The sequence below is a fragment of the Bos grunniens genome, chromosome 6 (genome assembly GCF_055505025.1).
Source record: "Bos grunniens cultivar Pamir isolate PY7600 chromosome 6, Bosgru_T2T1.0, whole genome shotgun sequence".
NCBI classification, from domain to species: Eukaryota; Metazoa; Chordata; class Mammalia; order Artiodactyla; family Bovidae; genus Bos; species Bos grunniens.
In genome coordinates this window covers 98,198,281-98,341,168 of record NC_141170.1, presented here as the reverse complement: position 1 = coordinate 98,341,168, position 142,888 = coordinate 98,198,281, and the positions used below count along the sequence as shown (strand labels likewise).

General features: G+C 39.8%; 3 long non-coding RNA genes across 5 annotated transcripts; 2 read left to right on the top strand and 1 right to left on the bottom strand.

Moving 5' to 3' along the window:
* Positions 1 to 19,219: 19,219 nt before the first annotated feature.
* Positions 19,220 to 23,928, top strand: LOC147371068 (uncharacterized). Its single transcript, XR_015165764.1, has 3 exons — positions 19,220 to 19,348; positions 20,160 to 20,253; positions 22,572 to 23,928. It is a non-coding gene; the product is annotated as an uncharacterized LOC147371068 (long non-coding RNA).
* Positions 23,929 to 72,735: 48,807 nt separating this feature from the next.
* Positions 72,736 to 130,767, top strand: LOC147371067 (uncharacterized). 3 transcript variants are annotated; one of them, XR_015166256.1, is made up of 8 exons: positions 72,736 to 73,104; positions 73,543 to 73,612; positions 73,824 to 73,983; positions 74,208 to 74,268; positions 74,620 to 75,235; positions 76,210 to 76,249; positions 80,695 to 80,756; positions 82,988 to 86,126. It is a non-coding gene; the product is annotated as an uncharacterized LOC147371067 (long non-coding RNA). The 3 variants fall into 3 exon arrangements; XR_015166255.1 differs by lacking the exon at positions 82,988 to 86,126 and adding an exon at positions 129,682 to 130,767 and having other exon boundaries at positions 72,744 to 73,104; positions 74,208 to 75,235; XR_015166254.1 differs by having other exon boundaries at positions 72,744 to 73,104; positions 74,208 to 75,235.
* LOC147371066 (uncharacterized) lies at positions 82,145 to 139,680 on the bottom strand. The gene is made up of 3 exons (XR_015166257.1): positions 139,349 to 139,680; positions 90,552 to 90,688; positions 82,145 to 82,644 (listed from the first exon to the last, which is right to left on the bottom strand). It is a non-coding gene; the product is annotated as an uncharacterized LOC147371066 (long non-coding RNA).
* Positions 139,681 to 142,888: the final 3,208 nt, after the last annotated feature.

The following is a 142,888-nucleotide window of genomic DNA, read 5'->3' as shown; positions in this document are numbered from 1 at the left end:
CACAAGTCTTAAGTTATACATTAGATGAGATGGATCTCATTTATATCTTCAGGACAATCCATCCAAATGCAGAAGAATACACCTTCTTCTCAAGTGCACATGGAACATTCTCTAGGGTAGACCGCGTCTTGGGTCACAAACCAAACCTCAGTAAATTTAACAAAATTGAAATTGTATCAAGCATCTTCCCTGACCACAATGCTATAAGACTAGATAGCAATTACAAGAAAAACTGTAAAAAACACAAGCACACAGAGATTAAACAACACATTTTTAAATAAACAGGTTACTGAAGAAATCAAAAGGGAAATCAAAAAATTTCTAGAAACAAATAACAAGGAAAACATGACAACTCAAAACCTGTGGGGTGCAGCAAAAGCAGTTCTAAGAGGGAAGTTTATAGCAATACAATCCTACTTCAAGAAACAAGAAAAACATTGAATAGACTAACTTTACATGTAAAACAAGAAGAAAAAGAAGAACAAAAACATCCCAAAATTAGTAGAAGGAAAGAAATCATAAAGATCTGAGCAGAAATAAATGAAAAAGAAAAGAAAGAAGCAACAGTAAAGGTTAATAAAACTAAAAGCTGATTCTTTGAGAAGATAAACAAAATTGACAAACGTTTAGTCAGACTCATCAAGAAAAAAAGAGAAGAATCAAATCAACAAAATTAGAAATGAAAAAGAAGAGGTTACAACAGACAATGCAGAAATACAAAGGATTATAAGAGACTATTATGAACAACTATATGAGAATAAAGTAGATAACCTGGAAGAAATGGATAGATTCTTAGAAAAGTTCAGTCTTCCAAGACTGAACCAGGAAGAAATAGAAATTATAAACTGCTTAATTACAAACACTGAAATTGAAGCTGTGATTTAAAAATCTGCAAAAAAAAAAAAAAAAAAGCCCACGACCATATGGTGTCACAGGAGAATTCTATCAAACATTTAGAGAAGAGCTAATGCCTATCCTTCTAAAACCCTTTCAAAAGATTGTAGAGAAAGGAACACTCCCAAACTCATTCTATGGGGCCGCTATTATCCTGATACCAAAACCAGGCAAAGACAGCACAAAAAAAGAGAACTACAGGGCAATATCACTGATGAACATAGATGCAAAAATCCTCAACAAAATTTTAGCAAACAGAATTCAGCAACACATCAAAAAGCTCATATATCATGATCAAGTTGGGTTTATTTCAGGAAGCAAGGATTCTTAAGCATATGCAGATCTATCAGTGTGATACACCATATTAACAAAATGAAAGATAAAAACCATATGATAATCTCAATAGATGCAGAACATATTCTGAGATTTTTTTTGGACAAAATTCAGCACCCATTTACGATTACAACTCTTTAAGAAATGGGCATAGAAGGAACCTACGTCAACATAGTAAAGGCCATTATGATAAGACTACGGCAAAGATCATTCTCAATGGTGAAAAACTGAAAGCATCCCCCTTAAGATCAGGAACAAGACAAGGGTGTCCACTTTGCTACTATTATTCAACCTAGTTTTGGAAGTCTTAGCTACAGCAACCAGAGTAGAAAAAGAAATAAAAAGAATCAAGATTGGAAAAGAAGAAGTAAATCTCTCACTCTTTACAGAAGACGTGATACTGTACATCAGATCAGATCAGTTGCTCAGTCATGTCCGACTTTTTGCGACCCCATGAATTGCAGCACGCCAGGCCTCCCTGTCCATCACCAACTCCCGGAGTTCACTCAGACTCACGTCCATCGAGTCAGTGATGCCATCCAGCCATCTCATCCTCTGTCATCCTCTTCTCCTCCTGCCCCCAATCCCTCCCAGCATCAGAGTCTTTACAAATGAGTCAACTCTTCGCATGAGGTGGCCAAAGTATCAGAGTTTCAGCTTTAGCATCATTCCTTCCAAAGAAATCCCAGGGCTGATCTCCTTCAGAATGGACTGGTTGGATCTCCTTGCAGTCCAAGGGTCTCTCAAGAGTCTTCTCCAACACCACAGTTCAAAAGCATCAATTCTTTGGCACTCAGCCTTCTTCACAGTCCAACTCTCACATCCATACATGACCATGGGAAAAACCATAGCCTTGACTAGACGAACCTTTGTTGGCAAAGTAATGTCTCTGCTTTTCAATATGCTATCTAGGTTGGTCAAAGCTTTCCTTCCAAGGAGTAAGCATCTTTTAATTTCATGGCCGCAATCACCATCTGTAGTGATTTTGGAGCCCAGGAAAATAAAGTCTGACACTGTTTCCCCATCTATTTCCCATGAAGTGATGGGACCGGATGCCATGATCTTCATTTTCTGAATGTTGAGCTTTAAGCCAACTTTTTCTCTCTCCACTTTCACTTTCATCAAGAGGCTTTTGAGTTCCTCTTCACTTTCTGCCATAAGGGTGGTGTCATCTGCATATCTGAGGTTATTGATATTTCTCCTGGCAATCTTGATTCCAGCCTGTGTTTCTTCCAGTCCAGTGTTTCTCATGATGTACTCTGCATAGAAGTTAAATAAGCAGGGTGACAATATACAGCCTTGATGTACTCCTTTTCCTATTTGGAACCAGTCTGTTGTTCCATGTCCAGTTCTAACTGTTGCTTCCTGACCTGCATACAAATTTCTCAAGAGGCAGGTCAGGTGGTCTGGTATTCCCATCTCTTTCAGAATTTTCCACAGTTTATTGTGATCCACACAGTCAAAGGCTTTGGCATAGTCAAGAAAGCAGAAATAGATGTTTTTCTGGAACTCTCTTGCTTTTTCGATGATCCAGCAGATGTTGGCAATTTGATCTCTGGTTCCTCTGCCTTTTCTAAAACCAGCTTGAACATCAGGAAGTTCATGGTTCACGTATTGCTGAAGCCTGGCTTGGAGAATTTTGAGTATTACTTTACTAGTGAAAACCCTAAAGATAGTATCAGAAAATTATTAGAGCTAATCAGTGAATTTAGGAAAGTTGCATGAGACAAAATCAATACACAGAAATCACTTGCATTTCTACATACTAACAATGAAAAATCAGAAAAAGAAATGAAGGAATCTATCTCATTCACCATTGTATAAAAAGAATTAGATATCTAGGAATAAACTTACCTAAGAAGACAAAGGAACTGTACACAGAAAATTATAAGACACTAATGAAAGAAATCAAAGATGACATAAATAGATGGAGAGATATTCCATGTTCCTGGGTAGGAAGAATCAATATTTTGAAAATGACTATACTACCAAATGCAATCAATAGATTTGATGCAATCCCTGTCAAGTTACCAATGGCATTTTCCACAGAGCTAGAACAAAAGATTTCACAGTTCATATGGAAACACAAAAGACCCCTAATAGCCAGAACAGTCTTGAGAAAGAAGAATGGAGATGGAGGAATCAACCTTCCTGACCTCAGATTATACTACAAAGATACAGTCATCAAGACGGTATGGCACTGGCACAAAAACAGAAATATAGACCAATGGAATAAGCTAGAAAACCCAGAAATAAACCCATGCACCTATGGATCCCTTATTTTTGACAAAGGAGGCAAGAATATACAATGGGGCAAAGACAGCCTCTTCAATAAATGGTGCTGGGAAAACTGGACAGGTACATGTAAAAGAATGAAATTAAAACACAAACTCAGCAGTGGCCACAGGACTGAAAAATGTAAGTTTTCATTCCAATCCCAAAGAAAGGCAATGCCAAAGAATGCTCAAACTACCGCACAATTGCACTCATCTCACACGCTAGGAAAGTGATGCTTAAAATTCTCCAAGCCAGGCTTCAGCAATACGTGAACCGTGAAGTACCAGATATTCAAGCTGGTTTTAGAAAAGGCAGAGGAACCAGAGATCAAATTGCTAACATCCGCTGGATCATGGAAACAGGAAGAGAGTTCCAGAAAAACATCTATTTCTGCTTTCTTGACTATGCCAAAGCCTTTGACTGTGTGGATCACAATAAACTGTGGAAAATTCTGAAAGAGATGGGAATACCAGACCACCTGACCTGCCCCTTGAGAAATTTGTATGCAGGTCAGGAAGCAACAGTTAGAACTGGACATGGAACAACAGACTGGTTCCAAATAGGAAAAGGAGCACGTCTAGGCTGTATATTGTCACCCTTATTTAACTTATTTAACTTCTATGCAGAGTACATCATGAGAAACGCTGGGCTGGAAGAAGCACAAGCTGGAATCAAGATTGCCAGGAGAAATATCAATAACCTCAGATATGCAGATGACACCACCCTTACAGCAGAAAGTGAAGAAGAACTAAAGAGCCTCTTGTTGAAAGTAAAAGAGGAGAGTTAAAAAGTTGGCTTAAAGCTCAACATTCAGAAAACTAAGATCATGGCATCTGGTCCCATCACTTCATGGGAAATAGATGGGGAAACAGTGTCAGACTTTATTTTCGGGGGCTCCAAAATCACTGCAGATGGTGATTGCAGCCATGAAATTAAAAGATATTTGCTCCTTGGAAGGAAAGTTAGGACCAAACTAGACAGCATATTAAAAAGCAGAGACATTACTTTGTCAACAAAGGTCCGTCTAGTCAAGGCTATGGTTTTTCCAGTAGTCCTGTATGGACGTGAGAGTTGGACTATAAAGAAAGCTGAGCACTGAAGAATTGATGCTTTTGAACTGTGGTGTTGGAGAAGACTCTTGAGAGTCCCTTGGACTGCAAGGAGATCCAACCAGTCCATCCTAAAGGAGATCAGTCCTGGGTATTCATTGGAAGGACTGATGTTGAAGCTGAAACTCCAATACCTTGGCGGCCTGAGTCAGAAGAACTGACTCATCTGAATAGACCCTGATGCTGGGAAAGATTGAGGGCAGGAGGAGAAGGGGATGACAGAGGATGAGATGGTGGGCATCACCGACTCAATGGACATGGGTTTGGGTGGACTTCAGGAGTTGGTGATGAATAGGGAGGCCTGATGTGCTGCAGTTCATGTAGTTGCAAAGAGTTGGACATGACTGAGTGACTGAACTGAACTGAAATGAACACCATACACAAAGATAAACTCAGAATGGATTAAAGACCTAAATTTAAGACCCAAAACCATAAAACTCTTAGAGGAAAACAGGCAGAACACTCAAAGACATAAATCAAAGCAAGATGCTCTATGACCCACCTCCTTAGAGTAATGGAAATAAAAACAAAAGCAAACAAGTGGGACCTGACTAAACTTAAAAGCTTTTGTACAGCAAAGAAAACTAAAAACAAGGTGAAAAGACAACCCTCAGAATGGGAGAAAATAATAGCAAATGAAACAACTGACAAAGGATTAATTTCCAAAATATACAAGCAGTTCATACAACTCAATACCAGAAAAACAAACAACCCAATCAAAACATGGAATAAAGTCCTAAACAGACATTTCTCCAAAGAATACATACAGATGGCTAACAAACACATGAAAAGATGCTCAACATTGCTCATTATTAGAGAAATGCAAATCAAAACTATGAGATATCACCTCACACCAGTCAGAATGGCCATCATCAAAAAGTCTACAAACAATAAATGCTGGAGGGGTTTTGGAGAAAAGGGAATGCTCTTGCACTGTTGGTGGGAATGTAAATTGATACAGACACTATGGAAGATGATATGGAGATTCCTTAAAAACCTAGGAATAAAACCGCCATATAATCCAGCAATCTGACTCCTAGGCATATACCCCGAGGAAACCAAAATTGGAAAAGACACATTATTCCATTGTTTATTGCAGTACTATTTACAATAGCTAGAACATGGAAGCAACCTAGATGTCCATCAACAGATGAATAAATAAAGAAGTTGTGGTACATATACACAATGGAACATTACTCAGCCATAAAAAGGAATGCATTTGAGTCAGTTCTAATGAGGTGGATGAACCTAAGACCTATTATACAGAGTGAAGTAAGTCAGAAAGAGAAAGATAAATATCATATTCTAATGCATATATACAGAATCTAGAAAAATGGTACTGAAGAATTAATTTACAGGGCAACACTGGAGAAACAGACACAGAGAATAGACTTATGGACATGGGGAGAGGGGAGGACAGGGTGAGATGTATGGGAAGAGTAGCATGGAAACTTACACTACCGTATATAAAATAGCCAATGGGAATTTGCTGTATGCCTCAGGAGACTCAAACAGGGGCTCTGTATCAGCCTAGTGGTTGGGGAGGGAGATAGGAGGGAGGTTCAAAAGGGAGGGGATATATGTATACCCATGGCTGATTCATGTTGAGATTTAAGAGAAAACAGCAGAATTCTGTAAAGGAATTATCCTTCAATAAAAAATAAATAAATAAATTTAAAAATAGCAAGAAAAAATTCACAGAAAAAAAAATTATGAAATAAAAGAAATTTTACCAAGGAACTCAAGATATTGGTAATAGAAATGCCACCTGAATTAGGGAAGAGAATTGATCTCAACACAAATCATTTTAACAAGTAACTAGAAAATATAAAGATGATCCAATTAAAAAAACAGATAATTCAATATCTGAGATAAAAATATGCTAGAAGCAATGAATAACCAAATTACACAGAAAAAAGCACATAAGTGATTGGGAAGATAGAATGATGGAAATCATCCAATAAGAACAACAGACAGAAAGGCAATTAAAAAAAAAGTGCAACATATGAGGTCTCTGGGATAACATTACAAATGTTAAATAAGCTGATAAGGGATCAAATAAGCTGTTATAATGTCTCAAGCCAGTACAAAGATAAAAAAAATTTTTTTTAATACTAATAAGTACAATAAACAGTAACAGAATAAGATGGAAGATGCAAAATATGACATCAAAGACACAATGTGGTAGAGGGGAGAAAAAAATGTAGATTGTTTAGCATGTATTTGAATTTAAATGACTATCAGTTTAAGTCAAGTAGATATAATTATGAATCAACATATGTAAAGCCAACAGTAGCCACAAATCAAAAAACTACAGCAGATACACAAAAACCAAAAAGAAAGGAAATCTAAGAATACTACTAAAGAAAATCACCAAAGTGCAATGTGAGAAACCAAAAAAAAAAGAAATGGACAGTAAATAACTACAAAAACAATGGAAAACCAGTAATGGCAATATCTACATATCTATTAATAGTTACTGAAATGTCAATGAACTAAATGATCAAAAGGCACTATCTGACAGGATAAAAAACCAGGACCTTCAATAAGCTGGCTATAAGAAAATCACTTCGGGGCTAAAGACATACACAGATAGAGCAGATAGAAAAAGATATTTCAAACAGAAATGATAAAATAGTGGGGTTAACTATACTCATAACAACAAAATATATTTTAAAACAAAGACTATAACAAAAGATGAAGGGCATTATATAATGATAAAGTGACAAATGCAAGAAGAAAATATTACACTCATTAACCTATGTGCCTCCAATATAGGAGCACCAATGATGGGCTCGATAAAGGACAGAAATGGTATGGACCTAACAAACAGAAGATAATAAGAAGAGGTGGTAAGAATACACAGGAGAACTGTACAAAAAAGAGCTCCACAACCCAGATAATCACGATGGTGTGATCACTGACCTAGAGCCAGACATCCTGGAATGTGAAGTCAAGTGGGCCTTAGAAAGCATCAACACGAACAAAGCTAGTGGAGGTGATGGAATTCCAGTTGAGCTATTTTAAAACCTGGAAGATGATGCTGTGAAAGTGCTGCGCTCAATATGCCAGCACATTTGGAAAACTCAGCAGTGGCCACAGGACTAGAAAAGGTCAGTTTTCATTCCAATCCCAAAGAAAGGCAATGCCAAAGAATGCCAAACTACCGCACATTTGCACTCATCTCACATGCTAGTAAAGTAATGCTCAAAATTCTCCAAGCCAGGTTTCAACAGTATGTGAACCGTGAACTTCCAGATGTTCAAGCTGGTCTTAGAAAAGGCAGAGGAACCAGAGATCAAATTGCCAACATCCGCTGGATCATGGAAAAAGCAAGAGAGTTCCAGAAAAACATCTATTTCTGCTTTATTGACTATGCCAAAGCCTTTGACTGTGTGGATCACAACAAACCGTGGAACATTTTGAAAGAGATGGGAATACCAGACCACCTGACCTGCCTCTTGAGAAATTTGTATGCAGGTCAGGAAGCAACAGTTAGAACTGGACATGGAACAACAGACTGGTTCCAAATAGGAAAAGGAGCACGTCAAGGCTGTATATTGTCACCCTGCTTATTTAACTTCTATGCAGAGTACATCATGAGAAACGCTGGGCTGGAAGAAGCACAAGCTGGAATCAAGATTGCCAAGAGAAATATCAATAACCTCAGATATGCAGATGACACCACCCTTATGGCAGAAAGTGAAGAGGAACTAAAAAGCCTCTTGATGAAAGTGGAAGAGGAGAGTGAAGAAGTTGGCTTAAAGCTCAACATTCAGAAAATGAAGATCATGGCATCTGGTCCCATCACTTCATGGAAAATAGATGGGGAAAGAGTGGAAACAGTATCAGACTTTAATTTTTTGGTCTTCAAAATCACTGCAGATGGTGATTGCAGCCATGAAATTAAAAGACGCTTACTCCTTGGAAGAAAAGCTTTGACCAACCTAGATAGCATATTGAAAAGCAGAGACATTACTTTGCCAACAAAGGTCCGTCTAGCCAAAAAGGCTATGGTTTTTCCAGTGGTCATGTATGGATGTGAGAGTTGGACTGTGAAGAAAGCTGAGCATTGAAGAATTGATGCTTTTGAACTGTGGTGTTGGAGAAGACTCTTGAGAGACCCTTGGACTGCAAGGAGATCCAACCATTCTGTCCTAAAGGAGATCAGTCCTAGGTGTTCATTGGAAGGAATGATGCTAAAGCTGAAACTCCATTACTTTGGCCACCTCATGCAAAGAGTTGACTCATTGCAAAAGTCTCTGATGCTAGGAGGGATTGGGGGCAGGAGGAGAAGGGGACGACAGAGGATGAGATGGCTGGATGGCATCACTGACTCGACGGACATGAGTCTGAGTGAACTCCGGGAGTTGGTGATGGACAGGGAGGCCTGGTGTGCTGTGATTCATGGGGTTGCAAAGAGTCAGACAAGACTCAGAGAGTGAACTGAACTGAAATATAAGGCAAATACCAACAGACATAAAGAGAGAAACTGACAGTAATATTATAAAATAATAGTAGGGAACTTTAACACCCCACTGACATAGTAAAATCTAAACTAATGTGTCTTTTTTTTTTATCAATTATTAATTACTACTGCTATTATTATTCTCTCTCTTCCTCTTCTTTTACAATCCAGTGATATGCTGGAAAACTATTTTTAAAAAGCTTAAAAAAATGAAAAAATTCCTGATTTTCATCATTGCCAATTTCCATATAAGTTCTTACACAGTGGGTGATTTCAAAGTACCAAAGACTTAATGCTTAGATTGTGAAATTCCTGATTATTTAATAATCTGTCCTCTCAAACTGGTAAAAAAGTGTTTCAGCTCTTAAATGTCTTAAGAGTTTATTTCCAGGGATGTCTGTATTGATCTCAAGATTTTGTTTACAAACATTGAAAGGACGAGTTGTAATTGTTAGATTCTGTGTAAGTGATCTTTTTCTCTTTTGAGTAAAAACCTACGGGTAAGTGTTTTCCACATCTTTTCCCCAACTCTTCTATTTGAATAATTTTACTTCTCAGTTTGCAAAAACAAACAAAAAAAGGAACAAAATTTTATATTACCTGACTCATCTGACATTTCTTAGAAAGTCTTATTAACATAGAGTTTTGGACTTAGAACTTATATTTTTAGAAACTGGACTATTGGTCTGTCTTTTAATATTTAGCTTTGTAATTTTGTTCAAATGACTAATCAACAATAATGAAATATATCTCAAAGGACAGCTGTGAGGTATGTGAAAGGAGGTTATAAATTTGAATGGTTAAACATATGTTCTTACTGTCCCAAGAACCAATATAGTAGCCAATTTCATATCCACTTGTGCATGGGGCTAAGTGGTGGATGGATGATATGGATTTTTAGGGTCATAGTATTTGAGTGAAGGAAGAGATCATTAAGTTTAAGACAGTTTGGAAAGAAGTTGAGACTATGAAAATAGTTTGGATGGGTAGAAAATGGAGAGGGCACCCTAGGTAGAAGAAATACATAAATAAGGTATCAGAAGAGGGAAAAAGTTAGTAGTATTCAGGTGGAATAGTCACTCAGTGACTCACTCCCAGGTCACTATATGCCTGACACTGTAGTTGGTGCCAGAGCTTTAAGCAATGAAACAAAATTCCTGTATTCATAGACTCTGACATGAAGTAAAAGAAGGAACACTAGATTGGAAAGGATGGGTTGGGAAAAGAGCAAATTAACTTTTGTTGGGTGAATATGGAAGAATGTGAGTTTGTAATTATTAGATACATAAAATAAGTCACTGTAGACCTGTGAGTAACAATTAAAATGGTATTTTGCAGCAATCAATTTAGTGGAGACATGTAAAATAGATCAAGAGGTTGGAGACAGGGAGAGATAAGAGAATACTGAGATAACTTAGAGTCTGAACTGATATTGATAACACTTGCTCACTGATTGTACACGAGAAAGAAGGAACCAGAGGTCTAGAAAATGAGTTGGCAAATTTTCCAAAAAAGCCAGATAGTAAATATTTTAAACTTTGCAGGTCAGATGGTCTCTGTTGCAGCTACTCAGTTCTGCCCTTGTGGTGTGAGTTCAGTTCAGTTCAGTCGCTCAGTCGTGTCCGACTCTTTGTGACCCCACGAATCGCAGCACACCAGGCCTCCCTGTCCATCACCAACTCCCGGAGTTCACTCAGACTCATGTCCATCGAGTCAGTGATGCCATCCAGCCATCTCATCCTCTGTTGTCCGCTTCTCCTCCTGCCCCCAATCCCTCCCAGCATCAGAGTCTTTTCCAATGAGTCAACTCTTCACAACAGGTGGCCAAAGTATCAGAGTTTCAGCTTTAGCATCATTCCTTCCAAAGAAATTCCAGGGCTGATCTCCTTCAGAATGGACTGGTTGGATCTCCTTGCAGTCCAAGGGACTCTCAGGAGTCTTCTCCAACACCACAGTTCAAAAGCATCAATTCTTCGGCGCTCAGCTTTCTTCACAGTCCAACTCTCACATCCATACATGACCACTGGAAAAACCATAGCCTTTTTGGCTAGATGGACCTTTGTTGGCAAAGTAATGTCTCTGCTTTTCAATATGCTATCTAGGTTGGTCATAACTTTTCTTCCAAGGAGTAAGTGTCTTTTAATTTCATGGCTGCAATCACCATCTGCAGTGATTTTGGAGCCAAAAAAAATAAAGTCTGACACTGTTTCCACTCTTTCCCCATCTATTTCCCATGAAGTGGTGGGACCAGATGCCATGATCTTCGTTTTCTGAATGCTGAGTTTTAAGCCAACTTTTTCACTCTTCTCTTTTACCTTCATCAAGAGGCTTTTTAGTTCCTCTTCACTTTCTGCCATAAGGGTGGTGTCATCTGAGGTTATTGATATTTCTCCTGGCAATCTTAATTCCAGCTTGTGCTTCTTCCAGCCCAGCGTTTCTCATGATGTACTCTGCATAGAAGTTAAATAAGCAGGGTGACAATATACAGCCTTGACGTGCTCCTTTTCCTATTTGGAACCAGTCTGTTGTTCCATGTCCAGTTCTAACTGTTGCTTCCTGACCTGCATACAAATTTCTCAAGAGGCAGGTCAGGTGGTCTGGTATTCCCATCTCTCAGAATTTTCCACAGTTTGTCGTGATCCACACAGTCAAAGGCTTTGGCATAGTCAATAAAGCAGAAATAGATGTTTTTCTGGAACTCTCTTGCTTTTTCCATGATCCAGTGGATGTTGGCAATTTGGTCTCTGGTTCCTCTGCTTTTTCTAAAACCAGCTTGAACATCTGGAAGTTCATGGTTCATGTATTGCTGAAGCCTGGCTTGGAGAGTTTTGAGCATTACTTTACTAGCATGTGAGATGAGTGCAATTGTGTGGTAGTTTGAACATTCTTTGGCATTGCCTTTCTTTGGGATTGGAATGAAAACTGACCTTTTCCAGTCCTGTGGCCACTGCTGAGTTTTCCAAATGTGCTGGCATATTGAGTGCAGCACTTTCACAGCATCATCTTCCAGGTTTTAAAATAGCTCAACTGGAATGCCATCACCTCCACTAGCTTTGTTTGTAGTGATGCTTTCTAAGGCCCACTTGACTTCACATTCCAGGATGTCTGGCTCTAGGTCAGTGATCACACCATCGTGATTATCTGGGTCATGAAGATCTTTTTTGTGTATTCTTGCCACCTCTTTTGTGTATTCTTGCCTCTTCTTCTTAATATCTTCTGCTTCTCTTATGTCCATACCATTTCTGTCCTTTATTGAGCCCATCTTTGCATGAAATATTCCCTTGGTATCTCTAATTTTCTTGAAGAGATCTCTAGTCTTTCCCATTCTGTTGTTTTCCTCTATTTCTTTGCATTGATCGCTGAGGAAGGCTTTCTTATCTCTTCTTGTTATTCTTTGGAACTCTGCATTCAGATGCTTATATCTTTCCTTTTCTCCTTTGCTTTCACTTCTCTTCTTTTCACAGGTATTTGTAAGGCTTCCCCAGACAGCCATTTTGCTTTTTTGCATTTCTTTTCCATGGGGATAGTCTTGATCCCTGTCTCCTATACAGTGTCACAAACCTCATTCCATAGTTCATCAGGCACTTTATCAGATCTAGGCCCTTAAATCTATTTCTCACTTCCACTGTACAATCATAAGGGATTTGATTTAGGTCATACATGAATGGTCTAGTGATTTTCCCTGCTTTCTTCAATTTAAATCTGAATTTGGCGATAAGGAGTTCATGATCTGGGCCACAGTCAGCTCCCGGTCTTGTTTTTGCTGACTGCCTAGAGCTTCTCCATCTTTGGCTGCAAAGAATATAATCAATCTGATTTTGGTGTTGACCATCTGGTGATGTCCCTGTGTAGAGTGTTCTCTTGTGTTGTTGGAAGAGGGTGTTTGCTACGACCAGTGTGTTGTGTTGGCAAAACTCTATTAGTCTTTGCCCTACTTCATTCTGTATTCCAAGGCCAAATTTTCCTGTTACTCCAGGTGTTTCTTGACTTCCTACTTTTGCATACCAGTCCCCTATAATGAAAAGGACATCTTTTTTGGGTGTTAGTCCTAAAAGGTCTTGTAGGTCTTCATAGAACTGTTAAACTTCAGCTTCTTCAGTTTACTGGTTGGGGCATAGACTTGGATTGCTGTAATATTGAATGGTTTGCCTTGGAAATGAACAGAGATCATTCTGTCGTTTTTGAGACTGCATCCAAGTACTGCATTTCGGACTCTTTTGTTGACCATGATGGCTACTCCATTTCTTCTGAGGGATTCCTGCCCGCAGTAGTAGATATAATGGTCATGTGAGTTAAATTCACTGATTCCAGTCCATTTTAGTTCGCTGATTCCTAGAATGTCAACATTCACTCTAGCCATCTCTTGTTTGACCACTTCCAATTTGCCTTGATTCATGGACCTGACACTCCAGGTTTCTATGCAATATCGCTCTTTACAGCATCGGACCTTGCTTTTATCTCCAGTCACATCCACAACTGGGTATTGTTGTGGTATCCATCCCTTCATTCTTTCTGGAGTTATTTCTCCACTGATCTCCAGTAGCATGTTGGGCACCTACTCAGTATCCTATCATTTTGCCTTTCATACTGTTCATGGGGTTCTCAAGGCAAGAATACTGAAGTGGTTTGCCATTCCCTGTGGTGTTAAAGCAGCCATAAATGGTACAAAAATAAACAAGCATGACTGTGTTCTAGTATAACCACCAGTGGTGCATTTGTTCACTGGCTATCGTTAATCACCCCCTGGTTTAGAGTATAGAGAAAATGACAATGGTCATTGCCTGGAAGAGAGGACTGTAACTTAGATTTTGGATATGCCAGCTTTAGATGATGAAGAGGAAATCTAGGTGGCAATATGGGCATTTAGGATTGGATTTTGGATGAGAGACCAAGCTGGACTCAGATTTGAGTTATTCACTGTTAAAGTAAGAAAGGTAACACACATTTAGCTTCAAATCAGTAACACAGAAACCAGAAGCAATCTGATGCAAATAATAGGTTTAACAGGTGATGAAGGAGCTAAGGAGACAAGCCAGAGATTAGGAACAGCATGCAGCTAGGACTCTAAGCCATGGTTAGGATGGAGGTAGTATTTCTGGAGGGATGGTGTAAAGCATATTGTTACAATAATGGCCCCCAAGGAATAACATTCCCTTGTGTCCAGGCCCTTTGTAATATATTATTTCTGCTCTTTTCATCAAGAAGTAAAGTCTATTTTTTCTAGCCATCGAATAAGGGCTGGCCTTGTAACTTGTGTTGACTGATAGAACACGGGGGATGTGACACTGTGTGAATTCTGGAACCCATATGCCATAAGAGGTCTCGCAGTTCCAGTCTTGCTCTCTCCAAACCTTCAGACCCCGCTCTGTGAAAAAGCCCAGTCTTGTCTGCTGAGAGGTGAGTTATCACATGAAGGAGAACCTTGCTAGCAGCCAAAATAAATTGCCAGACATGTGAGTGAAGCCTGCACCACCCAGCTCCAGTGAAGACATCCGAGATGACACCCAAGACACAGAGAGGGAGGGAAATACCCTGACTTACCCCACGCTTTACCCTCCTGTCTTCCTCAGTGCCTCTGTGGCTGCTTCCAGTCTCCCTCCAGTGCCCCCATTTGGTCTAACCAAATGAAGCCAGCGGACAGGGGATACCCAGGAAACACAGTCTGCAAAATGAAATAGAACTGGGGAACCAAGACCAGGATCAGTATGTAGATGAATCAGAGGAAAAGCAGAGGGTGTAGCCTTGTTGCAGCCGTGGAGAAGGAAGAGGAACTGGCAAAGAAGCAGAGATGAACCAGCTAGGTAGGTTGGAGAGACAGTAATACAATGTTGGCCTTAATTAAAAAGTGACAGGATTACAAGGGAGAAGGAGAGGTCTGATAAATGGTGTAAAATAATGCAGAGACTTCAAAGAGTGTGTGACTGGCTAAAGAGAATTTTTCTTGATGACGTGCAGTAATTAGTGAGCCATAAGTGGCCTATAAACAGTTAAATTTTATTTCCTGAATTGTGGTTTGAAAATTCTCAGAAGCTTGCAAAACAGTCACAGGGGATTCATCATTAAAAAATGGTATTGACATCTATTTTGGCTTCTAGGGGGCTTCCCTGGTGGCTCAGATGGTAACTCATCTGCCTGCAACGCGGGAGACCCGGGTTTGATCCCTGGGTCGGGAAGATCCCATGGAGAAGGAAATGGCAACCCACTCCAGAACTCTTGCCTGGAAAATTCCATGGATGGAGGAGCTTGGTAGGCTACAGTCCATGAGGTCGCAAAGAGTTGGACATGACTGAACGACTTCACTTTGGCTTCTGGTATGTTTAAAAAGTTACCTGTTTGGTAAGTTTATAAAAGATTTTTCTTTTTGGTCACACTGTACAGCACATGAAGGATCTTAGTTCTCCAACCAGGGATCAGACTTGTACCCTTGAACTGGGAGCACAGAGTCTTAACCACTGGAACCACCAGAGAAGTCCCTATAGAAGATTTTTGAATGTAACAATAGTGGTGGCTTAGTCGCTAAGTCATGTCCGACTCTTGCAACCCCATGGACTGTAGCCCAGCAGGCTCCTCTGTCCATGCAATTTCCAGGACAAGAATACTGGAGTGAGTTGCCATTTCCTTCTCCAGGCAATTTTCCCCACCTAGGAATCGAACCCATGTCTCCTGCTTTGCAGGTGGATTCTTTACTATTGAGCCACCAGGGAAGATTTAATGTGTTATATCTCCCTTAGAAAAACAATACAGAGATGCATAAAAATTGTTAGTGACCTCTAATTTCTGTTTTAAACATACTTAAATGATGATGTGATTATTTTTTCTTTCAGAACTGAACCTTTGAGAGTTTGATGGAGTATATGGAGTGGCCAGGCATACCAATCATTGGATATAAGATAATTACACTTGTGATTTGGCCAAGTTTAGCCATTATGTTGATTTTGATTGTTATAAGGCTAAAATTTAAAAAAAAATTCTTTGTACCTTTTAAATTTAATTTATATCCATGATCAAACTTTCTGTAGACAAAAAAACAAAATGAATATGAAGTTAAATATGATTTAACTAAGAGTATAGAAATAATAGTAATTCTCTAATTTGCCTCAAGACATACTGTACAAAATTCTGATTTCACTAATTTCAACATTTTTTACATAGTACATCAAAATCTCTTTAGTACTTCTGAAGCCTTGGTAAAAAGAAAAAAGCAGAGTGACAAACATGTCTAACTTAGCTTTTTTATTTATTACAAAAATGATAATTCATATCTGTAATGTGACATTTGGAAAAAAGTGTTGCCTTAGATAATTTTATCTTGTTATTTAAAAACAAAATGTAAATTCTACAGGGCTTCCCTGATGGTTCTGCGATGAAGTATCCACCTGTAACGCCAAAGCCGCAGGAGATGCAAGTTGGATCCTTAGGTCAGGAAGATCCCCTGGAGAAAGTTGGGGCAGCCAGCTCCGATATTCCTGCCTGCAGAATCCCACAGACAGAGGAGCCTGGAGGGCTACAGTCCATGAGGCTGCAGAGTCACACACAACTGAAGTGACTTAGCATGCACGCACAAATGCTACATGATACCATTCATATAAAATTGTTAAAAAGTCAAATCTAAACTACAATGACAGAAATCACATCAATGGTTTCCTAGGAGCAGCGGTGGGGACAGATAACAGCAAAAGAGCATGAGTGAATTTCGGGGGATGATGGAAATATCTGTATCTTGATTGTGGAGTTAGTTACATTGTTAAATTCAATAAACTATACATTTACAAAGGGTGTATTATATTGAATATATATTAGATTACAAGATAGTAAATTTAAAAATATATAAACTTCATAAAAATAGCTCAGTTTATTTTTTTAAATGTTCAATTAGATAATTTCAAGTATCAGATCACAAAAGCAGATTTTTGTCTATGAGGGCTAGGACAGAGGTGAGGCAAATGAGACACCCAGGGCACAAAGTTGAAGGCGGTGTTCACCATCAGATTTCCAAAAGGGTCAGCCCTGCCCTTGTATGTCTCTAGATTATGCTTCCTTAAATCTCATGCCTTGAGTGCATCACCCTTTTTGAAGACATGATAGAAGATACATTTTTATTCCATCTTTTAATATGCATTTGGTACCAAAACCTAATGTTATAAAATATGTTACAATTAAATTTTATTTATTGTCAAATAAATTAAACAACAACACAGCAGTGTGACTTGCTGTGTTTCTTGAATGTGAGGATTGCTATCTTTCACTTCTGGAAAACTCTCAGCCACAATCTCTTGAATATTGCACTCCCTGTCCCCCCACCTGCCACTTCTCCTTCTGAAACACTGAAAGGGTATGTGTTAGAAATTAACCTAATTTTCATGTCCTGTTGTCTTGAGTTCATATTATTCATCCCTCTGTCTCTTTGTCCTACATTCTGGATAAAACCTTGAGTTCTCTCTTTAGTTGTTTCTAACGTGTGTCTTATCCTGTCCTTTTGAGTTTCTAATTTCCAAGATCATTATTTTTATTTTTTTCTTCAAGTTCTATTTATTTATCAAATTTGCCTGTAATTTTGACACCCTCTTTGTGCGTGCATGCTAAGTTACTTGAGTCATGTCTGACACTTTGCAACCCTATGAATTTTAGCCTGCCAGGCTTCTCTGTCCATGGGATTCTCCAGACAAGAATACTGGAGTGGACTGCCCTCCTCCAGAGGATCCTCCCAACCCAGGAATCAAACCCATGTCTCTTACGTCTCCTGCCTTGGCAGGCGAGTTCTTTACCCTTACTGCCACCTGGGAAGCCCTTGACAGCCTCTAGTATCTCTTCAAAAATTTAAAGGGACATACCTTACATTTTAAACATTGATAATAAATATCACCAAGATGGATAGAATTCAGTTTTGCTCATTGATACGTCAACGAGCCCAGGCACCAAGGACAGTCTGACACAAAGTATGAGATTGATAAATATGTTTGTAAATTAATTATTTGCAATCTTTGCAAGTCAGATTCTGTTTTTTTGCTGTTTTTGTTGATGACAACAACCTTGGGTGTTTGCAATTTTTTCCCCCTTAACTGAGCTCATGTTTCTTGGAAATATTTTGGGAAAAACTTTGTGCCCTGGATCTAAGGTGCTTTCCTTTGGAAAGTTTCTATATTTGATCTTCCCAAATGCTTCCAAGGCACTAACAATCATGGGTCGCTTTAAAGTCTCCGCTTAGGCTTTTCATGTAGGTAGAGTGCATGAGCCCCAAACCTACTTGAAGACTAGCTATGATAAAGAATTCTCATGGAAGAACTTCTACGTTCTTCACATAAGACCAAGGCAAGACTTTTACTATTTTGCCTGAAGGTAGAAATGGAGGCTTAAGAAAATTAAGGTAATATAGCTGAAAAGAGGAAAGAGTTATGAGGAGTACGTAGATTTAAATGGCTTTGAAGCCCACGCTTTTTTTTCTAATACCGAACATCTTTATATGGCTTTAACTGTGTTGATATATGAACCTGACTTGACCCAACTCTCCAGTGGGTAAACAGAGTAGAGCTTGCAGGGAGCCAGTTAAGTCCAGCCACTAGAGTGGAGTCAGAAACAGCACCGAGTGGGAAGTCTTCTTAAAGTTTCTCGTTCTTGGTGGCTAACGCCTCTGTGAATTCACCACAAAGGGTCTGGAGGTAGCCTGGGGCCGTTATTGGTTAGCAGAGCAGGCAGTCAGATAGGAAGGTGGACATAGATCAAGGAGAACAGGACAACACAAACCTCTCTGTTCCTCTCTGACTGAAGCAACCACTATCTTCTGAGTATAATGCCTGCTGATTTACTCGATCTCCCAAATCTCATGCAAACATCTCCATGGTGGCACTAACGCAGGACTACACAGGGAAGAAGACTCTGGGAAATGTGGTTATCTAAACAGACACAGTTTACAACCACCAAAGGCAGGGAAAAGCTTGGCAACCTACATACTGATCACATCTTTCTCCATCTCTGAGCAGAGAATTGTGGTGCTTAGATTCTTCATGTGTGACCACCATTGCCTTACCTTCTTATCACAAAACTTTTCACCCTGAAAGTGAGTGTGGGAAGTTGTATATACAATGCATCTAGTGTTAAACATATATTTATTTTTGGGGGGTGTTGGTTTACACAGTAGTTTTTGATCCATAATTCCTGTGATGTTTTTAGGATGCTGTTTAAAAATCTTTAGTCCCTGAAGCAATGGATTGCTATGAATTTTGGAGCAGAGATACAGTAATGAATGCTTGCCACTGACAGGCACCTTTGGGTAAGACTATATAAACATGTGGCCAACTGATTTATTGAGAGAGAAATATGACCTTAAAAGTTAATGTGATCCCCTACTCCTGTTAGGTGGGCCAAGGTCATTTGAAACCCTGCAAACTCTCTGAAGAATAGGATCCTTAACCAGCCCACCCTTTGCTTTTGAAAAAGGCTCTCAGAAAGATGTGATTTTAATTCAAGGTCTGCAGAATTTCTTTCAAAGAATACATGTTAATGTGACTAGAGTCCACTTCAGTCAGAACAGACTCATTTTTTCATATGGGATTAAGAGGCCTCTGTGTCTCCTTTTCCTCCAGAGCATAAGAACAACATAGTCTGAGGTGTACCATCTACTAATTTTCGGCACTTCTGGGCAAGATTTACTATTTTCAATAGTAATGATAATAATTGCCATTATATTACTTAATAATAAAATTGCTTTTACAATTGTTTTATTGTTACTATTATCATTCCCCTAGCTCCTTTTCTTCCTGATGCTCTTAAGTGTTTTACTGTTTGCAAAGCTCTTCACATTTTCCCATTTCCTATTCACAATTAGGGGAACCTTTGACTATTTCTGCTTTACAGACAAGGAAATGGAAGCTCAGAGGCATTAAGAGATCTGCCTGGGTTTCACCATCAAAGTCAGAGCTGTGTTCAAGGGATTGTTCTGTTCTTTCATTTTTATCATTTTTTCCCAATTTTTAATAAAGCTGATTATTATTTCTGATGTTTGGTCACTTACAATGTGAGCTTCTTTCCAGTAGGAATTATGGAAATGCTACCAATTTACTTAACATTACCTGTTTAAACAGGGAACATGTGACAGTGACTTCCTGGACAAATTGATGAATTTGTGCCATTTGTTCATCCTCCCTCAGAAGCCTGGTTTCAGGATCAATCTTTGAGGTAAATTGCATATTCTCAGGAAACTGATTAAACACGGGAACATTTTGACTTCTTAAAATGTCCAGCCCACAGAGATGGGTAGGGGATATTTCCCTTTGCCTACATGAAGCAGAATAAAAAATGATTCGTCATGCACTGATAATTGCAGTACAAAAGAAATGTGACTATTTTTAAAGCGCTATTTTCTCACTAAGACCCAAAGCTTCCCAACCTCTTATAAAAATCCATTCACCTGATATTAAAAGCTCCATTCCCTGCATCAAGCCTCAGTCTCTGACCTGAAACATAATGGCAAGTTCCCAGCAAATGATGCAGCCGCTGCCACAGTCGAAGCCTTTGTTGTTTGCATTTATCCTCACACGCAGACATCTCTGAAAAGAGAGGCAGGTGCTGTTTGATAAAAAACTGGTCCCCACAGTCAATGTGAACAGCAGTCAGAGCGCATTTACATTTTCTTATTTTCAGAAGGAAATGTTAGATGAGTTTGGAATCTTGCAATATCCTTCTGTAGTTTAATGCCCACCTCCCTCCATCATTGACCAATTTCAGTATTTTAAAGATGTGTTACTTATAAATTCACATAAGTAGTTCAGAGGCAGGCATCCCAGTAGATGACAAAACAATGACAGAGAAAAAGAATCATTGTATATTTTGACGAAAGCCTTGGATTTAGAATTAAAGACTCTGCTTACATATTCCCGTTTCTTATTATTGAGAAAGATTCTTTGGAGTTGCTCTTTGCAGACACAGCAAATTCACTGACAGGATTAAAAAAATTTTGGAGCTGGATTTTAGATGAAAGTGTCGCTGTCTGCATATCAATGCCAGCTACAAATCAGCACAAACAATTGTTCCGTCATTAGCAAAAGCCTGTGAACAGGAGCAGTCCTAATATTAAGCCTTCTGGCACTCTCATTGGATTTGTTTGACTTGATTGCATCCCGTTACATTTACAATCTGTTTTGTGTTATCGGCACATAGACTGACAGACTTTTAAATTCACATTTAGAAAATTTGAGAGCAGTTTTCCAAAAACAAACACTCCCCGAAAGAGTAATATATCAGCAGCATTGACTTACGCTGCCAATAAATAATATTTAGCCACCGGAAACAGATAGTCTGATCCAACTAAAGAGGAATCCTGCAAGATGAGAGACCTAGATTCTGCTAAGGGTTTACTTGGTTTTTCTTTGTGCCTGTGGAGTTAGTTTTCTATACTACAGTTCTTTTGAATAACTGGCCATTGTGTGTGCTCCTGCCTTTACTAGTATAAATAAAGTAGATAAGAATTTATATTTTCCAGGGTTTTGGTTCTCTGAGATGGAGGATGCTGTGGAAACTCAAAGACCTACTAAAATCATGAGTTCCAAGTGTTGTTATCATTTGGCCCAGACAGACGAGGAGATAGTTGCATGCAAAGGAAAAATAAGAATGAGTAGCAATGAGTATTTAATGAGTATTTCTCCTGCTCTGGCCAGGTGCTAAATGCTTTACACTTGCTCTTTCTTTTCATTCTCACAATAACACTATTAGTATAGTATTAGTGTGAAACACTCAAGGAAACTGTGGTTAGAAGTTTTCAGCAGATGGTTCAAGGTCACACAGCTTAATGCCACATGTAGGATTCAAACTAAGGCTCGTCTGTCTCTAAGCCTGTGCTCCACGATGCAAACGCAGAAAGCCACTGTCAAAGCCTTATTTTCTGAAGTGACTCTTTCATGATCTGTTCCCCAGCCCCCAGGTGCTCTCTCCTTTCACGTTCCCCACCCTCTTTCCATGCAGTGGGGAAACCCTCGGGGTGAGTTTCTGGGATGAGGGCTTGCTGTTGATTCCCATGGCACACATCTATCTTTTAGCCAAGGGAAAAACCTAGTTAAACAACTTTGGATTCTTAACAAATAGAAGAGTTTTAACACTCTTGAGAGAGTCCTTCCATGTTGATGTGGGTTCCACAGAATAAAGAGGAGAATGTGTTTTCCTCTCTAATATTCTAATCTGTTATATCAAAATAACTGGAGAATTAGAAGAAAAATTAACTGTGTTGTTTGAGATTTCCTATTTGGCTCAGCATACAGAAATGAAGTAGCTGTAATATTTAGGCCTTGTTCTGGGTGGCAGGGATGAGATGAATTAGACATGACAACTGTCCTCAAGGAGGTTAAATTTAAGTGAGAGCAATAGATCTATGAACAACTGTTAGGTTGATACAAAACTAATTTCAGTTTTGCACTGTTGAAATTTGCTGTTTGTTATTGGAATACATTCTTAAATGTGACTATGCTATAATGCATATTTCTCACTTTATGATTTTTGCTAAGGACTGCAAGGAGATTCAACCAGTCCATTCTGAAGGAGATCAGCCCTGGGATTTCTTTGGAAGGAATGATGCTAAAGCTGAAACTCCAGTACTTTGGCCACCTCATGCGAAGAGTTGACTCATTGGAAAAGACTCTGATGCTGGGAGGGATTGGGGGCAGGAGGAGAAGGGGACGACAGAGGATGAGATGGCTGGATGGCATCACTGACTCGATGGACGTGAGTCTGAGTGAACTCCGGGAGTTGGTGATGGACAGGGAGGCCTGGCGTGCTGCGATTCATGGGGTCGCAAAGAGTCGGACACGACTGAGCGACTGAACTGAACTGAACTGAATGACTTATTACTTGCTGTGTATTTTATACTTACTGTAGATTATGGAAATGATGTTAGACAAAAAGCAAATTCGAGTGATTCAATTCGTATTCAAGTTCAAAATAGGTTGTATAGGAGTGGAGAAAACTTGAACATCAACAATGCATTTGGCCCAGGAACTGCTAATGAAAGTACAGTGTAGTGGTGGTTCAAGAAATTCTGCAAGGGAGTCTTGGAGATGAGGAGTGTAGTGGCCAGCAATCAGAAGGTGACAACGACTGATTGAGAGCAATTATCAAAGCTGATCCTCTTATAACTCTATGAGAAGTTGCCAGAGAACTCAGAGTTGACCATTCAATGGTTTGTTTGGCATTTGAAGCACTTTGGAAAGTGGAAAAAGCTCGATAAGTGGGTGCCTCGTGAGCTGATGCAAATCAAAATAATTGTCATTTTGAAGTGTTGTCGTCTCTTATTCTCCACAACAATGAATCATTTCTCAATTGGATTGTGACACGTGATGAACAGTGGATTTTATACAACAGCTGGTGATGACCATCTCAGTGGTTGGACCAAGAAGAAGCTCCAAAGCACTTTCCAAAGCCAAACTTGCACCACAAAAAGGTCATGGTCACTGTTTGGTCATCCGCTGCCTGTCCGATCCACTGCAGACAGTGAAACCATTATATCTGAGAAGTACACTCAGCAAATCAATGAGACGCACTGAAAACGACAATGCCCGAAACTGGTATTGGTCAGCAGAATGGGTCCAGTTCTTCTCCATGACAGTGCCTGTCTGTACATCATACAACCAGTGCTTCAAAAGTGGAACAATTCGGGCTACAAAAATTTTGCCTCATCTGCCATATTCATCTGACTTCTCACCAACTGACTACCACTTCTTCAAGGAACTGGACAGCTTTCTGCAGGCAAAATACTTCCACAGCCAGCAGGAGGTAGAAGAGTTTCCAAGAGTTCACGGAATGCTGAAGCACAGATTTTTTTTTTTTTTGCTACAGGAATAAACAAACTTATTTCTCATTTGCAAAAATGTATTGATGGTAATGGTTCCCATTCTGAGAAGGAAATGGCAACCCACTCCAGTGTTCTTGCCTGGAGAATCCCAGGGATGGGGGAGCCTGGTGGGCTGCCGTCTATGGGGTCGCACAGAGTCGGACACGACTGAAGTGACTTAGCAGCAGCAGCAGCATGATGATTTAAAATTCATGGTCCAAAACTGCAAATACATTTGCACCAAACTACTAACTACTTTAATGTGGTATTAACTGAGGTAGGGATAAAAATTATTACAGAGTTCATTATATTAAAATATAGCCAAAAGTCTTTGTATATTGAAAAGAAAATCATTTAAGCTAAAATATTTTTATAACTCTTACATAAGTCTCCCTTTATAGATGAAAATTTTAAAAAGTGAAATATACAAGGATCTAGAGTCAATGATTAATCATTTTGATAATTAACTGAGTTACTATGAACTAGTGACTTAACCTCTATAAACCTCAATTTTCATATAAGATATGGATAATAATTCCTACCCCAGAGTGCTGTTGTAAGGATGAAGTCAGAAGACATTCATCAAGGGTGTAAAGTAATGCCTGGCATCAACCAGCACACAGTAATTGTTTGCCTTGTTCTACCTCTTGCCACAAGCCCTATTTTTCCTCTTTCTGCTTAAACAATAGGGGAGATGCATTTTAGTTAGTAATAATGGTTGTAAAACAGAATACATTTTGAGGTCGTGTCTGTAAGAGATAAGTGCATCCTGTTTTTTTCCTTGTGCTAAATATAAAGTGCTTAACATTGACTTTGATGACAAATAAGGGTTGTTGTAAATGCAGAGAGAGGCAGCCTCCATGGCTACCTATTTACGCATGGAATTAAGGGCACTGTATTTCTCTGAAGGACACGCAAGGGCTCTGCCTATTATTCCCCTGTTTTTTTCTGCACTGAACATATAACTTAACATTATTAAAGAACTATTGTCGTTAAAGTACCTTCTCAGCATGGACTCTGAACTAGGCCTTTCCATCTACACCTACCTTTAGTTCTTCTGACAACTTTGTGAGCAGAAGATGCAGAAGTGGGGGAGCTATAAAGTTAGAAATCCTCTGATCCAGGATGACAAACTTTCTCTTTTTACAGAGATAAACCTCATGGTGCCCTGAAAGCTCTCCCCCCTTCTGCCCCCTCTCCCTTTATCATTCACAGGAGTGTTTCCTAATAAACATCCTACAAGTTTAAATCCTATCTTGATGTCTGCTTCTGGGTTGGCCTGCACTGATATAGTTGATACTAAAAATGTTCTGATAAATCAGGTGGTAAGATGGGTTTGGGGACTGGCTCACTTAATGCCCAGCAAGCAAGGAAGGCCCCATCCTGAAAGGAATGTAGGATGCGGACATTCCCTGGCACAGAAGGCAGCCCTATAGCTGGAGATTTCACCAGTGGGGATGTGCAGACACATCACAATGGAGAACACCCCTCTGGGTGTGATGAAATAGGGATTTGAGGATGTGGGAATGGGGCATGCAAGGACAGCAGAGTTAACTGGTTATAACTATCCTATGCTGATGCCCTGCAGTGGGATATGAGAAACTGAGGGCTGTTCACAAACAAATACTAAGAGTGAGTGTCGGAGAGGCTCTTTGGTACCTTATGATGATGAAGAGCCTCTTATCTCCTCCAGTAGAACAGTGAACAGCCAAGAGCAGACTCAGAACTTGATAGAGTCTGAAAGCTGAAGAGATATTTTGATGCTCGGCCAGAGCAGGTCTCTGTAGGCCCTGATTTGGAAAACCTGGGATCTTGAAACATGGGATGGAAACATCTGGAAAAATGACCCCCAGAGGATTTGGGCTCTGTAGACTGGCCTGAGTGTTCAGAGTTTACAGAGATAGTCTACTCTTCTATAATAAGAGTTGGCGATCCCTGAGTGTGGGTGATGAAATTTCAGGGACCTGCCACTTCAGTGAAGTTTATAGATACCCAGTGATGAGTGATATGGTGGAATATGCTCTCCTATATAAAAGTCAAATTGCTGCATTTTGCATCCCCATCACAAGCAGGGAGACACTGCTCCCAGTGGGGTTCTTCTCAGTTCTAGAGGCAGTGCTTTCTAAACTGGAAATGCTACTGTAGCCCATACACTGGTTACACAGAAGGCTGTCAGTTTTGAAGGGCACCAGAGAAGGAAAGGACTCTGCAACAGGACTAGTCTGCAGTGGGGGTCCAAGACCTCAGGCTGTGTGATCCATCGGAGTCGACAGAGGTGTCAGTGGTGGGAAAAGATGTTGTTTGGAGCTTCTAGCGATATCTAGTGGCAGATACTCAAGGCAGGTCTTTGGGAGTCTGGAGAAAGGCCATGCCATTTGCAGTGGAGAATCACATACTTCTTGAAAAACAGCTTCTGAAGTGGTATTGGGTTCAGGTAAAGATGGAACTTCTGCCCAGAGGACCCCAGTTGAGCTGCCCATTGTGAGCTAATTTCTGTTGGACTGGCCAAGTCATGAATGTGGATGGGCCCAGCAACAGTCTATTTTTAGATAGAAAGGTATGTCCAGAAATGGCACAGGCAATGACAGAGAACACAGGTAGCTGCATGGGTAGGTGGCCCAGAACCTCATGTCACTCAACACAGTCAAACCAGTGATTTCCCCTTAGTTTGTACCTGTGCCCGTGGGTGGGGGGAATACCATGCATTCATCTAAAGGAGACTGAAAATACATGTGCTTGGTTTATAGACAAATTGGCCAAGTATGTGAAAATGGAAAGTGACTGTATTATATTTAGTATAGCTACAATATATGGATAAAAATTTGACTGTAAAAGTAGATTTTTTTAAAACTGAAATATTTGTCAAAATTAAATACATACATTTTTTTCTCTTTAGCAGCTTTTTTTTCCTGAAAAGATTTTTTAAAAATCAGAAAACTTATAAATTATTTGGGATACAGTTTATGTTCTCATACTTTCTCTGACCACCTAATTTAGGATAATAAGGTTTTTAGTCTTTTACTTATACATTTCCATCTGCCCAGCAACTGGAGTCCATCTGGAATAATGTATTTTCATCAAATTGTATGGCTAACTCAGACCAGAATTATTCATCTGAGGAGAAAATTGTTGTTATTTCATAGGTTTCACACATGAGCAAATTGATCTATAGCTGTGAAATGAATAATAGCATTATTTGACTACACAGTTAAATGAAAGTCTTGGAAATTATATAGTTGAATATTTTGCATTATTATTGCTATTTTCTCTGGATTTCTCTTTGGGTGTACCTTTACACTTAGAAATTTTCTTCACTTTTCATCTTTCTATTAAACAACAAAAAGAACTGTTTTGTTAGTCCAAGGTGGGTGAGCAGCTCTGGAATGCACTGTGGATGGGGCTAGAACTATGACAAGGATATCACCTCTTCAGGCAGATTCATGAGTCAAAAATCAATGCAGGACCTTCACAATTAAGATTGATTACATCCTTAAATGGAATCATTTCACAATGTGGGATTGAGGATAACTGGATAATTCTGGGTTGCAGATTTATTTCCTCATGCACAGAAGCAGAAAACAAGCTCAGTATCGAAGTGACTTGGGCTGGCCTTGGCGTCTTTCAAGCATTGTATCAATGCTGTGATCTCTGGAGTCATTTTGTTTGTGCTTCAGTTTCCTTATCTGTGAGATAAGTGGGTTAGAGTAATTTATTTTCTTTTCTTTAACTTTTTAAAAATTTTTTATTGTTGATTTACAATGTTAGTTTCAAGTGTACAGCATAGTGATTCGAGTGATTCAGTTATACACATACCTGTGTTCATTCTTTTTCAGATTATTTTCCCATTTAGGTTATTATAGAATTTGAGTAGAGCTCCCTGTGCTTTACAGTAGGTCCTTGCCAGCTATCCATTTTATATATAGCTCAGTAGTGAGTATATGTCAATCCCAAGCTCTTAGTTTATTCCTCCTTTCCCCCACATTTCCCCCTTAGATTTATTTTCTTCCAGCTTTAATTTTAAATTTCTAGAAACCAGGTTTTTGAATACAATTAAGGCTGGCTGAAATGAACATCCAACTGCCCCAAAAGTGCTTCAATCTAAAACAGTCTTTTAAATAGTATTTGAAGGTTAAATGGATTAATACATGTATTGGGTTTTAATCTTGTAATGAACAAGCACTTTTGTACCAAGTCCTCATTATGAATTCTTTATTCTCCCTCCAACAAGATGACATTAAAATGCCCCATTGTGTTCTTCTAAATTCTTTTCAGGCAGAGGTAGACCTTGAGATATATTGATCATGCCTTAAATAAGAGTTAATTATCTGAATAGATGGCACATGATATCATTTATATAGCATATTTATATAGAAATTCTCAGAAAATAGATAAACAAGATTTAGCACAGGAGTGGTTCATTCTCTGTCCTTCCCTTACTCTATCGCCAACAGTTGTCCTGCCTGAAAATTTATCCGTATCCTTCTAAAGTCCATTTACAGTTTTGAAAGTTATAAAGTAATAACTCCATAAGCATTCTACGTATCAGTGAAGTAGTAATTCTGACATTTGTCTGAAGATTGCCTCATTCATTCATTTTAATATTTGCCTGTGTTCCTCATATCTACTGATTTGAAGATACCTTTTATTCTTTATATTTTATTCTTTATACTTCCCTGGTGGCTCAGACGGCAAAGTGTCTGTTTACAATGCCGGAGACCCAGGTTCGATCCCTGGGGAGGGAAGATCCTCTGGAGAAGGAAATGGCAATCTACTCCAATACTACTGCCTGGAAAATCCCATGGACAGAGGAGCCTGGTAGGCTACAGTCCATGGGGTCGCAAAGAGTCGGACACGACTGAGCGACCTCACTTTATTCTTTATCCTGGTGGTAAAATCCTTCATTTTGAGAATTCACCAGAGGAGAATAATATCAAAGGAGGACCGATGCATTGCAACTTTGAAGAATTACAAGAGAAATCTTGTTGCAAAGGCTCGTAAGCAAAAAAGGAATATGCTATGACCTCCACAATCCTGTTTCAGAGTGAGAACTAATAGATATTTGCAAATAAATGAAGGGATTAAATTAGAACAGCAACTTTTTTTTTTTCCCTTTCAGTTCAATGCAGATAGTGATTGTCGGACAAAAAATATTATCTCAAATATTTCCTAGTCAGCAAATGTTACCACACCCCTCACCTAATTTTGGAGATTTTATCATACCTAGCAGCAATATTGTGGATTGAGATCTGCAAATGTTTCATGGTTATAAGGTCCTGAAAATAAGATAATTAGAGCATTATGAATGCTCACTTTTCCTATCGGAATTATATCAATATTATTGTCTCATTTTTTGTCTGTTCCTTATAACAGCATTCCCATCTTAGCACTTAAGCAGAAAGCTTTACTTGTTATGGTTGTTTCACAGTTGATTCCATCCTTTGACTTCCTGTTTTCACAATTTGCCAACCAATCAAAGAGATGTGTGGTTTGAAAGCATGTGTCAACTGAACAGATAGCAAGAATAAAATGCACATATACATCCCAAAAGACTTGTGTCAAAATCGGTAAGATTGCACAAGGCAGGAACCTCGGGGATAGCGTGCTAACAGAAGAAAATTGTCAGAAATTAGTTCATTCAGTCTAGTATCTGGGCTGTAATAAGCCACGTCTTATCTCCTTTGGCCAGTGGACAGCTTCTAATTGGTAAGGGTCCAAGGTAAGGCAAACAAATGCAGGGAAACCTGTCTGCCTGGCTTTATACATCAGCAAGATAGCCTATCGTACATCAACGGACAGGCTTCAAGTTGACAACAGGAAAAATGTGACTCAGCTTATACAAAAGGGGAAGTCCCGGTTTTGGGCTCAAACAATGGGCCTGTCATTTTACTGCCCTGATGGTCTGTCTTACTGTTTTGGAAGATATGCAGGGCAGAGGACTCAGTATTCTTCCCTGGGTCCTAGACAGGGCACTGAATGTAGATTGAGGGAGAGGTATTATTCAAGGGGGAGAGCAGAGCAGAGGAAACAATGCAGAACTTGTGGTTAGGCTGGTAAAATGACACCTCAGATTCCAGGAATACTTCATTGGGGTATGGGAACAGGATAGGCCCCGGCAGCAAAACAGAAGCAGTGCAAAATCCTCCTGAGAGTGGTGGGACCTCAGAACGAATAAAACGAAGACAGCAGTCTGTGAGGCAATGCTTGTTTTCTGCTCCCATCCCCATACGTCTGCAATTCCCCCTGCAGAAGCGCAGTCTTATTTCACGTCAGCAACTACCTGCTCATCGAAGCAAAAACATTTCTGTGATGTGACGCCAAACACCACGTCCATGTGGTTTTCATGTTTTGTTATTTGAGTTTGGGGGGAAATTCTTAAGACCTATACGGCTGAAGAGACCTTTATTTCTCAGACAACTGAGCTCCATATTACGTAAATGACATCACCAGGCAGACCTCACTGTAGAGTCATGGTTTCTGACCACCGGGCCACCATCACTCTCTATGCTCATAGGTTGTCCATAATCCCTGGCTTAAAGTGTCGCCTAACTTCACTGTGTCCAGTTCTTCTATACTGAATTTTGTGAAGCTTGCATCCTCGTCCTTTCTTGTGGTGTAGTGATGAAATGGTAAATGTGGGCGATACAGGCCTTTTGTTGAAACACGAACTTACTAACAGGAACTGGGAGGAGTGGCTAAATATTGCTGGGGCCTCAGACTTTTATGGGAAAGACAATGGCAGTCATAAAATGTCATTGGAAAGAACATGAGTTTTCTTAAGTTTCAACTCTTTAGATGCCATTGGGAAAAATGTTATTTTTGGCTGAATTATTTTTAGAGTGTGACAAATATATTTTATCGTTTTCTTGTGATTTATGGTCAGATGTCCTGGTCTATGGTACATAACACCCCAACAGGCTATTAAAGTTGGCTTCTCACTACTGATAGGATCACGTTTTCTTCATCTTTGTGTCCTTGGAATATAGTCAGGATCTGCCAATCATTTAATAAACATATTTAGTTGAATGCATACATTTTCAACTATGTTTTGATTAGCTTGAAAAGTCCCAAGGAAAAGAGAGATATAATGTGATAAGACTGATAGAGAGCAAGGATTAAAACCATAAAACTGGAATTCCCTCTCTTGGGTCAGAAATTATAGTTCTGATTGCTCTCCTTTGGATGCCACAGAAATACAGAATGAAGGAAAAAAATCCAGTTAAAGAAGTCTTTAGCAGCAGCAAAAAGATCCTGTGAGTTTTCAATGGTAAATTTAGATAATTTAAACTTCCTACAGGGGACAACATTTAGGAAATAGGAAAAGTTTTGACTTCCTACCACTCACAAGGTTTCCAGAACCTTCCTTGATCTCAGATTAGCATTGAGCTACCTCTCCTCCTTGCCCCATTCTTGAGTACTGTGCTTCTCCTTTCTCTGTTCCTGTTCTCAGTCTCCCACGTCACACAGCAGTAACAAAATGACTAAAACCTTACTCACTGAATTTACTGCATGAGCCAAAAGCAAGTGCCCTGGCAGCTCAGCCAACTAACCACATCTTCTGAATCTCAGACAGCACGGACTGAAAGTTCTCCATGGAGTTGGGGGAGGAAAGCGTCATACATCATTTCTCAAATATCCATTCGGCTCACCCCAACACCTCCTTAAGTCTAGTCAAACCTCACCTTCTAAATGAGACACACTCTGACTCCGCTACTTAGTGCTGCAAATGGCCACACCTCCAACTCCGATCCCAGCACTCCTGATCTTTCTTACTCTACATTCTTTCTTTTCTGTGGCATTTATACTCTTCTATATTAGCATGTCTACTTATTATTATTACTGTTTTTTGGCTGTGCTTGGTCTTCGTTGCTGCATGTGGGCTTTACCTAGCTGTGGAGAGCGGGGGCCACTCTCCAGCTGTGATATGTGGGCTTCTCATTGCAGTGGCTTCTCCTGTGGCAGAGAACAGGCCCTAGGGTAAGCGGGCTTCAGTAGTTGTGGTATATGGGCTTATTGCCTTGTGGCATGTGGGACTTCCTGGACCAGGGATCTAACCCGTGTCCCTTGCATTGGCAGGTGGATTCTTAACCACTGTACCGACAGGGAAGCCCCAGCATGTCTACTTATTATATTAATTTTCTGTTTCTGCTTCCTACTCAAATGTTAAGTTCCACAAGGGCAGGGTTCTTAATTTGTTTACTAGTGTATCCCAAGCCCTAAGAACTATATGTAGCACATAGCAGATGCTCAATAAAGATTTGTAGGATGAATGATTGAATATAAGTCTACAGCCCCTCTTTTAGGTAAGTTTTTGAGTAGGGCTGCTATAATCTCAGAGGAATTTCATTAGGGTTCTGGAGAAGAGTTATAACCAAAGTCCTATTGTGTATGCTAATAGGAAGGCAAGCCACAAATGAAACATCAAGAGGACTTTCGGTTAAATTCAATACATTAAGGTTTTTTTAAAAAAAAAAAAAAAAAACCTGAAATATAGTTGAATTTCAATGTTTTATAAATTTCTGCTGTACAGCAAAGTGATTCAGTTATAAAAATACATACATTCTTCTTTTATATTCTTTTCCACTGTGTTTTATTACAGGGTATTGAATATAGTTCTCTGTGCTATAAAATAGGACATTGTTGTACCAAAATTTAAAAAATGCCTATCTGGTCCAGGAACTTAGCTGGGTACTAGAGAGACAGAGATGAATCAGCTGTTGCTTCTGCTCTCAGTTTATCATCTATTAGAGAAACAAGTGTATGAACAAAGCCTCACAGTACAGTGTGACTGGTGCTAACATGGCAATATAAAGCAAGAGCCATGACATGAGAAGCTCCACTGAGCATCACGCAATTCCACTGAATATTTGTCTCTCCTAGTGAAGTAGTCAAAATAGATCATGGAGAGGGCTGAAGGGAATCAGGGCACCAAGAAGAGACCTTATGTGAGCTGTCAGCTTCTCTCCTTTCATTAAAATGGAATCTTGTCATTAGGACATTTTCTTGCCTCTGGTATCACAAGTTGAGCCAGCAAGTAGAGTTGGAAGAATGAATTGGTTAAACTGAAACTCATCTATTGAGTCTGTTGGCTTCCAGGTCTCTGGTTAGAGTATAAGCCTCTTTTCTTTTCCCATGGCAGTTCCTGCAGGTTTTAGGTCTCATATCTGTATCTGCCCAGCCTGTTTAATGAGGTTCTGAATAAGTCAGTCTCCTTGTGATAGCTTCTCATACACTTCATCTTTCCTTCTATCATTCTAGTAGAACAGTTTTTGCATTTTCTTGGTATTGCTTTATTCTTGGTTATTTGTATCTTGACTTATCTTTTCTGAATGAGAAGCAGATGGCAGATGACTCATCAGTACAATCATTATGACTTTCTTTGCTGCTCATAACTTCAGATTCCTGGCCTAAATGTTTCTTACCACTTCTGCTTCAGATGAGTCATATGACTTCAGGTGGTGGCTTAGAATCACTGCTTTCTCTGCTCTAACTAGTTCCAAGAATCTGTTTATAGGTGGTCTGATGAAGGTTTAGAAGTTATGCTGCTAAATAGACCTCCCGCAGTGAGAAGACTGGGAATAAGTTCTCCTTTTGTGGTATCTTATTTCTATTGATTAGCAAAAGATTGTCATATTGATCATGTGTGTGTGTGTGTGTGTGTGTGTGTGCACGTGTCTCTGTGAGTCTGTGTGTGGCTCAGTCTTGTCTGACTGTTTGAGACCCCATGGACTATAGCCCACTGTCCATGAAATTTCCCAGGCAAGAATACTGGAGTTGGTTGCCCTTTCCTCCTCCAGGGGATCTTCCCAACCTGGGGATGGAATCCACATCTCCTGCATCTCCTGCATTGGCAGGCCAATTCTTTATCACTGCATCACCTGGGAAGTCATATATTAATCATTATCATTATCCTAAATATTTAAAAACCATCCAAAGATTTCATGAGTGAAGACTTAAAATCTACCTTAGGCATCTATTTCTATTTATTATGCTCTCTGTGGCTTTGGAAAGTGAGAAACCAACGAGTTACACCTCATTTTTGTGAAACTTTTACTGATTTCTTAAGATAGAGGCTGGGAAACACAAGGGAAAGTACCCAGCCATCTGCCTACAATGTGCTAGTATAGGCTTCTTTGGGTCAGTTCATTTTTGCATACCCAGTTTCTAATTTAGAGTTGCACATACAATAGATACTTTGTAGATGTTCTAAGTTAGTGAATAAAAGAAGGCATGGGCTGGCCTGCTTAGTGATGTGAGGAACGACATTGAACCTGGAATCCAATTAATATGTCTGTGGGAAGGTAGAATTATACTAGTCAGTTTTCTACTTGAGAGATATTATAGGGCAAATTGAACAGCTGAGACTTTTAATAAAATGTGTTAGCATTACATCTTTTTTCTTAGTTTATAAGGAGGGAAAATTGCCTTAGGCATATACTGAGTAAGTACCACCTACAAAGTACAATTTGAGGAGCTGTAAATAAGAATCCCTTCGATGCCTCCCATGAAACCAGTTTTCCTTTTATACCTGGTCAGTAATTCCCATCAATGGGGCTGGTCTGCAAAATCAAGGAATGTGATCTTCATAGAGAGCACACATCCATTCAAGTGAAAAGGGAGTGTTAAGAATTTTCTCAAGCCTTCTCCTTTTGTGGGTCTTTTTCACCTTGATTAGCACATAGGTATAAATCATAGGTAGAATTTCTCAAAGTATATTCTGTGCATTCCTGTACCATCTATTCTCCAAGCTCAGCTGTCATTGTTTATCTCCAAACTCTGTCTAATTTTTCTTCATGGTGCTTATTACTACCTGAAATCATGGATTATTTTAGTTTTTACTATCTGCTTCCATCACTAATAGTATAAACTCTTAGAGGACAGGGACTTGTTCATGACTTTTTAGACATGAAAATAGTGTTTGGTGTATCCTAGATACTCTTGGAGAAGGCAATGGCACCCCACTCCAGTACTCTTGCTTGGAAACTCCCATGGATGGAGGAGCCTGGTAGGCTGCAGTCCATGGGGTCGCTAAGAGTCGGACATGACTGAGCGACTTCACTTTCACTTTTTACTTTCATGCATTGGAGAAGGAAATGGCAACCCACTCCAGTGTTCTTGCCTGGAGAATCCCAGGGACGGGGGAGCCTGGTGGGCTGCCGTCTATGGGGTCGCACAGAGTCGGACACGACTGAAGCGACTTAGCAGCAGCTAAATCAGTCACTCTATAAATATTTGAATAAATGAAGGAGTATCATGATGTGAAAAAAAGACTTCTGTGAACAAATTCATTTTGAAAATGTTGGACAAACAAAGATAAACAGGTTTATCTACAGTAGGGCTCATTGGGTATTTTAGCAAACTAATTGTATTATGAATCCCAAGAAGGGCAAAAATATGTTGTGTTTCCTTAACTCCTTTTATCACAGAGCTTTTTTTTTTTTTAGCAATAATGTCCTAATGTAATGAGTTAAGTGCATTTCAGTGGAGAGATTAAATAGGGAAGATCTCAGAGGATCACTCCTGTAGGAGATGATACAAATGAAATTTTATTTATCATTGAGTTATTGAAAACTTCAGTACCAAGAAGTGTAAAAATTGCTTTACATATCCATTCATTCATTAAACAACTATTTATCAAGCACCTACTAAGTGCACAATACTTTTTAAGCATGTGGGCTACGTCAGTGAGATTAAAGATAAATAATAACGATTATCTACCCTCATGTACATTTGATGAAACCAGGATAGAGATCTTTTAACTTGCCCAGGGTCAAGTTTTTTTTTTTTACTCCTTATTTGTTTGACTACTTCAGGTCTTAATTGTGGCACATGGGGATCTTTGATCTTCACTGCAGCATCTGGGATCTTGAGTTGTGTCATGCAAATGCGTCATTACAATATGGGATCTAGATTCCTGACCAGGGATCTAACCTGGGCCGCCTGTACTGGGAGCGTGGAGTCTTGGCCCCTGGGCCACCAAGGAAGTTCCCAGTACTTAATGAGTGATAAAGCCGGAGTTTGCACTCATGTAGTTCTCTCTGAAGCCCTATAATGTTCTATGCAAAGAATATCTACATTTATTTGACCTTTCCCAAGAGTGAGAACTTGACTATTTATATATTTTGAAAGATCTTGAAAGAATTGTCTATAAAGACTCAAGTTGTTATTCATAAAATAGAAACTCTCTTTTATAAGGAGTTTATATAGAGAAGTATTCTGTGATGATCACATTAAATACACCTATTTTGCTTTTAAAAACCAAAAGGTGAGATGGGCACAAGTTTCTATGGAGAAGCTGGTTTTGGTTTGCAGCACTCATCCATTGCCTTTTAGGTACCTGAGCCAACTGCTTATTTCTGGCTCTTGTTTCCCATGATTCTCAAGAGACAACATGGTCCCTTGTAACCACTGATGGGTGGCATGGTTGCACTTACCTGCTTGACTCTTGATATACTCCCATGGCATAATTTTGGTTTTCGCCTTTCAGCAGCACAAACCATGAGTGAAGGTAGGAAGCTCAGGTCTACAGAGCCTTTCCTACTTTATGACTGAATAGCATTAGGCTAATATTTAAATATTTCAGTTGCTCACTTAGTCAATAATTCAAATTCTTTGCACTTGAGTTCCCTTTGGCTTTCTAGATACACAGAGTAAATTGTTTTATAATCTGGCATTTATTTTCACTTGACTCATTTTTAAAGTCTTCTTCATTTTGTTCCTGTTCATTTATAACTCTATTAGCTTAGAGACACCATTCATTTTGTAAGCAGTGCTTTAAACACATTTCATCTATCAGGATTAATTTTGCTGAATGCACCACCAAATAAATACATTAAAAACAACTGTAACACTTCATTAATCAAAACGTCAACTTCTGAAGATGTGAAATGTCCCCCACCTTTAAAATTCTCTTCCTTTGCTTGTGAGTGCTTGTCTGTTTGACTAAAACATAAAAAGTGAAAAATGATAAAAAAAAAAAAACACTGTTATTCTATTAGAATATGCATGCAGGATTTGAAGGTGCAATCCATTATAATTAAGGCTAATTAATTATTATATGGTCAAACGAGCAACAAATGCACATGCAAAATCTAAAAAGTTAATTATTTGAAAATTGGTTAATCAATTGTGCATTCAAATGCACATTTGTTTTAGCATGCAGACACTTTGCACTTTTATAAAGGATTAGTCTAGATAAAAAACCATTAAAGTAAAATAGTTTTGAAATATCTCTGCTCTATGGGGAAAGAAAATACATTAAGATCAAATGGATTGGAGTCTTGAAAACCATAACTATTTTTCTAATAAACAATCTTCAAAAGAAAGAAAAAAATGTTAGCATGAACAGTCATTTAGAATGACAAAAAGAAATCAGTCCAGATTACCTACTTTGTGGGAGGCATTCAACATGAACATAATTAAAAGGAAATCTCCACCATGTTAAGTGGCCTGCCACCTGCATAAAGTCCCCCCAAAGCCAATATCCAGATGGGATTGCTTATTCAAAGACAAACTAGAGCCATGTAAGGATGTATGAATCCCCAGTCAACTAAGCAGCTTCAAGCAAGTTTTTTTCATCTTTGAATTTCACAAACCATGAAACTTACAAAAGGGTGGGGAGGGGAGCTCAAGAGACAGTCACAGTGGCGGCAACAACAAAACACTCACAAACTGCAGGCAAGGCTGGGGAAGAACAGTTGCTAACAAATAATCCATAATGCAAGTTACCTGTATTTTCGTCTTTTTTTTTTTTTTTTTCTTTTTCAGATTCATCAGGGAGTCCAATCTACTGGAAGCAGAACAAATGTTTTATTGGCTATTGAATATCAGAAATAAGTCTCTCGTTCATTCAAGGTGATTTCCAGAAGTCCTCTATGGGAGAAACAGGAGCCAAATTGGTTAACTGAGAGAGGGAGGGCAGTGCATGGCGCACTAAAAGCCCAGAGGGGAAAATGAAGTTGTCCCACTGTAACGCATGCTCATTTTAGGGAAACAGACAATTAGCTCGGATACATCAGTGGTATCAGATTAGAGCTGGCTCTGAAAGGTGGTCTCATGGATCTGGACTTTATGTGATGGTTATGGGAGAGTCATTGAAGTTTTCTGGCTCAGAATCATAACTTCATTTAAGCTAAATTTACAAGAGATTAATCTGTTTTAAAGAGATTGGAGAAAAGAAGCATTTGAAACAGGGCAAATTGTTAGAGGTTGTTTAGTTAACTGAGGTAAATACATCTGAACTTTGAAAGAGGAGGAAAATTGAAGCAATAGATATTAGAGACATTTCAAGGATCAAATCAACATGACAGGAACAGTCAGAGATGTCTTGAATGTTTAATGCTCTAACACTGCAAAAGGATGGCACCACTGGGAGAAAGAGGAAAATTGGAATAAATAGTATATTTGGACTTAAGACAATGAGTTTAGTTTTAGAAACTTTGAGCTTGAAATGGCAACAAAGCAATAAGTACAGGTACAGGAATTAGCAGAACTGTTCTCATTACTTTGAGGAGTCATCTAAATCAGGATGATCTGCTCAGAAGAAAAAGGTTTGATGAGGGGAACAAAAGGTCTAAATATGAACTCTCAGGAGACGGAGAATAAAAGTGTAAGAATAGTAAGAAAAAAAGAGGAATCAGCAAAAGAAGCAGGAAATGTATTGCTTACTTCCAGACTCCTTTTTTTTTTTTTAAGGCAATTATTTTAGCAACTATTTAATCTGTTTTGTTGTTGTTACTTGTAGCCAAATAATTGATAACAAATTGAGCTTTTGAGCACTTATGACATTGCCACCATCTTGATGAATTGAGTGGAAAAATGTTTCTGGAGAAAAGACAGATTAGTTCTCTAGACTATTTTGAGCCTAAAACACTGGGTAAAATATAGAAAAACACCCTTTAATTGAATTCATTAGAAAATAAAGAAGGATTATGCAGGCAAGAGATTGGGGAATACCTGGGTACCTAGATATGGAAATGAACCATACTGAGTAGTTAAGTATTGGTTTTTATGAGTCTGTAAAATTCAAGGAAGGGAAAAACATTCTGGAAGCCACTTAAAGTGAAAGTCTAATTAAAAAATCCCTTATACATAAAGCTGGAGTCACAAAAGACTCTATACCCAAAGTACGCACTGCCTATAAATAAGAGGAACTATAAGAAAAATTGCCAGTCTCAAAACTTCATATTTAGTAGAAAAATTTTTAAAATTATCCTTTGATATTTGAAACCACAATTCAGTTTTGTAACCTAATTCATGCTACCCACTAAGCCAAAAATCTGAGTTGTGAATTCAGTCTAAAGTGTTCCAGACGCTTGAATGGAACAGACATATTCTTTCTGGAATAACCTACTTTGATACCAGGCATTAACACATTTCCACAGGTAAAATTTCAGGGCATATGAGCAGTATATAATAAAAAATATTGCTAAATACAAGGAAATAAGCTATCCTATGTGAGAAAGGAAGAAGAAACAGATGCTTAAACTTCATATTTTGGAGTTATAAGACACATATATATATAAAATGTATAAAAATATGAAAATATATTTCAATATGGAGAAGTCCATGGGGTCACAAAGAGTCGGACAAAACTGAACGACTTCACTTTCAATTTTCACTTTCATGCATTGGAGAAGGAAATGGCAACCCACTCCAGTGTTCTTGCCTGGAAAATTCCACGGACGGGGGAGCCTGGTGGGCTGCCGTCTATGGGGTCGCACAGAGTCGGACATGAGTGAAGCGACTTAGCAGCAGCAGCAGCAGCAGCATATTTCAATAAATAAAAATTAAAAAAGCATAAATCAGAACTTATATCAACAAAAAGTATAATTACTAAAACCTCAGTGAATTGGTTGAATAACAGATTATACACATCTAAGAAAAGAACTATTAAGTCAGAAAAAAAATTACTGAAGAAAATCTTAGTAGCTCAGAGAGACAGAGAGATGAGAAATATCAAATACAGGTCAAAATATAGCAAGAATAGACAGAAATGGTCAGATACATATATGTGTGCATGTATGTGTGTGTATATATATATATTATATATAAATATAATATATATATTTAGTAAGAATTTCAGTTTAAGAGAGAGAATGAAACAGAGGAAATACCTGGCAACATTATGGCTTAAGAACTTTCCAGAAACAATGAAAGATACTAATATCATTCAGCAAATCCAATGAATTCCAAGCAAGGAAATTAAAAAGAATCACTTAGGCGCATCGTAGTAAAGCTGAAGAACATCAAAATCATCCGGAGAATTATACGCCTTTTGAAAAGAACTCTTGGCATGCTGTTGGGCAGTGCGATAAGTGGAATGCATAACTGCATGTCTGACACTGCCAGCATGAGCTAGGGTCTGTCTGACTCATTGAGGTGGACAGTTGGGTGGGCCCAACAACAATCCATTGTAAAATGAAAGTAGTACATCTGGAATGGAGGATGAGCAGAGAGCAAAAGCAAGCTGGTGACTCCATTTCATCTGCCATTGCTACACCAGCAATCACTTACGTCGCAATTCTAGCTATCACTTAGTTACAATAAGATAATTGAGGAAAACAAAGTCCAAGCTTGGTTTATGAATGGGCCAGTTTGGGATGTTGGTGCCCGCCAAAAATGGACAACAACTTCACTACAGCCACATTCAGTGGCTGTGAATGACAGCGGTGAGAGAAAATCCCCATTTAGGCAGAACTCGGAGTGATGCATCTGGTCATATATGTCGGATAAAAGAGTATATGGACCTAAGGCCTGTAAGAAGAATGGATGGCCGGAGACCAAAAGATATGGGGTAGAAGCATATGGATGGATATATACAAATAGGCGCAAAGGTTAAAGATCTTCATATTACTTATTAACTCATGCCAGAGAGCTGCTATCACAGAAAAGACACTAAAAACCAAAGCAGATCAAATAACTTGGCTGATTGATGTCAATAGTGTCACCAGCTACCCTAGTGCTACTCTTTATTAACTTATTATTTAATTTATTTACTTAATTTTTTTTTATTGGGGGAAAATTGCTTTACGATGTTGAGTTGGTTTCTGCTGTACAACAGCTTGAAGCAGCCATAATTATATGTATATCCTTGCCCTCCTGAGCTTCCTTCCCCTACTCCATCCCACGCCATAGACCATCACAGAGCACCAGATCGGGCTCCTTGTGCTGTATAGCAACTTCTCTTCTCACCAGCTATCTCACATATGACAGTATATATATGTCAATGCTACTTTCCCCATTCGTCACACTCTCTTTTTCCTACAGAGTGAAGTATATCAGAGAGACAAAAACAAATATCATATATGAATGCATATATATGGACTCTAGAAAAACGGTACTGACAAACCTATTTACAGGGATGGAATGGAGATGCAGATGTAGAGAATGGACTTGTTAACGTAATTTTTTTTCAAAGATCTGCTATATCTTTGTTGATTTTCTTAATTCTTTATATCTTCTCCTTTTCATTTCTACTTAAAAAAATTATGTTCTTTCTACTTTGTTTGGATTTGATATTTTTCTAGTTTTTTGAGGTGAAAACCCTCTTTTAAACCCTCTTCTGATTTAAATTTTTGAAATTTCCTGTTTAGGTACTATAGTAGTTGCATTCCCTAAGTTTTATTACATTTTATTTTTATCCAATTCAATTATTTCCTAGCTTTCCTATGATTTCTTCTTCAAATTATAAGTTCTTTAAAATGTGATGCTTAATTTCCAAATAGTTACAAATTTTCTAGTTCCCTTTTTGTTATTATTTATTAGTTAAGTTTCACAGTGATAAGAAAGCATATTCTGCATAATTTCAGGGCATTGAAAATTTTCACTTGCTTTATTTACCAGAATAGAATCTATTTCAGTAAATGTCTCTTGTGTAGTTAAATATTATATATATATTTTCAGGTATTAAATGTAGTGTTTTATAAATGCAAATGTTCATTAATTGTATTATATAAGTCTTCTATATCATTGCTGCTACTGCTGCTAAGACGCTTCAGTTGTATCCAACTCTGTGCGACCCCATAGACGGCAGCCCACCAGGCTCCTCCGTCCCTGGGATTCTCCAAGCAAGAACACTGGAGTGGGTTGCCATTTCCTCCTCCAATGCATGAAAGGGAAAAGTGAAAGTAAAGTCGCTCAGTCGTGTTCGACTCTTAGCGACCCACGGACTGAAGCCTACCAGGCTCCTCCGTCCATGGATTTTTCCAGTCAAGAGTACTGGAGTGGGGTGCCATTACTATTTGTTAATTTTATTTAAGCTATCAATTGCTGAAAGGGTTATATTACGATCTCCAGGTATCATTGTAGGATTGTCTATTTTTTAAATTCTAACTAATTTTTGCTTCATAAGTATGTGATTTCTTTGATATAGTCAATAGTAGTTGGGCTAATAATCTACCTATCACACTGATTAGATTTCTACTTGCTGTCTCACTTCTTAGAAAGTATTTTGATAGTTCAGGCTTTTTTAAAAAGCTCAAAAAAGTGTGAAAATTTATTTTTCTCTTACTGCTACTGCTAAGTCACTTCAGTCGTGTCCGACTCTGTGTGACCCCATAGACGGCAGCCCACCAGGCTCCCCCGTCCCTGGGATTCTCCAGGCAAGAACACTGGAGTGGGTTGCCATTTCCTTCTCCAATGCGTGAAAGTGAAAAGTGAAAGTGAAGCCACTCAGTCGTATCCGACTCTTCGGGACCCCATGGACTGCAGCCTTCCAGGCTCCTCCGTCCATAGGATTTTCCAGGCAAGAGTACTAGAGTTGGGTGCCATTGCCTTCTCCGTTTTTCTCTTACATGGGTCTTAATAAGCAAAAGGAATAAACCTCATCCCATTATCCTTGAAGATGGATTCAAAAATCATTAAATACACCTAAAATGTATTCTGCTCACTGCTGTAGTTCATAGTTACAGTGTGATAACATGTAACCCTTGGGAGCATTTGTAATTTTTTTTGGCTACTCTGTATAATTTTTCTTCTTGTTTGAGGGAATTGCCCATTGGGTAGATTGGGAGAATATATAGTTTACTTCTCTTTACCCTGCCTATAAAGCCTAGCATGCTGTAGTCCACCGGGTCGCAGAGTCTGACGTGGCTGAGTGACTGAACTGAACTGATTACTCCCAGCAACAAGCTGAGATGCAAGTTGCTGAACTAGGCTCAGCCATCTAGATGCTTGCACTCAGAATCTGAATGCAGAGGCAGTGAAAATAAGTAAATAAATTTATTTATTTTAAATAAATCATTTAAAAGTATTGAGTGTCCAGTGTTGGCAGCACCACACATTCACAGCAGTGATGCCCAGTGAGGATGGAGGCACCTACCAGTGGCAACAAGGTAATTATTCCTGTGGCATGACTTTAGCCTTGGTTCTGCTGCCCTCAATCCTTTGGTTCCTGTCCATTTTCTGAGCCTATTTCTCTGCCTAGCCCTCTTCGATTCTCTAATTCACCCAATATTTTTATTAATATATTTATTTTCTAACTTAGCCGTAGTTGGTTTTAATGACCTACAGGCAAGGAATGTCACTGATATAGACACCTTCTAAATGCCAGGTGTGTGCTGTAGATGCTGAGGTCATAGAGAAAAAGGATATGGTTTTTCAGTGGCAGAAAAGTACAATATAATGAGGAGCTGGACATACTAAACCAAAATTTCAAAATAGTATGTATAAATATACAATGATATACACAGAAACTCTAATGGAGGTATGTGTGAAGACCAAAGGAATAGAGAAAGGAATGCCTGTGTTTGGCCAGGGGTCAGGGACTTTCACAGAGTGGAGACTCTACAGTGGAGGAGAGAATGCTGGCAGAGGAAAGCAGTCATGCTGAAGAGTGGGGAAGGGATTCTGGACCAAGTGGGTAGCATGGGCTATAATAGAGAATTGTATCAGGGAGTACTGAGAAGTCACCATGGTAATGGAATAGATACCTGGTGGGAAAATGGCAGGAGGTAGGGAAGAGTACGTGTGTAGACTAATGCCACACTAAAGGATTTAGACTTCAGAGAAGAGACTGTGTGCGCTTAGTCGTTCAGTCGTGTCTGACTCTTTGTGGCCCCATGGACTGTAGCCCAGCTGGCTCCTCTGTCCATGGGATTTCTCAGGCAAGAATACTGGAGTGGGTTGCCATTTCTTGCTCCAGGGCATCTTCCCCACCCAGGGATGGAACCTGAGTCTCTTGCTCTGGCAGGCAGATTCTTTAGCAGTAGTGCCACCTGGGAAGCCCTAGAAAAGAGATTACAATAATATTAGATATATTTTTCTAAAATGAAGAGGGTGAATGAGAATGATTCAAGAAGTGAAAATAATCAGTTAATACGGGGGCGTTTCTTTTGTATGCATGCTAAGTCACTTCAGTCATGTCCCGACTCGGTGGACTGTAGCCCACCAGGTTCCTCTGTCCCTAGGATTCTCCAGGCAAGAATACTGGAGTGGGTTGCCATGCCCTTCTCCAGGGGATCTTCCCAACCCAGGGACCGAACCCACATCTCTTACACTTCCTGACTTGGCAGGAGGGTTCTTTGCCACTGACACTACTTGGGAAGCCCAGTGGTTCTCTTAGTAAATTTCATATTTTAAAGAAAGTGAAAGTGAAGTCACTTAGTTGTGTCTGACTCTTTGTGACCCCATAGACTGTAATCTACCAGGCTTCTCCGACCATGGGATTTTCCAGGCAAGAATGCTGGAGTGGGTTGCCATTTCCTTCTCCAGGGGAATCTTCCCAACCCAGGGATCGAACTCAGGTCTCCTGCATTGCAGGCAGATGCTTTACCATCTGAGCCCAGGGAAGCTGAAATAATATCTCTCTTCACAACATCTACGTTCCTTTTACAAAGCTGCAAGTATAGTGTCTCAATAGCAGACTTGACTTTTTTAGACTTTTGATTATTAAGAACCAGAATGTAAATCTCTTTAATGTTTCACAGTCCTAGATAAGTCTGTCACAATCTTCCCATCCTGTCTCACCTCTTCACATGTTATTGTAAAGCAATTAAAAAAAAAATTACCTCATTAGGAGGAATGTTAGAACCTTGCAGTGTCTTTCAACAAATCGAAGGGTCAGCATCTTGATTGTGTATGTTGCTATTGCATTCCCAAAGACATGGGTTAAAGCAGAAGTGAGTTGAGGGTAACAACTGGATGCAAATAACTAGAGAGGTACAATGTGCATAGGGACAAGGAGTTGTAGATAATGAGATAGTGATGGTATAACTGAAAGCAACAGGATGTCTCAAAAAATTTAATAGAAGATAATGATCAAAGTGAAGAGGTTCCTGTATGCAGAAGGCAAGACACACAAGCTTAAGTTCTGCAAATGAAAGATTATTTTTCCCCTCTAGTTACTATGTTCCCTTGTTCTGGGCTAGGCTGTCGCTGGATGATGAGGAACAATTGTGCTCATGATCTTCTCTTGCTAAAGCCTATAGGGGAAACCACAGTTTACATCATGTTTTAGTTTCAGGAGCAATCCTTAAGTTCTGCTTCAACACATATTGTAGCTGAAACATTAAGGAAAGAGAATGTAGAGTGGGTGTGATAGGAGGGGCAGGAATGGTAGAAAGGGAGAAAAACAGGAGAGGAAGGGAGTGACAGGGGAAGAGGAAGCGGTGAACGAAAAGGAGGAGGAAGGTGGAAGAAGAGCCTCCCAAGGCAGGGAACGAAGACAAATCAACCCAGAAAACGGTAATCAACTGAACTAATTCCAGCTACTGTCTGGCTCAAATGGAAATTGTGGGTCAGCCAGGCATCTAAACACTTTTGAGCGATTGTTCTAACATCGCTTAAATGTGTGCTGAATTAAAACAACTTAAACATTTGGATTTTAAAGAGAAAGGGGAAGGCTGTGGAGAAAGAAAAAGAGCTGCTGGAAGAAAAGATGATGGAAATTATGAAACATTGGTCTAAAATAGGAAACAAATCATTTATACTACGGGAGGTGAAAACCAAGAAGTTTGGAAGAAAATGGTTAAGGCTCAGAGAAGCTTCATTGCCTCTGGGAAGAGGAAGAAATGTTGTTGTCTGTGACATTTAATATGTTGCAAGGGACGTGTAGAAATTAAACTCCTCTGTAGAAGGCAGAGCTGCACAATGGCTCTGGGGATTTGAGTTTTTTGGGAAACTGTAGACTTGGGAAGTAACATTTTGGTGCTGTTTACTTTACTTTGTATATTATTATGAGATTTAAAAACTAATATTTAACTGCATCTTGTTGCCAACAAAGTTTCGTCTCGTCAAGGCTATGATTTTTCCTGTGCTCATGTATGAATGTGAGAGTTGGACTGTGAAGAAGGCTGAGTGCCGAAGAATTGATGTTTTTGAACTGTGATGCTGGAGAAGACTCTTGAGAGTCCCTTGGACTGCAAGGAGATCCAACCAGTCCATTCTGAAGGAGATCAGCCCTGGGTGTTCTTTGGAAGGAATGATGCTAAAGCTGAAACTCCAGTACTTTGGCCACCTCATGCGAAGTGTTGACTCATTGGAAAAGACTCTGATGCTGGGAGGGATTGGGGGCAAGAGGAGAAGGGGATGACAGAGGATGAGATGGCTGGATGGCATCACCGACTCAATGGACATGAGTCTGAGTGAACTCCGGGAGATGGTGATGGACAGGGAGGCCTGGCGTGCTGCGATTCATGGGGTTGCAAAGAGTTGGACACGACTGAGCGACTGATCTGATCTGATCTGGTTAAGTAAAAGAAGAGCTGGTCATGGCTTTAAAACATACACAGAAACATTCCTCAAAGGATACATACTGAATTGTTAATAGTGCCAACTTTGGGGAATGGGAGTGGGGTTGGGGCTGAGTGATGCTTTCACCTTTTACTTGATATATTTTTATGATTTATGATTTAAAAAGTTAATTTTTAAAGTGAACATTTTAAGCAATTTTGTTTTTACCACCCAACCATACTTTAAAATTTTTTCTTGAGATTACAAAATGGATACATGCTTTATTTAATCAGCTCCTATGGACAAATTTTTAGGTTGTTTCTTCTTCTTTTTTTTTTTTTTTGCTATGACAACCACTGTTAAAGTGATCATGCTCATATGTTTCTTATGTTCCTGTATTTCTGTAGGATAAATTCATAGAATTCCTGAGTCAAAGCGATAGTGCATGTTAATTTTGAGGAATATGCTGAATAGCTTGTTGAAATGTTGTAGCAATTTATACTTCCACAAAAGTGTATGATTATGCTAATTTCACCAAGACTGGATATTAGTTTTCTTTTAAATCTTGGCCTGTCTTATAAGTAAAATTTATTTCTTGTTTAAATTGAATTGATTATCAGTGAGGTTGGGAATAGTTTCACATGCTTAATGGTAGGTAGTTATTTTAAAAGAAATTCATTTGTCAAAACTTTCTATATAAAGTGGTATTTATCCTTTACCATATATATTGAAAATATTTTCTTGTTTGTACTGTCTTTTACCTTTGTAGTGTCTCTTTATATTAAAGTGTTATGTGTCAATTTTTTTCTTTAGGGCTTCTGGGTTTCAGATCATCATTGGAAAGAATGACAGAAGTATTCTCATCTACATCACTGCCATCTTACTGGTGAATAGTGGGAACTCAAAGTGAGAGAAACTGTCAGGCTCTTTGTGACCCCATGGACTATAGCCCACCAGGCTCCTCTGTCCATGGGATTTCCCAGTAAGAATACTGGAGCGGGTTGCCATTCCCTTCTCCAGGGGATCTTCTTGCCCAGGGATTGAACCTGAGTCTCTCCAATTGCAAGCAGATTCTTTACTGTCTGAGCCACCAGGGGAGCCCAAGCTATAGGTGATCAAGTTGCTAGACACTATTAAGCACCTTAAAATTTTTTTAAAAATACCTCTCCTACCTTTTGTGGCCATTATTTCTTCCTTATTTTCCTAACAGTCTTTAGCAACTATTACATGCTACTCAGAGGGCAAAGTTTAAAAATTAAAAGATAATTCTATGATTTAAAAAAGGAAAGAAAAGACTAAATTCTCATTTTTCAATCCCTATCATGAATGAAATACAAGATGTCTCTTTTTAAAAAAGAGGTCATGCTGTGCAAACCATTTATTTACTGGCACATCAGTGTGTTCCCATCTGAGTCAAGGTGAAGATGTATATTTTGTGTCACTCATGTGGTGAGAAGCAGTTCCTAGTTGTCCATTCCTGCTTGTACCATTGCCATTAAGGGATTGCTGGATATCAAGCTCACCATTGAATGGACCACACCTTGCTTCCCCAAATGAGAGAGAGGAGAAATATAAATTTCTCTCAGTTACTAAATTCAGTCATCTCATAGAGTTATGTCTGCCTGACTTTGTGTCCCAGCATATATAAACAATATTTGCCCTTAAAGGCCCAGTACAGTTACACTTTTCTCTGTGATGCCTACCTTAATTTCTCTACCCTGGATCCATTATTTCTGTTTTCTAAATTCTCTTAGTCCTTTATACTACTCGTCTCTGAGTATTTCTATCTTGTTTTCTGGTTAAGTAGCCATGATTTATTCCTATTAGAATGTAAAACTCTTTTCAGTAGGGGAAAGCTGTTTGTTTAAATCAACTTGGTTATTTCCTCACAGTGCTTATTATGATGACCTTACCATATGAATGAGTAAAAACAGAATTAAACTAAGTTGGAAAGAAATACAAAAATTCAAAATTAGAACTCAAGGAAATAGATGGTTTTATCATAAGAAAGGAAAAACAATAAAATGATTGAAAAGCTGATAGCTAACCCGGGTAATTCAGTTATAATGGCTAACAAACAAGAAAAAAAAATGCCAATCTTTGGTTTCCTTACTTTTGCTGTATAATTATTTAAAAAATCATCTCAAATAATTATGACTTACAGTGGCCTATTCTGCCCTTTGAGGGACTATTAAATAACTTACTCCTCTTACCCCAAGAAAGCCAGTTTATTTTATAAATAAAATTTTATTTTAACTCACAAAAAATAAGAATATACAAATAGTTCACTGAACTAGGAAGAAGAGAAAACTAACATGCCTAACAGCTGCACTCATCTCACATGCTAGTAAAGTAATGCTCAAAATTCTCCAAACCGTGAACTTCCAGATGTTCAAGCTGGTTTTAGAAAAGGCAGAGGAACCAGAGATCAAATTGCCAACATCTGCTGAATCATGGAAAAAACAAGAGAGTTCCAGAAAAACATCTGCTTTATTGACTATGCCAAATTCTTTGACTGTGTGGATCACAATAAACTGTGGAAAATTCTGAAAGAGATGGGAATACCAGACCACCTGACCTGACTCTTGAGAAACCTATATGCAGATCAGGAAGCAACAGTTAGAACTGGACATGGAACAACAGACTGGTTCCAAATAGGGAAAGTAGTACGTCAAGGCTGTATATTGTCACCCTGCTTATTTAACTTGTATGCAGAGTACATCATGAGAAACGCTGGGCTGGAAGAAGCACAGCTAGAATCAAGATTGCCAAGAGAAATATCAATAACCTCAGATATGCAGATGACACCACTCTTATGGCAGAACCGTGAAGAAGAACTAAAAAGCCTCTTGATGAAAGTGAAAGAGGAGAGTGAAAAAGTTGGCTTAAAGCTCAATATTCAGAAAACGAAGATCATGGCATCTGGTCCCATCACTTCATGGGAAATAGATGGGGAAACAGTGTCAGACTTTATTTTTGGGGGCTCCAAAATCACTGCAGACGGTGATTGCAGCCATGAAATTAAAAGACGCTTACTCCTTGGAAGGAAAGTTATGACCAACCTAGATAGCATATTCAAAAGCAGAGACATTACTTTGCCAACAAAGGTTCGTCTAGTCAAGGCTATGGTTTTCCCAGTGGTAATGTATGGATGCGAGAGTTGGGCTGTGAAGAAGGCTGAGTGCCGAAGAATTGATGCTTTTGAACTGTGGTGTTGGAGAAGACTCTTGAGAGTCCCTTGGACTGCAAGGAGATCCAACCAGTCCATTCTGAAGGAGATCAGCCCTGGGTATTCTTTGGAAGGAATGATGCTAAAGCTGAAACTCCAGTACTTTGGCCACCTCATGTGAAGAGTTGACTCATTGGAAAAGACTCTGATGCTGGGAGGGATTGGTGGCAGGAGGAGAAGGGGACGACAGAGGATGAGATGGCTGGATGGCATCACCGACTCCGTGGATGTGAGTCTGAGTGAACTCCGGGAGATGGTGATGGACAGGGAGGCCTGGCGTGCTGCGATTCATGGGGTCGCAAAGAGTCGGACACGACTGAGTGACTGAACTGAGCTGAACTGAACTGAACAGCTGATTTGTATTAAAATTTATGACTATTCTTTCTAACTGAATGATATTTATCATTCTTCATATAGGTATGATTTAGGCAAGTTTATTCTTCATATACATACAATTAATTTTATTGAATTTTTGACATAAGGGTTCAGTCTAATACAGTAATTATGGAGCCAAAAAAAGGTGTTTTGCATTAAAACAGAATTTAATCTTCTCAGATAAGGGCCACAATTCTGTCTTATATTGCCATTTTATTTGAACCACAGAAACAGGCTTTGGGATCCTTTGAAATCTACAGACTTGTAGATCTGTAGCCACTAACTTCCTGGATAGCTTGTCTGGGTGTGCTTAAATCAAAGCAATGTGATATTCTTCAAGGAGAAATAGCTAATTAAGGTGCTGTCATTCCTTAGTCATCAGCAGAGAATAGCCAATAACTGACTAGGGAAGGGAGAGAGAACTGACATAAGCTGGTGCTGATTTTTTATTTTATTGAATCTGTCTCCTGATGATTAACACAGAAATTCCTCTAGCAATTATGGACTCTCTTATAAATGACTGTCTCATAATTTACAGCTTGCCAGGAGCAGATTCAACTCAAACATGTGTGTAATTCACTCTTCTAGCTCATTTCCATCACATTTCCCCCCAGTCCAGATTCTCTCTCACTTGTGAAATGTCTCACACTGAGACCATATGATCCCCCTTTGCCAGAAAAATTGACCTACCATATAGAGAATACTATAGCTGGTTTCCCAGGGTGTATTCTAATGGAAAATAAGGCTATTCTTCGCAAAGGAATTCCATAGTCGGTTCTCATGCTTCATTTTTAATTGCTGATTTTAGTCTCCTACCCCTTCTGCCAGTTTTTACCTACCCATCTCTCTCTCTCTCTCTTTTTAATATCAGAGTTATGGGTGTACAACCCAGTCAATACATTTTAATTTTAGTTCCTTTTCTATTTATATTTTTCCTCCTCTATTAGTTATGCTAATGATCTGTGAAATGTCCAAAATATGGGTAGTAAGAGGTAAAAGAAAAAAAGATTGAGATCATATAAACCCTAAATCCCTCCCTGAACAATAAGTACCTGAATGAAGAAGCATATTAAAATTTCCCAGTCCTATGAAAGATATGTAAACTGGCTCTAATGTAGCTCTTATCTTTATTGATAGTAACATTTACATTATTATTGAATGATCTTATTTTTTTCCTATTGTATATGGTGGTGAGGTGCCAAGGAAAAGTAGAGAGCCATTTCAATAGCACTGGCCAGTAAGGTGGTAGGTTACATTTCCAGGAAGATAATTTGTTTGCTACAAATGCATTGCATATCCACCTTTTTTCGGTGTACTGTACCTTGCCAGGGTTCCTATCATGAACTTGGTGAGAGGCTCTTGAATGAAGGTGGGTGAGTGTAAAATGAGTAGGCAAAGATACTGCAGAAGAGGCTTCCCTGGTAGCTCAGATGGTAAAGAATCTGCCTGCAATGCTGGAGACCTGGGTTCAATCCCAGGGTTGGGAAGATCCCTTGGAGAAGGGAAAGGCAACCCTCTCCAGTATACTTGCCTGGAGAATCCCTGTGGACAGAGGAGCCTGGTTGGCTACAGTCTGTGGGGTCGCAAAGAGTTGGACATGACTGAGCAACTAAGCACATATGACAAGGGGCTAGTCAGGGAGTCATAAAATTGGAGCCAAAGGTACTGATCTAGGACCAGTTCTCAGTTACTATTTATTCAGTTAGCATTTTCCGGTCACCTATTATGGGCTAGGCTGAGGAGCAAGGTTCTTGAGATAGAGCAGTAAATATAAGGACGCTGCTGTATTTCCCACCCAGAGTTTCTGGTCTAGCATACAGCTAGAAAGAATTAGCAGCAGAAGAGACAGTCATAAGGACAGAATGAAGCACAGTGAGAATTGGGAAAATATACTTCAGGTCCAAAACCCTAAGTGTAAATATTCCCTTTATACTACCCTAATGTGGCTTTATCAAGCTGAGAACACAGTCTAATGCTTGAAAAATATGAAGATAATTAGGCATTGTCCTTGAATGTAAGCATTTAAATCTAGAGAATGCTACATGTAATGTGCAAGGATTACTATATTTTAAGGCAGTGTGTGATCCATGCCATTAGGGAGAAATGATTAGAAATTTACACTGGCTACAATACATTGTCTTTAATACCTAGTGTTCCTGTGAACACTCCCTCTCTGTCAGCTGTCAACTCAGAGAAGCAATAATGGGCTAATTTTGTGTATATGTGACCAGTGTATACCTGAACCTAATCAGCCAATCCATAGCCTGGTAGATTGTGTATGTTGAAGCTTGGCTTGAAACTATGAGTTGGCCAACTGAATTATTTTTCATTGAAATTGAGTTTAGAGCTGCTTAGAGAACAAAACAATTAGCATGAGGAGGTGAGTCAGAGAGCTTAGAGGGACCGTGCTGTTGGTGAAAGAAATCGGAATAGCGGAATCGGGTTCACAGAAAAGCTGGGACCTCAGCACAGCCCTGGAGTTCAAGGAGAGCACTGGGTTTCCCTACTGCCTCTGACTTAGGAGAAGACAACTTGCCATCGCAGGGCGGTGCATGGATGACAAGAGCAGATTGGGAAGAGTAAAGCTGGTAGAAACCTGAATTGAGAAGGAGGCAAATTCAAAGCAGCAAATACATACAACTATTCTGAGAATTTTTTCTATGAAGGAGAGGCGAGAAATGGGGCAGTGATAGAGGAAACGCTGGGATCAGGAGAGAAAGGTTTTTAAGATGGGGAAGCTAATAGCGTATTTTTCTGTTGACAGGAAACCTTCAATAGAGAGGAGACAAGGATGATGCAGGAGAAAATGGAAGGAGTTGGTGGAGTGACATCCTTGAGCAAGTGAGCGGGTTGGAACTGGCTGACAAATGGAGTTCATCCTTCATAACAGCAGGAAGACAGAGGACTTGGGGCCAAGTGCCTGTACACAGGTAGCTGACTGTGAGAGCTTGAGGAAGTACTGATTGTTTTTATTTTCTCCAGTGTCACACTGGAAACAGCCCAAGTATCTTGAAAGTAACAAAGAAGTAGGAGGTACAGGAAACGTGAGGAGAGAGGGCAAGGTATGAAATCACTAAGTGAAAGATTTCAGTTCAGTTCAGTCGCTCGGTCGTGTCCGACTCTTTGCAACCCCATGGACTGCAGCACGCCAGGCCTCCCTGTCCATCACAAACTCCTGGAGCTTAGTCAAACTCATGTCCATTGAGTCAGGGATGCCATCCAACCATCTGTCGTCCCCTTCTCCTCCCGCCTTCAATCTTTCCCAGCATCTGGGTCTTTTCCAATGAGTCAGTTCTTTGCATCAGGTGGCCAAAATATTGGAGTTTCAGCTTCAGCATCAGTCCTTCCAACAAATCTTTAGGATTGACTGGTGGGATCTCCTTGCAGTCCAAGGGACTCTCAAAAGTCTTATCCAACATCACAGTTCAAAAGCATCAATTCTTCAGTGTTCAGCTTTTTTTATAGTCCAACTGTCACATCCATACCTGACTGCTGGAAAAACCATAGCCTTGACTAGATGGACCACTTTGGCAACTTTCAGGCTCACTTGATGGTTAGTGATCATGAATTTGAAGTGAAACCATCAAATCCATCTGTGTTGTGGGTCTGGGGTAAGTGTGCAGACTTGGATTTAGTAGTGTTGTGGTTGGCCAAGTGAGGCCTGCACAGGGAGATAGATATATGGGAGCAGGGTGGGTAGGAGAGGGAATGATTATAGAAATTGTCTGAGGAATTTAAACTCATCATGAGAAATATGAGGTTGTGAGGGCGTAAGTGAAAAGGTGGCAGGTGGGCGCCCTCGTTGTGGGAGTGAATGGCTAAACTAAGGCAGAAGACAAGACTCCTGCAAGGGAAGAAGCCAACAGACAGCTTTCACATTCCATTTAAATGATCTGTTTAGGTGTCTGTTTCTCCCACTAGGTCAGGGATTCTCAGCCTTGGCATGTTGACATTTTGGCCTGCATACGTCTTTATTGGGGTGGGGAGAGCTGTTCCATTTATTCTATAGGCGGTTTAGCAACTTCACTGGCTTCTACCCACTTGATGCCAATAGCAGTGTTCCAGTGGTGACAGTAAAAATTGTCCCCAGTTTTGCTAAATGTCCCCTGGGAGATAAAATCAACCTTGGGTGAGAACTGTACCCCTGGACCAAGGCCTCTTAATAGGGGATACAACTTACTCATTCTTATGTTCCCAGTGTTTTAAAGCTACTTGGGTGGTTGTTTTTAGTTGCTGAGTAGTGCAAAAGTTGCTCTTTTGCGACCCCATGGACTGTAACCCACTAGGCAGCTCTGTCTATGTGATTTATGGGGCAAGAATACTGGAGCGGGTTGCCATTTCTTTCTCTAGGAGATCTTCTCAATCCAGGGATTGAAGCCACATCTTCTGCATTAATTGGCAGGTGGATTCTTTCCCACTGAGCCACTGGGAAGCCCATTTGGGTACACAGTGAAAACGCGATAGACGTGTGATAAACTGAAGAGGTTTAGTCATAGTGCGTAAGATGCTATGTTGAACATCTCCAAGATCACCCTCAGGTTTGGTGATTTGCTAGGAGAACTCACAAGATTCAGTATATACTCATACTCACAGCTATGATATATTACAGTAAAACGCTACAAAGCCCAATCAGCAAAGGGAAAAGGCACAAAGAATGGAGTTCGTGTAAAGTCAGGCATAAATTTTGAAAGGTCTCTCCCAGTGGAGTAGTGCAAGATGCACTTAATTCCCCTGACAATGAGTTGTGACAACTCACTGCTAATTGTTGCTAACCAGGGAAGCTTGTTAAGCACACAGTGCCCAGGGTTTTTATTGGAGGCTGGCCACATAGGTACTCTGCCTGGCACCCAAATTCCAAACTCCCAGAAGGAAAGCAGGTGTTCAGGAAAAACCATGTTGTCTGCACATTTTTAGGCACAATGGGCCACTCACCTCAATTCTGGGAATGGTTCTCCCTGCTTCCCTGAAATCTAGCATTTCAGATACCAATCAAGGGTCAACCTTGCAAAATCTTGCAAGCAGAACTTTCAAAGCACAGAAACAGGGTCTCCTGTTTAGCTCTTTTCTGCACAGGAGATTTATATTACACATCACATGGAGAAACAATTCAATTTCCACTTAATCCCTGTTTTCAAAATTCTTAATCCCCTGACCAAATGCCTAATTTTCCATCTCATTTTTTTCTATACAAACTGGCAAAAAGAAATGTCTCTAGTTCAGCATTGCACAGCCCTGCATACCCCATTTCTCTAAATGGCAGTTCAGGGACCACTTAGGGTTAATAAATGCTGCCAGGAGATCCGAAACTCTACCTTCACTCTAAACAGCCAAGAAAACAAAACATTCTTCATGCTAATTCATATTGGAAATGAAAGAGGGGCTTGCATTTGTATAATATTTAAGAATATTTTGGATACCTTGTCATTACTGCTTCAACCTTAGAGCAAATATGCTTAATAGAATACATGCAAGTGTGCGTGCTCAGTTGTGTCTGACTCTTTGTGGCCGCATGGACTGTAGCCTCCCCAGTGCCTCTGTCCATGGAATTTTCCAGGCAAGAACACTGGAGTGTGTTGCCATTTTCCTTCTCCAGGGGATCTTCCTGACCCAGTGATTGAATCCACTTTTCTTATGTCTCCTGCATTGGTAAGTCGGTTCTTTACCAGCTGAGCCCCTGGAGAAGCCCATTTAATGAATAAACCATACATAACACACAGACTAGAATGAAAATATGTATAGTAGATGAAAATAGGGTTTACTGCAGCAAATATATTAACACTAGTTACTTGAGCTGTTAACCAGATTAAAAAATTCCCCTTTAAAATCTCATCTTAAAAAAGAAATATTTCCTATAAAGTCCTAACTATGAAGCATTGATCAGTAAGGGTACTCTCTATTGACCACAGTTGAGAGCAGAGAGGCTGCAGGAATGACTTCCTCCTTGATCAGTTAAAATGCCCTAGTAAAAAGACACAATGCAAGAGAGTGACAAATGTGTATTTTAGGAAAATTTTGATGTATGCTCAAAACTTTTAAAAGGTAATTCACTTATTAATTTCACAGTTACTAAGAGCATGGTGGAGAGGGAAATTGCAACATACTTCAACGTTCTTGCCTGGAAAATTCCATGGACAGAGAAGCCTGGCAGGAGATAGTCCATGGGTGGCAAAGAGTTGAACACGACTGAGAACAGTAGAGTACAGTACTAAGAACATGGAATCCTTTGCCTAGTAGTCATGACATCTGGGCCAGTGACAATTTCTCTATGGTTCAATTCCCTTGGTGATAAAGTGAACTAGTAATAGAACTGACTTCCTAGGTTTTGAGTAGTGAAAGAGGTAATGCATGTAAGCACATAACCTTTCCTCATACCACTGGCTCATAGTACATTCTCAGTAAATACCAGCTCTTGTTTTAGTGACACATTATTTGCTCTTGCTGTTTATCTGGGTATTCATTCAAAATGCTTTTGACACTAAATCTTGCTCCAGGTAGTAGGAGCATATCAGTGAACAAGATTGTCATGCCTCTGTCCTCCCAATGCTAAGAATCTAACAAGCAATTAAGAATGTGATTATAACAAGTGATAACTACTCTGATAAGCAAGAGTTATAAAATAATTGAAACATAATCCATAAATTACTGAGATGCATCAGTGTGTTCGATATTGGCCTAAGGAACCTCTAAATTAGTATGCAGGGCATAAAGACCCATTATTTTTACAGCAGTAAAAATAATCTTTGTAAGTGACTAGTTATGTATGTTGTCAGCCATATGAAAGATGAGAAAGATGGGTACCAGTGTACTCAGATGGTATGAAGAAGAAATGGTACAACTTCCCCTAGATTCACAGATTGAGGTTAACATATTACTTTTGAGATTTGAGAAACTTTTAGTTTTAAAAAGAAAAATATTCCTATATAGAGAGATAATTTTGAAGACTACTACGAAAGGCTGCTTAAGAATTGATATACATCTGGCTAAGGTGTTGGAGGAAGAGAAGAAACAAAAAGACAATTCTCAATTGTTGTTGTTTTAGTTGCTAAGTCCTGTTTGACTCTTTAGTGACCCCAAGAACCGTAGCCCGCCAGGCCCCTCTGTCCATGGGATTTCCCAGGCAAGAATACTGGAGTGGGTTGCCATTTCCTACTCCGGGAAATCTTCCTGATCCAGGGTTCCTACCCATGTCTCCTGCATAGGTAGGCGGATTCTTTACCACTGAGCCATTAGGGAAGCCCAGTTCTAAGTTAGCATTGCTGAACCTTGTAACTGGTAAGATGTAGACTGTGAGAAACAGGAGGAGTCAGACAACTCTCAGATTTTTGGCTGAGATCAGTTCAGTTCAGTCGCTCAGTCGTGTCCGACTCTTTGCAACCCCATGAATCGCAGCACGCCAGGCCTCCCTGTCCATCACCAACTCCCGGAGTTCACTCAGACTTACGTCCATCGAGTCAGTGATGCCATCCAGCCATCTCATCCTCTCTCGTCCCCTTCTCCTCCTGCCCCCAATCCCTCCCAGCATCAGAGTCTTTTCCAATGAGTCAACTCTTCACAACAGGTGGCCAAAGTACTGGAGTTTCAGCTTTAGCCTCATTCCCTCCAAAGAAATCCCAGGGCTGATCTCCTTCAGAATGGACTGGTTGGATCTCCTTGCAGTCCAAGGGACTCTCAGGAGTCTTCTCCAACACCACAGTTCAAAAGCATCAATTCTTCGGCACTCAGCCTTCTTCACAGTCCAACTCTCACATCCATACATGACCACAGGAAAAACCATAGCCTTGACTAGACGGACCTTTGTTGGCAAAGTAACGTCTCTGCTTTTCAACATGCCATCTAGGTTGGACATAACTTTCCTTCCAAGGAGTAAGCGTCTTTTAATTTCATGGCTGTAGTCACCATCTGCAGTGATTTTGGAGCCCAGAAAAGTAAAGTCTGACACTGTTTCCACTGTTTCCCCATCTATTTCCCATGAAGTGATGGGACCAGATGCCATGATCTTCATTTTCTGAATGTTGAGCTTTAAGCCAACTTTTTCACTCTCCACTTTCACTTTCATCAAGAGGCTTTTTAGTTCCTCTTCACTTTCTGCCATAAGGGTGGTGTCATCTGCATATCTGAGGTTATTGATATTTCTCCGGCAATCTTGATTCCAGCTTGGCTGAGATAAATGGATATAATTAAGCTAACCTGAGAACATAAGTGAACGTAAGTGAGGGATTATGATTTGACCCTGAGCATGGTGACATTTGTACTTGCAGGACATTGGAGAGGAGAACACTGTTTGACAAGAGGGCCTCCATCTCTGGAGAGACATGAAGATTGCAGGTAAATATCAGCTAGGAAGTCAGTTGATTATTCATTTTTCCAGTGACTGCTCCATGGCAAGTACTTGCATGGCCTGTAAGACCTGTTAAGTCAGAGATGTCTCCTGGTTTGTTTCCCGCCCTCTATTTGCTCTCCCACTTAGGCCCTGACTCCTAGGTCTCTATCTTATACCTTGTCATTATGAATGATGTCAGCTAACTCCACAATCTTAAGTTCAAGCTTTCTAACTCTGTTCACCATGTCCTCTCTCATTCCGGTCTCCTGCTCTGGTACTCTAACTCTCTGGAACCTACAGTTTCACAACATTTTCACTGTCTGTCCACAAACCTCCCCTGTTCTCACTGTACTTCTTACCTAGCTTTAAACCACTTCTCCCCTGATGACTTCTACAGAGCCTTGCTTTCTCAGTCATCTCTCCTGCAGCTAGGGGTTTTGATGTGACTCATTTCTGGCCCATAAACTGTTAGTAGAAACTGGTGGGTTTGTGTGTGTGTATGTGTGTGTGTGTGTGTGTGTGTGTGTTGGGGGGCTGGCTTGGGGAAAGCTGTGGTGTGTCTCCTTCCTTCTTTCTTTGTCCTGCCTTAAGTGAGGTCATGATGGCTAAAGCCTTGGCAGCAGAGTTGTAACCACAGATGAAAAGCCATAGGACTGCCAAGACATCGGCTGGCCCTGACACATTGGAGCAGCTGAACTGAAGGCAGCAACTGCATTCCTCTAGATATCTTTTTATGCTAAATGCAGCCCTGTTTGAGGCAGAAAGCATTCCTAAGTAATATGCCTCACAAAAATGAGGGGGGCTCTTTGCTGCATCTACATCCTTTAGAAAGTTCTATGCTATTGTGAATGTTTTTCACCATTATTCTGCTATAGGCATTGGAGAAAGCTGGAGGTGTTTAAACAAGAGAAAAACAGACTTAGACCTGTATTTTAGAAAGAGCCCTTAGTTGAATCTATGAAAGATAACAAAACTCAACTTTTCCTTCCTTTAGATGACCCTTCCTCACTCTGTGTGATCTTGGTGGGGGTCACCCAGCCCCAGACTCTATGGACCTGGTGATTTCCCTAGGGAATGAAATGTGAACCAAGTAGGCCCAATCAGAATCCATCCTTAGGATTGTTCTAATCAGCTGGAGGGGGCAGGCTGAGCCCTGACCCTGGCACCGTGGAGCTGGGATTCTGGAAATCCCAGTCACTTAGGCCACAAACCCCACTGTTATAGGTTGGGTGCTCTGGAGGAACACAGAGATGGAGTTCGGGGTGTAGGGGTTCATTAAGGGTCAACCCTGTAGAGGGAATGAAAAAAATCCATTGCTGAGCAAAGGGAGAAGTAGAATTGTGGTGCAGGTTTGACAAAGCCCTGGCCCAACTGGCAACCTACTCCAGTATTCTTGTCTGGGCAATCTCATGGACAGAGGAGCCTGGTAAGCTTCAGTCCATGGGGTCGCAAAAATCAGACACAACTGAGCGTGTGTGCGCGCATGCACACACACACACACACACACACACACACACACACACACACACACACACTGGCCCAACTGGCAGGGAGCTCTGGAGTGAGAAGAGCCCATTGGCCAGCCTTACTTTGTCCCCAGATGCATGCCACCACAGAAAAGGTGTGATCTGCAGTGAGATGGCTCTTCCCAGCTGAGGCAGATCTGAAAGGAGCTGGCAGCTGAAAGCTGTTTGCTCATTGCATCCCCTACAGCTGGCAGCAGCTCCTGGAAGGACCTGCCCATGCAATTCCATGTCTACCACCATCACTGGGTAGAGAAAGGCTGTCTGCAAAAAGGTGAGATTGACCCAATACATCAACAAAACCAGAGCTGAGGGACAGAAAAAGAAACCCGAAAAGAGGCTCAAGTCTGTAGACACAGCTGCAACTGAGGCCAGAGCCATTCTTATCATTTTTAGCTGTTGTTGTTTACTCACTATGTCATGTCTGGCTCTTTGCGACCCCATGGACTGTAGCCCGCCAGGCTCCTCTGTCCATGGGATTCTCCAGGCAAGAATACTGGGGTGGGTTGCCCTTTCCTTCTCCTGGGGATCTTCCTGACTCAAGGATCGAACCTGTATCTCTTGCGGCTCCTGCATTGGCAAGCAGATTCTTTACCACTGCTCCACCTAGGAAGCCCCACCATCCTTAGTTACTTGAGCCAATGAATTCCCTTTTTTTGTCTTAGTCACTTTAGCCATGTCAGTCAGGGTTAGCACAGTACTGTTTAAGGCAATAATTGATTCAAAAGAAGTGATAGAACTTGACAGAGTTGGGGAGTATTGATGAGGGGCTAAGACAGTATCCATGGTGATGCACATGGAGGAGGCGATGGGCTGCAATGACTAATCTTAAAGCAAGAACCAAGAAGAGCAAGAATTGTCAGAGAAATTCCCAGCGTTTAGCTGAAGTGATAGCTCCATTCTTCTCAACTATTTGTACAGATGGGGAGTAAAGGAACAGGTGGAAAGGGGAGGGATTTATGTGAAAAATACAAAGGTTTATAACATACTACATTTTGAGTGCATCCAATGGACTTATTTAAAATCTAAAATGCTAGCTCATAAATTTTCAGTGAAAAATATTCCTACCTGACTGGTAGGAAAACTTAAAATGGCTGATCAGCTGAGGAGTTTTTCTGGTCAGAAGGGCTAAATTCAAATCAGAAATTTGCTTGAGTCAGGATTCAAAACAGTTCAATGATGCTTTTTAGGGACTTCTTGGTGGTCCAGTGGTTAAGACTGTGTTTCCTATGCAGGGGGTGTGGGTTCAATCCCTGATCAGGGAGCTATTATAAGATACCACATGCAGTGCTGGTGTAGCCAAAAGAAAATAAAAAATAAAATCAATTGCATTCTTTAAAAAAAAAAGATGCTTATAAATTGTCATGCAGCAGTGATACTCATCTTCATTACAAGGATAGATCTTCCAAGAACACTTGAAAACTTTGTCAGCTGGCTAGGACAGTAGTGTTCTTGGACAGTAGTAGCAAAAACCTGGAAAATACTTACTCTTCACTTCGCTTTTTATTACCCATGACTTAATGCAGATTTATTTGTCTGTTTATCATTACATTATTATCTCAAGACATACATTTTCCAACCTTATACTCTATACGTTTTAGGAAAATTATTTTCTCCCAACATCTAGGGGCTAGATGTTGCCTCATTTTACCTCCTAAGATACTTTATAGGAAATCACCCTATGAGACCAATACAAGGAAAAAACATTTTATTTACATGAATCTTCATTTGTAGAAAGCTGAACTTACTGGACTTTTCACTACATTTTAGGGTTCATCTTCCTTTAATGATGATTACCCTCATTTTACATTCCTGCAGGTATATGAGTAGTGAAGACAAGAGGAAGACAAAAACCATGGAGGAGCTCATGATGGGGTAGTGCTTGTTTTATTAGATTCCAAACCTAGAAATTAAGCTAGCACATGCTGTATATACTTTTTTCCTCATTTCATCTCCAATTATAGAATTGGCATCTGTATGGGAGGAGTTAGTAATACATACAACACTTCTTATATTGATGATATGTATTTATTCATTCTACAACAGACATTATTGTGAGTTAGGTGTTGCCCCAACTTATACCTGTCTAGAAAAATGTGGAATCCAAAGGTGTATACAAAGAAAAACTGTGTTGGATAATTGTGGGCACCGAACGTAATTATTTATACTCAGAGAGGAGATCCTCATTATAGTACCTCAACCTCCTCTTCTTCAACTTACTCCTTTCCCACTTAACTCATTTCAGACAGTGTGAAACCTTATTTGTCATGGCTTCATACTGTCTGAAGTCACCTTCTATCCTCAGTAGGACCTCTAGTCACTTAACTCTTCCCAGTTCACATAACAGATTATCAATGGGAAAAATATCGCCCTCAAAGGACAAGTTATTAAATACGTGCTGGGCAAAAACATCTCAGATATTAGAATGGTTCGTGGTACCTTCAAAGGGCCACAGTAAAAAAGCAGATGGACAGTACACTACATCTTTGATGATCAAATTTCATAAGGAGAACAACCAGGAAAAACATGTCTAAAAAGGCACCTTAGGGAATGGTAATGGGCAAAAAAAAAGGATCTGAGAAATACTGACCTAGAACAAGTACCTACCTGAATATTTGATTAAATCAATACTGACTTTACCCCTCCTTTAACCCTCAATCCCTGTTATTTGTAGTATCTGATCCAATGTTGTCTGCTGCTAAGTCATGTCAGTCATGTCTGACTCTGTGCGACCCCATAGACAGCAGCCCACCAGGCTCCCCCGTCCCTGGGATTCTCCAGGCAAGAATACTGGAGTGGGTTGCCATTTCCTTCTCCAATGCATGAAAGTGAAAAGTGAAAATGAAGTCGCTCAGTAGTGTCCAGCTCTTCGTGACCCCATGGACTGCAGCCTACCAGGCTCCTCTGTCCATGGGATTCTCCAGGCAAGAGTACTGGAGTGGGTCTCCAGTGCCTTCTCCTAGTAGACATAAAATGTGAGCTTCATATATAATTTAAAACGTTCTCTACATGCTTAGTCGCTCAGTCGTCTCCCACTCTTTGCGACCCTTTGGACTGTTGCCCACCAGGCTACTCTGTCCATTGTATTTTTCAGGCAAGAATACTGGAGTGGGTTACCATTTCCTCCTCCATGGGATCTTTCCTACCCAGGAATCAAATCTGAGTCTCCTGGATTGCCTGCATTGTAAGCAGATTCTTTACTTACTGAGCTTAGGGAATTGATTGCATTAAAAAGTGAAAAAAATAGGTGAAATTGATTTGAATAGTATATTTGACTTTAACTATATAATAGTATATTTGACTATTTTGGATATATTTAACCCAATATATCCAAAATATTCAACACATAACCAATATAATAATTATTAAATATCTTACATTTTTTGTGTGTGTGGGCTAAATCTTCAAAATCCTGTGTGTATTTTATACTTATAGTACATTTGAATTTAAAAGTTAATTTTCATTGAAATTACTTGATTTGTTTTTAGGTTTCATAACATTTATGGCTAAAGAGTGGAATCACATATCCAAGTTACTCTAAACATATTTAAATGTCTCCAATAGCCAAAAAAAGTATCAGTATTTTAATCTGAATACTTAAGATGAAGTGAAATAAAAATCTCAGTTTCTCAGTCATACCAGCTAGATTTTAAGTGTGCTCAAAAGCACTATATCTAATGGTGACTATATATAGAGAGAGAGTCATATAAATATACAGTATATATACATATAGTATATACAACCATATATATAAACTGTATATATACATATATATACAGATCCCTGACCAGGGATTGAACACGTGCCCAATGACCCTGCAGTGGAATCCTAACCGCTGGACTGGTTTGGCCTATTATTCCCTCACAGTTCTCTTTTGCTTTTTCTTTTCTGGATTGCTGGATACAAATGCTTTGAAAATATAGAACTGTAAGATGCTAGCTTAAGTCATACATATGATATAAAAATTCATGGAAGTCCTCACTGTTATTCAGTTCAGTTCAGTTCAGTCACTCAGTCGTGTCCAACTCTTTGCAACCTCATGAATCTCAGCACGCCAGGCCTCCCTGTCCATCACCAACTCCCAGAGTTCACTCAAACTCACATCCATCGAGTCGGTGATGCCATCCAGCCATCTCATCTTCTGTCGTCCCCTTCTCCTCCTGCCCCCAATCCCTCCCAGCATCAGAGTCTTTTCCAATGAGTCAACTCTTTGCATGAGGTGGCCAAAGTACCAGTTTGGAGTTTCAACTTTAGCATCATTCCTTTCAAAGAACACCCAGGGCTGATCTCCTTCAGAATGGACTGGTTGGATCTCCTTGCAGTCCAAGGGACTCTCAAGAGTCTTCTCCAACACCACAGTTCAAAAGCATCAATTCTTTGGCACTCAGCCTTCTTCACAGTCCAACTCTCACATCCATACATGGCTACTGGAAAAACCATAGCCTTGACTAGATGGACCTTTGTTGGCAAAGTAATGTCTTTGCTTTTGAATATGCTATCTAGGTTGGTCATAACTTTCCTTCCAAGGCAGTTGTATATGTCTTGTGGACTTCTTTGCACACAGATAGCTTCTAACACACTTCAGTATCACAGCTTCTCTATTCTGACTTCAGGGAAAACATCACAAATTAAAGATGGCTTTCTTTCACACTGAGCTCAAATGCAGTCTCAAAATACTTTTTATAGGTTACTTCTCTTAAGACAGCGTTTTGGTCAACTACAATAAATCAATTGGAGTTACCATTAAAGTTGAAAGCATTTTGCCGTTCATGTCTTTGTTCATCCCACCATACTCCTTTCCAGAACATGTTTTAGGTGAGTATAATGGGTTTTAGATGAGAATATAAAATGATACATGGGCATTAGAAGGCAAGCACCAGAGCATATGAGTAAAAAGCAAATTCCCTGAGGGAAAACAGACTGGGGATTGAATCCATTTTTACCACGTATCATCTGTACAATTTTGGACAAGTCATCTACTTTCCCTGAGTCTTATTTCCTTATTTTAAGAATTGGAATAATAACAACTAGTTTGCAGGATTATTATAATAATTAAAAAGTATAGAACATGTCATGCATTAGGACAGAGGCTGGCACATTGTAAGCATTCAAATTAAATTCATACCTATCATCTTGAGAAAATTAAATATCTTATTTGCTAAGTGCTCAGTGCTCATATTCCTGGGCTTGCAAACTGGTTTGTTAACTTCTTGGAAGGAAGAATTATGTGCCATAAACATTTTTTATTCTTTTCAGAGGTTAGCAAAATTCTAACCATAGGGTTTGACCTTCAGTGACTACTGAATGAAGGAATCAGTGTATTCATAAACTTATAATTGCTCTCATAATATTTGAAACATGAATTTGCCTATTCAGGTCAAAATAGCTATTAAATTCAGACTGAGAAAATGACTATGACAGAGTAGGGGAAAATGGTAAAGACTTGGGGAGCAGACAGTTTCACAGAGGAATGACAGCAAGTTGAAGTGTCTTTGCATCAGAAAATAGGAAGTAGTTAGTGTTAGTCACTCAGTCGTATCTGACTCTTTGTGACCCCATGGACTGTAGCTCACCAGACTCATCTGTCCATGGGATTCTCTGAGCAAGAATACTGGAGTTGGTTGCTATTTCCTTCTCCAGGGGATCTTCCTGACCCAGGGATTGGACCTGGGTCTCTTGCATTGCAGGCAGATTCTTTACTGTCTGAGATACCAGGGAAGCCAGGAAGTAATTAAGTAGGAATTATTTAGAGAAAGGTCTGCGCTAGATGCAGGAGATGTTTGATCCCTGGGTTGTAAAGATCCCCTGCAGTAGGAAATGGCAGGTCACTCCAATATTCTTGCCTGGAGACTTCCATGGACAGAAGAGCCTGGTGGGCTACAGTCCATGGGGTTGCAGAGTCAGACACGACTGAGCATGCATACACACAGGTTCTGGTACTTCTTGGAACCCTAGCATGGCCTAGTTGGGGAACACATGGTCAAGAAATCAGCAGAGGGACAGCCTGGGGATCAATTACTTTCAAGTATATTTGGTGTCATGCAGTAGAAATTCAGCTATTGAGACAAATTTGTAGTGGGATTTTAACATCTTAAAAGGACTATGAGGGGGTAAGTCAGGAAAATAAATAGAACACAGTAGTAGTAAATCCAGAGAAAGACTCACTGCCATCAACTAAACTACCATGATTTTTTACTTGTATTATGGCAATAATTTTCTATATGATGCCTCCTCTTCCCTTTCTCATCTTTCTCTCCTTCCTTCCGTTTCTCCATGTGGTAGCTGGAATCAAATTTCCAAAATACAAAATCAATCCTACATGTTCCTTTAGTTTATACTCTTCAACGGCTCCACATTGTTCTTAAAATTCAAATTCTCTAATATGACCTCTGTTTCCCGTAAAATCTATTCCTTCTTAATTCTCTGGCCTCATCTATTGTATCAGTCAGCATGAATTTAAAATCCAGCTGTGTTAAACTCTTTCCAGATCCTCTTAAAGGACACCTGTCATGGTCTCTCTTACTTCTGAGTTTTGCCAAGGCTGTTCCTTCTGTCAGGAGTTACCTCTTTCTGGTGCCAAAATAATTTTCTGAGCATCCTTTGGATCTTGGGCAGAAGGCGTTTCTTCTGGGAAACTCAAATCTGCCAAGTTTGGATTAGTTGCTCCTGTACTTCCTTTCAGAGAAGGCACTGGCGACCCACTCCAGTACTCTTGCCTGGAAAATCCCATGGACAGAGGAGCCTGGTAGGCTGCAGTCCATGGGGTCGTGAAGAGTCGGACATGACCGAGCGACTTCCCTTTCACTTTTCACTTTCATGCATTGGAGAAGGAAATGGCAGCCCACTCCAGTGTTCTTGCCTGGAGAATCCCAGGGACGGGGGAGCCTGGTGGGTTGCAGTCCATGGGGTTGCACAGAGTCTGGCATGACTCATTTGACTTAGTAGCAGCTGCAGTATTTCCTTTCATGGATGTCCCCCTGTTTCCTTGTGCCTTTGATCCCCCCCAACCCCTCCCACTCCCAGCTCTATAAGGATAGAAATTGTGTAAATCCTATTCAATTATATCACCAGGGCTCAACATACATAAGGTGTTCAATACATTTTTTTTGAATGATAGATGTGTGCTGAAGCTTATTTACAAGGAATAAGGCTGGACCCTGATTCTAGGCAATAACACCACAGGGCAAGTAGCTAGTCTGGGCAGAGGCCAAGTTTTGAACTACTGGACAGAGGTTACAAGAGATTTCCTTGATTATATTAAAAAGTTGGAAATAGATAAATTAAAAGGCCTGTCTCTGAAGGTTCAGTTCAGTCACTCAGTCATGTCCGATCCCATGGATTGAAGCATTCCAGACCCCCCTGTCCATCACCAACTCCTGGAGTTTACTCAAACTCATGTTCATTGAGTCGGTGATGCCATCCAACCATCTCATCCTCTGTTGTCCCCTTCTCTTCCTGCCTTCACTCTTTCCCAGCATCAGGGTCTTTTCTAATGAGTCAGCTCTTTGCATCAGGTGGCCAATGTACTGGAGCTTCAGCTTCAGCATCAGTCCTTCCAGTGAATATTCAGGACTGATTTCCTTTAGGATAGACTGGCTGGATCTCCTTAGAGTCCAAGGGACTCTCAAGAGTCTTTTCCAACACCACAGTTCAAAAGCATCAATTCTTCAGCGCTCAGCTTTCTTTATGGTCCAACTCTCACATCCATACATGACTACTGGAAAAACCATAGCTTTGACTAGACAGATCTTTGTTGACAAAGTAATGTCTCTGCTTTTTAATATGCTGTCTAAGTTGGTCATAGCTTTTCTTCCAAGGAGCAGGAGTCTTTTAATTTCATGGCTGCAATCACCATCTGCAGTGATTTTGGAGTCCAAGAATATAAAGGTTAAAGAAATATAAAGAACTGAGTGGGCTTCCCTGGTGGCTCAGATGGTAAAGAATCTGCCTGTAATTCAAGAGACATGGGTTTGGATCCCTGGGTCAGGAATATCCCCTGGAGGAGGAAATGTCAACCCATTTCAGTATTTTTGCCTGAAGAATCCCATGAACAGAGGAGCCTAGAGGGCCACAGTCCATGGGGTCAAAAAGAGACAGATACAACCGACAAGTGTGTGCATGCATGTGCGCACACACACGTAACACACTCACAACCAAGTAGGGACTTCCCTGATGCTCTAGTGGCTAAGATTCCATGCCCTCATTCAGGGGGCCTGGGTTCTATCCCAGGGAACTATTAATACATGCCACATGCTGCACATCACAGTGAAGATCCAGACTGCAGGAACTAAGACTCAACACAGCCAAATAAATAAATATATTTATTAAAAAAAAGAACCAAGAAGATTTTTATAAACACGTTGTAAGGTCCAGCTGTGGCTAGGGTGGAGTGTTGTGGTTGTCTATCCACCCAGCCTAGCTTTTATTTTACCTTTCTTGAAAAATGTTCTCTCTCATAGTGCCCTATAGTTTTTCTTTAAAACCCTTGTCAGAATGTATTTATTTTGTTTTATATCATGTTTCTCACTGAGATCATTACATATAAGCACAATGAAGGCAGATGTTTATTTATTGGACTTGGCAAATTGTGTTCTCTAACATCTAACATAGAACTGACATATATCAGGAACTGAAAAATATTTTTTAAATTACTGATTAAATGCACTGAACTTTTATATCCTGAGTGTCTTCAAGTTTTGTCAGAAACTAGAAATTATTCTAGTATTTGTGTAGGGATAAAATTAACCCAGATCATTAGAATGAATGTGGGAGAGAAAGCCTGGAAGGTTATTATTTAGCAACTTTGAAATCTGCAGGATTACTGGAGAGCCACTCTCTGTGATCCTAGCTGCATGGAGTTGTGAAGTGTGTTATTCTCAGGAGGATGGCTGGAGCCACTGGAAGCTTCTGTTGATGATCTCAGCTGCCTGCTTATAGCAGGTGATTCCTGGGAGAAGCGCTGAAAGCCAAAGAGTGCTGCCAGCAATGATCTCATCTGCCTGCAAACAGCTGCTGCTGAGAAAAAGGCTTCTTCTCTTTAAAATCTTTGTGAATGTCTCATTGGCAGGATCTAACCTCGAATGATGCCGAAAAGAGATTCTGGGACATGTAGTTCCACAGTGTAGACTGGAATGAGAATTAAGTTGATGAAAGGCAATTCAACACACTGAGTCATTAGGAGGGAGCTCCTAACTAAAGATAAACCAGACTGAAAGCTTCATGATGAGAAAGATTTACTTTAAAAAAATGGATATATCCCCAGCAGTTGGGTGCTTATGGCTGATGGCTAGCTGAGCAACACTGAATCATATTCTCCTTCCACAGTGTATGTAGACTTGTTTCTGGTGGGTGGCTACCTGTCTACTTTTCCTAGCTTCCCATGCATCTAAGTGAGACCATGTAACTGGTTCTTGCCAAGGCACTGAGAACAGAAGGGATGTGTATCTATTATGAATTAAGGTGGATAGGTGCCAGGACCTCAACTTTATGAGATCTCTTTCTTTTTGCTGTGTTCTGGCTGAGTGTAAAGCATTGGGAAGAAGACTCTGAAGATACCCTAGGACAAGGCAGAGTCACTGATGGGACTATATGGGATCTTTTGTCATCGTTTAAATGAAAACTGCTGATCAGGAATATCTGATTTGACTTTGTATATAAGAACTAAATCAGGTTGTATAAAACCAATGAAATTTTGGGGTTGCTTGTCATAATACTTGGTCACTCCTAAATTCTTAAGAAATATTCAGTGACTAAATGAGTAAAGTTGAAAGGTTTACCATGCCCTTTGCAAATTCTTCCCTAGGGGCTTCCCTGCTGGCTCAGATAATAAAGAACCTGGCTGCAATGCAAGGGGGCCTGGGTTCAATCCCTGGGTTGGGAAGATCCAACTGTTCTGTGTGCTTCTTCCCTCAACTCCTTATACGCTCCCCAAATGTTGTTCAAACATATGACAAAGAGAGTTTGGTAACTAATTAGAAAGGGTCTCCCATTGTTAGAAACTGAAAACTCTTTCTAACACAACTTTCTGATCAAGACTTTGTAGAAAAAAACAGTCATAACAGGTGATAGATGCATCATAACTAGCATAACATAACTAACTTGCTTGGTTAAAACCCAGAACTACCAGTAAATAATTTAAGTTTAGAATTCATACTGGGAAAACTAAAGATAAGTAAGGACCCTGGAAGCCTGTAATACACCTGAAATTTCACTCCAGTCTTGTAATAGAATCAAGTATTGAGAGTTAGCCAGGTAACTACTCTCTGATAAATCTTCAAATTCCTGTACTAAATCATTTTCATCCTAGAAGCAGAGATAAAAATAATAGACAACAACAGCGAAGTGAAAGGCACTACAGTAAATGCTTTCCATGTACCACTGGCTATTAATTCCATACCCATAAGAGTATACTCTCATTATTATTATGCCACCGTTATGATGAGAAAACTGGTGTTCAGAGACAAAAGTGGGAGTGGAGAGGAGTAAATCAGGAGCTGGGGCTGAACATGCACACACTGCTATATATAAGATAGGTAACCTGCAAGGACCGTCTGTATAGTACAGGGACCTCCACTCAGTGTTCTGTGATAACCTATATGAGAAAAGAATCTTAAAAAATATGTATATATATAAAACTGAATCTCTTTGCTGCACACCTTAAAATAGCACAACATTGTGAACCAACTATATTCCAATAAAATTAAAAAAAAAAAACAAACCCTGGTGCTCAGAGAGAAATATTCCTAAGGCCACATAGCTATTTAATACTTTTCTTTGATCTAGAAAGTAATCTATGTATTTGTTGATGATTTGTCTCATATAGTCACTACCCATAGGAGGAAGTTTTCATACACTTTTTGCAAGTTGCATTTGGTCTTTATTTTCTTTACTAAATACCATGTTAAAGATTTGGCAAGATATTTCTCTTGATTTCATGTTTTTCATTTTGTACTCCTTTCTCCACTTCTGTACACTACATTTATTATAGAATTGATCTGCCTTTTCCCGCTCATTGCTTTAAAAATCAGAGGCCATTTGGTTAAAGTGGTCTCATTGATTTAGGGACTGAAAAATGTTATCTTAATCCTTCTCAGATCATTTTAGTACCTTAAAACTAGAAATTAAAAGGGCTTTCTTGGATTCCCTGGTGGTTCCGTCCTTAAGAATCTGCCTTCCAATGCAGGGTTCATGGGTTCGATCCCTGGTAGGGGAACTTAAGTTACCACATACTGTGGGGCAACCAAGTGTCTGTGTGGCAATTACTGAGCCTGTGAGTTCTGGAGTCCGAGCACCAAAAGGAAAGATCTCACCACTAAGAATCGTCATCAGCCAAATACATACATACATACATATATTTTTAAAGGTCTTTCTTGAAGAAATTTTGTTTATAACTGCAAGCTTCAGTTCCATGCCTATGTCTAACTTTCACAAAATAAAAACCTAAAAACTAAATAAAATAAAGTGAGAGTTTTAAGTTTGATCAACATGATCCAGTAACAACTGCTGCTGTGAGTACAACTGCTATGGTTATTCTTCTTGTTGCCACATTTATTTATTGAATGCCCAGTCTTTTCACTCACCATACTAGGTATTTACACACAAAACACTAATCTTTAAAATAACCCCATGAAGTAAACATTATTATTTCTATTTTACAGGTGAGTAAGCTGAAGCTAGGGGCTTCTTTGGTGGCTCGGTGGTAAAGAATCTGCCTGCCAGTGCAGGTGACATGGGTTTGATCCCTGGGTCAGGAAGATCCTGTATGGCAACCTGCTCCTATATTCTTGCCTGGGAAATCCCATGGACAGAGGGGACTGGTGGGCTACAGTCCAAGGGGTCACGAAAGAGTTGGGCATGACTTAGTGACTAAACAACAGCAACAACAAGCTGAGGCTAAGGGAGGTTAAAAAACCTTCCTTAAGGACAAAGATAGGGCTAGTTAGTGACACATCAGGTTTGATTCAGATTTCAAGTTCCTGCTATCTTTTATTATACCATGCTGCCTCTCTGAACTCATTTATTGTTTTTTTAAATTACTTTTTATTGGAGGATAGTTGTTTTACAATATTGTGTTAGTTTCAGCTGTATGGCAAAGTGAGAGGCTTTATGTTAAAATGAAAGCATGACTTTATTGTTTACTGAGTGGCTGGTTAAATTTAATTTTTACATTGCCACCAAAGAGCTACCCTCTCTAATACTCAGCTTATTCCCACCCAGAAAGCTTATCCCCCAGTTGACCAGCCTTAGGATCTGGGAGAGGAACTAACATATGGCTTGTTAGAGCAGTGATCTACATGTAGAATCACCAGGGAAAACTTGACAATGCTGCCATCTGAGTTTCCTACTCGGAGATCCTGATTTAATTGGTATGGGCATGGGGAATTTAAAAATTTCCCCAAGGATTTCTAATCCTAGAAATGTGGCTCCTAATGTGGAGCCAATACTGAGAACTAGGGAGTAACTAGGCTTGCCCTGGGAGCCTGAGTCACCACACTGAAGACCCTTGGAATTCATAGGAAGGATGGCATTAATCAGTACTGTGACTTCCCTCTTATATAGTTTCTTTACAATTGCTATTTCTTTCTTTTTCTCTCTTTGAAAACCCAAGGCTGTCCAATGAGAAAGCATGTGGATCTCAGAGCTGTTCTGGGAAATTAGAGTTTTGGAGGCTGGCTAAACTGGATAAGAATCCATTCTTTGGGTTGGCTAGGCTGGCTGGGAGATGAATATATTAGAGATGTGGAGATGAATTAGAGAGTAAGGAAATATGGTGCAGTGGAAAAAATTAACTTGGAATTGAAACACTTGGATTCATTTCTGGCTTCGCCACTTACTGCGTGTGACTGATTCATTTCCCATTTTAGTTGAAAAAGAAAATCTGACTTTTTGATTTCTGAAGTATTTTCTGGCTTAACAAGTATCAGTAGAGGAAAAGAGAGGGATGTAATTAAAGTTTAGGAAGCAATGCCTGGATAGGTTCCAGCACTTTTGACTTATGTTGGTTTACGGAAAGCTGGAGGAAATCCTGCTTCTCCCAACACCTTCCTAGTTTCAGAAGGCATCACGAAACGTCATGAGGAAGGGGCTGTGATTCCAGGTAGTGGCTGGGGGGCTTCCGCATTACTTAGTTTCTGACTGTCCTGGCTCACGTGGTTTTGCACTGTGTCTACTTGGCATTTCTCTGTTTTCTTTCCCACTTCCTGACACCTACACTTGCCTGATCAATCATTGCTGGTACTCAGCTAGGTCTAGTTTAGTCCAACGGGGTGTTTTGCCCTGGATCCAGGGAATGGCGAGCTCTGCTCCTTTGTCTGAAGTGTAGCGGATGCATCAGGGTGGAGAGGGCAGTGGTGGGTCTCTGTGAGATTTATTGACCGTAGTAGCCATGTCCTCTATCCTCATCTCTCATGCATGTAAGGTGGGCATGAGTCAGCAGAGGGATAAATCTCCCTTCATGAATTTCCTCCACTTGATAGAGGGGGCTTGTTTTGGAGTGGGGAACTAACCCAGGATCTTTGAAACCCTGGGATCTCAGTGCAGAATGAGGGCAGCAGAAGCATTTCAGAGGTTTGGACTACCTTTGAAGTCAACAGGATAAGTTCCAGGTGAGAGAGCACTGGAGAGGTATAATTTTCCCTCTGGGTCCCCAGTCCCTGATGTTCCATATTATGGAGGGTGCCTAAGGGGAGATGGTGGCAGGGGTTTTCTTCACCTGTGGTATGGGGAATGGTCACTGTCTGCCTAGTGGTTCTGAAACCTTAGACATTGGAATCATCTGGAGTCTTCCAAAGCTATTTAGTTGCCTGACACCAACAGGACTGATGAAAGATTAAATGAATACATAATGAAGAGAGGATGGAGGGAAGAACATCTTGAAATGGGCACAGAGAGGAGTTCAAGTGTCCACAGTCACTTCGTGCCAATGAAGGCTGCCTAGAGCCTGGAAGAAGGAAGAGGGGAAGGCAAAAGAAGCCAGGTTAGAGCTTGGAGCAGTGTGATGCCTGCACTGGCACACCAGCATCACCTGGGGGCTTCTTAGAAATGCAAATCCTGGGGCCCCAGCCACACCTCCTTTATCTGAAACTCTGGGGGGTGGGCTCTGCTGGCAGGCTTAACAAGCCCCCAGATGATGCTGATTTCTGCTAATGTCTGAGAACCACTGTCTTAGAAGAACCTCATATCTTTCCCATCCTGCTCCAGGCCTGAGTTCAGATACGTGAGGAGAAGATTCCTGAAACGGGAGCTCAAGGAACAGGATGAGGTGCTGTGAGACCTGGGCAATGCATGGAAGGAGGTGGGGGGCCAGGCCTTGTTTCAGGGACGAGGGGAGGATGGCATGCCTCTCTGACTTGTCCTGTACTCTGGTATGGGGAAGGGGAGGTTCTTTCTCCACTCATGTAGGGTCTGACTTATTTTTCCCGGCTGGTGGCTCCTGGGGTCCTGTGTGTGCCTTTCCTGGTTCATGGACCTTTTCGGTAGAGCAACCACAATGGTTGCTGCTAGTTTGCAACCTGGCCTCCCTACACGGAGGGCATGGAGGGAGGGAAGAAAGAGGCAGCCACTTCCATTTTCTAGGCAGCAGTCCTAATAAGCAAGAAAACCTTTTTACCAGGTTTGTCTCAGAGACTGTGAGACAAGTAGATTTCTGCACTTGTGCACCATAATCTTAAGAGTTTACAGTGTCCTCAGCTGAGTTCAGCCCTGCACACCACCCACAAGGGCTCAATAACATACCACCTCTCAAGGCTGCATCCTTGAAATGGCTCTGACTATGGGAACTCTGTGGGAAGAATATACATTTCAAGGAGCTGCTTCTGCTGCTGCTAAGCCACTTCAGTCATGTCTGACTCTGTGCGACCTCATAGACAGCAGCCCACCAGGCTCCCCCGTCCCTGGGATTCTCCAGGCAAGAACACTGGAGTGGGTTGCCATTTCCTTCTCCAATGCATGAAAGTGAAAAGTGAAAGTGAAGTCGCTCAGTTGTGTCCGACTCGTCGTGACCCCATGGACTGCAGCCTTCCAGGCTCCTCCATCCACGGGATTCTCCAGGCAAGAGTACTGGAGTGGGGTGCCATTGCCTCTCCTTTCAAGGACCAGGAGTTTCCAATTGTCCAGGTCTAGCTTAAGGGTCATGGCACCCCACCCAGAGACTGACATTCTCAACAACCTGAAGCAGCGGTCAGATGGGAAGCAGACCACCGCAAGAAAAAAGACTCAGCCAACTAATGGTAAGGATGGAGGGGGCGTTTCCATGGAGACCAGGTGTAAAGGCTTGGAAGAAGTGTGCTGGCATGCTTTGAGTTTTGAGCTGTTGGTTTCTTTCTTGTAGTATTGTTCCATCTTGTAGAAAGAAGGGAGAGCTGTTCCACACAAGGGTGAGAAACCTCCAGAAGCAGGAGGCAACAGTGCCCAGGAAAAATGGGGAAGTCAAGTAGTTGCTGACCATGCTAGACAGGGGTGTGGCTGAAAGCCTGGGCTGCCCTTGGGACAGTCTCATTGTGAGTTTTCATGTGGTGGAAAGAGAGGGCTAAACCTTGGGCCAGGCGCCTGATGGACACAGATGTTTCTCATGTGTTTAATGAGGTGGGGGAGGGGAGTGGTGTTTTTCTCCAGGAACTTAGCCTGTTTAACAGGAGCCAGCTGTGAAACAGTCCATTTCCTAGAAGGCTTCTGCTTGGGGGTCCTCCAAAACTGCAGGATTGACGGATCGAGTTCATTGAGTGCCCCATTTCCCCTCATCTTTCCCTCTCTGTACTACCTTCCGCACTCTTGAAAGCTCAGGTGACCACAGCTGTGGATTGTGTTGACTTGTGGAAACCCTGGAGGTGGAATTATTTATGGGATTATTTTTGTTTCCTTGTTGGAGAAAGCCCTGCTATTTTAATTGTTCTGGTTTCAGTGAAGAATGAAACTATTACTGACATAGTTATGGGCATTAGGCCTGAGTGTATTGGTTTTCAGGGGGTGATGAGTCATGGAACAAAATCTGTTGGGAGCAAAGAGAATTGAATAAAAGTATGAAGAAGTCCTCTTCCCTCAAAAAAGGAAAAAACAAAAAGGGTGTAATATCTTACATTAGGTAAAAACTTAGAAATAATAAAATTTTTAATCTCCATGACTTTTATCTGTACTCCTCTTTTCCTTTGTTAACACCTTATCCTTTTTTAAATGTATTTTTAATTGGAGAATAATTGCTTTACAGTGTTGTATTGGTTTCTGTGGTACAGCAAGATGAATGAACTGTAAGTATACATGTATTCCCTTCTTCTTGATCCCCCATCCCACCCCTCTAGATTGTCACTGAGCCCCAAGCTCAGCTCCCTGTTGACACCTTATCTTGATTGAAGTTTAGATAAGAGAACTAATATTCCACAGTAAAAATGGGACCATTGTGGGAAAGGGGACAGGAAGGATGGGATAAAATGCAGGACCTAGACAGCTGAGTTAGGAACATGGATTTAAGAGTCTCTAATATCATCTACCAGTTTTCACACTGGGAAATAAGTACCAGAGAAGGGGTTTTCAGTAGGTAAGAATGGACCAGATGGGAAAGCTCAACATCTGAATTTCTTTAAGAAGTGGTAATTTAGTTTTGGTGTAGCTTGAGGAAGGAGTGGGAGCGGGGAGTTGAGGAAATGCTGAACTCATAGAAAGGTGCTTGCTATATTGTCTAGATAACTGTTCCTATCTCTTGACCATTTTTAAGAGCAAGGATAACACATTTTGGTGTGTATTAGTCACCCTGTCAATACAGGAAAGAGACTCAGGAGGGAGGAAAGGGCTATTTCACCCATAAGAGTTGAGTCCTTACCACAATCTTCATACTCTCCTTCCTACCCCGTCAAGCCCCTTTTGATTTTTGTTGGTATATTGAGTTTTGTCTGGATATAATACATTAAAAATACCTGTATCTTTCCAGATATAACATACAAATGTTTTATAAAACTTTACAATAACTGTAATTAGGTACACATGCAGGTTGACACCACACTTTTGGTTGACAGTCATTCACTTCCCCTCTTTCTGACTCACAGACGATCTATGACAGAGCCTGAAAGGGATGAATAACTTTCCTAGCTTCCCCTGCAGCTAGAGATAGCCATGTGTCCTAGTTTTGGCCAATTAGCTATAAGGAGATACCATTGGGAAACTCCTGGGAAATTTTGATTAAAAAGAAATGTGTATACAGAAAACTCTCTTTCCACCTCTCTCATCCCCTCATCGGAGAAGGCAATGGCACCCCACTCCAGTACTCTTGCCTGGAAAATCCCATGGATGGAGGAGCCTGGTAGGCTGTAGTCCATGGGGTGGCTAAGAGTCGGACATGACTGAGCGACTTCCCTTTCACTTTTCACTTTCCTGCATTGGAGAAGGAAATGGCAACCCACTCCAGTGTTCTTGCCTGGAGAATCCCAGGGATGGAGGAGCCTGGTGGGCTGCCGTCTATGGGGTCGCACAGAGTCAGACACGACTGAAGCAACTTAGCAGCAGCAGCATCCCCTCATGGTTGTGTGAGGAATGATGTCTGTCTTGGTAGTAGCTCAGATTTCAAGAGGATGAAAGCTAACCTGCTTAAGATAAGAAGTGGATGAGTGGAAGATACCTTGGTCTTTAAGGAAATTACTGGACCAGTCTACTATAAAAGACTGATTGCATACTCCTGTACTTACTGTACGAGGCTACCAAAACTACATTGGTTTTTTTAAGAGCTAATTCTGGATGGTGTTCTGTAACTTGCCACCTGACAGTCTTTTATGTCATGGCTTACCTATTTTTGAAATCTATATCTTGCTGTATTGGTTGGTTGACTGAAATAGTCAAGTACCTGTTTAGTGGTTCCCCCCCTCCCCCTGATCCCAGAAAGATTGCAAGAATGGTATGCAAAAATTTGAGGAAATATATCTGAGAATATTTTTGCCTTCAAATGTGAATTCATTTTATCACAGAATTCTTGGCTTACAATTGGTATGGAAATTTCAGGGAAATAATTGCCCCATTATTTCCTGTCATTAAAGAGCTAAGCCCTGGCCTGATTTTTCCTTTTCTTCTCCTCCCACCTTCCCCCACCTTCAATATTTTACCATGATGTAACAAAAGATTTGGCTATTTTTCTTAATTTATCATGAGCCCTTTTATCTGCTTGAATCTTTTTCTCAGGTTAGGAAAATTTTCTTCTCATACCTTTTTGCATTCTGTATTGTGTTTTAAACCAATCACAAAGATATCAAACTAGATGAATACCCATTATTCATATACTAGATATCTGTTTTTCATATTTTGCCTACTTATTGTTACTTTTTAGTCTAATTCCGATTCTCTGCCATCTCTTTTCTGTAGTTGAATCTAATCTTTGCTCCTTCTGGTACTGCTTAAAATGCCTCTATTTTATTTGCTTTCTTCTTTCCTCCTCAATGTGTTTTTCCATCTGTGGTCTTATATATTCTGTCCCTTTCTCTTGTTTGATTAATGTTCTTTAATTTCTCTGTGGGTGATGTAAATGGGATCTGACAATATTATTATATTTTGCTTTCTAAGTAGTATTTATGTGGTTATTTCCTTTTAGAACTTAAGGTGTCCATCTGAATGAATGAGGTTAAATTATCAGTCATTTATCAGTCTGAGGGGGTTGGGAAGGAAGAGAGAGACATCCACAGAAGAACCTGATCTCTCCTGTTTGGTTGTTTGAATCTACTGTCCTAAGGCCATGTTTCTTTTACTACAGGCATATAATACTACTAGGGCCAGCCCTGCTTTGTCAGTAGAAACACAGGATGCTCTTATTCTGCATTCTGAAGGCCAGGATTCCTCTCCCAGTGAGGTGGCATAGTGCTGGTATGTGCTGGTGATAGAACACCAGGCTGAGTGATGCCAACCTCGTGCCTAGCCCTGTCTCCTCTGATTTAAAGGTACTGATGTTTTCCCTAGGATTTCCTTACTACTTTCCTGTGTCTCATTACTACTCCTGGGGAAGGGGAATCATGGCTGTATTCCTGATGAGTCCTTCAAGCTAATCCCATCTTCACTGTAGCCAGTAAAAAATCCGTAGTGCTTTTGCCACGACTTGTTGAAGAGCTTGAAAAACAGTACATTTTCCAGACACTCTTAGCTAGGACTCTAAACAGGATTTAGGTTTAATGATTTGGATACATTTATATGGGATTTGGAAGAGAGAAGTGAGGTATAGGCTATTCTGCTAGCTTCTGACAGCAAATGCCATTTTAGGATATCTGTTTTTGTTGTGACTTCCTGATTATCAGGTGACAGCTTCTGAGTTTTGCAGGCAGGTGCCCGATTATACAGCTGTCATTTTTTTTCATAGCTTGATCCTGGATTGTGTTTCTCAGTCATTTTGGAAAAGTTAACTTGATATTTTATTCTTTGTTAAGTTTTCTAATGATTCTGAAAGTGAAAGTGAAGTCGCTCAGTCGTGTCCAACTCTTTGAGACCCCATGGACTGTAGCCTATCAGGCTCCTCCGTCCATGGGATTTTTCAGGCAAGAGCGCTGGAGTAGATTGCCATGTCCTTCTCCAGGGGATCTTCCCGACCCAGAAGGGAATGGAACCCGGGTCTCCTGCATTGCAGGCAGACGCTTTACCGTCTGAGCCACCAGGGAAGCCATAGCCATCTAAAATCATGCAAAGCTTTATGCTTAAGTTCACTAGAATAGAATAAAATAGATTCACTATCTACCCCTGGAATTTGACCAGTGTGACCTCTAATGCAGATTCTCCCCTATTCTTGTTTTTCCTTTGTGATTTGGCTGAGTTTTTAGGAAGGATTGGATATCTACTATCATACCACCATTTTTCCAAAAGTCTATTTCTGATGTATTTCAGATATTTATGTAATCAAAGCTGTCTCTGCTCTTCCTTTCATTTTTTTCTTTGGGAATTTGCTTAGGAAGTAAGATAATATTTTTATGGAGTTTTTCATATACACCCTACATCTTCAAAGCCTTGTTGGTTGTTGGGTGTATAAATCCCAGTCCTTTGACTATAAACCAGATAACATCTTTCTCATGACTCATTTCCTGCTGAGTGTATTTTGTGAAAGGAAGTTTCATTTTATAACCGTTCTGAGTTTTTGATGCCATGTGTTTGTTTTCTTTGAGTTTCACTTTGGTCATTGTTCATTTTATTGGTGTTCACTCTCCTGCCCTCACGGAGCTTACTGTAATGGGAGAATGAGATAAAGAGGCTGATAAAGCAGATGGGCTTTTTCTGTGTTATTTGCATGTACATCTGTCAGATCTTCACTGACACCGAGAAGGGCTGGGGATGGAGGTTTCCTGTAGGATGAGTGTTTAAACTGACTTAGACAAAACTAGGTTTAGCCTAGTATAAAATGTGGGTGATGAGTACTCTAAATAGAGCATTGTTTGACAAGCCCAAAGACTCAGATGTGTGAGGGAGAAAAAAAAAAAAAACAAATCAAACAAACAAAAAAGCCATGGGTTCTGAAGTGCAGCCAACTCTTAGTGAGTGTGGTGGGCCAAGGAAAAGACACAATTCCTCCCCCCGACCAAAAAAAAAAAAAGTTGAGGACCAAACGGTGAAACTTAATGTTAGAAGCTCCAAGGACTACATATACTGTTTTCTAGTGTGTAGTATTCAGGGATTTACATTTTTCAGGGCATTGAATGGTTCACATGTCCATTAACTGTTCTTTTTCTGTTAATTCTTTCAGATTTTTGATAGGTACCACTATGGAGTAGGATGGATATTACTTTGGTCTGGATTTTGAAGCAGGTATTTTAAAATAGGATTTTGACATAAAATCAATCTTGATGGGATGATTGTGAAAGCCTAATTCTAAGTATCTTGCTGTCAAGACATGCTTATATCATAATATGCATTTCATATTTTACATATATGTCATGATATATAACCAGTTTGCTACCTGGTATGATTTTACAGTGAGCAGTTGAATTTTGAGAGTTTACAATGATGATAATTTAGAGTGTATTGACCCTTTCTTTCCTGTAGCTGGTCAAGGCATCCTCCTGGTGTGGAAACGGATGCTCAGTAAAGCATAATGTAAAGCTATCCTTCAAGTGGACAGTTGTGTGGATTAAATAAGACATGTAGGAAGGACTTGTACCTGGTCATCACAATAAATATGAATTCCTTTTTCCTTCTTCACAAGGTGCTAGCTATCAGACAACATGATGTCATTACATCTGATTGCCACTGTGAACATTAAAGAGAACAAATATTTCCTAACACACTAGTGGAACCTCTTTGCCGCTTTACTTTCTCATCTTCTGTGGTTTTGTAATTCTACTAAGATTGAGAAAAGTGAGCTTGATGGTTGGAAAGGTCTTATGGAAGACGTGATACTTAAAGAAAGGACAGATACAGGGAAGTAAAGGAGTAATTGGGTCAAATAGAGAAACATGAACAAAAGCTGAGAGACGCATCATGACAGCGTTCCTGTGAGATGAGGGAGCTTGTCCTTTGTGGGTAAAAGACATGACACGCAACTCAACTAAATTAATCAGACCCAGCCTTTTCTGAAAGATCATTGGGGTTACACAAGCTCCCAAGTTATGTAGTATAAAGTGAATGGTAGACAGTTTTGGGTGGCAAAACTTAGTGATTCAGAAAACAATAATGTGTTTCACATTTGTTCATTAGGCTGAAATTTTGGGCTATTTTTATACCCCAATTCTATAACAGTTCCCCTTTTCACTATACTACAGTGTTGAAATGTACTTATTTTTAACCTCTAGGTTAACCTTTAGTATCAGTTAATCAGAAATTCCTTTTGTTTCACACGTGGAGGGAATGTTTCAAGAGTGTAAAAAGAAAATTTTAAAAATATGTATGTTTGATATAAGAGAATATAATGTTCATTGTTTTGATTCCTCTTGAAAGTAGAAATATTCTAAAAACAGTTTTATTTGCATCTTAGAATTTTAAGCACAAAACCTTGATCTAGAATTCATATTAAGTGTTTCTTCCTAAACCACTTAAATTTAAATATCATCAGCCACATGACAACAAAGGTATAATTTCCTGAAAAATTGTATTTTTAGTGAGAATATTTTCATGCAAAGCATCTTATTTTTCTCTGAAAGTCATACTTTTTCCCAGAAACCAGCAGTTTCATTTCTGTATTTTAATTAGTATTTTTATTTTCCACAATCTGTTGATAGTGGGGGAAACTTGAACTTGAGACTTTGTTTAGCTGTATAAATCTTGAAATTAGTGTGTCTTTCTCAATGAGGACATCATTTGAATAGGGAATCAGTGTTGATTCAGTATAGAAATACTGAAGAAGCGTTTCACTGTGACTCCAAAAAAATTCAAAATGAAAATTATAAGCAAGTTGCAATGGAAGGTAGCTGTCTGAAAGTTCAGACACTCCAGAAAAATTCCATAAAACCAGAGAGATAATTTTCTACAGGTCTAGTAGTGACTCTTAGTATAGCCTTAAACTGAAAAGAAAGAATTCCTCTTTAAAAAAAAATTCTAATTGCAAAGTAAAAAAAAAAAAAAAGCTATAAAAAGTCAAATGAAAAAAATTAAACAATTTTTAAAGCTTTCCAGATGATTCTAACATGCTGCCAAGACTGACAAATCCTGCTGTCTTCTTGATAGATGACCTTTTCTTCAGCTTGCTTAGCCAGGATTCCTGAAAAGAAAGCATTTCTTATTTTTGTGTTAAGCCGATATTAAACATGACAAAATAATCTGTGTATTAAAAATTCTTCTAGGAAACAGGAATCTTTGCTACAGTGCCCTTTATTGTTTTATTCCAAGCAATGTTTTTGTGTGAATTATTCTACCTCTTTTGTAAATTATCCTTTTATTGTTCCTACTTCCTAATCTCTTCTTGACTCTGTAACTTTATTGTTTTGACAACTATTATTTTTCTCATTTCAATTTGCTGCTACTCCTCCTTACTTTTACTTCTCTTTTCTATTTTTTTTTTTGGCCTCTGGTTCAATTTTGATCATTCTCATTCTCTCCATTAGGCAACTCTGCAGCACCACAATCTCACAGGCTGCATTCTGCCCACTCATTTAAACAGTTTGAGCTGATGTTTGAGATCATGAAGTCTTGGCTCCTTCGAGAAGAAACTTCCAGATTTCTTTATCCTGGCAAATCCTTGTCTACAAGTAAAATGCAGTGTGAATTTTGCCTCCTGATGAGATGATAAAAATACCAGTTACCCTCTTCCAAGCAAATGAAAACTAGCCTTTATAACAAAGGACACATTTCTAGAAAATATAATCCTGTTTCATAAATTTTGCAAGAGTGAGTCATCTGAAATGACTTTAGAAATCCTCTGTGAAGACAAAAAAATAATTTGAAAAAGTATTTATTTGGTATTGCAATAATCACATAAACTTTCTGAAATTTTCATGTAGGTTAAACACAAGGCTTAATGTTTGACAACTGTATTATATTTTCTTTAGTGAATTTTGTGTAGTGTTTGGTTTCATGTGCTTTTCTCTTGTCATATTTAGGCCACTCTGGTGAGTTAAAAGGAAATTTAAAGCTATGGGATGCCTTGTAAAAAGAAACAACCAATTAATGAGAGTAAGAGTGAGCTATGGCTTGGTCTTAGTACCTGTGAGAAAGACTTGAGACTGTTCATAGAACATCAGCAAAAAAATATGGATTGGGCTTTATATTAGGATGTAAGTTCCAATAGTGAACAAACATTGAGAAAGAATATGAAAAATGAAGCAGGCAATATTTCATTCTCCTTCAGTTTTGGCTGAATTTCATTTGAAATATGTTTACTTCTGTAGAGCACGGAGTTTGGAAAAATATGTAGATGCCCCTGGATTCAGGGGAGAATAACTAGGAGGAAGAAGAGGTTGCCATGAAAAGCAGATCAATAAATAGGGCTATTTGACTGCAAAACAGATTACCAAGGGGACCTAATCACTGTTTTAAAATATTAGGTTGGCCAAAAAGATCATTTGAGTTTTGGGAACAGCTTACGATTTTTGGCCAACCCAATATTTGAAGGGCTTTTAGGTGGAATATGCACACAACTTGATATGTAGACACTAACAGGGGAGAAGCTGGGGACACACAGGATATATTTTAAAAGGCATGAAGAAGAAAATTCATGATGTAAAAACCTTGCATGATGTAAAACTCCCAAAATTTTTGGTATACTGAGATTTACAATATTTTTATACATTATCTTCGTTTTCTTAAAAAAATTTTTTTTTGGTGTATGTATGTGAATTTGCTCTAATGACTACACCAAAGACTTTGACTGTGTGGATCACAACAAACTGGAAAATTCTTAAAGAGATGGGAATATCAGACCACCTGACCTGCCTCCTGAGAAATCTGTATGCAGATCAAGAAGCAACAGTTAGAACTGGACATGGAACAACAGACTGGTTCCAAATCAGGAAAGGAGTCCGTCAAGGCTATATATTGTCACCCTGCTTATTTAACTTACATGCAGAGTACATCATGTGAAATGCCAGGTTGGATGAAGCACAAGCTGGAATCAATATTGCTGGGAGATATATCAATAACCTCAGATACGCAGATGACCCCACCCTAAGGCAGAAAGTGAAGAACTAAAGAGCCTCTTGATGAAAGTGAAAGAGAGAGTGTAACATTGGCTTAAAACTCAACATTCAGAAAACTAAGATCATGGCATCTGGTGCCATCACTTCATGGCAAATAGATGGGGAAACAATGGAAAGAGTGAGACTTTATTTTCTCGGGCTTCAAAATCACTGCAGATGGTGACAGCAGCCATGAAATTAAAAGACACTTGCTCCTTGGAAGAAAAGCTATGACCAACCTAGATAGCATATTAAAAAGCAGAGATATTACTTTACCAGTGAATGTCTGTCTAATCAAAGCTATGGTTTTTCCAGTAGTCATGTATGGATATGTGAGAGTTGGACTATAAAGAAAGCTGAGCACCAAAGAATTGATGCTTTTGAACTGTGGTGTTGGAGAAGACTCTTGAGAGCCCCTTGGACTGTAAGGAGATCCAACCTGTCCATCCTAAAGGAAATCAGTCCTGAATAGTCATTGGAAGGACTGATGCTGAAGCTGAAACTTCAATACTTTGGCCACCTGATGCGAAGAACTGACTCATTAGAAAAGACCCTGATGCTGGGAGGGATTAGGGGCAGGAGGAGAAGGGGAGGACAGAAGATGAGATGGTTGGATGGCATCACCCATGTGATGGACATGGGTTTGAGTAGGGTCTTGGAGTTGGTGATGGACAGGGAGGCCTGGTGTGCTGTAGCCCATGGGGTTGCAAGGAGTCAGATATGATTGAGTGAGTGAAGTGAACTGATGTGAATTGTCTCCCAGTTAATTTAGAATTTAACAATGGGCTATTTGTTCTTTAGAACAAGTTATATAACCTTACGATACTTAAGTTTTCTTGGAGTCAGATTTTTTTTCCCTTATTACACAGTAAGCCCTGTGTCAATGAAAGACATAAACATTATTGTCCAGCAAAAACATCAAGTGCTAAATGATTAACACGATTTACTGAATTTTAGTCATTCTTGTTTTTTTATAATATTTGGTATAAGTTGTCCTGTAAGGTGGGTGAATGATTGAGTCAGTTTTCCAATATCATAGCCTTATCTGTACACATGATGATTTCATCTATCCATCCAAATTCATACCTGAAAAAATATCTCGGATGAAATTTTGGTGTCATTCCTCAGGGCAACTAGGGGAACAAAGGCACAGCTGTTCCCCTCTATGGGCACAGCTGAATTTAGGATGAGCCTATTTTCTTGGAAGTATATTCCTTTCCTATCCAATGTGAAGTAACAAGGAAAAAAAAAACAAGAAATCTGAAAGATTGTTTAAACTCGTAGTTTCTTTTCCATTTGACTTTAAAAGCTTTGCAAATAATAAATACTAAGATTAAGGTGTGGACAACATCCAAACTGGTGTGAAGAAAACAAAGAAGTGGAAAAAAAGAGAAGGAATCTCTTACTAGGCACTGAAATTTTAGAAGCATTCACAAGTGGGAAAAAGAGAGTTTATAGATACCGTATTTTTTTCATATTAAAAATGGTTGTTTAGATAAGATGCCCTGAAAGAACTTCCAAGCTCAAGTAACTGAAGTGCTGAATGAAATGGAAAAAAAGTTTATAAAAATGGAAATTTTAGAAAACAAATACCAGATATCTTACACAAAATCACTATTAATATATATGTGTACTTTATTCATTTATCGTTGTCTCTATGTCATAAATGCTAGAAAATTAGGTTGGCTCTTAAAGTGCAGGATTAAGAGATCTGGCTTAAAGTTTTTTATATGCGTAAAGTTGTCCATACTTCAGTCTGAATTTGGTAATGATATGAATGTTATGGTCCCCGAGGGGCACATCTGATTGGTCTGGGGTGGGGCACAGACTCTGGTAATCTTTAAAGTTCCCCAATCTTTCTGATGTTCTGCCAAGGTTGAAAAACCTGTTCTAGAGTTTTGTTGTTGTTAATAAATGACCTCTTTCTCAGCTTATTCAACCCGATTTCCTGAATAGAACTGTACTTGGCTCTTCTTACTTTCTATTTTGGGGTGCATGTCCATTCTATGAATTTGTCTCTCAAATCTATGCTGATGACTCCCAGGTCACGAGAGTCCATCCTCTCACCCGGCTTTTGAACTGTATTACTGAGTGCTGATTGGACATTTTCATGTGACTATCTACTTTCAGAATCCTGTCATCTGCCAGTGGCATCAGTGGTCACACGTGTGAGAACTTGCCATCATCTTTGACCTTGTCTCCTCATTCAGTTTGATTCTCCTCTGTCTGTAGGTTCCTGTCCATTTTTCCTACTACAGCAGAGCTCTTCATCCTTTCCCCTATCTTGAGTCTATCAGTTTAGACCAGGCTCTTACTATCTGGCATGGCTGTTTTTTGTATCAGATGTCTGGCCTTCTCAAATCTAGGCCTTCCCACCTCCACTGTATCCTATTTATGCCTAGAAAATGCATTTATTTTAAGCATTACTTTAATTTCATTCCCAACCTTTCATTGCATTTTCTTTTTTTGGCCATATCAAGTTCTGCATAATTTGGCCCAAGCCTTTCTACCTCACAGTATTTAATATCCATTTGTTCTTTGTTTCTGATAAGTCTGTCATGCCTGATCCACAGCATGCTTTAATTTGATTCAGTGTTTCCAGAAGTCAATGCTGCCCAAGGATGAAACTTGAGATAAGTTTCGGTAGTATATGAATAAACTTCAAAATGTTTAGTTACATATTTAAATTTAACATAAACTAGAAAAATAGACATGTATTTCAGATTCATTCTTTGACAGGTTTTTCTTGCTTAGACTAAGACTAAGGTAAATACCAAAGTTTTTTTAAGGTATCAGTTTAAGTATTAAATAGGTACTATGGAAAAACTGAAGGTGATATATGAACAGCTGACATCCATAAAAAGAGTGATTTATATTATTTTTACTACCTGGAATAATGTGGAGCAGATTTCCCCCCATCCTTTCAGCTCTAATTTAACTTCAAAATTCTCTACTAGGTCAACCATACAAAATCTGCTGGGGAGATGGGGGAAGGTAAAGAAAGAAAAGCCACTGGTTTTGACCAAGAACACCAGTCATGTGTAAATGTAAGATTTTGTTGAATGGTGAGACCTAAGAGATGCAGGCTCAGTCCCTGGGTGGGGAAGATCCCCTGGAGGAGGTCATGGTAACCCACTCCAGTATTCTTGCCTGGAGGATCCCATGGACAGAGGAGCTTGGCAGGCTATGGTCCATGGAGTCGCAAAGAGTTGGACATGACTGAGTGACTGAGATCACCAGGCCTTAGGTGTGGCCCATGGGCTCTTCAGTCTTCTAGTCGTGGCACGCAGCATGTGGGGTCTAGTTCCCTGACCAAAGATCAAACCTGGGTCCCCTGCATTGGGAGTGCTGTGTTTTAGCTACTCAGCCACCAGGGAAGTCCCTGGGCTACTCTTTTGAATGTTAAAGGGGAAAAACTAGAATCAAAACCAAAGGGATGACATGAGTGAATATGTTTGTTCTTGAGATTGTCCTCAACTGCCATCTAGGCAGACAGATTCCTCCAAAAGTTGGTCAATCTATGGATGAACACCAGATCTATAGTCTCGTGGCCCCTGCTGTCTTCTGACGCTGCCACTACATCTTCCTCTGCTGCTGACGCCCTACCCTGGTCTGTTCTCCCCAAATGGGGACTGGGGACCAGAGGCTGGTCTAGGGTGAGAAGGGAGTGAGACAGAGCTGTGAGAGGAGGCTGTGGTGAGAACGTGCTGTGTGCTCTTGTAACGTGTCTGGGCTCTTCCTTTGCTCTTGAAAAACCAGTCCTAGCATACTTAGAGGAAGAAGCCTGAAGTGGCAATTAATGTTTAGCCTGCTCCCGCTCCATAAATAGAGGCTTTTCCCATGATTAAATCACAGGATGTTTGTTTATTGCCCCCCACCTTCTTTCTCCCTCAGGGATCGCCTATACTCCCACATCCCCCGTGAATGTGCCTGACTGGGGATTAGTCCAGTCATCCCATGCCTTTGAGACATCTTTCCCTTTTCCCCCTGGAATTAAATCTGTCAACTGTGAAACCAGTTTTTTTTTTTTTTTTTCTCACAATAATTTTTAGTGGTTTCACTCTTTATCAAACGAGACGGAGAAATTCAAGTGAAATCAAGGTGTGTGTGTGTTAGTAAAAACTGAACTAGGGCTTGGGTGCCAGGTTTTATTTTCAGCTCTGCCTTTGCAAGCTGGGTGATGGGGTACAACTCAGTTCACCCAACAGCACCACAAAGGGTGGAACCAGAACACCTCTCGTTTCCTTCCAGCTCATGAAGGTGAAGAAGACCTTTTTTGAAGTTTTGTTAGAGTTTCCCAGCATTCTCCTCCACTTCCTCTGGACCTGCTGCCAGATACACCGGCAGCAAGTATGGAGCTGATTCAAGGTTCATTTGAGAGGCAGATGGTTAGGTTTACTCCAACGGCTTACAGCATTCTGGATAGTGAGGGGACAAAAATGACTAGTTATCAGTTCCTGGTTTGAATAGGAAGTGGTGAGTATCTGGAGGAGTTCAGACTAGAAGAGGGTAAAAAGATGTTTTGAAAAGTGAAGGCAGGGTGCTTGTTTTTACCAAAGCAAGGACATTAAACTTAGCTAATGAATAATAGGCATTCACAGAGTGGCTTGGAAAAAATATGCATACAATCAGCTGGACATTTCAAGCTGAGATCTGGCTGTGTATTCTTCTGCCTCAGGCAAACTTCACATTTTAACACCTAAAACTTCTCCTCCTCCTCTTACTGGCAGTGTTGACTCATAGCATTGTATTTCTGATGGTTGCTTCTCCAGACAGTGCTAATATACTGTATACAGTGTTTTCCAGGAAGATGAAAAGCACTCTGATTATGTATTATTGGAGTGAGTGAGTGTGTGTGTGTGTGTGTGAGATGGGAAAAGTTTTTAGGTCTCCATTTTCTTAGGGAAAACTTGGTCAGTTGTTCTACTTATACATCTGATAGGTAAGAATTATGAGATTTTAATGTGTCACTCAATTTTTCCCTATATTGTCAATCTTGACATAAGATCATTCATGATAAATCCTTATTTTCAGGAACCTAAAGATTTCAGGAGTTTTAAAGTGGTCATTACTAACAGACCTCTTTACCACAAGCTATTCTTGTGTTGAATTCAGACTACACATCATTTTTCCAGGAATGTACTCAAAAAGGTTCATTTCGAGAATAAGTAACACTGTCTGACTTTCTAACTGGAAAAAAAAAAAAAAAGGATTTATCCTCTTATATCACATCCTCCATTTCCAAGGAAAATTTTTAATGAGAAACATTCTGGAAGAAAAATGATCATATCCCAAGTCCAGGATTATAATTCTTCTTTTCCAGGTGTTCAATATTTCCTCAATATAAAAACAAGTCAACATCACAAGACCTTTTATTTTATCTCTGTTTATAAGAACAGCTGCAGTAACCGTGGATGCCATTTATTGGGCAGCCACTGAGTCCCAGGAATTTGGCGTATTAACCCATGTGGTCCTTGCTTAGCTGATGATGAAACTAAGCCTTTGAGAAGTATCCTGCCCTAAGGGCATATAGCTAAGAAATGCTGGCCTCGCTCCTTATAATTCTTGTACACCTTTCCTTATACTAACATGGATTAAAAAAAGTACTCTTTGTTCCATAGATAAATAATTTTATAGTTGTGTAGAGAACAAAATAAATATGACTTCAAGTTCTCATTAGAAATGGCTTTTTGGAATTAATTTAGAACATGATTAGAATAAGCCACACAATGCATCCATGATTTTAAAGATAGAGGAAAGGTTTGGAGTAGTAATTTAGGATCTAGTATGATCACTTCTTTGATATCAGAAGGGCCTTTTGAAATCTTATCAAAACATCCGATATGGGGATTCCCTCTGCCACCACTCTTAGGGGAAACAACTCGAGCTCATTCAGTGATGGGACATGCAGAACTTTTCAGGCAGAACTTTCCATTTCTGGCCTCTTTGAGTGATTGGTAACAGTTTATATACTCTCTGTAGTTATGTTACTCACCTCTTCTATACATCTTGTTTCGTTTATGAAAGCTCCTCTTTTATACATCTTGTTTCATTTATGAAAACTTGTTCTTATTTTGAGTCCAAGTCTGTTCTCTCATTTACTTCAACTCACAGGAGTGATGGAAACTTTTTCTGTATAGAACGTAAATGAGGTGGGGAACAGTGTTGTGGTGAATAACTTCTAATTTAATATTTATGATGCAGTATCTTTTTGCTGAGGTGGTTTTGGTGTACAAATTCCTGGTAGATTTGACAGCAGTATGGGCTTTCCTTGTCTCTGAACCCCCTTTAAAGCTACAAGACCAAGAGCTTTGCTGATGCATCTCTCTATTTTCCCCTTCTCTCCCTACCATGCATAAAAAAACAACAACGCGGAAGGCAAGAATAGTTCTGACAAACAGTAATTACTCGCCACCTTAATGGCAATAGATCTGTGGCTAGAGAATGACAAAGTAAGTCCTTGGTAGCTAAGAGTATTGCTCTGGTTTTAGAAAGGGAAGGTTTTGACTTTTGATTTACTTGTTATGTGGGTAAAACAAAAGAACTTTATATTATATGCCCTTAGTTAAACTTTTTGTGCCCTTTAAAAACATGTTTTGGAGGCTTGGAAAGATGCCATACATTTAGCTGGGTACATCTGTGTGTAGACATATGCTTGTTTTATCTACTTTCCTCATTGACTGTAAAGTGGAAGCGGGCAGTTGGATATAGCTCAGACAGTTCATATGCAAGACTCACATAGATAAAATCACGCACCGTCACTGGGGACCGTTCTCATTCCTGCGTGATTGGAGTCTGTGGATTATGGTGCGTGTTCCTCAGTTTATATAGAATCAACCACACTGTTGGTGTTGCTTTCCAGTCAGGCTTACATCTCCATAATTATTGCTTGACAGGTAGATTTTACTTTCTGACACATGGCTCAGTATGCTCCATGACCAGAATTTTAAATGCAAGCTCATCATAAATTTTATCTGATTTTTTACTTTGTCAGAGAAAATTAGAATAGTCTGCTGCTGTTGCTTTCGCTGCTAAGTTGCTTCAGTCGTGTCCTACTCTGTGTGACCCCATAGACGGCAGCCCACCAGGCTCCCCCGTCCCTGGGATTCTCCAGGCAAGAACACTGGAGTGGGTTGCCATTTCCTTCTCCAATGCATGAAAGTGAAAAGTGAAAGGGAAGTCACTCAGTCATGTCCTACTCTTCCTGACCCCATGGACTGCAGCCTACCAGGCTCCTCTGCCCATGGGATTTTCCAGGTGAGAGTACTGGAGTGGGGTGCCATTGCCTTCTCCTTAGAATAGTCTGGCAGGACTTTATTCACCAGTGCTGATTTCTTCTAAGGAGCTCCTCAAAGAGTTTGCAAGTTGATACTTTCCAAATTATTTTTCTTATTTAGAAATACCAGCAGATTATACATTAAAGGAAAAGGGAAGTGTGGTGGGGAGGACAGGTAGAAGTTAATGTCAAGGGCAATGAGAAGTATTGACCATGATCAAGCTGAATTGTTTTGAGTGGGAGACATCTTATCTTCAATTAACTGAATATCTATTGAGGACAAGGCTCATAATCATTCTTGTAGAGTTCCAAAGGGAAGAAAGATGATGAGGCGTATTTTTGCTCCGATATAGTGATAAGAAGAAAATATGCATCTAGGAAGCCGAATTTTGCCTTCCTCCCACCCCCACCCATAAAACACCCATCCGTCTGGGTTTCCTGAAGAAGAGTTTAACAGTTAGAACTGCTATAAAATGAATGGGTGAAACCATCTCAAATAACTTGCTGCCTAACAATGTTCAAGTAGACACAAACCCACTTGTCAATGATGTTACAGGCTTTCTTAGTGGTGGGTACTCTGGATACCACAAAGAACAAGACCAGCACAGAGCTGGTGTTGAGGACAACATTTGGAAAAGCTAGAAAACAGAAAAGGTAGAAAAGGAAAGAGTTGTTAAGAAAGCTACTCAGAAAAGGACGAGGTCAGAGGGGAGGAGATGGGATGCTTCAGAACTGTGGTGGGCAAGGGACAGCTGCATCCGGGTTGTGTTAGGAGCACAGTGATGAGGAGCGTGCCATCCCAGCTCCCAAGGAACTTCCGGTATAGCTGGGCTACCCCACTGTAGGAGGGGGAAACGGAGGGTTGACTGGTTCCACCTGAGATTCATCCTTCAGGCACTGGCTTGTGTTTCTCTGTGGTGCGCTCACTGCATGTAGATTTTGAGTTCTTTTGGTCTGTCCTTCTAAGGACGGGGCCCCCAAGCTTGGGAAGCACATACCGTGGCACATCTTGGGTCAGTACTTCATTAATGCCCATGTTTTCTTTGAAACTAACAAACCGCTGTCCATTAATTTTCTTTAAAAATTTTTCTTAGTGAAGTATAGTTGTTTTACAATATTGTGTTAATTTCTGTTGTACAGCAAAGTGATTCAGTTATACCTACACATATATAAAACAACTGTTGGAATTTCAATATTCATGTAATTGTTCAGCAGAGACAATGAAGGCATATATAATAAATATGACACTTATTCAGCTCATGTATTTGCATTAGAGATGAGCCTATTCTCAAAAATTATGACCCAAATGTAAATTGACTTCTCTTAAACATTTTTTACCTTTTTACTTATATACTAACTTAATTAAATATATCCAATTTTCATTTCCAGTGCTCTGAAATGTGTGACAAATGTCCATGGGATACAAAAGCAGTAAATTTGTCTTTACTGTTGTTGTTATTTATGGTGAAGACATGCTTCATTAAACAACCCCTGTCTCGTTACTGAACAACTTAATATGGTTTTGCACGACTAATGGTTTTCATCAGCATTCATCATTGAATCATTTCCTACCCAAGAAACAGGGTTGGTATTCTAAATATTATCTATGCTAGGCTGGGGAAATCTCATTACCAAAAAGCTAGTAAGTTTTAGGAGAGAACTAATTTAAATCAATCAATAGACTGGTCTTGGTAAGAGAATTATGTGATACTTACAATAATGTACTGCTTATACTGTTATTTAGGGGGTTAAATATCTACTATTTTCTCTGCTTTCTGGTCAAGCAGGAAGAAATAACACTTAAGTTTTGGTTTTCAGTGGTTAGAAGGGGCATTTCCAAGGAGGAAAGAGAACTGATTGTAGATGCAGGAGCAGTGAAGTCTGGCTGGGTTGTGCCATCTAGCTGGCCCTCAATGGCCTCATTGGTGGAAATGAAAAAAGAGCTGCTTGTTTTCTCTAATTTTGCTCCAAATTCTGATGTTTTATAGTTAACACATTATCTATTTGCTATCACCAAACATTGTTCCTGTATTAACAAAGGAGTGAAGACACATGTATGTTCAGTTCACTGAAAAAGCACTAGAAGGAAGTCTGCTGCTGCTGCTACTGCTAAGTCACTTCAGTCGTGTCTGACTCTGTGCGACCCCATAGACGGCAGCCCACCAGGCTCCTCCATCCCTGGGATTCTCCAGGCAAGAATACTGGAGTGGGTTGCCATTTCCTTCTCCAATGCATGAAAGTGAAAAGTGAAAGTGAAGTCACTCAGTCGTGTCCGACTCTTAGAGACCCCATGGACTGCAGCCCACCAGGCTCCTCCGTCTATGGGATTTTCCAGGCAAGAGTACTGGAGTGGGGTGCCATTGCCTTCTCCAGAAGGAAGTCTAGTATCACGGAAAGGGAACCAACCCCACTGGGAATGGGAAGACTTGGACTCAGCTTTAGCTCTGTCAACAACTAGCTTTGTGACCTTGGATAAGGTACTTACTCAGTATTCCTTACAATTGTTTTCAGTTCTGAGATTCTGTGAGTTCAATAATGAAGTAAAAGAGTGGAGATATATAATTGTACCTGATGTCGTCAGGAAATGAACTTTGGACTCAGGGAAACCTCAGGAAACTTGATTAAAAAAAAACACAAGATGTTAAACATGTTTTAGCTTTTACCTATAAAAGCTTTGTATCAAGATTACCTTTGACTGAACCTTTTGAAGTTTGAAGAGATGGAGGATCGTTACTTCTACCCTACAAGTCTTCTGAGTTTGGAACTAATTGAGAAATGGGCACAGCCAGATAGATCAGAATCAAATGGCTGTTAGGGCTGAATTCGGGTATGGAGCTTAGATGTTCCCTTTGCTGTTTAGTCGCTCAGTCGTGTCCAACTCTTTTGTGACCCATGGACTGTGGCTTGCCAGGCTCCTCTGTCCATGGGATTTCCAAGGCAAGAATACTGCGGTGGTTTGCTATTCCTTTCTCCAGGGGATCTTCCTGACCTGGGGATTGAACCCACATCTCCTGCATTGGCAGAAATATTCTTTACCACCTGGAAAGCCTGATGTTCCCTTAGTAGTGGAGAATTAGATTATTTGTTTTCCTCTAAGTGTAAACTTTGGAATAATCCACCAGAACTATGTAGAGAAAACATACTCAGAATTACTGCCTTGCCTCTGCTGAACTCCAGTATCTGATGCAGAAGGAGATTGTGCTCTGAGGAGGAATATTGGGCCCTGATCCATGCGTCTTGACCACATGGAGTTGAGGATCTGGAGGAGAAGGCCAGAGGTAATGCAAGGTGGGGGGAGCCAGTACAAATAACTGGGGCTGGTGATCTGGAAGAAGTATGGGTCTGAATACAAAGCCCTCTGAGGAATTTGTTACTATAGTCTACCCTTCTCTGGAGGCCCTTCAAATACTGTTCACCAGGGCCTGAACCAGCTCTCTTGCCATAATGAAAGCCCTCTGTCTTTGTAGACTTGAGTGAGGGTAGAAGGGCTGAGCCACATTCGTATCATTCTGATCTCCTCGGTCATCTGTTGTGTGTGTTTGCAAAACAGGGAGGGGAGTGTGGAGAGGCTGGAGAGAGTGTTATCCTAGAAGTCCTTTTTCCGAAACATGAGACTAGGGCACTGGCAATTTTTCCTAAGAGGCTTTCTTATCTTTCTACTTGTGGTGGCAAATATTTATTAGGAATATACCTTTTCATATTAACTCTATACATGTGGCAAAACAGGTAAACGATTGCATATTTATCAGCTTGAAACCTTCCCCCATTACTCTTGGTCTTAACTTAGGGCAAACACGTGAATCTTGTCTAAGAATTCCATGACAGTGTTCATGTCTTTTTCCCCAGGGTCCTTGGGGAAAATGAATTAATATAAAATTTGTTCATGGAGGTCAAGGGGTTGGTTAATCAGAAGTCTTCAGATCATACTGAGGTCTGTTTTGCTGGGGGAGCTTACTTAATACATTTGTTCATCACTTTTGGCCTGACTTCTTTACCAAAGCTTGTGACTATAACATCTGCTTTTATAGTATATCAGATCATGCTAGATTAGCTTACTTGGGGGTAACAGAAATCCTGGGAGCTTTGGAAATACTGATGCCTTGATGTAGAGATGACATGAATACAGTGTGGCCTAGGAAAAAGGGCAGCTCTCATCCTCCCAAATGACACTTTACCTGTAGTTGTGAAAAATCTCATGGACAGTGTCCCCAATCCTGTCACCCTTCCTCTGTATGTAGACATCAGAAACAATGAAACTAGTTTTGTGTCAGAGCTGGGAAAGAGTACTCAGTAAAAGAATATCTAGAAATCTAAAGACGAAATAAAACAAAACTGAGTGAAATTTAAAATAAAACTAGAATTTGTGATAGAACAGACTGCCAATTCAAGCACGACATCTATGGCAGTTGCTTTTTGAGAGTACTGTAAAAATACACAAGTGGCCTCATATCACATCAACTGAATGCAAAGAAAAACTACGAAGCCAGGCGCAATTCCAGGGACAGCAGAGTGGGGAGAGGGGAGCAAAGAAGATGACAAAGCCTTGGTTTAGTGCCATCTGGAGCCCGCCTGCCTGGCTGAGAATTCTGGATCATCGTGTTATCTCAGGAATTTGTTTAAACACTCTGTGCCTCAGTTTCATCCTCTCTAACATAAGGTTTTTGTTGTTCAGCCGCTCAGTCATGTCCGACTCTTTGTGACCCCATGGACTGCAGCACATCAGGCCCCATTGTCCTTCACCACCTCCCAGAGCTTGCTCAAGCTCATGTCCATTGAATTGGTGATGCCATCCAACTATCTCATCCTCCGTCAGCCCCTTCTCTTCCTGCCTTCTATCTTTCCCAGCATCAGGTAGCCAAAGTATTAGAGCTTCAGCATCAGTCCTTCCAACGAATAATCAGGGTTGATTTCCTTTAGGATTGACTGGTTTGATCTCCTTGCATCCCAAGGGACTCACAAGAGTCTTCTTTAACATCAATTCTTTGGCACTCAGCCTTCTTTATAGTCCAACTCTCACATCTGTACATGACTACTGGAAAAAGCATACCTTTGACTATATGGACCTTTGTCAGTAAACTAAGGTCTCTGATTTTTAATATGCTGTCTAGTTTGGTCATAGTTTTTCTTCCAAGGAGCAAGTGTCCTTTAATTTTATGGCTGCAGTCACCATCTGCAGTGATTTTGGGAACCTAAAAAATAAAGTCACTCTTTGCATTGTTTCCCCATCTATTTGCCATGAAGTAATGGGACCAGATGCCATGATCTTACTTTTCTGAATGCTGAGTTTTAAGCCAATGTTTCACTCTCTCTTTCACTTTTATCAAGAGGCTCTTTAGTTCTTCTTCATTTTCTGCCATAAGGGTGGTGTCATCTGCATATCTGAGGTTATTGATATTTCTCCAGGCAATCTTGATTCCAACTTGTGCTTCATCCAGCCTGGCATTTCACATGATGTACTCTGCATGTAAGTTAAATAAGCAGGGTGACAATATATAGCCTTGACATACTCCTTTCCTGATTTGAAGCCAGTCTGTTCCATGTTCAATTCTAACTGTTGCTTCTTGACCTGCATACAGATTTCTCAAGAGGCAGCTCAGGTGGTCTGGTATTCCCATCTCTTTCAAAACTTTCCACAGTTTGTTGTGATCCACACAGTCAAAGGCTTTAGCATAGTCAATGGAGCAGAAGTAGATGTTTTTCTGGAATTCTCTTGCTTTTTCAATGATCCAGTTGATGTTGGAAATTTGATCTCTGGTTCCTCTGCCTTTTCTGAATCCAGCTTGTACATCTGGAAGTTCTTGGTTCATGTACTGTTGAAGCCTCACTTGGAGAATTTTGAGCATTACTTTGCTAGTGTGTGAGATGGGTGCAGTTGTGTGGTTGTTTGAACCTTCTTCAGCATTGTCTTTCTTTGGGATTGGAATGAAAACTGACCTTTTCCAGTCCTGTGACCAGTGCTGAGTTTTCCAAATTTGCTGGCATATTGAGTGCAGCACTTTCACAGCATCATCTTTTAGGACTTGAAACAGCTCAGCTGGAATTCCATCACCTCCACTAGCTTTGTTCATAGTGTTACTTCCTAAGGCCCACTTGATTTCAAATTCTAGGATGTCTGGCTCTAGGTGAGTGATCACATCATCGTGGTTATCTGGGTCATGAAGATCTTTTTTGTATAGTTCTTCTTGTGTATTCTTGCCACCTCTTCTTAATATCTTCTGCTTTTGTTAGATCCATATCGTTTCTGTCCTTTATCGAGCTCATCTTTGCATGAAATGTTTCCTTGGTATCTCTGATTTTCTTGAAGAGATCTCTAGTCTTTCCCATTCTATTGTTTTCCTCTATTTCTTTGCATTGTTCACTCAAAAAGGCTTTCTTATCTCTCTTTGCTATTCTTTGGAACTCTATTCAGATGGGTATATCTTTCTTTTTCTCCTTTGCCTTTCTCTTCTCTTCTTTTCTCAGCTATTTGTAAAGTCTCCTCAGACAACCATTTTACCTTTCTTTTTCTTGGAGATGGTTTTGATCACCACCTCCTGTACAATGTTATGAACCCCATCCATAGTTTTTCTGGCCCTGTATCGGATCTAATCCCTTGAATCTATGTGTCACTTCCACTGTATAATCATGAGGGATTTGATTTAGATCAAACCTGAATGACCTTGTTGCTTTCCCTACATTCTTCAATTTAAGTCTGAATTTGGAAATAAGGAGTTCATGATCTGAGCCACAGTCAGCTCCCATCTTTTTTGCTGACTGTTCAGAGCTTATCCGTTTGCAGCTGCAAAGAATAGAATCAGTCTGATTTCAGTATTGACCATCTGATGATGTCCATGTGTAGAGTCATCTCTTGTATTGTTGGAAGAGGGTGTTTCCTGTGACCAGTGCATTCTCTTGGCAAAGCTCCATTAGCCTGTGCCCTGCTTCATTTTGTACACCAAGGCCAAACTTACCTGTTACTCCATGTATCTTTTGGCTTTTTACTTTTGCATTCCAGTCTCTGATGAAAAACATGAGGTTAGAAATGGCATCTAGTGTCCCAAGAATGTCCATGTTGGATATGCACTGGTAAAGCTGGTGCAACCAAAGGAGGGAGGCTTTGAGGATGTCGATGATGCCCACGGTTGCAGAGAGGGGCTACTGAACACCTCCCAGGGCCATGGGGGGCGTGCTGAGCCATGATGTTATTGGGATTTCCTTGGGAAAGGTAAGGCAGGCAGGGTAAACATTTTAGGATGGACAGGTTTGAATAATTCTTGTGGGTTTCATGCTAAAGGAGTGATTTCTTGTTGCCTGGTCCTGAGGTGATTTAGTGCAGGGGAAATACTGGCTTGGTGTGCAAGAATTAGGTATAAAGAGGTGTCTGGGGACTCAGAATTGCCTGGCTAGTATATGAGAGATGTGAGTCTAGTCGAGCCTTTTATTATCTTTAATTGGCTAGCCATGCAGGGGCCATTTCTCCCCAGGTCTGGGAGAGGCATCTCTCCCTGGGTCTGCGAGGCCCCCAAAAGCCAGAGCACATGTAGCCCAAGCTGGCCTCAGGTCCCCAGTCTAACTGCCTGGGAGGCTGAGGAACGGAAGGGAGCAAGACTCTGTGCCTTAAGGAGACATGGCCCGACCAATCTGGACTCGCGGAGTATGTAGGAGAGCATGCAAAGCATTTGAAGAGGTATAAAAATAGTCTGTGATAAGTGGCATATTGGGATTGTACAGAATAACAGAGATGAAACAGCTTATATATGTACATAACTTTCAGGCAGCTAATTAATATTTTTAAATGTAGGTCCAATCATATAGAACATCAAATGAATTAAGAATTATTTGCCTCATTTAACTGCTTTAGAACTGGACATGGAACAACAGACTGGTTCCAAATAGGAAAAGGAGTACGTCAAGGCTGTATATTGTCACCCTGCTTATTTAACTTCTATGCAGAGTACATCATGAGAAACGCTGGGCTGAAAGAAGCACAAGCTGGAATCAAGATTTCTGGGAGATATATCGATAACCTCAGATATGCAGATGACACCACTCTTATGGCAGAAAGTGAAGAGGAACTAAAAAACCTCTTGATGAAAGTGAAAGAGGAGAGAGAAAAAGTTGGCTTAAAGCTCAACATTCAGAAAACTAAGATCATGGCATCTGGTCCCATCACTTCATGGGAAATAGATGGGGAAAGAGTGGAAACAGTGTCAGACTTAATTTTTTTGGGCTCCAAAATCACTGCGGATGGTGATTGCAGCCATGAAATTAAAAGACTCTTACTCCTTGGAAGGAAAGTTATGACCAACCTAGATAGCATATTGAAAAGCAGAGACATTACATTGCCAACAAAGGTCTGTCTAGTCAAGGCTATGGTTTTTCCTGTGGTCATGTATGGATGTGAGAGTTGAACTGTGAAGAAAGCTGAGCACCGAAGAATTGATGCTTTTGAACTGTGGTGTTGGAGAAGACTCTTGAGAGTCCCTTTGACTGCAAGGAGATCCAACCGTTCCATTCTAAAGGAGATCAGTTCTGGGATTTCTTTGGAAGGAATGATGCTAAAGCTGAAACTCCAGTACTTTGGCCACCTGTTGTGAAGAGTTGACTCATTGGAAAAGACTCTGATGCTGGGAGGGATTGGGGGCAGGAGGAGAAGGGGACGACAGAGGATGAGATGGCTGGATGGCATCACCGACTCAATGGACAGAGTTTGGGTGAACTCCAGGAGTTGGTGATGGACAGGGAGGCCTGGCGTGCTGCAATTCATGGGGTCGCAAAGAGTCGGACACAACTGAGCCACTGAACTGAACTGAACTGAACTTCTTTGATTGGCATTTTGTTCATATCCAGGAAGAATAAAAACAGGAAATAAGCAAATAAGAGGTGTTTCCTTTTACCTGAAGAGAGACACCAGCAGTTATCATGGTTGACCCATGTTTGGGACAGCTGCAGTGTTTGCAGTGAGGACACTGAAGGTGATATGAACTTGAGGATGCCATGGGTGTGACACCATGAAGGACATGCCATCTCTGCCACCATGTATGAACCTTAGTTACATGGTGGGGTGTTAGACTTGGATCTACAGGATCTGGCTGTGCATCTGTCTCTGGTGCCTCCTAGCTATGTGACTTTTTGTATTTCTTATCGTAAACGGGAACAAGGATGATTTAACAAGACAGTGGTGGGGTTTCAGTGAGATACTGTTTTTGATTATTTTCAGAGAGAGCTCATTCTCACCATCTGTGGCTTCTGTGTCTAGTCACAATAGCTGTTCCACAGACATCCCCTGATTTCTGGTGGACTTTACTAGGTAGGTAGATGATTAACTCATGCCACTGTTGGGTACTCAGTTCTTAGCTTCTTCATTGTGGTTGTGATGATGAAAGTTCAGGCTTTGCCTTCTATTTGACTTTACTCCTCTAAGCCTTAGCTTTCTCATTATTAAAATGAGGATAATAATAGTATCAACCTCATGGGTTGTCATGATAATTAAATGAAATTACACATGTAGAATACTTAGCTTAGTACCTGACACATAATAATCACCTAATAAGTGGTTGTTATTGCTAATCTCATTTAATGTACACATGCAGGGGTTTGATCTACACTTTTGGATTCAGATACAAACTAGTCTATATCTCATTAGCAGAATCAATGAGAAAAAAATAGAAGTTAACCAATGTTATTAGATAATTGGTTAAAAGAGCTATCAGATCAGATCAGTCGCTCAGTCGTGTCCGACTCTTTGCGACCCCATGAACCGCAGCACGCCAGGCCTCCCTGTCCATCACCAACTCCCAGAGTTCACTGAGACTCACGTCCATCGAGTCAGTGATGCTATCCAGCCATCTCGTCCTCTGTCGTCCCCTTCTCCTCCTGCCCCCAATCCCTCCCAGCATCAGAGTCTTTTCCAGTGAGTCAACTCTTCACATAAGGTGGCCAAAGTACTGGAGTTTCAGCTTTAGCATCATTCCTTCCAAAGAAATCCCAGGGCTGATCTCCAGAATGGACTGGTTGGATCTCCTTGCAGTCCAAGGGACTCTCAGGAGTCTTCTCCAACACCACAGTTCAAAAGCATCAATTCTTCAGTGCTCAGCCTTCTTCACAGTCCAACTCTCACATCCATACATGACCACAGGAAAAACCATAGCCTTGACCTTTGTTGGCAAAGTAACGTCTCTGCTTTTGAATATGCTATCTAGGTTGGTCATAACTTTCCTTCCAAGGAGTAAGCGTCTTTTAATTTCATGGCTGCAGTCACCATCTGCAGTGATTTTGGAGCCCTGAAAAATAAAGTCTGACACTGTTTCCACTCTTTCCCCATCTATTTCCCATGAAGTGATGGGACCAGATGCCATGATCTTTGTTTTCTAAATGTTGAGGTTCAAACCAACTTTTTCACTCTCCACTTTCACTTTCATCAAGAGGCTTTTGAGTTCCTCTTCACTTTCTGCTGTAAGGGTGGTGTCATCTGCATATCTGAGGTTATTGAAAGGACAAATGAATCTTTTGTATTTTCAGCCAAGCCCTACTATAACTCAGGGTGTTTGAGAAAATATAGCATTCTACTAAAAACCTAGGATACTCTTAAGACATATGAAAAATAAAATTTAGTTTTTATTTTTTTTTAAAAAGCCCTTTGTTTTAGCACTATCACTTGAGTGATACCTGCAGTGAATGCTATCGAAATCCCACTTAGTTCATCTTCAAAGAAAGCTTCTGGGGGAGGCAATTTTTATGTTCCTGTGTGCCACAGAAGTTGTGAGATAATGCCTGATAATTAGCATAAGCTTGAAGCCAAATAGCTGGAAAAACATGTTCTAGGACATTGCAGATCAAATCATATTTCTATAAAAAGAAACTGCTGGATGTTCAGCTGACAGATCATCAACCATAAAAGGATAGTTTAATGGATTTCCATCATTATTTAAACACAAAATCACAGAGCCAAGTTTATGTGCATTGTTAATCATATGTTGTGAACCTGGTAAAAGAAAATGCAACAGAAGTGTCAGATGACACGTTTTTCCTTTTTTGATTTTTAAATTGCAATATTAGATTTTTTTAAGAATCACTGGAAAGAAAATGGTTTCTTGGAGCAGTTGCTGTAAGGGATGTGCATTCTTTTGTTGGAGAAACAAAAGGGTGGAACCAGAGGAAGAGCTCTGGAAATTTTGTGCTTTTTAAAGCTACTAGATTCCTTGGTTTTGCTAATATTTAAATTCTAGAAGAAAGCATATCCCAACCCAGAGGATTTTTATGTATATGTGTGTGTGTTTTAAATCAGCAGACACTTTTTAAATTTTAAATTATACTGATCACTCAATTATTTTCTAAACTATTTTAAACTAACTGACCTTTGAAAATATTTATCTTGCAGACTTATTAAAGCTTTAAGAAAATAAGGATATTCATTATGATAGGTGGTTACAAAATAAAGTCAGTAGCTTTCTGATATTGTACCTTCTTATAAGGAAAACATAAAGGGAAAATATCCCATTTATATTTACAAATAAATGCATATAATATTTAGGATAGTCTTAAGAAATATGCAGGAACTGAATGAATAAAATTATAACATTCTATGTAATAGCATAATGATAAGTTTTGAAAACACAACAAAAGACTTGAATAGAGGGACATACTTTGGAAAGGTAGGCTTAATTTTTGTAAAGAGGTCAATTTGGTTTAAGTTTATTCTGTATACAGTATAGTATCAATTAAAATCCCTATTTATTGTGGAGACGTTGGTGAGGAACTTGGCAAAATGATTCTAAACTCACTTTGAAGAACAAACATGCATGTAGAGATGGAAGAATTCTGAAAAACAAAAATACTGAGAGGGAATATTGCCTGAACAGATGTTAAATTATATCATAAAATAGGTGAAATTAAAACAATGTGAGTGTTTATCCTCAGCCTCAAATATGTATAGGGGTTTAGCATTTGAGAAGGTTAGACTCTTGAATCAGTAAGGAAAATATATATTCATGAATAAAATATTTGTCCAGTATGCAACCAGTTGGGGAAGAGTGTCAGTTTACAGTGCTCTTTACATTCTTGATACTTGTTTAAAAAAAAAAAAAGACAAAAGTAACAGACAAAAAATATGGGCAAATTTTAAAGAGAATATTGGGGTGGATAAGGATGATTTTCTTCAGTATGATGTGAAAGCCAGAAATGATAAAAAAGCAGATTGATAAATTTAACTTTGTGCTCAGTCACTTCAGTCATGTCTGATTCTATGTGACCTCATGGGCTGTAGCCTGCCAGCCTCCTCTGTCCATGGGATCCTCCAGGCAAGAATACTGGAGTGGGTTGCCGTACCCTTCTCCAGGGGATCTTCCCAATCCAGGGATCAAACCTGAATCTCGTACATTACCTGCATTGGTGGAGGGGTTCTTTACCACTAGTGCCACCTGGGAAGCTCTATTTAACTATAAACACCAATACAGTATACTAACGCATATATATGGAATTTAGAAAGATGGTAACAATAACCTGGTGTACGAGACAGCAAAAGAGACACTGATGTATAGAACAGTCTTATGGACTCTGTGGGAGAGGGAGAGGGTGGGAAGATTTGGGAGAATGACATCAAAACATGTAAAATATCATGTAAGAAAAAATAAAAAGTTAAAATTTATAAATGGAATGAATATTGCCCATGAGATTGAAAGAACAATGGCCAGGAGGAGAAAGTATTTTTCACATGCATGATGGCCAGAGGTCTATTGTCCTTAACCTACAAAGTGACGTGCAACGAAAGTCACTCAGTCGTGTCCAACTCTTTGTGACCCCGTGGACTATACAGTCCATGGAATTCTCTAGGCCAGAATACTGGAGTGGGTAGCCTTTCCTAACCCGGGGATCAAACCCAGTTCTCCTGCATTGCAGGCAGATTCTTTACCAGCTGAGCCACAAGAGAAGCCCTAACTTACAAAAATATCTTGCAAATTAATAAGAATATAACCCCCAACAGAACAAATGGGAAAAATTAAAAAGATACAGCCTACCCAAGAAATGTTTTGGTTGTGCAATAAAATCAGTGGGAGATGAAGATCAGAAGAGGAGGAGAACTGACATTAAACTTAAGAGGTAGAAGTAAAAAAAAAAAAATTATTACTAGTTAGTGGAATAGTAAAATGTTTTTGTTATGGTTTAACTATTTCAAATTTTATTACATTCTTATATAAATACTTGTATTATATACTGAATGTGATTCTAGTCTTCACCAAAGATGAAGGTCTTTTAAAATTAAACTTAAGGAAAAAAAAAAAGTTAAGCAAAAATGGATAGTGATTGGGTCACAGCTGAAAAGTCCAGAGAGTGAACTACCTTCAGGCATGGCTGAGTTTAGGACCACAAACTTTGTTCCTCTGCACTGAATCCAGTCCCTGATTGGCTCAATGTGGTGGGCCCTGTTTATTTAAGAATTTCATCTTACAAAACTAAGCAACCTTTGTAAAAGGAGTTTTTCTTCCTGCACAGTTCAGTTGAGTACCATTGTACCAACTTGAATCATGTGACCATTCTGGAACATGTCACTAGGACTCAAGAGATGGAGCTCTGATCAGGTCTGAGTCTCATGTCTACCCATAAATTAGATCATATGAACCACGTGGACTGAAAGTAGGGACTGCTGCTGCTGCTAAGTCGCTTCAGTCGTGTCCGACTCTGTGAGACCCCATAGACGGCAGCCCACCAAGCCTCCCCCGTCCCTGGGATTCTCCAGGCAAGAACACTGGAGTGGGTTGCCATTTCCTTCTCCAATGCATGAAAGTGAAAAGTGAAAGGGAAGTCGCTCAGCCGTGTCTGACTCTTAGGGACCCCATGGACTATAGCCCACCAGGCTCCTCCATCCATGGGATTTTCCAGGCAAGAGTACTGGAGTGGGGTGCCATTGCCTTCTCCAGGCTATTGTTGTTAATGGAGTCAAATACCAGAAGGTTTCTATCACTACAAGGATTCTTCCTGTTGCTCTTTTATAGCCACACCCACTTTCCCTCTGCCTTTTTCCCATCCTAAACCACTAATCTGTTCTCCATTTCTATAATTTCATCCTTACAAGAATGTTGTATGAATGGAATCATACAGCTTGTAACCTAAACCTAAAGTGATTAGTTTTTTTCACTTAACATAATTTTCTGGGGATTGATTTAGGATTTGTTGTGTATATTAATATTGCTTTTTGTTTTTGAGTAGTATTTAACGGTATAGATGTATTGCAGCTTGCACAACCATTTTCCTGTTGAAGGACATCTGTGTTGTTGCCAGTTTTGGGTATTAGATATAAAGTTGTTAGAAACCTTAGTATATAGGTTTTTGTGTATACCAAAACCTGGGATTTCATTTCTCTGAGGGTAAACTTGCAAAAGTAAAATAAAAGTGCTTTTAAAGGTAAGACTATTTTATCCTAAAGAACGTCCCCACACTTTTTAAAGAGTTTTCCAAGGGTGTTCTCTTGTTCTCAGCTAAAGGGCTGCTGATGAAAACAAGAGTTAAGCAGGCAAACAGAAAGTGTTTGGTATACTCACAGAAATAGAATGGATGTACAAACAAGTAAAAAGACAATGGGAAATCACTGTGCTCCAATGATTCCTTAGGATGATAAGCTAAGGCAACTTCGAGCAAAATTCCATAAAGCCAAAAGACTTCTTAGGAAGTTCGGAGATACAACAAAGGCTGTGTGACCATCTCAGGACTTTTGACTATACCGTTTAAAGTGAAAATTATATGAATGAGTTTGAACTTTTTCTTTAATAATTATATGCTCCTTATAAATGTAATAGTTTCAAAAATGACTAAAATAAAATCTCCCAGGAATGCTTTTAAGTAGAGGTAGGACTTAAGCTTTCAGAGAAGGCGATGGCACCCCACTCCAGTACTCTTGCCTGGAAAATCCCATGAGTGGAGGAGCCTGGTGGGCTGCAGTCCATGGGGTCATGAAGAGTCGGACACAACTGAGCGACTTCCCTTTCACTTTTCACTTTCATACATTGGAGGAGGAAATGGCAACCCACTCCAGTGTTCTTGCCTGGAGTATCCCAGGGACAGGGGAGCATCCCAGGGACGGGGGAGCCTGGTGGGCTGCCATCTATGGGGTCGCACAGAGTTGGACACGACTGAAGCCACTTAGCAGTAGCAGTAGCAGAACTTGCTAAGTCACTTCAGTCGTGTCTGACTCTGTGCGACCCCATAGACCGCAGCTCACCAGGCCCCGCCGTCCCTGGGATTCTCCAGGCAAGAACACTGGAGTGGGTTGCCATTTCCTCCTCCAGTGCATGAAAGTGAAAAGTGAAAGTGAAGCAGAACTTAAGCTTATTAAAAAAAACAATTCATTTTTATTTTTGGCTGTGCTGGGTCTTCGTTGTCTGCTCAGGCTTTCTCTAGTTGCAGTGAATGGGCTTCTCATTGTGGTGGCTTCTCTTGTTGTGGAGCACAGGCTCTAGGTGCGTGAGCTTCAGTAGTTATAGCTTGCTGGCTCTAGAGTGTTGGAGCTTCAGCAGTCGTCCACAAGGGTTCATTGGTTGTGGCTCAGGGGTCCTAGAGCACGCAGACATCAGTAGTTGGGGTGTGTGGGCTCTAGAGGATGGGCTCCGTTGATGTGGCACAAAGGCTCGGCAGCTCCAAAGTAAGTGAAATCTTCCTGGACCAGGGATGGAACCTGTGTCCCCTGCATTAGCAGGCAGATTCTTATCCACTACACCACCAGGAAAGTTCTAAGCTTTCTCTTTTATTCGAAAAATCTTTTTTGCCCCATTTTGAATTTCTTGTAGGAAAGAATAATTTTTCTCCCCTAGAACTGAGAATCATTGCAGCTTGATAATGTTTTTGAGAAGTAATTTATTATGATAAGTTAGGAAACTGACACTCTGCAGTTGAATCACACCGATGTAGACATTGAAAAACATTATTTGAGCCCAATACATTCCTAATATGACCTGGCTAAGCTGACTGACAAACTGTATGTAACATGCATTCATGTCCATAAAACATTTTTATTATAGGATCTCATGCACTTCAAAAACATAAAGTTGCAACCATGTCAGAGAATCCGAATAATATCCATAGCAGTATTATTATAATTTAATATTCATTGAGTGCCAGCAGTGATCTAGACTTTCTATAAAACACAGGAGAGCTGGTTCCTGTCCTCTGGAAAACCACTCTGTATATAAAACTTTTATTGAGGGCTTTTGTTTGTTTGTAAAACAAAGCACAAGAAATTGTCATTGGGAAAGTATAGAATGATTCTGATTAGAAAGCTCAAAACTTAAGTTAGCTGTAGCACCATACCTTATGTCTCATAGTTAGCAAATAATTTTTGATTGATTGGTCTAGTCATTGACCATTTATTTAAACTTCAAATTTTATCAACCAGATCACATCATATATTTTATAAAACTTATTGAACGCTTGCCATATGCAAAGCTAAGTGAAGAAAAGATATGATGGTAAGAAAGTGTGTGATGTTTGGGCAAGGATTAATTATGAAGCAGAACTGACCAGACAGGCTGCTTTGGCTGCAGGTATCAAAAATCGCAAGTAGCGGAGGCTTACGTAAATAGGGTTTCATTTTTTCTCACATAGCAGGAAGCAAGCAGATAGGTGGTTACTGACAATATTTACATTGCTCACAATGCTATCAAGAATATAGGCTCAGTCCAGCTTTCCATTCTGTCTTCCTTCATTTACTGGGTTTTCCCTCTTCTGCTTGAGGCCCCCATGGTTTTTAATATCACTACCATAATACCAGGTATCCTATCCACGCAGGAAGAAGAGGGGAAAGGAACTTTCAGCAAAGCCTATCCCTTTTTATCAGGAAATATGGTCACTCCTAGTTGCAAACGAGGGTGGAAGCATTTTAAATATTGACTTAAAATGATCATAATCCACGCCCTGGAAATGAACCCATCCATACTAGAGTTCTGAGCACAGAAACAGGACAGACAGACTGCTTGCAGATAACTTAAAACTATTCCATAGAAGTGGAAGAAAATCAAGTTGGTTGCAAAATCCAGGGGTCCTTTCAGGCAGATTTAGGAGTTTAAGCCTTTATCAACAAAGATTAGTATTTGATAAGAGTCTCTGGTTAATGGATTGGGTGTTTGATTGTATAAACTACTGGAATACTTCTAGGGTTTTAGGTTGCATTGTGATCATGAAAATTTTCTTGGTATTCTAACTTTATGTCCTAGAAAAAATTCTTGCCCAGTAGGTTTTACAGAGGGAAACTTTTGCAACCTATTTGGCAAAATAGCCTAAAAAATAGCCTATTTAGGAAAATGTAAGAAAAGATGGACCTATTATTCATCCACCACAAGACAAGCTTTACCCTGGAGCAGCCTATGTAGCTTCAGAATTCCCTGAAGATTTGAGGGAGAGAGATGCAAGTGTTCCTACAACCTGGCAGTTCCAAGTGACTGGCAGGCTGTTTTCCCTCCAACTAATGCACTGACTGCCTGTAAGAGAATTTGCGAATACTCAGTCAACACATACATACTCAGTGCCTCATGTCTTAATGTGACATGAAAGTAACAATGGAATGTTTTGGAAATGCCATCTGTGTACACAGAACTTGCCTATGTGTCACCGTGTTTTGCTAAAAGTGTTCATTTAATTAACTCTCAACATAAATTTAACTTACTATTAAAATACCGATAATCTTTGACCTAATATGGCAAATACTGCTTCTTCTGCTACTGCTAAGTTGCTTCAGTCGTGTCTGACTCTGTGCGACCCCATAGACAGCAGCCCACCAGGCTCCGCCGTCCCTGGGATTCTCCAGGCAAGAACGCTGGAGTGGGTTGCCATTTCCTTCTCCAATGCATGAATGCGAAAAGTGAAAGTGAAGTCGCTCAGTCGTGTCCGACTCTTCTCGACCCCATAGACTGCAGCCCACCAGGCTCCTTTTAAGGAAACTGTTACAAAGGAAATCTCTGAGAATTTAACCAGCTATTTTCCCACCTGGTGAATATGTGTGTCCTTGGTGTATGAATGTATGATATGGCACTTAAGATGTGGTGGTGAGTGGCATCTATCTTTTTTGGTATTACTTGGTCCTAATTTTTAGTGATTATGTAAATTAGCTAAATCTTTGAACTTTTGGAGTTTTGTTTCCTTTTCCGTTGTTGATTTTAAAGAGTTTTTAGTAAGTTCTAGATCTTTGTGAGAAATGGGATTAGTATTGGGATGATTTTTTAAAAGCTAAAATCCTTAGTGGTTTTCTTATTTCAAATAAGAGGATATATAAAAGGAAGATTAAGACTTCTTCAGGAAAGAGGGGAATATCATGATGCATTAACTTGCTTCTGTCATACCATGTTCCTTTCCTGTGGGAAAATATGAAAATGTGGTGGTTCATTAAGACACGTTAACCAGGAAGTAGAGTCCCTGTGGCCATCTCACATCTAGGAGCAAAATTATATAACTGTTGCTAAGACAGATTTAATCAGCAAGAACCAAGGCTTGAGGCAATCACAGATAAACAGAGATATAAGTACTGGTGACATTGTAATTAAAAAAATCTAATAATTTTTAGCTGATCTAAAAGACCATCTAAAAGCATTTTTTTAAGGCTTATTGTATCATCATTGTCATATAGGCTATGCTACCCTTTCATGGACTGCTATTCTGCTAAATCCACTGGAAATTAGGGACTTTAGTAATAGGGGCTAGCTGATGCAGCCTGGGTCTAGAATGTACATTTTCAGAGCAATTATGCAAGAGTCTACCTATAAAGATGATGGATCTAGATGAATTCTGAAGGTTATCTCAACTTCTGTATCTTGAAGTTGCAAGCATAACTTTATTTCTTACATTGGGATTTTTCTTTATAATAATGTTATTACTTTTTATCTTTTGTATCTGTAGTATGCAGATTTGCTTCAGTTTTCAGTGGATTATTTAACATTTTCAACACAGATATGTTCTGTAAATACAGGTGAACTTTGAAGGTTAATCTGCATATAACTTAGAGCTGGCCCTCTATATGCATGATTCTGTATCTGCAGATTCAACCAATCATGGACTCTGTAGCAATGGAGTATTTTTTTAAAAATATCTGCATATAAGTGGACCTGGATAATTCAAACCCTCATTGTTTAAGGGTCAACTGTAATGATGGCTATAGTTGGGTTGTCAGAGGATATAAGATCTGTGAGTGTTCCTTTGGCATTATGGAGCAGGACACAAGAGGAAGAGGGTTCCTCCTTCCCTCTGTCCTTCCTGGCTTCCTAGATAGCTTGAATTTCTCCTGAAGGAAATATTTCAATGCCTATAATGCCTAGAAAATAATTGACAAAAAAGAAAACTGAACATTGAGTGGCTCATAGCTGCAGAGTTAGAAATACTGGTCAGGTCTTCCCTCTGTTGACTCAGTGTACTTTTAAATACAGCATTCTTTTGGGTACAGCATTGTTTTTCTGGCGTATGTAGTTTCATAAAGTATTCAGTTGAATCTCAGAATGTAATCTAGGGCATTAATATTAGTCTATGAAAGAATATTTACACACGTTCTTTATCCTGTGGGCTTCCCTGATAGCTCAGTTGGCAAAGAATCTGCCTGCAATGCAGGATACCCCAGTTTAATTTCTGGGTCGGGATAATCCGCTGGAGAAGGGATAGGCTACCCATTCCAGTATTCTTGGGCTTCCCTTGTGGCTCAGCTGGTAAAGAATCTGCCTGCAATGCGGGAGACCTGGGTTCAATCCCTGGGTTGGGAAGAACCCTTGGAGAAGGGAACTCCAGTATTCTGGCCTGGAAAATTCCATGGACTGCATTAGTCCATGGGGTCAAAACAGTCAGCCATGACTGAGTGAATTTTGCTTTATCCTATTTCTGGCTTTAATGGATCTGGGGTTTCCTAGGTGGCTCAATGGTAAAGTCACTGAGTGGTAAAACTTGCTTATCAATGCAGGAGACGTGGGTTCGATCCCTGAATCGGGATATTCCCCTACTCCCCTGGAATAGGAAATGTCAATCCACTCCAGTATTCTTGCCTAGGAAATCTCATGGACAGAGGAGTCTGGAGGGCTACAGTTCATGGGATCTCAAAGAGTCGGAAATGACTGACTGAGCACATACACACACACGCATTTACCCAGACAATAGCTCCATTCGAAGAGACTTTCCACTAAAAAGACACCACGATATTTCCAGTGTGGTGGAATAAGCTGCTTCTGTTCTGAAGAGCACTGGATTGCTTGTGAAGGGTGTTGGCCCATTAGAACTATATAGCAAACAGGGTGGGAATTTCCAAATCACCTTTGTATTCAAGTAGGTAAATGCCAAAAGCTTACAGAAGAATTAATGCTTACTTTATGGGAAGGGTTGGTAGGAAAGCCTTCTTATGAATCATGTGTTACAGGGAAACTGCTCTCTGGAGTCCATGTATGGTAAAAAGCAAAGAAGGAGAAATAAATTGCTTTCAATTACTGGTGGAAGGATTTCATAATGTGCTAGGAGGACACTGATGAATTCCAATCTGGAACTATGAGTGTGAACTGTACATTCAGGGTGAAAATAACATCAGTTATGGAATTCTCTAAGTTGCTTGACATGACATTTTCTACCTTATACTTTAAGCCTATCTGCTTTCAAATATATCTTAAAGGCAATACTATATATAAATATAAATATAAATATATATATATAGATAGATGGAGAAGCTCTATACAGGCAGCAAAAAAAAGGCTAGGAGTTGACTGTGGCTCAGATCATGAACTCCTTATTGCCAAATTCAGACTTTAAAGAAAGTGGGGAAAACCACTAGACCATTCAGGTATGACCTAAACCAAATCCCTTATGATTACACAGTGGAAATGACAAATAGATTCAAGGGATTAGATCTGATAGAGTTCCTGAAGAACTATGGATGGAAGTTTGTGACATTGTACAGGAGGCAGTGATCAAGACCATCCCCAAGAAAAAGAAATGCAAAAAGACAAAATGGTTGTCTGAGGAGGCCTTACAAATAGCTGAGAAAAAAAAAAAAAAAAAGGCACTAAGGCAAAGGAGAAAGGAAAGATATACCCATTTGAATGCAGAGTTCCAAAGAATAGCAAGGAGAGATAAGAAAACCTTCCTCAGTGATCAATGCAAAGAAATAGAGGAAGACAATAGAATGAGAAAGACTAGAGATCTCTTCAAGAAAATTAAAGATATCAAGGGAACATTTCATGCAAAGGTGGGCACAATAAAGAAGAGAAATGATGTGGACCTAACAGAAACAGAAGATATTAAGAGGTGGCAAGAATACACAGAAGAACTATATGAAAAAGATCTTCATGACCCAGATAACCATGATGGTGTGACCACTTACCTAGAACCAGACATCCTGGAATGCAAAGTGAGGTGGGCCTTAGGAAGCATCACTATGAACAAAGCTAGTGGAGGTGATGGAATTCCAGTTGAGCTATTTCAAATCCTAGAAGATGATGCTGTAAAAGTGCTACACTCAATATGCCAGCAAATTTGGAAAACTCAGCACTGGCCACAGAACTGGAAAAGGTCAGTTTTCATTCTAATCACAAAGAAAGGCAATGCCAAAGAATGCTCAAACTCGTGCACAATTTGCACTCATCTCACACACTAGCAATGTAATGCTCAAAATTCTCCAAGCAAGGCTTCAACAGTACGTGAATCATGAACTTCCAGATATTCAAGCTGGATTTAAAAAATGCAGAGAAACCATAGATCAAATTGTCAACATCCATAGGATCACAGAAAAAGCAAGAGAGTTCCAGAAAAACATCTACATCTGCTTTATTGACTACACCAAAGCTTTTGACTGTGTGGATCACAACAAACTGTGGAAAATTCTGAAAGAGATGGGAATACAAGACCACCTGAGCTGCCTCTTGAGAAATCTGTATGCAGGTCAAGAAGCAACAGTTAGAACTGGATATGGAACAACAGACTGGTTCCAAATAGGAAAAGGAGTACGTCAAGGCTGTATATTGTCACCCTGCTTATTTAACTGATATGCAGAGTACATCATGAGAAATGCTGGGCTGGATGAAGCACAAGCTGGAATCCAGATTGCCAGAAGAAATATCAATAACCTCAGATATGCAGATAGCACTATCAGGAGAAAGCGAAGAAGAACTAAAGAGCCTCTTGATGAAAGTGAAAGAGGAGAGTGAAAAAGTTGGCTTAAAATTCAACATTCAGAAAACTAAGATCATGGCATCTGGTCCCATCACTTCACGGCAAATAGATTCGGAAACACTGAGAGACTTTGTTTTCTTGGGCTTCAAAATCACTGCAGATGGTGACTGCAGCCATGAAATTAAAAGATGCTTGTTCCTAGGGAGAAAAGCTGTGACCAACCTAGACAGCATATTAAAAAGCTGAGACATTACTTTGCCAACAAAGGTCCGTCTAGTCAAGGCTATGGTTTTTCTGGTAGTCATGTATGGATGTGAGAGTTTGACTATAAGAAAAGCTGAGCGCCAAAGAATTGATACTTTTGAACTGTGGTGTTGGAGAAGACTCTTGAGGGTCCCTTGGACTGCAAGGAGATCCAACCAGTCCATCCTAAGGGAAATCAATTCTGAATATTCATTGGGAGGACTGATGCTGAAGCTGAAACTCCAATACTTTGGCCACCTGATACAAAGAACTGACTCACTGAAAAAGACCCTGATGCTGTGAAAGATTGAAGGCAGGAGGAGAAGGGGACGACAGAGGATGAGATGGTTGGATGGCATCACCGACTCTATGGACATGAGTTTGAGTAAATTCTGGAGTTGGTGATGGACAGGGAAGCCTGGCATGCTGCGGTCTGTGGGGTTGCAGAGGGTCAGAAACGAGTGAGCAACTGAACTGATATATAAATAAACCTGCTTGTTTTATTTTTTTAAAAATATTTACTTATTTGACTGTGCCAGGTCTTAGCCACAGCATATGCGGTCTAATTCCCTGATCAGGGATTGAACCTGGCCCCCTGCATTGGTCCTGAGCTTGTTTATATTAGATGATTGGTTACAGGAATAATGCATAACATCTCCATCATCATCTATGCCTAATTTAGCTGGACTGAATTCGTGTGTGTGTGTGTGTGTGTGTGTGTGTGTGTGTGTGTGTTTAACATTTGGAGGTTCCGCCAGGTATCTAAAGGCAGGACTTCTGTGGCTTTCAAAGCCCACAGAACTCTGCTATCTCAGAGGAGTCTGGCTTGATTTACAGCAGCAACCAGGTACAAGAGGAAAAACAAACACCAGATCTAGTTCATTCTAGATTACTATCTGCCTGCTAATGTTTCGTTTGAGCAGCTAGTTGAAAGGGGTGGTGAGTGCATGTGTGTATGTATTGTGTGTGGGGGGTAGTTTTGACTCTCACAGGTGGCTTCTTGTTTTGTTGGATCTGTTGCCTCTCCTTATAAAAAACAGCCACGTCCTGTTTATCAGGTTTCTTTAAAATCCTTTTTCTCAATGCTATCCAAAATGCATTAGCTATTATTCGCTTGTGTGTCAACATGCCTTTTTTCTTGAGCATAGAAAATAAGGCAGCTTCCTTCAAATGTAATCCAACCCCTGAAGGGCAAATTTTTTTGTCATCATTTACTTGGGTAATTACAGGTATTTCTGCTGTAATTTATAAAATTATAGGAAGTTTAATTTTTCTTAGTTGTGGGTTTCCAACACAGAAAGTTGTCTGACTAGTTTCAAAGCTTGGCTTTCAGATCTGTTGTAATACATTAATTTTTGACTTTAAATTGCAGTTCTATTGTTTTCCACCACCATGACGGAAGTGGATGGTAAATAGGTAGAAGAGCTTAAACCTGAAAAATAAAATAAAAATAAAAGAGAGTCCTTCAGATAATTCTGATTCCAGTCTATCTGTCTAGAAGTGTTTTGTTTTGTATTTCTTTATATATTATTTAGCCAGTAGATTCAGCTACTGACTAACAGTGTACTACTCTAGGCCTTAACAAACATGCAGTGTAAGAATAAAGGTTAGGCTATTCCACTCCTGTTTCCTTCCAGTGTGTTAATTTATAAACATAAAGTTTTAGCCAAACACAACTAAAGAAATAGTGGTAAATTTTAATCATGTTTCATTCCAGATATAAGATTTTTGTTTAACCATAATAACATTATGTTTTCATTCTCTGGAGTAATTTATGCACTTGGTCACTAGAATGTCTTCTGCATAAAAGAGGCTAAGATTAATCACTAGATGGCTTTAAGGAAGTCAAAATAAAATTGAATGTACTATTTGAAACAGTCTACATGTAAACTCTGTATGTGTTTAAATTTCCCATTGATTATTTCATGTAAGAGTAATCAGTGTCTTTGGCAATAAAATATTTGAGTGAAACATAGCTTTTCTACTAGGAACAAAAGTAGAGAGAAATTAAAAACCCATATGGATTTCTCCTGGGTTCTGACATGACCAACTTAGATAAAAGTATGTAACATAAAGTTGAAGAATATTTCTTTTTTTAATTAAAAACAGAGAATCTCTTTTTGAGATAAATATAAATGAGATATATTTCCAAAGTGACCCAAGGAAAGATGGAGGTGGTGGTGGTGATTGTTATAAATGTTCTCAGGAAGAAATCTTCAGAAATATTGTAAACAGGACCAGTCATTTAATAAATAGAAACTAATTGTATTCTCCCTGCTTGTGTGTGTTAGTCGCTCAGTCGTGTTTAACTCTTTGCGATCCCGTGGGCTGTGGCCCACAAGGCTTCTCTGTCCACGGGATTCTCTAGACAAGAATACCTGAGTAAGTAGCCATTCCCTTCTCCAGGGGCTCTTCCCGACCCAGGGATTGGACCCAGGTCTCCTGCATTTCAGCAGATTCTTTACTGTCTGAGCCACCAGGGAAGCCCTCCCTGCTTAAACCTTTTCTATAGATGTTGTGGGGATGTATTCAAAGGGTCAATGTATCCTCAAGCAATCTTTATTTTGAGGTGTTTTTGTTTGTCTTTCCTCTGTAGATTCTAGTAACATCTCACCTCTTGTAGCACTCTGAATTAAAATTTTCTGTATGACATCTTTGTGGCCTGAGTGAATTAACTATTTCTTCTCTTTAAACCAACAGTAAGTCTTTTCATTACTAACTGACAAATGCAAGTTAATATCTAAGTATTGTCATTTTTCATATTAATAGTTTTAAGCTATAATCTTAAAAAATCAACACATGCCCATTGCAGATAACTTATAAAATGAGAGGCATGAAGAAGTGATGGCCGTGAATAGTTATATACCTTTCACTTCTTCAGATTAAATGAAGAGAGGACGAAGTGTCCCCATGCTGATCTGCTTCTCTCTCTTTCGGGGGTTCTTTCTCTCCTAGTGGCCCATTAGATTTTCGGACCAAGAAGGCAGAGCCAGTGTTGAATCCATCTGTGGTTACTCTTGCTGCCATTATTTCTGGCTGTACCCTTGTGGCTCTGAAAAGTGATTACCTCTCTTAGGACAACCATTCTTTTTTGCCACTGCGGGAGAGTCTTGCTCCCAGTTTGGACCTATGAGGTATTTCAGTTTAATTTCAATCCAGGTTGCCTCTTCTTGGAGTCCAGGGTTTGCAGTTCTCAGCAGCCAGTGACTTGACTCCCCCATGCCAATCTTCTTTGAAAGGACTTTAATCCCCAAAAGTCCTGGGATAAGATTGAGTTGCCATGTCCAGGATGGCCTACAGCCATGTCCATCTTTCTAACCCTGAGAAATCCATCTAGCCATCAAATGATCTTTCCTTAGAGCCTTCAAAGTACATTTTTCTTCAGGTGACTCATCCTCCATAGATGACTCTCTGGTATTTGCTCCCAGGAGTCAGCAGGATGAAAACATTCTTATATTTGAACAGAAAAGGCAAAACATGGAATCATTCATGTAGCAGCCCTTCTATCTAAGCAAATAAAAATTACCAAGTATCATTCATCCTACTGAGAGATAAGAACCATCAGAGTCACTGGGTGGGCAGTTAACAGGGGGTGCTTTTCTTAGTGGAATCCATGTAACTGGCTCCTCTTGGAGTTGTGCTGTGTACAGCTGTTATGGCTCTGAACACTACTTAAATGGACTAAAGTTAAATAATAGTTTTCTCCGCACAGTTTTGAATCAGTTCAGTTCACTTCATTCGCTCAGTCATGTCCGACTCTTTGTGACTCTATGGACCGCAGCACGCCAGGCCTCCCCGTCTATCACCAACTCCCATAGTTTACCCAAACTCATGTCCATTGAGTCGGTGATGCCATCCAACCATCTCATCCTCTGTTGTCCCCTTCTCCTCCTGCCCTCAATCTTTCCATATTCATATATATCCACATATATACACATACATGAATACACACACACGTATGTAGAATAGGACATTTTTATACAAGTGCCCTAGGTACAGGCACCCAAGACAGTAGCAGTCAGATGGCCCTCCCTGGCATGTCTCTTGGAACGCAGAGAGAGCATAGGTTCTGCCACAAGAACATTTGGCAGCCTTTTTGCATAGAAGTGTATAGGAACAGAGGGACTTAATAGGAGGAAACTAGAGCCTCAAGATATTTTCCTTTTTGGTTTAAAATTTATTAAAACCTGTAGGATAGACCAAGGTGGTGCTAACCAAGTTCAAATATCAATGAAGTGTAAAGAAATGGTGATGTGTAACAAGAATGGATCGAGAAGGTGTGGCTAGGTTAAACTAGCAGGTAGGAAAATGCATTGAGGGAAGGTTGATTCTGGGTCTACAAGGAGCTTGACTCAGTCTTTTGAAACCCTACCACTTGGAAATGAAAGTGGGTGTGTGTGTGAACCCAAAGAGATGCAACTTGGCCATGGAGCTGGATTTGACACAGGGTATAGTCCTGCGTTGTTTAGAACTTCTTTTCCTGGGTCAAACTCTGAGCTGGGACTTCTGGCAAAGATTAGAGTAGTATGTCTCGATCCTACTGTGTAGCACAGGGAACTCTGCTCAATGTTATATGGCAGCCTGGATGGGAGGGGAGTTTGGGGGAGAATGGATACATGTGTATATATGGTTGAGTTCCTCTGCTGTTTAGGTGAAACTACCACAACGTTGTTAATTGGCTATACTCCAATATAAAATGTTTTTTAAAAAAGTAGATGTCTTGGTGCAAACCCACTCTGTGGTTGACCCTGGCTCACTGTTCGCCATGGTGTTGAGCAGGGACACCCAGGGCATGGTCCACTCAGGAGGCATCAGGCATGGCTACCAAGTGTCCAGCATTGATCACAGAACAGCAGTACAGAAGAAGGTTCTGGAACAAACAACACTGAGACAGCAGTCATTAGGTGGACCTCTAGCTTAAGAAGAAATATTTTGTTTTGGGTCTTTGGGCAAGACTATAACAAGCAAGTTTGATTCTTTGGGCAGAATAAGTACCATGGGAATAATTGCACATACTGGGGAGAAGAATTAAGAAATAGACTGGGCAACTTGGAGTTAAACTTAGAAATTTTAATACAGAGTCACCTTGTTTGTATCTTAGCTGAGGAAGATAATACCAATTATCTAGTCACACTCACTGGTCACATGAAAAACTTTATTTTGTATCTCCCAAGTCATTAAAGGCTTTTCAAAATCATGAGTTTGAATGATTAAATTGTTCAATTTTTTAATCTGTAAAATGGGGTTAATAATACCTCCTTTGCTTTGCTGGGTGGTTGTAAGGATGAAATAAGATAGTGTTTGTTAAAGAACCTAAATAACAATAGGCAGCCAATATGAGGTAGCTACTGTAATGGGAAAATTAATTCTTCAACTTCTTATTTCAGCAGGATTTAAATTTATACCTTAATGTAGTGGTTAGTAAGGCACACATTTTTTAAAATGATATTTATAAGTCCTTCCTGTATTAAAAAAAAATCACTGAAAGAAAAAAGAAGAACTGAAACAAACTCCTCCTGTGATAGCATCTCTCTCTAAATATTATTGCAAAATTGTTGGTTTGCAACATTGCATTAGCTTTAAAAAGTTAAATAGAAATGCAGCATGTTAAAGCAAATATTCTAAGTAAAGAAATTGCTTTTATAATTCTCAGAAATCCATATAGATAATACTACAATGGAAAGTTTTACAAGATAATTAACAGTTACATAATTTTGCTTCTTAAAAATTTCATTATACATACAGCATTACTTTAAGCTAGATTTACAAATTTGAAAGCAAAGGATTAAAACAATTATTTGGAAAACAAATCTCTTGAGGAAAAGGTGTTTGTGGGTCTCACAGATGGCTTGGGATCTGTGAGCTATCTCATGACATGGAGAGGACTTATCTTTTATCTAGGGTCTGTCTTTTTTTAAAAGGACAGTTGCATTTAGCATTTGAAGTACTCATGGGGTATTTTTTATTGATTTAGATATGTTAATATTTGTTTCAAAACCTTACTTAATTTAACATTATTATAAAAATATAGTCCTGGTAGAAAATCTTGAAAATATAGATAAATAGAAGAAAATAAAACCAACTACAATTCCATCAGTTAGACATAGTTGCTGGATATCTGAGTCTTAAAAAAATGTGTTTATATCTGTCTTAGTTTGGGCTACTCTGACAAATCACTATTGACCAGGTCACTTATAAACAATAGAAGTTTATTATCTTATAGTTCTAGAGGCTAGAAATTTGAGATCAGAGTGCCATCGTAGTCCAGATATGGTGAAGACCCTCTTCCAGGTTGCTTCCCTGATAGCTCAGTTGGTAAAGAATTCTCCTGCAATGCAGGAGACCCCAGTTCAATCCCTGGGTCAGGAAGATCTGCTGGAGAAAGGATAGGCTGCTGCTAAGTCGCTCAGTCATGTCCAACTCTGTGCGACCCCAGAGATAGCAGCCCACCAGGCTCCCCCGTCCCTGGGATTCTCCAGGCAAGAACACTGGAGTGGGTTGCCATTTCCTTCTCCAATGCATGAAAGTGAAAAGTGAAAGGGAAGTCCCTCAGTCGTGTCCGATTCTTAGCGACCCCATGGACTGCAGCCCACTAGACTTCTCCATCCATGGGATTTTCCAGGCAAGAGTACTAGAGTGGGGTGCCATTGCCTTCTCCGAAGGATAGGCTACCCACTCCAGTATTCTTTGGCTTCCTTTGTGGCTCAGCTGGTAAAGAATCTGCCTGCAATGTGGAAGACCTGGGTTCGATCCCAGGGATGGGAAGATCCCCTGGAGAATGGAACGGCTACCCACTCCAGTATTCTGGCCTGGAGAATTCCATGGACACAGTCCATGGGGTCACAAAGAGTCGGACACAACTGAGTGACTTTCACGTTCTCTTCCAGGTTGCAGTCTGGTGACTTGTTGCTGTATCTTTACATGGAAAGAGAGGGAACTAGCTCTCTGGGCTCTTATAAGGGCCTTAATCCCATGTGAATACTCTACCCTCATGATTTAATTACCTCTCAAATACCATCACATTGGGGCTTAGATTTCAACAAATGGATTTTTGTGGTCCACACACACTCAATCCATAGCAACACCTTTATATACACGTTTAAAGCAAAAACACAGTCACACATTGAAAAATGTACGTTTTTAACATAGCGATGTATTTTAAACATTTGCCCATAGTACTTAATGCTTCATTTCCTTTTTAACAACCATAGATTTCATTTGTATGAATAAGCTGCAATTTATTTAACCAATCTTCTATCATTAACCTTTTAACTTTTTAAAAAATTTCATCAGTTATAAATAGTATTTCTACATTTCTGTGGCTCTTTGCACACATCTGTGATTTTGTATAGAAGGAAATTATGGTTCAAAGGCAATAGGCAAAAATATTAGAAATGTTTGATATATATTGCATATTACCCTTCAGAAGAAAGTTACAAAATAACATTCCTTCCTCTGGTCCTTCAGTGCATATTTCCCTAAGTCTTCAACACTGCTGATTACTTCTCTTAAAAATTTTTTCTAAATTGATGACTAAAATGCATATATTTTTACATTTGTCCTTATTTACCTATGATTATATTTTTTTATATTTGTCTATTGCTAGCTTGTAAAGGTTCCTACCTGAATGTGCAAATGAATGTTAAATTGTTTGTGCTGAATGCTGAATATAAAAAAGAAATATGCTGACTTGTTTTCCTACATTTATTGTCAAGTCTTTACTTTTCTCAGCCCCTTTTGTATAGGATCTCACTCAATTCCTTAAGTAGTCATATTTAACTTAATTGATTTATCTTGTATTCAAGTATGGTTGATTTACAACTTTGTGCTGTATAACAAAGTGACTTAGTTTTACACATTCTTTTTTTATATCCTTTTTCATTATTGTTTATCCCAGGAGATTGGATATAGTTTTCTATGCTACACAGTAGGACCTTGTTGTTTAACCTCATTAAATGCAATAATAGTTGGCATCTACCAACCCCAAGCCCCTGGTCTATCCTTCCTCCTCCATCTCCCTACCTTGGCAACTGTATATCTGTTCTCTATGTCTGTGAGTCTGTTTCTGTTTTGAAGATAGATTCATTTGTGGTGTATTATAGTCTTCACATACAAGTAATATCATATGGTATATGTCTTCTTTGGATTTACTTCACTTAGTATGATAATCTCAAGTTGCATCCATATTGCTGCCAATGGCATTATTTTGTCCTATTTTATGGCTGAGTAGTATTCCATTTTGTATTCGTATCACATCTTCTTTGTCCATTCATCTGTCAGTGGACAGTTAGCTTGCTTCCATGTCTTTGCTATTGTGAATAGTGGTGCTGTGGACATAGGGATGCAGGCATCTTTTTGATTATAGTTTTGTCTGGGTATATGCCCAGGAGTGGGATGGCTGTATCATATGGTGGCAACATATTTAGTTTTATAAGGAACCTCCATACTGATCTCCATAGTAGCTGCACCAATTTGCATTCCCATCAGCAGTGTAGGAGGGTTCCATTTGCTCCACATCCTCTCTAGCACTTATTTGTGGATTTCTTAATGATGGCCATTCTGAATGGCATCAAATAGATACCCTTCCTCATCACTTCTATTCAACATAATATGGGAAATCCTAGCCACGGAAGACAAGAGAAAGAAATAAAAGGTATTCAAATTGGAAGGGAAAAAGGTAAAATGTTACTATATGCAGATAACATGGTACTATATATATAAAGCCATAAAGACTCGACAGAAAATTATCTAGTAAATGGATTCAGCAAAGTAACAGGATACAAGATTAACATTCAGAAATTGGTTGCATTTCTTTACACTAACAATGAAATAACTGAAAGGGAATGTTAAAAAAAAAAAAAATCTTTTAAAATTGCACCAAAAAATACCAAGGAATAACCTGACCAAGAAAGTGAAAGACATATACTGAGAAATATAAAACATTAATAAAATAAAGAGGATTCAAAGACACACAAAAATATCCCATACTCTTGAACTGGAAGTATTACTATTATTAAAATAGCCATACTCCCCAGAGCAATCTACAGATCGAATGTGATCCCTATCAAATTACCTATGATGTTTTTCACAGAACTAGAACAAATAATGCAAAAATTTATGTTGGTGTTCAGTCACTAAGTTGTGTCTGACTCTTTGTGACTGCGTGGACTGCAGCACTCCAGGCTTCCCTGTCCTTCACTATCTCACAGAGTTTGCTCAAACTCATGTCCATTGAGTTGGTGTTACCATCCAACCATCTTATGCCCACTTAAGAAGTGGGCATCTTGTTGCTCACTTCTCTTCCTGCCCTCAATCTTTCCCAGCATCAGGGAATGAGTTGGGTCTTTGCATAAGGTGGGCCAAAGTATTAGAGTTTCAGCATCAGTCCTTCCAATGAATAGTCAGGGTTGATTTCTTTTAGGATTGACTGGTTTGATCTCCTTTGCTGTCCAAAGGATTCTCAAGAGTCTTCTCTAACACCACAATTCAAAAGCATCAATTCTTTGGCACTCAGCCTTCTTTATGATTCAACTCCCTCATCCATACATGACTATTGGAAAAGCCATAGCTTTAACTATACAGACTTTTGTTGGCAAAGTGATGGCTCTGCTTTTTAATACCTTTGTAGGTTTGTCCCGGCTTTTCTTCCAAGGAGCAAGTGTCTTTTAATTTAGTGATTGCAGTCACTGTCTGCAATGATTTTGGAGTTCAAGAAAATAAAGTCTGTCACTGTTTCCACTTTTTCCCCATCTGTTTGCCATGAAGTGATGGGACCAGATTCCATGATCTTTGTTTTTTGAATGTTGAGTTTTAAGCCAGCTTTATCACTCTCCTCTTTCACTTTCATCAGGAGGTTCTTTAGTTTCTCTTTTCTTTCTGCTTTTAGATTAGTATCATATGCATATCTGAAGTTATTGATATTTCTCCTAGCAATCTTGATTCCAGCTTGTGCTTCATCCAGCTTGGCATTTCCCATGATGTACTCTGCATATAAGTTAAAGAAACAGGGTAACAATATACAGCCTTGACATACTCCTTTCCCAATTTTGAACCAGTCTGTTTTTCACTGTCCATTTCTAACTGTTGCTTCTCGACCTGCATACAGGTTTGTCAGGAGACAGATGAGGTAGTCTGGAATTCCCATGTCTAGAAGAATTTTCTACAGTTTGTTGTGATCCACACAGTGAAAAACTTTTACATAGTCAATGAAGCAGAAGTAGATGTTTTTCTGGAATTCTCTTGCTTCTTCTATGATCCAGTGAATGTTGGCATTTTGATCTCTGGTTCCTGTGCCTTTTCTAAATCCAGCTCATACATCTGGAAGTTCTTGATTCACATACTGTTGGAGGATAGCTTGAAGGATTTTGAGCATTACATTGCTAGCATATGAAATGAGCACAATTGTGGAGTAGTTGGAACATTCTTTGGCATTGCCCTTCTTTGGGGTTGAAATTAAAACTGACCTTTTCCAGTCCTGTGGCCACGGCTGAGTTTTCTAGATTTGCTGGCATATTGACTGCAGCACTTTATTTTTTTAGGATTTGAAATAGCTCAGCTGGAATTCCATCACCTTCACTAGTTTTTGTTTGTAGTAATGCTTCCTAAGGCCCACTTGACTTTGCATTCCAGGATGTCTGGCTCTAAGTGAATGAACACACCAAAATTTTATGTGGGGCCATAGAAGATCCAGAATTGCCAAAGCAATTCTGAAGGGAAAAAAACAAAGCATAAGGCATAACTCTTCCAGACTTCAGACAATACTACAAAGCTAGAATAATCAAATGGAGAAGGCAATGGCAACCCACTCCAGTGTTCTTGCGTGGAGAATCCCAGGGATGGGGGAGCCTGGTGGCTGCCGTCTATGGGGTCGCACAGAGTCGGACACGACTGAAGCGACTCAGCAGCAGCAGCAGCAGCAGCAGAGTAATCAAAACAATGTGGTATCAGTACAAAAACAGGCACATGAATTAATGAAGTGAAGTAGAGAGCCCAGAAATAAACCCACACATCTATAGACAATCTTCAACAAAGGAGGCAAGAATATAAAATGGATAAAAGATAGTCTCTTCAGCAAGTGGTTCTTGGAAAGTTGGACGGCTACAGGTGAATCAATGAAATTAGAATGCACCCTCACACCATGCACAAAAATAAGCTCAACATGACTAAAGACTTAAACATAAGATATGACACCATGAAATTCCTAGAAGAGAGTATAGGCAAAACATTCTCTGACATAAATCATACCAATGTTTTCTTGGGTCGGTCTCCCAAGGTAGTAGCAAAAGTAAACAAATGGGACCTAACCAAACTTCTAAGCTTTTGCACAGCAAACAAAACAAACAAACAAAACCTAGGGACTGGGAGAAAATATTTGCAAATTATGCAACAGACAAGAACTTAATCTCCAAAATATACAAACAGCTCATACAATTTAACAACAAAAATATTCAATTACAAAATGGGCAGAAGACCTTAATAGACATCTCTCCAAAGAAGACAGAGGGCCAGTGTATGAAAAGATGCTCAGCATCACTAATTATTAAAGAAATGCAAATTATATTTTAAATTACAAGGAACTGAAAATTAATTTTACCTGGAAGTTCGAATGGTAGCTCAAATTCATGATTTAAGCTAGTAAAGAAAAGTCTTGGTCTAATTCAAACTCCATAAATATACATCACCTCACATTGTTCCTGTACCTTTCATCTACAGACCAGGTAGGTTTAAAAAGCATAAATATAAATAATGTGATTCATCATTCAGAGCCCCGAAATGGTGAGCAGAAAGGGCCTTTAAAGTTCTGAAGTTCACGACCTAGTTAGTTCACAGAGGAAGAAATTAAAACTGGGTATAATGGAAAACAGTTAGGCTTCAGGGTTAGAGTTGTGGGTTAGAGTTAGAGTTAGGGGCTTCCCTGGTGGCTCGGATGGTGAAGAATCTGCCTGCAATGCAGGAGACCCAGGTTCAATCCCTGGGTCGGGAAGATCCCCTGGAGAAGGGAATGGCTACCCACTCCAGTACGCTTGCTTGGAGAATTCCATGGACAGAGGAGCCTGGTGGGATACAGTCCATAGGGGTCGAAAAGAGTTGGACATGATTGAGCGACTAACACTTTTACTTTTTAGAGTTAGGTGCTTGGATTCAAACCCTGATCCTGCAACTTTTCAAATGTAAAGAGAAGGAAAATACCCTCAGACTCTTGGAGCTTATAGTTTTGCCATCTCAAACACAGTTAAAGTTAGCTGATTCACTTAGACGATTGTAAGGTCAGTTCCTTTCCTGTCCTTCAGTGTCTTGCCTGAGGCCACGTAACTGATAAACTGGAAAGAGCAGATTAGAGCTTTAGTCCCTTGGTTCTTCATACGCTCTGTTCACTATATCCTGACTCTTTTTCCAGTTAAGGATTTTGAAGTCTGACCTGTTAGGGTGTACCATTTTAATTAGACTAGAATGGAACAAAGTTGTGGCAAATACTTCTTTGGTTGACCTTCCATCCAAAGACCACCAGAAACATATCTGTGATTGAACAAATTGGATTTATTAACATATGAAAGGAAGAAGCCCACAAACCATGGGAAATGTCAGGCAGTTCAGTAAAAGGTATTTGAAAGGATTCTCATGGGAGGGGGACACACATTAGGGAACTTTGGGGGAGGGTTTTAAAAAATGGCTTTGTTATGGATTACATGCCTTTGGGAATTGAGGGTAAGCCAATAATTAGATATTTTAAAAATCTTATAAGATGGACAAAATAAAGTGAGCTAAAGCTATGGTTGGGAAAGGAGTGATGGGGCTTCAGATTAGGGTGCAGAGATGTTTGGAATTTTTGTGGTTTGTACAATGACCTTGTTTCTGTGCTTAGAAGATTATGGACTCGTCTTGTTTTTCTCACTTCATCTTGATAGCTGCTGATTTCGAAGCTGGTGTGCGGTCAACAGGAGAATACCGAGGCCTAGTGTGAGTGCTGCAATGGCTCTTCACAATGTTAAGGCTCAGCTGCGAATGTTAGGTTGATTTCTGGGTGTCAGAAGACACTGTTCTTGTTCTCTCTGTCCCCTTTCTCTCTTTTCCTCACCTGTAGGCCAGCAATGACTCTGGGACAAAATTCATGAAAAACAAACATGTTCTGGGAGCTTCCTCATGCAGTGTTTACTTTAGATATTGGCACCGCCCCTTCTCACTGTTCCATCTTCCTTTTTCATGGGAGAAGAGGGATATGATTGTTGAAGCTGCAGCAACCTTTTTGTAATTATGAATAATTACAAGGAAATCTCAGGGTCTTTTCCACCATTGATCTACTGAATTAGTCCAGCATTGGTAATTCTGGATTTCTCACTATGGGGAAAAAAAAAAATTCCCCAATTAAAAAAAAGCCACTCTAGTTAGACTGTTTGTTACCTGTAGCTGAAAGCATTCCTAAAACATTAGGTATTCATGTTTGTTATTTACTGAACTACACACTCTTCTAGTAGCCAAATATTTATGTTGGCTCAGAGCACATTCCATTTGGAAATAGAGCTTGGCAATCTGCACCCCACCCCGCCCCCCCACCCCGACCATGTTTTTTAAATTAGGCTTATGTTAGGTGAATAAATTATTGTTCTTTCTGCTTCATAAGGTTTGTCATTATTACTTCATTCAGATGCAATTGTTTTCTTGGTTTGAGAAACCTGCATAAAAATGAAAGCTTTAGAAACCTTCCAGATCAAGTTCAGCAGGAAGAAGTGGGTACGTTTGTAGACTTGATTATTGAAAGGGTGAATGTAAATGTAAACCTAATTGCTGGATAATTGTAACTTCACTATTGCAATTTGTAGGTCCCCATAGCCTTTGTGATTTGTTAAACTTAATGTGTTGGTTGGTTTTAATGATCATTGACTTAGAGGTAGAAAAAACTCCTATCCTCCTAGGGGGATAATTCCCTGGCTACTCTACCACTGTGGTTATCACATTAGACTCCATCGCACAGAATCAATGCCCATTGGAAAACTGCTAATGTATTGGGAGGTGGGAATAAGAAAGAGTTTATGACCATTAATATTCTGTGAGCAGGAAAGCTAAACCACCATGCTAGTAGGAATCCAATGTCTGCTGGATGCTAGGTGAGAGTTCTTAATAAAAGTGGAAATGTTCAGGAAAACTTCATGTGCTGACAGCTACGATTTGTCTCTTGAAAATTATGTTCCTATGGTTGGAATAAATTTTACTCTAGCCAACAACTGATAATTATTCTACACATGTTTCTGACTGATCTCTGCACCCTGTGCATAGTAGGTACAAAATAGTTGTTCAAGAATTGTTTGAAAATGTATTAACACGTGCCTTTGCATGATGGTTCCATAATAGTGACAGTAATAATTTATCAAAATATTCTCTATAACTAGTAAATTATTTAGCAGATCACCATTTATATATTACAGATATATTACCAAGTAAAATATGTTAATGTTCACTGTTGTGAACATAAAATATCCAGATGCAGGGAAATTAGTAATTGATAAGAAAAATTCTTGTCTACTTAGTTAATTAGAATATGAATCTTGCATGGAGTGCTTGACTATACCAGGAAAATGTGTCAGTTCGTGAAACAGACTAGTGGCTCTCTTTTTCAAGAAAAATGTAACAATAAATTACAAAAAAATAGTTTCACAATGTATATTTAACATGTATTTTATAAACATTTGAAATGCTTATAAAAAGACTGATCTTTTTTCTCTAGTTCTTGTAGGCAGGTGAAATAAATCCATCCAAATAAAATTATTCATATAATTTAATACACTGTGTGTTATGTGTTGTAGGTATATGTTGAAGTTTATGGGTACTGTATACCTTCACGCATGTTTAGCAAATTGCAGAAATTTACTAACAGAGGTACATGCAGAATCCTAGTTTTGTGGTAGCCATATTCAGTACGTCATTATGCGGGCTTCTCAGAGTTGCTCTCCATTTTGTTACTCCAACAAGTATGCTCTTTGGAAAGAATAAGAGGTCTATGCTGGAAAAGATATGGCAAACAGTTTAGAGGCTGGTCTGTTTTTCTTATTTTGGGATTTTTATTGTGCTGTCAATTTTCCTGCAGAAAACTTAATTCAAATTCTGGTGAAGTGTGTTTTGATGAATTTATTTTGAGAGAATGAATGAATGAATGCATGAAAGAGAATTCTCAGCATTTATTTAAAAGCAAGTTTACTAGGAACTTCGCTTTGAATTTGTTGAAAGCCATAATTGGGGCAGAGAAGGGACAGTTGCAATTCACTGTAACAACTACTAGTTTGGATATATATACTCCACAGTAAAAAGAGGAGGGAGCCTGGGAGTGACCTTATTTTCTGGAATAATATTTGAGATCACTTTTAGGGGAGAAGTGGGAGTTTTCCAGATGAACAAAGAATAGGGAGGGCAGAACAGTTTTCTACTGTGGCCAGTGATGTTCTTAAAACAGGCATCTTAGAAATGTGATGACATTTTATCAGCACTCCTAAGGCCCTCCCTTTTTTTTTTCTTTTTCTGGCAGAGAGAAATGTCAAGAGATGAGCTTCCCTGGTGGCTCAGACTGTAAAGAGTCTGCCTACAACGTGAAAGACCTGGGTTTGATCCCTAGGTTGGGAAGATCCCCTGGAGAAGGAAATGGCAACCGACTCCAGTGTTCTTGCCTGGAAAATCCCCTGGACAGAGGAGCCTGGCGAGCTGTGGTCCATGGGTCGTAAAGAGTTGGACACGACTGGGCAACTAACGTTTTTTTTTCCAAAGCCTTTTTTTTTCTCTTTCTGGCAGAAAGAAATGTCAAGAGATGGTATGTAGGCTGTTTAGCATTAGACTGTGCAGGCACTGAATGACATGGGAGAGTCATGTCATAGTCCCTGTACTGCTAAGCATTGAAGCAGGAAGTGCGTCTGTCTTATTCAGGGCAGCAGTCTTGGTGACGGGGAGGGTGCCTGACACATTGTAATTGTTTCGTGTGTATTAAGTGAATGAATGAGGAGCCAGTAAAGATTTTAAAGAAAAGGAGTAACCAATTAAGATTTAAACGTTGGGGCTGTCACCGATAGCAGTAAGAATGTAGAAGTGAAGTGTGCATTCATTTTCTATTACTACTGTAAAATATTACTGCAAACTTAGTGGCTTAAAACTACACAAATGTATTATTTTACAGTTCTTTGGGTCAGAGGTCTGACACCTGTCTCACTTGGCTAGTATCAAGGGTTTGGCAGGGCTGTGTTCCTTTCTGGAGGAGAATCCATTTCCTTGCTCTTTCAGCTTCTAGAAGCTGCCTGCATTCTTGGCTCATGGCCCCCTTCCTTCAAACACATTGCCTTTCTTGGACCCTTCCTCCACCTTCCTATCTGTCTGACTTCCATTCAGAAAGGTTCTCCATTTTTCAGGGTCCATGTGATTATATTGAACCCGCTTTGGATAATCCAAGAGACTCCCATGTCAAGATCCTTAGCCTTAATCACATTTGCAGAAGTCCCTGTTGCCGTGTAACGTGACACATTCACAGGTTCTGGAGATGAGGATGTGGACGTACCTGGGAAGCTGTTATTCTGCCTATGACAAGGGGCATTAAGGCCCTTCACGGTACAGGGCTTGATATAGGATACCAGTTAGGAGGAAGGTTGTGACAGGGATAAAGATAGTTCACTAAGCTATTTCACTTTTCCTCTTTGGCAGAAAGGTAGGCTACATTTAGCACCTTCTTTTGCACTTAAAAATGATTAAGTTCTGACCAATGGAGTTATGTCGACCTCCTCCAGGCCTGATCATAAAACACCTCCTACTCAATCCTCCATGCTGTTTCTTTTCTCTTCTCTGTTGGCTGGATGAAGAGGGATCCAGTCTGCTCTCTGAGGCCCCGAGGGGTGGTAGAATGTCTAGCTAGAAGCAGTTGGGTTCCTTTGTAGAGCAGAGAGCCTCCCCGCCAAACACCTTGCACCATGATTTGCATGATAAAGAAAACCTGTTATGTTAGCCTCTGAAAGTGAGAAGTGGTTGCTAAGGTAGCCTATCCTGACTAATACTGAAATGCGCACCATTTCAAATTTGTAACAATGGGGTGCTTCTGTGACGGCTTCAAACCTGTGACGGCTTCAAACGTGGCACTGACTCCGTGCTTGGTCAGCGAGGGCCCTAGTAATAGGGGCTTGAAATATAGTAACTCGTGTTCTGAAGGGGAAACATCTTGGATAATCTGATGTTTGGAATAACTTGAAAGGCAAGATTTATGCCTAAAAATCATAAAACTTTAGGATAGTGATTCTTACCCTTGCCTATATAGTAGAGTCAGTTGGAGGATTTAATAAAACTATCCATGCTTGGACCTGCTCCCAGAGATTCTGATTTAATTGCTCAATGTGTATATGTTGGGGGAAGGAAAAGGATACTGGTATTATTTTAACTGTTTTCCAGGTGATTCTAATGTGCACCCAGGCTTGAGAACCAAACCTCTGGAACAGGGGTCAGCACACTTTTTCCATGAAGGCAAACTAGTAAATGTTTTGGGATTTGGGGAGCAATATCATCTCTCTCATAAATATTCAACTCTGCGATTATAGCATAAAAGCAGCCATGACAACATGGAAGTACATGGGTGTGGCTGTGTGCCAATAAAACTTTATTTACATAACAGGCAAGTAGCTGGATTTGACCTGTGGGCTGTATGATCCCTTCTCTAGGACCAAGATTCTCAAACGTTTTCTTCTCAACACTTCTTCACCCTTCAAAAAACTTTTGAGGATCCCCAAAACTTTTGCTTGTGGGTTATATATAGCAAGAATTACCATCTTAAAACTGAAGTTAAAAAACACTAATGAATCAAAAACAGTCATAAACCCATTATGTTAATGTAAGCAATATTTTTATGATAACTGTGCTTCCAAAAAATTTATCAAAAGAATGGCATTTTCTTTTTCACAAAACTCTGTACTGTCTAGCTTAACAGAAGACAGCTAGATTCTCTTTGTTTCTTCACTCTATTGTAATACGTCATTTTAACTGAAGTATATAAAGTAAACCTGACCTCACAGAGATATATATCTATTTCTTGTTAGAAGACCAACCTCCTTCTTTTAAAGGAATATTTTAATAACCTTTTCAGATAATTGTAGATATTCTTGGATACCACCTAGTAATTCAATAGGTGATAATTTGTTAAAAGTTGATTGCAAGGTGGAATCTTGAAATCATATCAATGAACTTTTCACATGCTTATAACATTAAAATTGCTTGGTTTGATTGCACTTTAAAGGAGTCATTTACTTACATATGTTTTAAAAATATCTTACATTGGTTACTTAGAAAACATTGTTTCCTTGAGTTACATCACTGGTATACTTCATTATATCGTATTTTAAAAATCACATTTGCTAATATCAGAAAAGTCTTTAAGAACTCGGAAGTTGTCAAGCTCATGGTGATGGTACGAGTTTTCTAAAATTCTAATTTTCGCTTGAAAACTGAAGTTTTATCATTGTCAAGAAATATTGTCAGCTTGTTTGCCTCCAAGTGACAGGCTCACTTCATTTATTTTCAAGAAAATGACTGTCAAATACCCAAGTCTGAATAACTATAGTTTGTTTACCACTTGTTCTCTCAAGTGAAAATAGTGTTCCACAAAAAAAGAGATAGTTCAGTTTGCAACTCAAACAATCGCACACTGCTTTTCCTCAAGACAACCATTGAATTCAGGTATGCAGCAGAAGTCGTGTGTGTGTGTGTGTGTGTGTGTGTTTTCCTTCTGGTCTCACAGAATATTTAGGACTTGTTCTCCAGGATTGAGATTTAATAAAGTGAATAATTTTTACTGTTTCAAGTGCATTTTTAAGTGAAACTGGCTTTTTAAAAAGTCAACTGAGTACATAGGAAAAGATAAGATACAATGTTCAATCAATGATATAATACAATGATACAGTTTGATGATATTGTTTTGATTTGTGTTAAATATCAACAGCTTTACATGTGGTTGCTTTGGTAGTATCTGTGGGAATGTCAACACAGTGAAAAAAGAAAATAACCTCTTAGTATTATGAAAATATTTTTGACAGTGGATCCACTAAAAGGGGTCTCTGGCATTCTTAGGGTTGGGCAGAGCACACTTTGAAACCTCTGCTTTAGGGGATGTGCTTTAAAGAAACAGTCTGTGTTAGTGTATGATAGCTATTATTGGCTGCCTTTGGTAAGGTGTTTCATAAAAGGCATGAACCCAGAAAGAACTGGCCAGTTATCAAGCTGAACAGAAAATGACGGAGTCCAAAGACTTGCAGTGAAAAATGGTTGGAAAGTCAATTGCTTCCAGATCCCAAATGGAGCCACAAAAGGCCAGTAGAACTACTTAGTTGGACAACATGATTTACTTCCATGGAAGAGGCTAGAATAAGGGTGTGTCCTTGCAGGAAGAAATAGTCAAAATAGCTGCAGTTAAGGAGAGAGGGCGAGAGAAGAGAATTAAACCTGAGTATATAGATGGAAGCAAATACAACAGAAACCTATCAAGATTTTGAAGAACTTGTATTGTCAAGAAGTGTTGAATATCAGACTAAAAACTCTTGGAGCTGTAAAATCACCTTTTGGCTTTCAAACTTTGAGAACATTCTTTTCAGTTGTGTCCAAAGGGAAGAAATAGACAATAAGAACTCCTAAAAGCTAAGGAAAAGGAGTACGTCAAGGCTGTATATATATATTGTCACCCTGCTTATTTAACTTATATGCAGAGTACATCATGAGAAACGCTGGGCTGGAAGAAGCACAAGCTGGAATCAAGATTGCCGGGAGAAATATCAATAACCTCAGGTATGCAGATGATATCACCCTTATGGCAGAAAGTAAAGAGGAACTAAAAAGCCTCTTGATGAAAGTGAAAGAGGAGAGTGAAAAAGTTGGCTTAAAGCTCAACATTCAGAAGACGAAGATCATGGCATCTGGTCCCATCACTTCATGGGAAATAGATGGGGAAACACTGGAAACAGTGTCAAACTTTATTTTGGGGGGCTCCAAAATCACTGCAGATGGTGATTGCAGCCATGAAATTAAAAGACGCTTACTCCTTGGAAGGAAAGTTATGACCAACCTAGAGAGCATATTCAAAAGCAGAGACATTACTTTGCCAACAAAGGTCCGTCTAGTCAAGGCTATGGTTTTTCCAGTGGTCGTGTATGGATGTGAGAGTTGGACTGTGAAGAAAGCTGAGCGCCAAAGAATTGATGCTTTTGAACTATGGTGTTGGAGGAGACTCTTGAGAGTCCCTTGGACTGCAAAGAGATCCAACCAGTCCATTCTAAAGGAGATCAGTCCTGGGTGTTCCTTGGAAGGAATGATGCTAAAGCTGAAACTCCATTACTTTGGCCACCTCATGCGAAGAGTTGACTCATTGGAAAAGACTCTGATGCTGGGAGGGATTGGGGGCAGGAGGAGAAGGGGATGACAGAGGATGAGATGGCTGGATGGCATCACCAATTCGATGGATGTGAGTTTGGGTGAACTCCGGGAGTTGGTGATGGACAGGGAGGCCTGGCATGCTGCAGTTCATGGGGTCGCAAAGAGTCGGACACGACTGAGTGATTGAAGTGAACTGAATTGAAAAGCTAAGGACCAATGAAGAAATTATTTTCAGAGAGCAGAATTAAAGTTTAATCAAGTAACTCACTCTCTCTCCATGGTAGGAGACTTCATAAGGCCTGCCAAGTAGGGTTTCAGAATTGTCATGTGCTAATGAACACTATGCATCTCCTAGTATTACCTACCCATTTTGAAATGGGAGTTTTAACTGTATTTTTTACATCTGTGCTCCACCACTGTATTTAGGCTAATCCCATAACTGAATTCTACCTTCTCTTCTCTCAGTTGTTTGCCAGTTACAGGGGGGTCGGGGCGGGGGGGGGGTGGTCTGGTGGGGAATTCCTCTAGGAGGTGGTGTGGCTGCTAGATGGAAGACACCTAGTCACCTGAATGGACCAGATCCTGTCCAACCATTTGCACTGGATTGTAACATGAGAAAGAAAGAAAAAATTCTGTACTGTGCTAAACCACTGAGACTTTTGTTATAATACTTGTTACAAATATTCTTTGTTACAAATATTCTTTGTTGCAATGTTTAGACTACTGTGAATAATGCAGAGGCCATTCTATTAATCTAAACTTGTGGCCTTGATTACTATAGTGGTGACAGAAAGAATAAGAAGCAGTAGTATAGTTTAATCGGAGAAGGCACTGGCACCCCACTCCAGTACTCTTACCTGGAAAATCCCATGGATGGAGGAGCCTGGTGCGCTGCAGTCCATGGGGTCGCTAGGAGTCAGACACGACTGAGCAACTTCACTTTCACTTTTCACTTTCATGCATTGGAGAAGGAAATGGTAACCCACTCCAGTGTTCTTGCCTGGAGAATCCCAGGGACGGCGGAGCCTGGTGGGCTCCCGTCTATGCGGTCGCACAGAGTCGGACACGACTGAAGTGACTTAGTAGTAGTAGTAGTAGCATAGTTTAATGGTAGAATCAATGCTTTTTAGACCAGGGGACTGTGAGAGCAGAATAAAGGGGAAAGAGAGGTCTAGCTTCTTATCTTGGCTTGAAGTGGATGGAAGTTTGGATGGTACTCCTAGGACAATCCAGTGAAGTTGTCTGACAGGCAGAAGCAATCTGGGGACAAAGAGCTTGGGACAGAGGTCTGAAAATGAGGCACAGGGGAAAGAGTAATGGTGGATAGAATTTGTTGGGAAGATAGTTCAGCGGGAGAAGAGCACAGAAGTCATTTAATTAACAATATAGAGAGAATAGTCTATCAGACAAGAGTGATAATGAACAATAAGGAAGGGAGAAAATGGCAGAAAGGGGTAGATCAAACTGTTTTCTCATTTGGTTTCTAGGAAGAGTGATGAAATGGTTAAGAGTCAAATATTACAAAGGTATTAAATATGATAAGAGCTAAATATTAACTTTTAAAGCTAAGCGTATTGGTGAACTTCATGAAGATAATTTGAAAGGAGAATTGATGTAAAATTCATACCATTTTAGGATAAGTGTCTTATGATTTTATGGATGAAAATGCAGACTGAAGATGTTAGATCATGACCAAAGTCCACAGTACCTGTTGGAGCTTGGCTTTGTTTTTGCCTACCCGGTACCACAGCCCACACTCCTTCACTCTTCCAAAATGAACCAGAAAAGGGCATCTCATTAAGATGCTGATTCAGATATAATTTTTAAAGCATGATAAAGTAGAAGGTCTCTAGAAATCATAAGGATCAATATGTATTTTCAGAGAGGAATGTGTAGGGAGGTTACTAATTCTTATAATTCCCAAGAGAGGGTTTCTCCCTTTCCCTCCCTCTTATTTCTCTTAAGTTGATTATATAGTCAACTGGAGTTAAATTGTATAATATGGGTATATCAGTGTCATATTTTTAAAAATAGTGTTTGGTTTTTTTTTGTTCAGTTTTAGAACACAGGGTGTTCCAATATGCTAAAATAACTTTTTCCTAAAGCTATAATATCTAAGTAAGTCGACTGACAAACTGTTCTCTCTCTAAAGTCTTTATAAAACTTAATTAGCAAGATCAAAGGCTACAAAAGTTTAATAGCCACCTTCACATTTACCAGATGCCTTGTTAGTAATTTTGTATTTAAAGTGTAATCTCTAAACAAGCCAAAAATGGAGCCAAATGTTTTTTAGGAGATAGTTAATATAATTTTTTTCTTTAATAAACTTAATAGAAACTCCTAAATGCTGTCATAGAGCACTATTCAAAATAAGCTCCTTAGCAAAATAAATGAAAGACATGTAGAAACCTGAAGAAGCATTTATTCTTGAGAGCCAAGGTGTCTGCAAGTCTTGTGTAGGTAAATCTCACTTTCTTTCATTTCATAAAGAAATTTTGTGTGAAATGAAGGCAAGTAATTGGCATCACTTGAATCCATTATTCATTAAATTTTACTATTTTGTACAAAGGAAACTTTCTTGGCTTGTACTGATTTCCTAATCTGGAATGCCAGCTAAAATATTTTCATTAAGATGTACTATTTTTAGCAGTAAAGAACCTTCCAATTTGGGACTCAGCACATTCAATTTGGAGTATACATAAAGTCAAGAATAAACACAGTCAGCATTCTTAAACATAAACCTTGATACTGCCTTACTTCAGTTGCAGTTTTTGATAGCATAATTGAGTATTATTTATCTCCTTTGCTTTTCTATAGCAACTATTTCTATGCAACTTAGGTGTTTGGTTGAAATGCCTTAGTAGAATAGAAAAGAAGTATTTATGCTTTTTCTGAAGGTTGTGTTGTAATGATGAGGAATGGAGAAATGGCCTGTCTTGTATGAAAGACTAAAAATATATCTCTTTATATGTGTACAAATGTGTGCACCTACATGGGTGATGCATGTCCCATTTTAAAGACATTAAGTCTCATCAGATTATCCACATGCTCTTAAAACAGAGTGGCAGATGATAATCTCATTTTAAAATGTGTTAATTGAGAGGAAACAATTTAAAAAGGAAAAAGAAATATGCGGTCACATCTTGAAAAATCCATATTATTTTTAAATTGCACATGCGGATCTTGGTAAAATATTAGTAGAAAAATGTAGCTGTCAGATAACTATTACACATGCTACATCAGAGTTAGGGTAGTAGGGTATACTTCGCATTTTAAGAGATAGTATTTTGAAACTCAAACTGCCACATAGGAGATCTAAAGAACCCCTCCCTCCCCAAACAAACCTGAAACAGTTTATGAAAAAACTAAACCAAGATTATTTTTGTTTCCAAACCAAGCTTATTTCTTTAGCAATGTTAAAACATTTTTCTTGGTTGTTCTCATCAAGACTAAAATGTATGCTGGTCTAACAATTAATTCAGATGTTCCCAAAACTTTTGTACTTATGAAATTGAGTATCTGAAGAGGTCTAAATTTTAGAGAATGTTTTCAGAGTCTGCTGTATTATATGCTGGCATCACGGCTTCTGAATCTCTTGTCAAGTGTCAGGAGTGTTTAATACAACTTATAAAGCCAGTGAAAACAGAAAATTTCACATTTTGAGCTATATATTCCTAAAATATTTGAACAATAAACATGTTTTGTGTGGAGATGAAACAGTAAGGCTGAAACTTTGGTTTTTAAAATTAAAATAGTTGTCTTTTGCAGTATGAGTTATATACAGTAAAAGTGAAATATTTGGTTATTTTATAATACTAATTGTATACATTCATTCATTGAACAAGTATGAATTATTTACTTTGTGACAAGTTATTATACTTATATTCCTAGATGCATAACAAAGGGTTAGCTGCTTAACATTTTCTGGCATTTCAGGACTAATTCTTAATGTTCCTCTGAAGTACGACCATTTGTTGCATGTACACAGCAAAAGAAAAACAAAACAAAAAGTATGTCAATGAATAACAAAATCTACTATTTAACTGGGTTGGGATCAAAGGTTGTTAGTGCTGTTGACCCATAACTATCTGAAAAAAACCCCAAAATGTCAGGCTGACCTCTCTCTCATGACTGGGTGAATACCAAGCGTCAGTGGTTTGTTCTGGGTGCACATCCAAGCATTTGGATGTCTGACCGACATTTTTAGTTAGAGCTCTCTTCTTCTATTAACATAGTTTAGAAAAACATAAGAGCGCCTTTTATAGACCACTCATGGTTCTATTTTTATCATATTAAAGAAATGAAAGCAGCTCATTTTTTAGAAGGTACTTCTTTTTCTTAAGTTCACATGGGGTTGAAGTATGATATCAGTTATTTATGAACTGCTGTTGATAGCAAGAATACAAATACTGTGAATTCAGAACTTGAGAGACAGGAAATAAATTATTATGGGCTGTGACACACTCTGTGAAAGACAGAAATGGGTAATGTGGAGACAGTAACAGGGGGCAGAGGGGAGAAGAAGGGCCAAGAAGAATCTCCCTCGGAAGGTAACAATGTATACTGTGGTCTGAAGGATGAGAAGTCATAGGAAGGACTAGGAAAAGAGCCTTCTAGGGAGAGAGAACTGAAAGCCTAGAACTATGCAGGAAGGAGGGTAGCTAAAAGTCCCCTAGAAAGGATCTGACTTAGATGATCTTGTATCTAATGGAGAATTCCCTGAGATCAAGCAGGAGAGCCTAGGTTATGCCAAGTAACTAACCATCCCCTCTGTCAGCCACTCTAATTAATCAGATGGATTTCTCACTCACTCAGTCTGCCTGCTGCAGGTTGGCCAGAGAGCTGGTCTGCTTCCTTCTCCCTCCAAGACCCAAGCTGACAGAGCAGTCACTATCTGGAGCGCAGCACTTACAGTGGCAGAGTCAAAAGAAAAAGCATTGCACATCGAGTATAGGCTCTTAAGGCTTCCACACACATCACTTCCACTCTCATTTCATTGGTCAAAGACACTAACCTCAAATCACAAAGAAGTGTAATTCTCCAGCGTCCCCAGAAGAGGAGTGGAACTGGGAGTGTTGATGAGCATAGAACTATCTCCTCTAAGAGGTCCCTGAACAAGATGGAATTTTATGTAGAAGTTTGTGTGTGTGTGTGTGTGTGTGTGTGTTTAGTTTTATGCATGTCACCAGGGAAGAGACCCATTGCTTTAATCAGATTCTTGAAGGGATCTGACACAGTAACAATTAAAAACTGCTGGACCAGTTGAAAACTGTCATGTAAACAACTAATTGCCGTACAAGGCAATTTGCAGCACGAGTAAGAGGCTGAAATGATTAAAGAATTGTGGGTGTGTTTGCATGCATGCAAGCTTATGCATGGTGATAAGGAAAGAAGTTGAGCAAATTTGTAGACCGAAGGGTAGAAGCCAGAGAACACGGAGCGATGGATCAAAGACACCAACATGTGAGGGGAAATGACTGATGTTATGAGGTCCCCACAAGATGGCTGAGATGTGTCCAATGTCTTATAGAAGTGCTAACTTGGAGGATGAGGAAAGATGACTCTTCTCTGATTTAGGAGGAAGGGAGGGAAAAGATGGGCACCCCTGTGGATGTCAGGCAGGCTGCAGGCAGAGGGGAAAGAGAGGGCTTCTGCTTTGTTTTTGATGCATGGACAAGGGCATCTACTTAGAATGAGGGGATCTCTGAGCGTGTTGAAAGGTTAGAACAGCTGTAGGGAAATCTGAAACGGAGCTGACTCGGGACAAATACCAGGACTGCCAGTAGCACTGGGGGCCCAGCCACTGCTGGGGATCATAGATTTGTTGCTGTGCCAGTAAATAGAATTATGGGATTTTTCTTTCCCTGCCCAGCTGTCTGGAAGCGGGAGTGGAGAGTTAGTGGTAGAAGTGACCCAGGGCTGGGGATTGGCAGAGCAGGTGCAGCAACGTGTTTTGCTGATAATCTGAAGTTCAAGACTCTCTGGTTAGGGAAAAAGGACTACTTTTACTGTCACAAAAATCAGTCAGTCAGGAAGGGCGAGAAGCAGGTTTACGACTATAGTTACTCGTTGTGAGTTGTAATCCTCAATCCCGGTATGATTTGTTTTGAGCTGACAGCGGATAGAACTGTCTAGTCATGTGGTGGAAGGTAAGTGGCATAGCTCATCCCTCATTGTTTAAGTAAAATTAATCATGCTCCAGCCACCTAAAATTTTATGTGTTCTTAATACTCCCTGACTCCACTAGTAAAATCTGACAGAGGAAGGCAAGAGAAAAAAAAACAAAGCTCCAAACACATAATTACATACTCAGAGACAGGATTGCTGACCTAAGCATCTTGCTATTAATTAGTATGTTGTAAATTTTGCTGCCTTGGCTGATACTGAGACATTGTATTTAGAGGAACCATTAAATGAGGACAAAAGGAAAATGCCTGGAGTAGCCTAGCTCCAGCACAGACTGCAGTCTGAAGTGGCATTGTATTGCATTTCTCTTTTCCCGCCTGCCAAATCCCTGAATTTCCCTGATTTGGGTGCCATTGCATCATAAGCATTTGATAAAAAGGCGTTGCTGTTCATGAAGGCTGCATATGCATCCTGAAGGCAAACATAGCCGTGATCATCATTTTTGTGGTTTGTTGCACCAGTGTCCTTGAAATCTGTCAGTTTGTTCTCCATTTGCTCAGAATGGAGGTTTTTGTCTCTGACGTATCTTTTAATGATGGACAAGTGAGGTGAGCAAGCCAGGTCTGATCGTCTAGAATCGCATTTGAGGCTGAAGTTCAATGCAACCACCTTTTGCATCCTTCCTCAACAGGAAAGTCAGCAAGAGACGAATAAGTTAATATTCTCAAATATATTGTTGCTGCAAATGGCTCCTCTCCAGAAAACCCTCTCTCAGAATTTCAGTTGTTGAAACTAGCAGGTTTTTTTCTCCAGGAACCAAGATAAATTTCTGTTCGCTCTGGTCTGCCAACTTGTAGACTGTCTTCAGCTGAGGCATAGCTGCCAGGATGAATAGCTGGAGAATCTACTCGACTCTCTATTTATTTTAGAGTATGATAATTTGAGGGAAAATTAAAATTGTCAGTTTTCCATTACACCCGAAAGCTCTCAGAGCCGGTTATCCCATCAGGCCTCACAAATATACTTCTGCAGAAAATCGTATAAACAGATGGAAAAGCCAGGAAAAAAGGGATTCATGTCTTGCCAGAGCCCACACAGTGTGTTCAGGGCTGAACTGGACACCAGAAGCTCCTGACTGTTCTGACCAAGGTCTCCCCATTCCAGCCCCACAGCAGGGGAGCATGCAGGTGCTGGGGTCACGATGTAACAGCTGGGCAGGGACTTGGTTAAGCAAGGGGCAAGGAGAATGGCTTTTAAGTACATTCAAAATGACCTACAGCAAGCTGTACCAGAAGCCCAGTGACTCTGAGTGTTCTGAGGACTGTCTGTTCATTTTTACATGCTGGGCCCCAGCTCAAGTGCCTGGCATGTCAAGTAGGAACCTAATCAGTGGTGAATGCATTTTGTCAAATTCAGAATCTTTAAAAACATAAGTCAGATAATCTCATTTCTGTGCTCAAAATGCATTATGCCATGGCTTCCCATTTCCTCCGAGTGAAAGTCAAAGCCCTGACCTGGACGGTCTGGCCTTGGCTGCCTCTCTGGCTGTGTTACCCATTCCCTCTTCTTTGCTGCCTCTTCCAGAACCCCTCCTTTTACACCTTCTCTTACAGGGGACAGCTCACTTTGCACTGGCTGTTCTCCAGGCTTGGACTCTCATTCTACGTATGTACAAGGCCACCTCTTTTATTTCAAGATTTTCCCCAAATGTCACTTTTCATAAAGTCGTTCCCACTGCCCTTTTAAAAACTTGCAGCCCTTTCCCCGGCCCCCTGCCCACACATACTCTTGATCTTCCCTTAGGCTGCTCTGTTTCTTTCATAACCCTACTCAGCTGTTAACTCTTATCGACTATGTTATTTACTATGTTAGGTTGTTTTATTATCGGTCTTCCTCTTGCTAGGATGTCCAGGTCTGCCAGCAAGGGTGAGGGTTTTTGTCTCTTTTGTTCACTGATATCCCTAGTGTTTCATCCAGCACCCCAACACACAGGATGCTTTGTAAAAAGAAAAAGTGTTGAATGAATAAATGAATAGAACCGAATAGTGAAGCAAATGAGTGGGCAAGGAGTTGAAAAAGAGTGAAAATGACAAAGCATTACAGCCAAGTGTAGAGGTGACTGGACCATCAACTGTGATGAATTTAGAGAAACAAACACTCACTTTCACATTCAGAAAGCTTTTGCAACTTTCAGAATCAAAGCTACAGACATCCAACCTAATGAC